Below are 109,565 nucleotides of genomic sequence, written 5' to 3'. Positions count from 1 at the left end.
CGTTCCACACGTTAACCATTCGATGAGTATAGAAGACTGCTCTCCTGCAGCGGTCCGCAGACTTGGTCATTTCCCAAGAATGACCACGGAGAGGGTGGCCATCCCGATTGAAACAAGGCGGTTCTTCCAACGATATTTGGAGTTCCCCGTGTCAGATCCAGTAGAGAGTGATCAAGTCTCCTCCAGTTTGTCTGTAATCTAATGAGAAGAAGTGTAGGTTCAATAAGCGGTACTCGTATGAGAACCGTGCTTGACTTCTTACCACCCTCATAGCGCATCGCTGAACCCGCTCGAGGATCTTTCTATCTCGCTGAAGAAACGGCTTCCATACCAGTAGGCCATATTCAAGGTGCAACCTTACGAGTGTGGCATGGAATATTTCTGGCATGATTTCAGCAAAAGCACGGCGAATGGCAAAAAGCACCCTTCGCGCTCTGTTTGCGACACTGGTGCATTGCACCGTTAACGATTGTGATGCCTGCGTGCAGATTCCCAAATCTACAATCTCTGTGGCATCCGGCAATTCAACACCATTTAGCCTAAAGACAATGGTGGAACGATGGCATCCGACGTGCATTACTTTGCATTTTGCAGGATTCAACTGCATTTGCCACTTGACGGCCAACCTTTCAAGAAGGTAAAGATCTTCCTGTAACATCGAATGGTCATCACCCTTGAGAGCATCACCCCAAATTTTTACGTCGTCTGCAAATAACAGGGCCTTAGATTGAAGATTGTCTCCAAGATCATTGATATAGACGATGAATAATACTGGCCAAGCACGGAACCCTGCGGTACTCCACTTAGTAGCTCCTTCCATTGTGACGGTACTGTTTACAGAGACCCATTGTTTACATCCTGTTAGGAAATCACGAAGCCATGAGAGAAGTGGTTACCCAATACCGAGCCTCTCAAGCTTCAGTAGGAGTCGCTCGTGCGGTACAGTGTCAAATGCTTTGCTGAAGTCAATGAAAACAATATCAACTGCTCGGCCTTCATCCATGGCTGGAGTCCAACTGTCTTGGGCAGACAGTAAATTCAATATACACGAGCGTTACTCCTGAAATCCATGTTGCAGTACTTTATCGTCTTCCAGGAAGGTCATGATTTTCTTTTTAATCAGTCTCTCCAATACTTTGCAGGCCACTGACCTAAGACTGATGGACCTATAAGTTGCCGGACTGCTGTTTATCTCCTTTTTTGTAAATGGGCGATATATGTGCAGTTTTCCAATCTAGAGGAAAAATTCCAGTGGATATGGACAGTTCCAGTGAATATTTGTGGAGAGCTCAGACATGACATTAGGGTGAACACCGTTTGGTCCTGGCACCTTATGAGGGTCAAGCAACTGAAGTTGCTGCTCTACGTCAGTCACCAAGAACACGACTTGAGTAAGACTCACCTCCGGTGGGTTTTGGCAAATGAACTCCGGAAGAGGCCCTGGTTTCTCACGCGTAAATACTTTCGAGCAATCACTGAACAACAAAAATTTTTTACTGGAGATGTGTAAAGTGATTTAGACTAATTTGGGTACGCTAATTTCAAAAATCATAACCGTTTTGCTGTATCACGTCAGGATTTTCAGTAACAGAAATATTCCCATTGCCTAGAAGTCAGGATTTCAATGAAATTTACAAAAATTCATTTATTCATTTATTTCATCATGAATGCTTCAAAATTATAGAAATTACAGAAAAACTCCACTAGAATGTAATTAAAAATGCTTTAGGCATTTGGCTTTGCGTTTGTGCTGCTCTGTGTCAGTTTCACGATGCAGGAACCAGCAGAAATCGCCCATCATGTTCGGGTTGTGCCGCCCTTGGTAACGCGTCTCCATGAGTGAAATCTCTTGGTGGAATCGCTCGCCGTGCTCGTCCGAGACTGCTCCCAAGTTGTCAGGGAAGAAGTTCAGGTGCTGGTGTAGGAAATGGATTTTCAGGGACATCCTGGAGCCAAGTTTCCTGAAGGACTCCAGCAGCTGCTGCACCATTTCTTCATAGTTGTCCGCGCGCTCGTTCCCCAAGAAGTTGTCCGTCACAGCTTTGAAGCTCCTCCACGCTGCCAGCTCTTTGGGGTTTAGAGTTGTCGGAAAAGTTTCGTCCTTCATAATCTGTCGGATTTGCGGTCCAACAAAGACACCAGCCTTGATCTTGGCCTCCGACAAGGTGTTGCCAAACTTTTCCTTGAGGTATAAAAACCCACGCCCATTCAGATCCATTGCCCGTACAAAACTTTTCATCAAGCCGAGCTTTATGTGGAGTGGTGGAAGGAAAACCTTGGCTGGGTCGACAAGGGCGACATGCTTCACGTTGTGTCGACCAGGTACATGCTCTTTTCGCTCTTCCAAATCTTTCTTCGTCCAGTGATTCTTGTCGTCTCTGCTATCCCAGAGACAAAGGAAGCACATGTATTTCGTGTAGCCTGACTGCAGCCCTAACAACAGCGCCACCACTTTCAAGTCTCCGCAGATGTGCCAGTTGAAGTCATTGTACTTGATGGAATCAAGCAGCTGCCGCATAGTCTCATAGGTCTCTGTCATGCCGAACGCGTGAGCCAGTGGGACTGATGGTTTCTCGTTGCCATTGTGGAGCAAAACAGCCTTCAAGCTGTTCTTCCCCGAGTCGATGAAGAGGCACCAGTCTGCAGGATCGTGATCACACCCAAGTTCTTTCAACAGACCGTTGATGTCACTGCAGAATGTCATCGTGTCTTCCATCTCAAAGAACTCAGCCATGTCTCTGTGACGTGCTCTGCACAAGGATATCTTGGTGTTAGGTTCAAGTAGATTCCACTGCTGCAGCCTTGATCCAAGCAGCTCTGCCTTCGCCTTTGACAGCGAGAGATCTCTTACAAGATCATTTAAGTCTCCCTGGTTCAGAAGGTGTGATTCTTGAGTGTCGGGTTCAAAGGTTCATCATCACCATCCTCTTCACCACTGCTTACAGCTATGTTCTGATCAGCTGGAGGTGTTGGAACGGGGTTCTCGTCATCATGAGGCACAGGTTTACGAGCAGAGACGCAGTCAGCGTACTTGATGTGACCTTTAGTCTTCTTGTTGAAGCCGGCGATGCTTGTGCAGCAGAAATAACAATCATCATGATGATTCTGGGGCTCACGCCATATCATGGGCACCGCAAATGGCATGCTCGCGCGCTTGCCCACCAACCACTGAGTCAAGGTTGTGTGACAGCTTGTGCAGCAGATGTGTGGTGCCCAGCTCTGTTCTTGGTCCCCCACCTTACACCCGAAGTAGTGAAAGTAGGCGGCCTTCATTTTCACTGCTGTAGATATACTTCGCTGTTGATCTTTTTTGGTATACCGACCACAGACATAACAGAAGTTGTCAGGATGATTGGTACAGGAACGCCTACTCATCTTTATCTGAAAGAAAGAAATATAACACAAGTTAACAACAATTGTACGAAATAGACATGTTAAAGACATATGTAAATTTCATTGAAATCCTGACTTCTAGGCAATGGGAATATTTCTGTTCCTGAAAATCCTGACGTGATACAGCAAAACGGTTATGATTTTTGAAATCAGCGTACCCAAATTAGTCTTAATCACTTTACACATCTCCAGTAAAAAAAAAAATTTTGAAATTTGTTGTTCAGTGGGTCGGAGAGGCATTGCGTTTTCTCTCGGTCTGCTGTCCAGATTGTGCTATCCACTTTCAGTGCACCTGCACCATCCAATATGCGATTCTTTCCCCTAAGGTAGGCATACAGGTGTTGATGTGCAGTCTTTGCTTTACTAGCAAGCTGAGTCTCATACTGATGCCTAGCCTCCTTAAGGCTTTGCTTGCACTGGTGACTTAAGGCCTTAATGACAGCATATTCTGCCTCTGACCTTATGTTTTGGCAATGCCTCCACCATTTCCGCTTTGTTGCCAGGAGTTTGTGTCCCTCATCAATCACGGAATTCTATTTTCCTGAGACACTTGCCACTTTGGGGCGTATCTACTCACTCGGTCTCGGATAACTGACTTGACATGTATCCACCCTTGATCTGCTAAGACTATATCCTCTAGTTCCGATTGGATATTGGCAGCTGCATATGTCACTCCTGCAAAGTTGGCATTCCAGATATTGTGGTGTTTGCCCGGTGCTGTCCGTGGTACATCGTTGGGAAGGAAGTGTCGCCAGTGGAGCACTACATGATCACTGCTACCCAGTGGTGGGAGAGATGGCTGCAATTGCACATCCTCATCATCTTTGTTGAATACAAGGTCCAGACATGATGGCTGTTGACCCTCAGAGAAGTATGTAGGCTCCGCTACATGCTGTGTGAGTCATTCTTCGGCAGCTGCATCCAACAGTTGGCTGCTGAAAGAATTTGGCGCTCCCGTAAATGTCAGGTTGGATCAGTTGACATGGGGCACATTGAGGTCTCCCATGAATAGCACATTTTTTGTTGCCGAGCAGTGGTGCATGATTTCCACAAGGAGTTCCAGATCTTGGTCCCTAAAATTGCTGGGTGGCCTGGCAAGGACCCCAACAGTTAGTTTGTGAGAGCCTTGTATAATTATTTTGCACCAGACAGATTTGCAGCTAAATCTGGAAAGGGCAGGGTTTATCGGAATGTACGTCAAGCCCAGGGACTTTGCAATGCACAAAAGTACACCTCCCCTATTACCATTCCCACGATCTTTCCACAGAATGGAGTAACCTGGAATGACTACTTCCCCATCCATGATTTCTTCTGTGAGCCAGGTCTTGGTTATCCCAATGACTACTGGTGAGTGCTCTTTCATAAGAACTTTTAACTCATCCATCTTGTTGATGAGACTCCGTGCATTCGTGCACATCATTGTGTTTAAGCGAGGGGATTTAGTAGCCCTCTGTGTATCATTACAATTGGCCGTTTCACAACTGCTCGAATCTTAGATGTTCCAATCTGCATCCCGCAGATTCTGTGTCTGAGGCTGGATCCCTTGCTCGCCTGTTGTGTGTGTTTTTATCTGCATAATTAGTTGTCGTGCGTTACTGCTGTTCCTTAATGGAGAGGTTAGGCTGCATGCTGACTGGGATGCCTTGAAGTCGCGGTCCCCTCCTTAGTAGTAATTCACTCTTGGCATTTGAGGGGAGCACCCCCTTAATGGGGCACGGGCTACTTTTGGCAGCTCAGGGAGTTTCCAGATCCGAACTCAAGCTAGTATGAGTACTTCTTCTGTTCCCGGCAGGAGAGATGAAAAGCACGATTGCAAGAATATCACATTGTGCTTGTTACAGACTTCAGGTGTAGCCTCAGGTGACTTCCACAACAAAGAACATTAAGTTAGTCTCGCGTCGCACACGGTCCAAATGGTCCATTACAAGCGACCTCGCACTCTGATCTTTGTGACCATTCTTGGGTGCCTTGGTTGCCAGACTTGGGGTTGGCTGGGGTTGGTGTTTGTATGGGGTGTTAAATACCCAGATACCTTCCTCCTCCACTCTGTCCACCGCCGGTTTCCCTGCACCAGCGGCTTCGGCAGCGGTGGCGTGGCTCACGCCTGAATCTAAGAGTCTAGCTGCTCTGCACATATTTATCGCAGACTTTTTTTCCTGACCTTGACCGGTGTTGCCACCGGATGATTATCGACACCCTTGGTCAAAGTAGCTTCAAAAGATGATGTAGGTACTTCCAAGTTCTCCTCTCCCATCTCCTTGCCATTATCAGTAACTCCCACTTTGGTTACTGCAGGTGTCGTTTATTCAGCCTCCTACGTTTTTGAGAGAGGTTGTTCAGTTAGCAAATCACTACGTTGTCGGAGTTCCATCAGCCAACGTGGTGTCACTACAGAGCATCGCTCTGTTGCTTGCTCTCTTTCTTGCACGGTTAATAGCGTAACAATCTTTGCAAACTGCTTGAATTCGCACTGGTGCATACCGTATGAATTCTCCATAAAACTTCTTTGTGATCGAGAAGCATCTAATATGGAACCAGAGGTCGCAGTCAAAGCATTGCACCGCTCGGCTGAGAACCAGCTCTGCAAGCCCAGCGAATCCCACCCTCTCCGAGAATGGCAATAGTATGCCTCATGATTGTGTGCGAAGCTAAGAGCTGGAAACCGCCAGAACTGCTTGAAACTGCTCGCAACTGTGGGCGTGGCAAGAGGCTCAAGAAACTGGTTGGAGAACCAATCGGCGTACAGTTGCGAGGTATTGTGGCACATAACCCATTAAAGGATTTCCAATAAGAACTGCATGGTGCTGCAGTATCTGATTGTACCTCCCGTTTGTTGGCGTCTCATTCATTTTAACATGTGTCCTACCCCAAAAGCTGAGTTGTAATCCCAGACAGTCGCAGAGCCCCCCCCCCCCCCGACAGTAGGCTGCAAATATTGCTTGTCGTAACGTTCTCCAGGTCTTCTGCATATGAACTGGCATCTCTTAGATCCAATAAGTTCAAGCTTTGATAATTCATCAGACCAGAGTACCTGATTCCATTGTTCTGTTGAATTTTGGTGTTATCTTACAAATTTCAGTCCTTTCAACATATTCTGTGGTCTGCGAAGTGATTTCTTTGGTGCAGCCTGCCTTCTGGCACAGTATTGGATGAGATGTTAAAGTTCAGGCCTGCTCTCATTTCATTTGTCAGCGGCTGACTTTATTTTCCTGTATCACGTAAGTTGAGAAACTTCAAGTGCTTGTCTTACTTTCGGAAGGTTCTTCTGGGTCTTTCTGGCCTTTTCTTGTCTTATACCATGTATGTTTATTTCAGGAAATGCAAAGTGTACCTCTTACCATTGTGAGATCTTCACCTTTCCTGATATTTTCTTCATCGTGTGTGTGTGCCCTTCTTTTCTCACAGAGATTGGATCTTCACAGACTGTCTGTTGAAAGTTGTTTCCTTGGTACCATTCTGAACCCAATCATGGACTTTCAAGCAAGGAAACAAGATTATAAAAATTAATTTCACATATTTCACACCGCTCCTTCGGGATTAAAGGGTCTAATTGGTCAAAGAGGGTCAAGGGGTCTAAGCAGTCTAAAGAGTGTAAAGGTTGAAAGGGTCTTAAACCTCTAAAAAGAGGTCTAAAGGGTGTAAATGTCTTCGCGGTCCAAAGGGTGTATAGGGGTTCAAAGGGTCATATTGGGTCCAAAGTGTCTATGGAGTCAAAAGGGTCGAAATGTCTGGAGGGGTCCAAATATGCCTGGTGTTGGCTTAATGGTTATGGTGGTGAGCTTGGGATCCTAAGATCCTGTGTTCAAATCCCACTCGGCTGTTGAATTAATACCAGGTGGGGTTGATTCTGCCTGTCATCCTTCTGAGGTCGGCAAAATGAGTGCCAGCTTGCTGGTATCCTGTGTCGGATTGGCGACCCGTCCAGGATTGTGCCCAATAGCCAAGGAGGCTGCTTAGGCATCACCAACGCTCTGTACAGAGTATGGTCCCAATGGATGGATGGTCCAAGTGGTCGAAAAGATGTCAATGCCTAAATGTATCTAAAATGTCTAAAGGCTCTTAAATGGTCTTCAAAGGTCTAAGGTGTCTAAATAGTCTAATGTTCTCAAGGGTCTAAAGGTTTTAAAGGTACGTAATTCATAGACTATGTCACGGTGCAACTAAAGTTCAAACAGTAGACTTCACAATATGGCACTTTTTAAATGACATATTCCACCCAAAAATGCTCGGTGCTATTTTCCTGACTCCAAGAAGCGTTGGCATTCAGGATATCATAAAGTATGTCGTGTGTCGGAGATAAATATTGTGACTTAAAATGGCTCACAAAGATTTTGAAATATGATGAAAATAATAATTGGAAAAGTACCCCAAAGAAAGGGCTGTGCCTCTGCACAAAGAAAGACTTGGATAACTTTCTCAGTTTGCCAAACGGGCAGCTGCTCATTCTGAAAACTACCAAACATGTGGACCGGTGCAAGGCCCGAGTAGAAATCCCCGATGGATTACTACCAGTGAATCAAGTGATGCGCGAAGGACCCTCCCTTTATATTGGATGGTTTCTCTGTATGCAACTTTAACACGGGGACTGAAAATTTGTTTCTCGGTTTCCACTGGACGAAATTGGCTGCAAATTTCAGAAGTAAATCTGTTGTGCATCGAGGTAATATGTTCCAAATTTCAGCAATGTCCATTTCTGCATCCTTGAGTTTTTTTTAATGAAAACCCTCAAAATTCACGCTGGTGTCTGTCTGTCTGTCAGTCTGTCTGTCAGTCTGTCTGTCAGTCTGTCTATTCATCCGTCCGCCCAAAATGTGTTTGCGCTCATATCTCAAAGGCTATACATTGAAACAAGCTGAAACTTGGAATGTACATTGACCAATACGTCCACCTAACAAATTACACCTAAGTGCCGTAGTTTCTGCTTTTTGCTAGTTTTTGCTCATTAGCTATTAGCTTGAGTTCTCTTCTTGTTCGGTACAAGTATGCAGTGGTGGTGGTGTTAGAAGCAGACTCCTGCAGCAATCAAGGGAAGTGCAAAGTGCCCCTCCCCTTATGTGCAATGGTTTCTCTGTATGCAACTTTAACGCATGGACTGAAAATTCCTCCGGGGGGGGGGGTTGCTCCCCAAAATATATATTTGCGATAACATTGGTTTGTTGGTATGTTTTGCTGATTCTATCCCACGTATACTTCCTCCTCAGTGACGTTATTCTACCAAGTGAGCACCCAGGGTAGTTAGGAAATTTTAGCAAATTGTATTGACCATCTGTGAAAAAAATTGCTTACCAAAAACTTTCTTCACTAACTTATTCATCTAAGTGTCTACTAACACCTATCAATTAGTGCAAACCCAAATCCTTGTGGAAAATTCTGGGGAGCTAATCAAAGTTCGGGTGCTCAGAGGGCCTGCGCGAAAAAATCGGAAAAATTAACTTTTGCCAATATTGACTTGTGGGATGTCTAACTAGGGGTTTTTTGGGGTGCTGAATTGATTCCAACCATTAGATTTGAGGAAAAATGAATCCCTGGCCGTAAAATATTGATATGATACATTTTTAGATATCTCGGACTGTGTTTTGCAGTAATTTGGCTCAATTGATTCAGATTGTTCAAATTGTGCTGAAACCAGCATACAACATTTTTGAAACCACTGCTATATTGTTGGTTATAATTGTGCTCATGCTCAGTAGAATTCTCTGTGTTAGCTGACGTTAACTAAGAGCTTTTAGCTATAAAAATTATTGTGTACCGGACTCAATAGAAGTTGAATGTATTCAATGTAGAGTGGACCTATTAATGTTAAAACGCATCACTGTATGTGTGTTCCCTCTGTTTTGTGTCAAAATTTCATGTCCTGTCTGTTGTTTACAAAAAAATGTCTTATTTTTTTAGGACAGTATGGACAAGGATGTGACTGAACCTGGCTTGAGGTGTTTCATCTGTGGTGGTTCCAGGATTGAAAAGCATACGCTCTCAAAAGTCTCCAATAAAGGCCAACCACGGATCTTATCACATTCTGAGCTTGTGGGCGATGCTGCGTTGATCGGGAGACTAAATGAGGACTGGAACAAGGGAGAAGACAGCAAGTTGAGATACCATGTGGATTGTAAAACAGAGTTGTACAGTCGTGCGAGAAGTATATCCATTGCAACTGAAACAGCTAATCGTAAGTTTTTTTTAATTCATGATTCAAAGGAAGTAGCATTGCAAATAAAAAGGACAATAATAATCTCAAATTTGCTTTCTATACAATAATTTTATTTTCATTGAACAAGATGAGGAGGGCCGATGCTCAGACAGGCCGAAAAAATGCCGGATATCATCTGGGCAAAGTACCTCACCTGGCTCCAGCTCTACTTTCCAAACATCATCAGTGCATCTTATCTACCGTGATGTTTGCATACTCTGTGATGAAGGCATCAACGTTGGAACATTGGAACGAAACCCTGTAACTGGGAAGTTAACTGGGAACTGAGAAATTTTGACACAAAACAAATAGAACACATTCAGTGATGTGTTTTTAACATTAATAAGTCCACTCTACGTTGAATATATTCAACTTCTATTGAGTCCGGTACACAATAATTTTATAGCTAAAAGCTCTTGGTTAACGTCAGCTAACACAGAGAATTCTACTGAGCATGAGCACAACTATAACCAACAATATAGCAGTGGTTTCAAAAATGTTGTATGCTGGTTTCAGCACAATTTGAACAATCTGAATCAATTGAGCCAAATTACTGCAAAACACAGTCTGAGATATCTAAAAATGTATCATATCGATATTTTACGGCCAGGGATTCATTTTTCGTCAAATCTAATGGTTGGAATCAATTCAGCACCCCAAAAAACCCCTCGTTAGACATCCCACAAGTCAATATTGGCAAAAAGTTAATTTTTCTGATTTTTTCGCGCAGGCCCTCTGAGCACCCGAACTTTGATTGGCTCCCCAGAATTTTCCACAAGGATTTGGGTTTGCACTAATTGATAGGTGTTAGTAGACACCGAGATGAATACGTTAGTGAATAAATTTTTTGGTAAGAAATTTTTTTCACAGATGGTCAATCCAATTTGCTAAAATTCCCTAACTAGGGGTAATGCCACTATTTTTGCTCATCGGGGCAAACCCCAAAAAGTTGGCCAGAGAAAAATTTAACTCTGGTAGTAAAATAGTCAAACGTGTGAGGGCTATTAACTTATGAACAGTTGGATGAAAGTTCGTGATATTTTGAAAATGAAGAAAGGGACACTTATTTCGACTTCAAAGTTACCTACAACTACATAATTGGGGACATAGAAAAAATTTGGGACACCGTAAAAGTGGACTTTGGAAAAAAATATCAGTTTTTCATGTGCTCTAATTCGAGTAGAAAACTGGCTGAAACATAGAATACCATATGTGATACAGAGAAACCGTTCCATTTTTGGGAAAAATGCCAGGGGCATAGAAAAGGCCCCTTTATATGGTATGTGCTTTGTGGCAAACTATAGAAAAGGAGGATCATTCCATGGCTTGTGGAAAACGCCAAACAATAGAAAATAAGGGACATTCCATGGCTTGTGGAAAATGCCAGATGAGAGAAAATAAGGGACATTCCATGGCTTGTCGAAAATGCCTGACGATAGAAAATATGGCACATTCAAAAAATCTCATGTGCATGCTGTACTACCTTTGTGTTCTTAGGAGGAACCAAGTCAAGCTCGTAAAGTTAATATTGTTACCAATTTGGAAGCTTACTACACCCAACAGCCAGGTCCTATAGATCAGTTATATCGGTAAGTATATGTTTCTCGGTAGGGTCCCATCCTATATTTAATGGGTGATTAATTGTACGTGCGCTGTGGATTATTGTATAGTTAGGATTTTTACATCCACAACGCGGCTTTCTTCGCGTGCTCGCTGGCAAGCGAGCGCGTGCGTGGGCGGATTTTAACATGTGCATGGCGTCCCTCTTTGGCCAACCGGAAGGAAGCAGGCATCTCACCCGCCCCGTCCCCCACTCGATACCATCGCCATTACGCACGTGGTCGGAGGTGAGGAGATAGGCGGAGCTACAAACGCCTTCGATCGGGACTCCACCCAGAAGGGTGGGAGTTGCCCCGCCTACCATGGGCCTGTCCAATGGGAGACGGCCAGGGAATCGCGCGATGGGTCCGACCAATCAGGAGGTGAGTGGCCAGGAGAAGAAGCTCCTCCCTCATAAAGAGGAAGAGTGTGGTTGTCGGACCAGCATGGAGGGATTGCGTCCCGTGTGTCTCGAAGCGCATCTGTCTGGGTCTGCGGCGGACTGCATCCTGCACTTCGGAGGTGTCTCGTCTGGCGCATTACAGTGAGCAGTCGACCATCTCATCAAGGGAGATCACCTCGTCTCACCTCCTCTGGGTTCAGCTCCCCTGGTCCGTGCTTTTGGCGACTGGAGCTCCGGGAAGGTGTGGACGTCGAGCCGCGCACTCGCAGCCAGGTAGCCAGCACGTTCTCTCCCCTTAGCTCGACTTCCCTCCGAGCTGAAGGAATAATAAAAACCTTGAGGTCCATCTTCTTCTGGGTATCTGTGTGTGCGTGTGTGTCCGTCCGTGGGCTCCATCTTTAAGTAGAATTGTTAAGTGCTTCTTGTTGTACATTATTTACATTTCTTATTCGGATAACTCTGCTCTTTGTGTGTTCCCTCCCCCCATTGTAAATAAATCCCCTCTTGTTGAATGTCCCAGCTCGTCCTTGTCCTTTCTGCCATTGGTTTGCCGCGGTGCGTATTGGAAATTAGGAAGGCCTTTGCTGTAGTTGTACATTTGGACCGGTGCGGCTCTGGTAACTCCGCTCGGTTACGCCGGATCCGAGTTGTTACCTGCTACTCGGATCGGACAGAGTCGGCCGAGGGTGTGGTTCCCCGCTAGTTAGACTGCGTGGGTATTTAGGTATATTAAGAATATACCTAAAAATTTGTAAAAACATGTTTTCACTTTGTCATTTTGGTGTGTTTTGTGTAGATCAGTGACAAAAAAAAATTAAATTTAATACAATTTAAATTCAGGCTGTAACAACAAAATGTGACAATGTCAAAGGGTGTGAATACTTTCTGAAGGTACTGCACATAAATATTATATACACTAGCATCGGCACTCCCACCTGGAGGGAAGGAACCTACTCCACATGGCCGACCTATTGGCGATCTTCGGTCCGATAAGGGACCCGTGACCTTTCGGATTTATCTGGAAGGTACGACCTAAATTCCGGTGTGTTCGGTGGAGCCGACTCTACTGCTCCCTCTTGCGGTCGTGCTCGCCACCGACACCCAGCCCCACAACAATATAAAGGGGCGCCCTACATATATAGGTTAAAACCCATCAGTACGTAAATTTTTTTTTGTGTACGTTGAAAACGAAAACCCATAAGATAATGTCCATGTGTGCGATTCATTTGTTTAAAAAAATTGGCTGTCTAGCAGTGTACAGAACTTGAAAATATTCATAAGCAGGGCTTCACATATCTGGTACTCAGGTACTCAGGATCCTAGGATCCCCAGCCCACCACCCTAACCATGAAGCCAACACCAGGCATACATCAATGCAACAAGTACTCCAGAAGGGGGCGTTTAGTTGTCTTATGTGGAGGATAGCATCTGGAGGTAGATATTTATTGGCTCGATAGAGACAACAAACTTGCGTAGAAGCACTCTTGCGATATCTGACATGTGCTTCTACCAGCTGAGATGAGGGGAGATATCAAGACGAAGGGGGCACATGTCTGATGCTTCATGCAAGATCAAAGGACCCATTCGTCTTCTTGGCATTGAAGGTTACCAGCCAATAGTAACCCCACTTCAACACATTCTCAAAATCATAGTTTAGTGAGGCACAAACCTCACGATGAGAAGTGTTACTTGAATTAGGGGATACACAGTAGAATGTGGAATCATCGGCATACATGATGAGCTGGGATAAACGTTATCAGATGAGCCATTGATATTGTTGCGAATTCGTGCCCGCCGGCGTACGGACGGCCACGTGACTCGAATCGCGGCACGTCGCCCACAGAACGGACAATTCAGTCGTGACCCTCTCGGACCAATGCCGGGAGCTAGTCACGGGTGGGGGTTTAACCTCACCATGATCGTGCCAATTGCCCACCCGCGCAGGATAGGGTCGCTCGCCAAATTCGATCTACCTAAGTACCTGCGCGAATGGTCGACCGGGCGATCGCACCTCGCCGCAGGTCGACTCTGGACACGGGCCACTTGGGCGGCCCGTTCCGTGCTATCGGGATAACCGAGTGGTGTTATCGCCGACCTGGACGGTTCAAATTAATTACCAGGCGTATTAAGCCCACTACGAACCCTTTACGTGAAGCAGGATGGAGGGTCAATAAAGAAAAGACAAAGTGAAACGGGAAAACAGTTCACACAATGCACATTTATTACACGACACACGGAAAGCACACATATACAGCCAGACAGTCAAAATGCACATATAGCAGTTAAAACAAAAGAAACAATGACGCAGAGTTACAAACGAATATGCGTACACACGGCAACACTTATACAGTTCTACTTTACAGACGGCGCCAACACACATTTACTCAAAAGCAAAGGAAAGAAGCCACCTTCATAGACAAGGGGGCAGACAGGCCTGGAGGCCAATATGTGCGCGTGACCTGGAGGAGCGGCCAGGTCCGCGAGACCGGGGGTCCTACCCGCGTCCTCATGATGCGTTGGCGGATGAGCCGCAGATGTGGCCGCGTGGCTGTGCCCTGACTCCATGCTCCTTGGTGGGTTTCGTTGGCACGACGTTTGGAGTGGGGTGGGAATGGGGCCCCCTTTTTGCACTATCTCAGCGCGGGGGAAAGGGGGAATTGTTGATGCCCTGGGGGAGGAGAATGGCTGGCTGGCTTGGGTCCCACGACGAGCGATCTCACACCGCGACCTCATCTCCGACTGCCGTCCTTCTCGCCTCGGACCCGAGCTCCTTTGCCTCTTCCCGCAACTCTCCTCAGCTGACTGCAGAACCCAACTCGATGCCACACCAATGACTTCGCCACCTGACTCCACTCTCTGCCACACCGATGACTCGACTCACTCTGCCCTGCCGACACACACTACTACTGCCACACTCTCCCACTGCCACACTCTGCTGCTGCCACACTCTGCTGCTGCCACACTCTGCTACTGCCACACTCTGCTACTGCCACACTATGCCACGATTCGCCTTGCACTCGCCGTTTTATCGGCCGGCAGGAGAAAACAATATGCAAATATCCGGATCAGGATGACCTCGGGCCGGAGCCACGCTCGCCAATTGGACAGAGGAAAAGTGGGCGTGAACCTCCCCTGATCCTAGAATTTGCATATATCGATTTCACACAGACGTGCCTGGAGGCGGAGCCAAGCCGCTCCGCGCTTGCTAATTGGACAGATCAGAAGTGGGCGTGTAGCGTTCCTGATCCGAATTCTCCCTCAGAAAGGCCGCTATCTGCGCTCGCGGCTCGGTGCGTATCGCTGAACGAGCCCAAGACAGCCCGACGCTCTGTGTTCACAGGTGGTGCGGGAATGGCCGTAGAAGGAGAGAGGTGAGGGTGGTGGAGGGTTTATCGGTGGTGCTTTGATGGTTATGGTGCCGTTTGGGAATGACGGTGATGCGATGTTTGCGGGATTGAGTTGTGAAGGTAAAGGTCGTGGCTGTTGGCGTTGTTGTTGTTGTTGTCTGAGGGTTGGAGTGTAGTTGCAGTTGGTGATGATGGCTGGCGTGGTGGTTGTTGTGTGATGGCGGTTGAGACGTGGTTGGTTCAAAATAAAGATAGAACAGAAAAATGGCTATCTCAAAGCGTCGCAACCCGAATGAATCACATAAATTCCATCTAAACAACGGGTTTGGGGCTAACTACACATGTACTTAGTTATCTCACCTACGGGCCCTGAATGGTGGTCTGCGAATTTCCACAGCCGTACCACTATATACCAGAAAGAGAGTGGGACCAAGAATGGAACCCTGAGGAACACCAGAATTTACAGAGCAATTTGGGCATAATTGACAATCAAGGACCACCTTCAACTTTCGGTGAGAAAGCAAAGCACAAATTGTGGGCAACATTCTACCCGACACACCATACGATTGAAGCTTGCACAGTAGTCCCTTATGCCACCTCATCAAAGGTGTTTGAAATATCCAAAGCAACAAAACAGGTCTCACCCCTAAAATCTAAAGCCCTGTTAAAATGATCAGTAATTTTGGAGAGTAAGTTGCCAGTCGACCTGGAATGGCAAAAGCCATTCTGACAGTCAGGAAGAAGTTCATTGGCCTCAAGATGACGAAGAAGCTTAGAATTGATAGAGCATTCAAAGATCTTACAAATCACAGGAAGAAAACTAATGGGACGGTAATTAGTAGCCAGAGAATGCTCACCGACTCCCTGAAAAAAGGGACAATGGGAAGCCACTTTCCATGATGAGGGAAACCTTTAAATGACCAAGCACATGTTATATATAGCTTGGCTAGAATTGGTGAAAGATCAGGACAACACCTTTGCAATACAACTACAGGAATTCCATCAGAACCAGTAGCTTTTGAGGCATCCAAAAAATTAATAATTCTGGCAAAATTCTGAGGAGTAACAAGTTGGACAGAAATAACCTTATCAGTGTGAAATGGAAAAATAGGAAGGGAATGTCCATCATCGTTAAGTCAGGAATTGGAGGCAAATTGCTCTGCAAAAAGATGGGCCCTATTCAAAGGTGTGGTACGAACTTGAGTACCCTGAAAGAGAGGAGGTATAGAGGACTTGTTGCAGTTAAGAACACTTGGCAATCCACCAGAAGTATCTAGTCAAGCCACCGAGTCATAATAGAACCAGCAATAGTCTGCATATCGCTGCTTGGCATTCTCCAAAACTCTTAATAACGATTACGAGCTTCATGAAACAGGTGCTTTGAATCAAAGGTCCCCAGAAAATGGTACTACTTGAAAAAATGGTTACGACGAGCAATTGCTTCCGCACAAGTAGCTGTGAATCAGGTTTGAGAATGCGCCTTTATCTGATAGGTATGTGAAGGAATATCTTTCTCAATATCAATGTGAATCCAATTGGGATTTTTTTTCCTCGGCAGCCAAATCCAGACCCAGTCGGAAAGCAGATGACACATCAGCCAGAAAATCACGAAATCCGTCCCAATCAGCCTTCCCAAACTGAAAAAAAACAGTATGGTGAAAAGGATGGAATTGAGTTGTGGGTGAAGAATATTAGAGATGTACAGAAAGAGTTGAGCAATCAGAGTTAACAATTGGAGGCAAAACCATGGCAACACATTTATCCAGGTTGGAACACATGAAAAGATCAAGGAAATACCTTCCATCAGAATCACAATCAGGGATATGAGAGTAGGAGATGCTATAACTTGGGTGAGATTTTGAGAAACAGAAAAATTATAAGTTTCAATGACAGGAGGGTCAGTATTACGAGAATATATCAGCCATTCCTTGTGGTGAACGTTGAAGTCACCACATACTATGATCCGAGCTGAAAAATGCAATCAAATTGCATGGTCAATACTGTCTGAGATGGTATATAGCACTGCACAGTAGGATGATGAAGGTGAACGATATAGAAAAAACCAGATATGTTGTGGAATGGAGGAGAGCAAGATGAAAAAACATAAAATTATGAGTGCTGCGTTGGATTTGGTTCATAGTGTGGGTGGGGTTGGTGTTGTGGAGGGAGAGTGTGCTCATATATTGGATGTTGGGGGGAGGGGGCTTCTCTACACGAGGGAGACTCATGGAAAAGCAAGGGTGGTTGAGTTGAGATTGGAAAGTGTGGATGTGGATCAGATATGATGTGCCTATTGGCTTCCTCCTGTGTTGTTATTTCCTTGTACCTTTGGAATCATAATATAACCTCCAAAAATGGGGGTAGGAAAATTTGTTTTTTCACCTGGCCAAGTTACCCTGTCCATTGAAGAGGTTTCCTTGTTGCAGGACTAGATGAAGGTTTTGCCAGTTTTTCCTCTTCCTCTTAGGTTAGCATTCTTTTGTGAACTCTCAATTAATAAAACTCGTCTTTAAAATGCAGGATTGATACTTGCCCTGACAAGGATGCAGATTGACACTAGCACTGACAAAGTCCAGTATTCCAGCTTCAAACCCCGTCCGAGTCATACCGGAGACTTTATTAATAACTGGTACGTGCTACTTCCTTGCTTGACTCTCAGCATTCAAAAGGATAGAGCGTAGCCTAATTATGCTGGGAAGGCAATGGCAAACCACCCAGTATAACCCTTGCCAATAAACTGCTCCAACCACTGGGACATACTCTGTGCAGAGCGTTGGTGCTGCCTAAGTAGTCTCCTTGGCTATTGGGCACAATCCTGGATGGGTCACCACTCCGACACAATATACCAGCAAGCTGGCACTCATTTTGCCAACCTCAGAAGGATGACAGGCAGTCAACCCCACATGGTATTAATTCAACATCTGAGTGGGATTTGAACTCAATATCCGAGGATCCCAAGCCGACCACCCTAACCATTAAGCCAACACCAGGCATAATAAACTGCTTCGGTAGCACCAATGCTCTGTAAATATAATGTCACGTCAAAATAATAACAAAAAAAACTGATACAGGGATTTGGAAAGGTCCAAAATATTTTATTGCACATCTTTTGAGGACTCTCGAAGCACTCAACAGTTTTTAATTGTATGTATGTAACCGCCATGGACTTCCTCGAAAATGGAGTGATCAACATTTCCACTTTTCCATGTTTTGACAGCTGGATGGATGGCCGAGAGGTACGCACACTCGTCTCTCAGCTGTCAAGCTTGGATTTCAATTTCGGCCGAGCTATAAACTGTCATCCTTATGTTTCGCATGCAGGCTGGACCGCTCGGGCATCAACCCACTCTCATAGAGATGGATGTGTTGTCTCTCAGATGGACGGTATACTGGGCCTCCTGTCTGCTGGCACTAGTTGGTGGGTGATAAAGATCCCATGGTGTCCTTCACGAAGAGTAGGTGAGCCATCACTGGCATTCTGGCCAATTTCCCAATTCCTGCTCTAACCTTGAACATCGAAATGCCCTTACATTTTCAACAAGTAACGATAACATGGTGATGACGGGTTGGAGGTGGAGAAGTCTGTAATCGACTAAATATCATGCAGAAGAAAGACAGTCGACAGCAAAGTACCGGCTTAAGAAAACGGGCACCTGTTCGATAAAATACACCTGAGGACACTTCTGTTAAATACCTTCTTCTTGTTTATGCAAATATGTCAAAATTGTTGATGCCAAACACCTTCTTCTCTCCACAAGTCTCTTTACCCAGGTAGGTATGGGAGCATGTGCCAGAACAGCGCGTCGCTGCGTCCACTTTCCGCCGGTACTCCAGGGGCCTCCGTATGGCCATCCCCCAGGCAGATGCCAGGCCCATCCCCATCTCCTTGAGATGATGGTCAACCTGCTGCAACCATGAGGCACGTGGTCGGCCCACTGGCCTCCTCCACTTACGAGACTCCCCCGCTGAGAGAATCTGGTGAGCAGGATCAGCATCAGGAAAACGAGCCACATGTCCATACAGCCGCAACTGACGCTCACGGACTATGCAGGTAACAAATCTCATCCGAGTCTCTCTCAGCAACCACTCGTTGGACACAAAATCCGACCAGCGATAGCCAAGGATTCTCCGAAGAGACCTGGTACCAAAGGAATTAAGTTTCCATCTCAGATCCTTGGTCAGAGTCCAAGTCTCGCACCCATAGAGCAAGACTGGAAGTATCAAGGACCTGAAGACTCGGACTTTCGTCCTCCCGCACAGGTACCGGCAGCGCCACACCCCATGATCCAGTGAATCCATGACTCCCCAGGCCCGACCCAGACGTCTATTGTCCTCTGACTCGCAGCCAGCAGAGACATGAATATCACTGCCAAGGTAAGTTAATCTCTCCACGACCTCAACATCCTCACCACAAACAGGCACAGACAGGACAGCAGCATCCAAGATGTCACCGAAAGCCTGGATCTTAGTTTTGACCCAAGAAACCCATAATCCCAACGGCTCCGACTCCTCATTTACCCAGGTTATACCCTAAGATATTTTTTTTAAAAGCCTCTTCCAGAATATAACTGTAGTTAGCTCCCTCATTTTACTTTTATCTCCTTTTCACACATCTCCTGTTATTTTTCTCCCACAATACACACGACAGTGCGTGAACCCGTGAAGGCATCAAATTAATGATATTGTTGCGGTCTTCGCGCCCGCCGGCGTGCGACCGGCCACGTAACTCGAATCGCGGCACGTCGCCCACCGGACGGACAATCCAGTCGTGACCCTCTCGGACTAACGCCGGGAACCAGTCACGGGTGGACCTTTCGGTCTCACCGCGATCGAGCCAATCAGCCCCCGCGTGGGATAGGGTTGCTCGCCAAATTCGAACTACCTAAGTACCCACGCGGAGGGTAGACCGGGCGATCGCACCTCGCCGCAGGTCGACTTCGGACACGGGCCACTTAAGCGACCCGTTCCGTACTATCAGAATAACCGAGCGGTGTTATCGTCGACCTCGACGGTTCGATTAATTATCGGGCGTATTCAGCCCACTACCAACCCTTTACGTGAAGCAAGATGGGGATTCAATGGAGGAAAGACGAAGCGAAGCGGGAAACAGTTCAACAATAAAGCACATTTATTCTCGGCACACGGGAAGCACACAAATACAATTCCACCAAATGCACACAAAAAAGAAAACACAATTCCATTTACACAAAAAGCAAACATAAAAGTGAAAACACAGTGCAGAGCTAATACCGACTACCGAGCACACGGCAACACTTATACAATTCTACTTCACAGACGGCGCCGACAACACATACCCAAAACCAAGGAAAAGAAATACCCTCAAGAATGAGGTAGGCCTGGGGCCGAGACCTGGTCGGGCCTACCCGTCTGGTGATGAGACGCGGAGCGCGATGGCCCGCAACCCGCGGGCCTCGTGGACAGTGCCTGGCAGGGGTGGGAACAGGGCCCCCTTGGTCGCACTATCTCAGCGCGGGGGGGAAACAGGAGGGGGTTGCTGATGCTCGGGGTATAGAGGATCTTTATTATGTGCGCGACGAGCGTCTCCACCTCGGCCAGGTCGCGCTGCCGGCCTCCCAGGGGTGCAGCTCCCTGCACGACGCGAGCACCCCCTCGTCCGCCCTCGCCGCCTCTCCACAGCTCGTCCCCTCCGTTCCGACTTCAACGCACACGACGAGCAGCTCCCCCGCCGGCGAAGTCTTGTCCCTCTGCTTCCGACTCTCCTTCGCCTCGTTCCGACCTTTACGACTCCCTTCTTCCTCGTTCCGACTTTTACGACTCCTTTGACTGACGAACACCGTCCTTTTATCCCCCCGTCACTTCGCCTTTGACCCCCTCCCTTTGACCTTTCACTCGCTCCCCATTGGCCCGAGAAAAAGTGGGCGTGAAGGCTTTTTGATCCACAAATTTGCATATATCGATCGCCCTGGGGGCGGGGCCAATTCGCCCCTCGCTCATCGATTGGACGGCAAAAAGTGGGCGTGTGTCGTTTTGGATCCGTTTTTGAAGCACAAAATCCGTGATTTTGTACACGCTGTTCAACGTGCGCCCTACACGAGTCCAGCATCGGTGCCCATGAGTGGCGCGAGATGACGGTGATGCGATGGTGGCGAGTTGTGACGGTAAAGGTCATGGCGGTTGTGGTGAAGCGGCGTTGTGGTCGGTGGTTGATGTTGTGGTTGTGATGGTGGCGATTGGTCCAAAATAAAGATAGTAAAAGAAAAACGGCTATCCTGAAGAGTCGCAGCACGTATAAATGACATGTATTCCCACTAGACAACGGGTTTGGGCCTAACTACACATGCACTTACCGAGATACCTCACCTAAGGGACCTGAATGGTGGTTTGCGAATCTGGTAACCACAACACTACCCCCTTCCCTTTTACAGACTCGTCCCGAGTCGTCAAATTCGTGTGCCATCATGTGTAGTTTTCCCCTAGTACATTTTACCTACGGATCCCTGAGTGCGACATTCATGGTATTCGTGTCCCCAAAATAAATAACCTGAGGGCTGCGTAACTACCTAAACAAACTCACTCACACGGACGACTTAAATAAAATTGCCGGCGCTAAGACATACATGCCGGGGGCGCACTCATATGTACAGTACATCTTAACCTTAACTTACAAATTTTACACTAAACCATGGCCCAGGATCATCGAACTCTGCAAAAAGAAAGCAGTTCGCAGGGAGCCAGGCTGCCCACATGCAGTCTCTGGCTCAAACAATGCAGGTGACAGGGAACGTGGCTGGCTGCTCACACGCAGTCCAAGGCCTTCCCTTTTGAACTGAACGCAGTGAACCACAACGGTGCATGGGCTGCACAAACGCAGTCTCCGTGCCAGCTCAAGTGGCACACGCAATGAGCACAACGAATGGATGCATGGACACAAACACGGTGCACGGGCCGCCACTGCAGGCCCGTGTTGTAGCTGCCAACAGGGCAGTTCTTGCAGCTTGCAAACTGTTGCCTTGCGGATCCTGGCGCACATGGAAATGAACAGGGGGGGGGCAAAGCAAAAATTGAACGGGGCTGGTGAACAGGGCAGTGGGCATGGCATGGCAAAGGTGCAGGCAACACAGCCCGCAGAAGAAGGCCGCTGCAGGCAAACACAGCCGGCAGATGAACTGGCCGGCACAGGCCTTGAAGAAAAACAGCCAGCAGATGAACTGGCCGGCACAGGCCTTGCAGAACACAGCTGCCGATGAAGTTGGCCGGCCTCCGCCTTGAAGCAAAACACGGCCAGCCGATGAAGTTGGCCAGCCTTTGCCGTTCAATGGAGGTTGGTGGAGGGAGTGCGGTGGTGCTGGCCACTTGGAAGGCGGGCTCGGACCTACCTACCTGTCTCCCTCCCACCCTATCGCCTTTGCCTGTCACTGTCTATACCCACTCCCTTAATTTGTCAAACCCCAATTTAGCCCCAACTTATTTTTTTATTTTTTACTTCCCCACTATAAATCGTCCCCTAACCCCCTTTATCGTCTTTGTTCGGCTAACCTATCCTGTCACCTAGCCTACTCCCAACCCCTACGTTCCCTTCCCGGAGGGGAATAAGGGAGAGCTAACGTCCTGTGTCGAGGCCCAACGAAGCCCCAGAATGGCCTCCCCAGAGTTCGGCGATCTTACCCAAAGTGGGTCCAGCGGCCCACAACGACAGCGAGGGGATGGATGGTGCGGAGGGGTACATCTCCTAATCTACCCTAACCATTTAACTGTTAAACTACCCCGGGGCTTTCAACAAGCGCCTCTCGCTTAAACTTTTGGTTCTAACAACCCAGATTCCCGTCGCCTGTGTTGGTGTCCTCACAATTTCGGGCCTCGCCCCCCAATTTTCTCTCCGTGCCCTCACACCACGGTCTCCTGGCTGGGACACGTGGCTCCCTTTGGCAGGCACGACCCTCTGCCGAATCTCCCGCTATGGCACCCCCGGGCACTACACTGCCTCCGAGCCTACCAGCTCCCTAACACCGGGGAGTGCCCCCCATGGCACCTCCCCTGAACCGCACACGTGGCAGGCCGGCCTCCCGGGCCCCTTTCCGAGGGTCACCCGTGCCCACAACACTGCCCACGCGGCTAATGGCGCCCCGGGCCCCCGCACCAAGCAGGCGCACCCGTGCCCACTACTCTATCCCGGCCCCCCATGGGCCCTTGGCCTACCACGGCCGACTAGCCTGGTGCCCGGGGTACCCACTCAGCGATACTCACCTTTCGCAGCCACGCTCCCAAGCCCGTCAACAGGGCTCCTGCACCCCTCCAAATGGGTTTCGAGCCTACATTCCCACCAACAGCAAAACAACCTCCATTTTTCAATTTGACTAACCCAGCTAACTCACTTTATACTGACCCCGGGGTCCCTTGGGCGGGAGTCACTCCTCCCCCCAATCACTCATCGCACCATGCATTCCCCATTCACACAGACCCGCTGGCCTCACTCACTCATCATGTACTCACCTCACAACTCACCAACTCTTCAACACACACACCGCTGAACTCTGCCATCCTTCTAACTACCTCCCCTAACTAACTCGTGCTCCCACGTCGTCCCTTAAACTAGTAGCACGTTCCTTTTAACACTACGTAGCTAAACTACGTCCCCTCTACACACTCACTGTCAGTCACTGTCTCCAAATAATCCCATTAATCAAGTTCCCAGGGGGGGAATTTCCTCCCTTCCTACTGGGCTCGTGAACTCGTCGCAAGACTCTGAGAGCCCTGCGCCTCTGCGGGAGCGGCTGTTCCAGCACCGACTCCTCCGGCAAGACATATCCATGAGGGCGTAAGGTCGCCCTTGTAAGGCCTCAGGCGGTCCGCGTGGACGATCCGAGGGAGGGCTCGTGGTCCCATTTTTTAGGACCACGTCACTGACTTGCGCCAGGACAACCCCCGGGCCCTGCCAAGGTGAGGTGAGCTTCGGGCATCTGCCCTTCCTTCGCCGGGGGTTAAAGAACCAAATCTTTGCCCCCGGTGGGTATTTGCTCACCTGGCTCCGGTGGTCGTACCTGCGCTTCATTTTTATGCCCGCCTGTTGGAGCTGGTGTCGTGCGAAGGCGTGGACCTTCTCCAAGCCCTCCTCCAACCGACGGGCATAGCCCTCCCCCGGGGGCCTATCAAGCCGCTCAGGCGTCGGACCGCACAATAAATCGACGGGCTTCTCAGCTCCCGTCCATACATCAACAGCGCCGGACTACATGCGGTAGACCCGTGCTGGGACGCGCGATAGGCCATCAGGAGGTACGGAAGGTGTTCGTCCCAGTCCTCCTGGTTAGTGGCGGTGAAGAGGGCCAACTGTTGGACCAGGGTCCTGTTGAACCTCTCCACCATGCCATCAGACTGTGGTCTCAGGGCGTTGTCCGTATTTTCGAATTTCCAGGAGCCTGCACACCTCTTTAGTAATTCACTCTCAAAATTTCGTCCCTGGTCCGTGTGCAGCTCCTGCGGAATCCCATACCGGCATGTAAATCCTTCTACGAAGGCCTTGGCCACAACCCCTGCTTCCTGGCTGGGAAGGGCAAAGGCTTCTGGCCATTTGGTGAAATAGTCCATAATTACGAGGACGTACTTATTACCCTGGCGAGTGTGGGGCAGTGGTCCCAAAATGTCCATGGCCACTCGCTCCAGGGGAGCCCCAACCTGATGTAGTTGGAGTGGGGCCCTCATCCTCTGTGGCGGTCCCTTTTTTGCAGTACAGGCGTCGCATGCTCGACACCAGTCCTGTACATCGCGCCCCATGTTAACCCAATAGAACCGCCGGCGGGCTCGAGATTTTGTTTTGGTCCTGCCCAAATGCCCGCCGGCGCGGGGTACCGTGCACCTGTTTCAAAATTTGGGTCTTAAACCCATCAGGGACTATCACCAGCCAAGAAGTTTGTTCAGAAGGAATCTCCACCCACTTGCGATACAAGATGTTGTCCCTCATTTCTAGGGTCCTCCACTGAGCCCAGTATGCCTTTGTTCGCGCCCGAATGGGGCGATTTCCTCCCCACTGGGCCTCCTGTTTTCCTGGACCCATTTGTACACTGGCCCTAGCACGGGGTCTTCCCGCTGGGCCGTGCTCCATGCCAATCCACCAAATTCCTCTCCTGCGGTTAGTGGCAAAGTTGGGCCTACCATCCGGGCCGCACGGACTGGGAGTTTCGGGGAGGCGTCTGCCAGTGGTCCCTCTCCTCATGTCTCGTACAATATTTGCAGTTTTCCCTCAGACAGGGGCGTCGAGAGAGCGCATCGGCATTCCCATGAGCCTTACCGGCTCTATGGACCACACTGAAATCGTACTGCTGCAATTTTTCCAACCACCTTGCAATTTGGCCCTCCGGTTCCTTGAACCGTAAGAGCCATTGCAAGGAGGAATGGTCAGTTCGAACCAAAAATTTCCTCCCGTACAAGTACGGGTGGAAATGGCCTCACGGCAGACAGCATAGCCAATAGTTCCTTACGAGTTACGCAATAATTTCGTTCGGGCCTACTCATGGCCCGACTGTAATACGCGATCACTCTTTCCACGCCCCCCTGTGTCTGAGACAAGACTGCTCCCAATCCTTCCTGGCTTGCATCCGTGTCCAGGGTATACATCCCGTCATCGGTGGGGTACGCTAAAACAGGTGCGGATGTCAAACACCCCTTTAATTTGAGGAAGGCCTCCTGGCACTCCTCCGTCCAATTAAATCTCAACCCCTTCTCCGTCAACCGGTGAAGGGGCCTGGCTATCTCCGCAAAGTTTGCCACGAAACGCCGGTAGTAGGAGCAAAGTCCCAAAAGCCCCGCACCTGTTTGACAGTTGTAGGTACGGGCCACTCCTCTACCGCTGTAATTTTTCCGGGGTCGGTCTTCACCCCTCGCGGCCTAACACGTGTCCGAGATAGGCCACCTCTGTCGCGAACAAAGTGCATTTCTCTGGGCTCAATTTCAGCCCTGCCTGCCTGAGGTGCCCAAACACCTGGTCCAAATTGGCTATCTCCTGGGTGAATGTTTTAGCGTGTACCAGGACGTCATCCAGATACACCAGGCATGACTGCCACGGCATGCCGCCTAGTACACGCTCCATCAGTCTCTCAAAGGTGGCGGGGCGTTACACAAAACCGAACGGCATCACAGTGAACTGATACAGTCCCTTCCCTGTGGAAAATGCCGTTTTCTCCTTCCCGTCTTATCCATCTCCACCTGCCAATACCCACTCTTGAGGTCCAAAGTTGAGAACCATTTAGAGCCTGCAACGGCGTCGAGGGTATCGTCAATTCTAGGCAGGGGATAGGAGTCTTTGAGTGTCACGTTGTTCAGCTGGCGATAGTCCACACAGAAACGCGTGGTCCCATCCTTCTTTTTAACCAGCACAACTGGTGACATCCAAGGACTTCCCGAGGGCTCGATGACACCTGCATTGAGCATCTTTTCAACCTGTTCATCAGCCTCCTCTCTTTTGCTCCATGGGAGCCTTCGAGCAGGCTGACGGACAGGCCGGGCCCCATTGGTGTGGATCTGATGTTGCACCAGGCCCGTACGTCCAATATCCTCGGGTGACAAGGAGAAGATCCCGATGTGTCGGTCGACCAGCTTGTATAAGGCCTCCCGCTGGGCCTCCTCCAAATCTACACTACTCCGATTTACCATCTCACAAAGGGGACCGGGCCAATTCCTAATCGAGTCTGGAGACTCCTTCTGGGGCCGGTCCGGCTCGACGTTATCGTCCCTCAGCTCTGCGACCTCTTTTACTGGGATGCAATCTGCCACCTTCGTGCCCTTCCTGATAGTGCGTGGTTCCGTGCTAACATTTATCACCCGTACGGGCACTACTGGCCCGTCGGTACTTACCAGGGTGCGGCCCACAACTAAGCCCGGGGTTGACGGCCCTGCCGGTAGTTCCTTCGGCCGCAGGGGCCCTGCCACGTTGGGGGTGCTCGCCACCGGGCCGGGACCACCGCCTCGGCACCCGGGGGAATGACCACGGAGTCAGGAGCCTCCAGCTCCACCCTCTCGTCCGTGCTCACGCCTCCTAACGGCAACTCCTCACCACCCAACTGCATGACCCCCCGGCCCAAGTCGATCTTACAACCACCGGCCGTCAGCACATCCAACCCTATTAGACATGGGTCGTACACCTCTGCCACCCAAACCTCTATCTTGGTTTTCACAGTGCCCAATTTAAACGACACGAAACCACGTCCTATGATAGGGGCCGTTGCCCCGGTAGCTAGCTGCAAACTATGGTTTTGCAGACGGTGGATCTCATCCCAACCGTCTACACTCGAATCAAGGACCACAGGGCTGATGATCGTGGCGCTTGCTCCTGTGTCCACCACGGCGTCTACCCCTACGCCGGCAATCTTGCACCGAATTGTTAAGCTACCTTTGCCAATTTGGCCACAACTGATGACCTGTCGCAGTTCTGAGGGCTCTTCTCCGTCTGAGTCTGCCGAACACGGCCCTACATGTTCGGCACTTCTTAGTTTCCGGGGACTGGTGGGGGGATGGTTGGGCCTGGCTATCCCTATTGACCCGGGCGGAGTTGGTGGTCTAGGGGGCCGTGGCTCTTCTCTTCGCGGGGGCCTTTCCCTGCGCGGGCGTTGCACCTCCGCTGCAGGTGGTCCCCTGCGCCACAATGATATAACACCTCTTCTGGTAAGGTGTTTGCCTCCAGTACGCCGAATTATACCCCCTCCATTCCCGAATTGGGGTACCCCCCGATGGCCCATCTCCCGCCCTTCCCGGGCCCGACCGCCTCTCCACAGGTCTCCCGAACCGGCGGTCGAACATGCCCTGCACCATCCTTTCCACTCGCGCTTGGTCGCCCAGGGTTGCCCCGGCTCCCAGCGCACTGTCGTGCACGGGGTCCACCTGTCGGACTGCCACCGCATGGCGCCCAGCCCCTCCCAATGGCGTTCTGGCTGCCTCCCAGCAGGCAGCAGTATCAGCCGCCTTCTGGAGGTTGTCCGGGCGCCATACGGTGAGCAATGCTCCGACATCGGTGCCCCTATTGCTCGAAGGAAATGGTCCAGGGCAATCTCCTCCGGTACTCCGGCGGCATGTTGGTGTGCGCGATCCCCACCAAGCGGCGAATGTCATGTGCCAATTCTCCCAGTGATTCCTGGGGACGTCGTTTGCGCCCGTTGAGCTGAGCTTTAACAAGCTCGCTCTGCTGGTCCATGCCAAATCGGTTTTTAGGGCCGAATGGAGATCCTCCAGGGTCGCCCCCTCACTGGGTACCGTGGTCAGGACTTCCAAAGCCACGCCACGCAGGGCCGCTGTGAGTTGTGCCACACCCTGCACCTCGTTCCAGCCATTGCCTCTGGCAACACACTGGAACTGGGCCATATATGCCCTCAAGTCCGTCTTGCCATCGTACGGGGGGGTAGCGGCACCCTCGGTTCTTTCGAGGTCTCCTCCCGTTCCCTAGGGACTCCGGGAGGAGTGTACCTCCCAGTCCCAACGGTGCCTCACTCCCGCAGGGTCCGAGCCATTTGCCCGGGGCTCCACCACCCTTGTCTGCGTCTGTCCGTGCCCCGCGTTGTCCTGCTTATTCTCCCAAGCCATTGGACTCACACTCTGCACACCCCTGGAACAGTCATTCCGGGTACCCCCATTAGGCCAAAAGACCCCCGCGGTCTCTACCCTCCCCAAGCTTGGCATGCTCACCCCCGCATCGGGCAAGCCTCCTGCTCCGCCCTGTGACACCGGCCCCACCTGGGCACGATCCGCCTCGAGGAGTATATCCTCTCCCCCCTGTTCCCGAAGGAGGCCACCCTGCTTCTCACACCGGGCCTCCACCCTATCCGTCAGTCTCTTCTCCATTTCCTCCATTTTCCCCTTTATTACCCCATTTATTTCCTCCCCTATCGTTCCTAACGACAGTTCCCCGACTTTTTCTCTTATTTGCTCCACCTCCCCTTGTACCTGTGTCACCATCTTATTTGTCTTGGATATTTCCTCCCTCGTTGTCCTAAACTGCTCTTCTGTCTCGCCCCGGTTTTTTTCTATCTGTTCCCCCAGTTCCTCTGTCTTTTCTCCGGCTTTCCGTTCCATTTCATTAATTACCTCCTCATGTCTCTTTCTACATTCCTCCGCCACCTTTTTTAATCCTTTCTGTGTCTCCGCTTTTACCTCCTTTCGCAGGTTTTCAACTTTGTCTGTCATTTCCCGATGTCTTTTCTCACAGTCCTCCTTCACGGCTCCCAATCCCTCCTTTATTTTCCCCTGTTCTCTTTTTAATTCCTCTATCGCCGTCGTGTTCCTCCCTATTTCCTCCTTTATTTGGTCTTGTCCCTGTTTTACTTCTCCCAATCCTTTTCCTACTTTGTCTATTTTTCCAACCACCGTCTTTATTTCGTTCACCCTCTCTTGTTTACTTTCTTCCATTGCGACTCCCACTCCTTTTACTTTCTCTTTTAACCCGGTCACCTCCGCTCGTATCGTGTCGACTTCCTTTTTCATTTCGTTTTTTAGTTCTTCCAAGCTTCCTTTTAGGCTCATTCCCATGTTCTGCGTCTCACCCCGCAGCTCTTTCATTTCTTCTTTCATGTTTGCTTCCATTCCGTTTATTTGCTGTGTATTCGCATCCATCGTCGTTTTCACTTCATTTGTATTTGTATCCATCTTTTCATCCATTTTTTGTGTATTCGCATCCATCTTTTCGTTCATGCCTTTCATTTCGTTTTTTATTTCATTTGTATTTGTATCCATCGTCGTTTTCACTTCATTCATTTGTTTGTTCATTGCCGCCAGCATGGCGCATAGCTGGGCCATGTTGGATGCACTCAGCTGAGCCGTTTCGGCAAGGGTTGGGGAAGGGTCTTGGTGGAGAGGGGAGGGGAGGTCTCATACACCGCGGCCGCTGCCGCGCCACCTCGGGCCTTGGGTTCAGTTGGGCGAGTCCGTGTTCCTGCACAATCAACATTTCCTGCTGGGATTCCATCCTGGACCATGGACTCTACATTATTACACATATACATTTCTAATACCCCCCGGCTCCCGCTCGCCTTGAGACGCCATCTTGCTTCTCGTGAAGGGTTAATTTGCTCGCTCGTAATTTGGAGGGAATCGGGGGTCGCTTCTCTCACCCTGGACCGATTCCCGTAAATTTAGGCCGGAGACAGGAGCGCCCGTTCTCCTGTTCTCCGATACCAGTGCCGCGAGGAGGGCGATGAATTTGTATCCCACTCCTGACACCAGTGTTGCGGTCTTCGCGCCCGCCGGCGTGCGACCGGCCACGCAACTCGAATCGCGGCCCGTCGCCACCGGACGGACAATCCAGTCGTGACCCTCTCGGACTAACGCCGGGAACCAGTCACGGGTGGACCTTTCGGTCTCACCGCGATCGAGCCAATCAGCCCCCGCGTGGGATAGGGTTGCTCGCCAAATTCGAACTACCTAAGTACCCACGCGGAGGGTAGACCCGGCGATCGCACCTCGCCCCAGGTCGACTTCGGACACGGGCCACTTAAGCGCCCCGTTCCGTACTATCAGAATAACCGAGCGGTGTTATCGTCGACCTCGACGGTTCGATTAATTATCGGGCGTATTCAGCCCACTACCAACCCTTTACGTGAAGCAAGATGGGGATTCAATGGAGGAAAAGACGAAGCGAAGCGGGAAACAGTTCAACAATAAAGCACATTTATTCTCGGCACACGGGAAGCACACAAATACAATTCCACCAAATGCACACAAAAAGAAAACACAATTCCATTTACACAAAAAGCAAACATAAAAGTGAAAACACAGTGCAGAGCTAATACCGACTACCGAGCACACGGCAACATTATACAATTCTACTTCACAGACGGCGCCGACAACACATACCCAAAACCAAGGAAAAGAAATACCCTCAAGAATGAGGTAGGCCTGGGGCCGAGACCTGGTCGGGCCTACCCGTCTGGTGATGAGACGCGGAGCGGCGATGGCCCCGCAACCCGCGGGCCTCGTGGACAGTGCCTGGCAGGGGGTGGGAACGGGGCCCCCTTGGTCGCACTATCTCAGCGCGGGGGGAAACAGGAGGGGGTTGCTGATGCTCGGGGTATAGAGGATCTTTATTATGTGCGCGACGAGCGTCTCCACCTCGGCCAGGTCGCGCTGCCGGCCTCCCAGGGGTGCAGCTCCCTGCACGACGCGAGCACCCCCTCGTCCGCCCTCGCCGCCTCTCCACAGCTCGTCCCCTCCGTTCCGACTTCAACGCACACGACGAGCAGCTCCACCGCCCGCGAAGTCTTGTCCCTCTGCTTCCGACTCTCCTTCGCCTCGTTCCGACCTTTACGACTCCCTTCTTCCTCGTTCCGACTTTTACGACTCCTTTGACTGACGAACACCGTCCTTTTATCCCCCCGTCACTTCGCCTTTGACCCCCTCCCTTTGACCTTTCACTCGCTCCCCATTGGCCCGAGAAAAAGTGGGCGTGAAGGCTTTTTGATCCACAAATTTGCATATATCGATCGCCCTGGGGGCGGGGCCAATTCGCCCCTCGCTCATCGATTGGACGGCAAAAAGTGGGCGTGTGTCGTTTTGGATCCGTTTTTGAAGCACAAAATCCGTGATTTTGTACACGCTGTTCAACGTGCGCCCTACACGAGTCCAGCATCGGTGCCCATGAGTGGCGCGAGATGACGGTGATGCGATGGTGGCGAGTTGTGACGGTAAAGGTCATGGCGGTTGTGGTGAAGCGGCGTTGTGGTCGGTGGTTGATGTTGTGGTTGTGATGGTGGCGATTGGTCCAAAATAAAGATAGTAAAAGAAAAACGGCTATCCTGAAGAGTCGCAGCACGTATAAATGACATGTATTCCCACTAGACAACGGGTTTGGGCCTAACTACACATGCACTTACCGAGATACCTCACCTAAGGGACCTGAATGGTGGTTTGCGAATCTGGTAACCACAACAATATTCTGTATCACTGTCTGGCAGCCTGAGAGAGATGTAATCCAATGTGGAGTAGATGTTGTTGCAGCTCTTGTGTATAATTTTAATGACTTCAGTTTTTTTTCCACAGCTCCGGTTCCTGTCAGAACTCAGACGTACTTGATGGTGTTCCTGGAAAGGACTCTTGTTCTCAGGGAAGAAGCTTCAGTCCATTCCATCTCTTCCAGGCATCGGTGGTTATGGATGTATGGCATGAGCTCCCGTCTTCCTGCAGGAAATGTGTTCCATACTGCAACATGCCTTGTCGCCGTAGTGGTAAGAGGGTTTCTTAAGTCTGTACTGGGGAAGGGAGGGAGATACGTTAATTCAGCCGAGACTATGCATCAAGATTTTTATTTTTAAACTGTGCCATAATATATCTGGAGTTAATAATGAGGGTTTTCACAAGATATGTATGGGTATATACTATGGATGAAATCAAGAGGTCATTGATTGAGGTTCGCTCACCACAGTGGGTAGCAAGGAGAAGCTGACGCTTTGGACGTTAACCCTTCGCTGAATGAGAAGGTCTTCTCTAAATTTTCTACCTTTCTGCCAACATAGATTGACACTAGCATTCACCTGCAAGAAGAGTTCTTCATTACCTCCACCACTAAAGGTGGACAGAGGTTATGCTTTCACCCCTGTTTGTCTGTCTGCAAGCAGGATATCCCAAAAGGTTATGGACGGATTCGGCCGAAACTTGGTGGACAGGTTGGGTGTGTCAAAAGAACCCACTCGTTCGATTTTGGTGAAGATACAGATCCCGGCTACGATTTAAAAAATATATATTTAGGTGATTCTTCACCATTGAGAGATAGCTGGACCAAAAACGATATATAGCACGATATCTCAAACAGTTATTGAGGGATTACGATGAAACTTGGTGGATGAGTTGGGTAGGTGTCAAGAATAAGCTGATTAGATATTGGGTAAGTTATGAATGCAGATCCAGCCCATCAGTGAGCTACAAAACGTAAACTTTTCAGCCTGGCAGAGGTATGTGCTCTCCAGAGTGCCGTTCTAGTTCTACAATGGGTATATGCACTAGTCATGGAAAGGTTTTTTTGCAGTTACAGTGGTATCCTCTAGCCAATTCAACTCAAAATATCTGCCTTAACTACACCCAGGGAGGAGATTAATTCCAGACTCAACCAGTCATGATGCCTGCTGAAAGTTCATGAATGCTATTGATTTTTGCCTTTCAATTGATCATTCCAGTCAAGGGACAGAAACATGACAAAGATGGAGGATCTAATGCCAACATCACCCTGTGGTACACCAGCATTTTAGTCACTCCTTTCCTCTGTAAATTTAACCTTTTTGCTCGAAATCCAAGTGTCAGTTATGAAATGGGGCAGAAATGAAGCAGAGATTACTAAGCCCTCCTAGAGGGCAGGAGAACAGCACTGAATTCTGACAAATATTTCATTCCCTTATTCATGCATTAACGTTCATACGTAAGCCTCACTTGGCTGCACCTGGATGGGTTTGAGGGTACAGGAGTAGCTGCCGAAACCCGAATCCTATCCCAGTTCCTCCTGATGACTCCATCGCTGTATTTGGTATTTTTCTTGATACAACTGCCAATTCAGTGGATGTCTGTTGATGCTGTTTTTTAAAGTAAGTTATGCTTCGCTGAGTCGTCCTCTCCCACCTTTTGCAGCAAGTGTAGAAAACGTTAAAGTCACAGACTACCAGTATTTAAAGCAGTGCTATAGTATGTAATTGGTCAACACATTAAGACTGCCATCACAGTACCTTTTGGTGGAACGTATCCTTTCCTATATTCTCATCTATTGCGTATTAATCTTCTTTTTGTTTCAATACATTCTTACTTTTCAGAGTTTGTTTCACCTTTTCCTTTTTGCTACTTTATTCATTTTCTGGGGCTGGCAAGATATCCTAGGGGTATGCACACTCACCTCTGAGCTGTCTAGCCTCAGTTTGAATCTCAACCCAGCTATATAAGTTGTCATCCTGATTTTTCATAGGCAGGGTGAGTGTCGACGAAGAGTATAGCCCGGTTGATAATGGTCCCACTCAACCCACACCACAGGCAAGGTGTCATTGCATATTCTGTTCGGAAACCTCCTCTGAACATTTCTAAGGAAGGCGTAAAGCCCCATTGTGGTATTGTTTTTTTTTTACCTATTGGTTATTGTTTGCGATGGGGGTCATACTCTGAGTAACAGAAACGGCATAGGGATGTGGTAATAACAACACCTACATATTGGTATCAAGTGTTTTATTTTTCGACAAACAAGATCCAACACATGTTATCATCATGAACATGATTATACTCTACAACACCATAATTTATCACAATTCTGAGTCGATGACATCAGTAAAGTCCTTGGATGTCATTAATACAATCTTTTAAAATGGATCATCATGATGATTATCATCATCATCACCATCAACATCATAATATACAACGACCATCACTTCTGTCTTCGTCACATCACAGTTTATCATCGACACAGTCTATAATCGCCATTAAATCACAGTCCATCATCATCTTCATCGGCGGTATCATTGGCCAAGTGTTCGTTTGGATTTGCGCAGTCGTCACCCATGCATGCACGTCTCTGTATAGGAAATAAAATCTTGACCAGAATTCAGTGCTGTTCTCCTGCCCTCTATGAGAGCTTTGTAATCTCTGCTTCGTTTTCTGCCATTTTCATTTCTGACACTTGGATTAATAGGAAAAAGGTTAAATTTACAGGAAGGCAAGGAGTGGCTAAAACGCTGGTGTACCGCAGGATGATGTTGGCATCACATCCTCCATATTTGTCATGCTTCTGTCCCTTGAGTCCAATGATCAATTGAAAGGGAGAAAGCAGAAGCCATCATCAAGTTTCAACAGGCATCACGATGACCGGTCATATGCATCTCCTCTCCGGGTGTAGTTAAGGTGAATATTTTGAATTTTTGAGAAACAGTCAAAAGTCGGAACGGTGATGAGCAGACTTTGCACAGTGACAAGCAACTGACTCCATAAGAACTCTTGAGGCAGTAACTATGGTCATCATTTTAGCTTGAAAAATGTCATTTTTAGCTCGCCTGTTTGAAGAACAGAGAGCTATAGCGATACCCCCGGCATGAGCATCAGCGTGAGTGTGAAAATGTTGAAGTTTTTGGTGCAAGTTATTAACCTCCGCCATCTTCGAAGATGGATGGAGGTTACTGTTTTCACCCCTTTCTGTTTGTTTGTTTGTTTGTTTGTTTGTGAACAGTATTACGGAAAAACTCCTTGACTGATTTCGACGAAACTTGGTGGGGGGGGGGGTTAGGGTTAGGTATGGTCCAAGGATCATGCCATAAAATTTTAGACTTGGTCTCCCCCCCCCCCCCCAAAAAAAATTGTTAGAGAAATTTTTTTTTTTTGCATTTCTACATGTTTTAAGTGATTTCCAACCCCCCCAAAAAAAATTGTTACCCCCCCCCAAAAAAGGGGAAATTTTTTTTTTGCATTGCTACATGTTTTAAGTGATTTCCAACACACCCTAAAAAATTGTTAGAGAAAAATTATTTTTTTTTGAATTTCTACATGTTTTAAGTGATTTCAACCCCCCCCCCCCCAAAAAAAAAAAAAAGTTAGAGAAAAAAATATTTTTTTGCATTTCTACATGTTTTAAGTGATTTCCAACCCCCCCCCCCAAAAAAAAAAAATGTTGGAGAAAAGAACTATAACTGTCAGCACTGTTGACATCATATTTAATGAATAAGATATCAGGTTCACTTGAGTAACCCAGCAGTATTGGCGGCGGAGATTTTGCACTCTCCCGAGTGCTCCCCCTCTAGTTTCCTTTCTAATGTTTTTATCTACCACACTATTTTCTACTGATTATAATATACAAATACATATATTGCTTTAAAATTATTTTGATCAGACTTCACTGCAATGCTTTAAAAAATATTATTAGACTTGTCTTTTAAAAACGATAAATGTATAAACAGGCGAGCATTGGGTGGCTTTGACACCAACTCTCTGGTTTATTTCCCACCTATGTCCAGTGGGTAAGGGTGATGACACAACCTGCTTTGCTGTTAGTGCTATTCTCCACACTAAGTTTTGATAGATGGCTCATTCAGTATGAAAGGCCACACAATCAGATACAGTAAAGGTGTGAGTTTTTCATTCCTCAGATTCTTTAGGCAGAACAACCAGTACCTCACATTATCGGCCATAATGATGATCCAGCACTCTTTGCAAGTGTGTTTACACTGCTCATCAACTCCCCATGTATCTTGCATGGACTGATTTGTCGACAGATTATTGTTTTTCCATGTTCTGAAAGAACATTTGATACTTGTGGCTGCTTTTGAGAATGCAAAAGGACTTTCTTTTACCAACTCCTGACAGAGAACTTGTCGAATCACATTGTATTAGTGCTTGGTATGCGGGGAGTGCTGCACACATTGTTGGGCCTATATTTTATATAGGTAGCTGCCCTGGAGGCTGCTTACCTTGCACATTGTTCCTCAACCCTACTGAGCTTCGAGCCACATACAAAGCTTCCATTCGCAGCCTGATGGAATACTGCTCTCCCCTTTGGGCTGGTGCTCCTGCCTCACAAATAGCTCGGCTTCACGTTGTGGAAACCAAAGCTTTTAGGATCATTGGTATCTCCCACGATGAAGCTGAGTCTTTGGGCCTCTCACTCTCTCACCGAAGGCAGGTCGGTGGTCTTTCTACCTTCTACCCTCTCCTCTCCTGCCATGCCAACCCCTGCTCTGTCTGTGCTCTGTCCCCACGCCCACCACCTCCCATACTTCCGCAGGGTGCTCAAGGGCCACCAAAAACCACCTTCTAGTGAAACTGCCAAAATCAAGAATCACTACTCTCCTTCACTCTTTCATTCTTCTTGTTTCCCGCTTCTGGAACAAACTCCCACACTCTCTTCGATCCCACTCTTCCCTCCAGGTCTTCAAAACAGCTGTTCACCACCATCTCTTAATTTCACCCATCCAAAACCACGATCTTTTCGACCCCAGTTACTCTACCTCAAACCCACCTCCTTAAAATTCCTTGCTTTCCTTCCTGAAAGTCCCTGTAGTACCATTTTGCTAACTCTGTGTACCCCACTCAATCTCTCTCCCTTCCACAGATCTCTTAATGTCTCTGTTCCCCACTGTTTTGTGTTTCCCTCTTCCACCCTTTGTCTCCTGCTCCCCTTGTTATATGTTCTGAATGTTAGCTCTTAGATGAGCCTCGACATTGTATACAAAACAAGCTCAAATGAGTTAAGATCCTCGTCCTCTTAATGATGACGTCATAAAAACGAATATGACATCATTGTGATGTATCAGGTTTGCAATAAATTATCTGTGCTAATGCCCGGCCTGATTCCGGCAAACAAAATTCAAACAGTTTGCCTAGTTTCGGAGGTAATGGTACAGGCGATTTCCATTAGCAGCGATATTATGACGTCAACTTTTTTTCTAGGAAAAATTTCCAAAATTGGAGATGGTTACTGCCTGCGCGTGGGCTTTCTGCATATACATGGCAAGTTTCACGAAGATCCGATGAAAACTCTGGGTTGTGAAACAAAAAACGTCAAAAATAGGAATGACATCATAAAAATTGATATAACATCATAGTGCTGTATCATATGTGCGGTAATTAATCTCTGTTAATGCCCTGTTCAATTCCCGCAAACAGACTTCTAAAAGCTTGCCTAGTTTTGGAGATAGTTTTTTAGGCGATTTCCATTAGCGGAGATATTTTGACATCATAACTTTTTTTTCTAGGAGGAATTTTCTAAATCGGAGATGGTTACTGTCTGCGCAGGGTATTTTTACATGTATACGCCAAGTTTCAGGAAGTTTCGATGAAAAATGTAGGCTGTGAAACAAAAAAGTCCACAAGAATAAGATGAAGAACAACAACGTGAGTAAGACTTAGAGATCCTCCACGAGGATCTAAAAACAGCCCGAGCCTGAATCTGCTCTGTAGTCTCAGCTGACTTGGAAACTACTTGTCTTGTACATTTATCCTAAACCTGAGCCTGTGTCTGCTCTTGAGTCTTAACAAGCTCGAATGAGCCAAGATCCTCGTCGTCTTAATGATGACGTCATAAAAACGAAGATGCCGTCATTGTGATGTATCAGATTTGCGATAAATTATCTGTGCTAATGCCAGGCCTGATTCCCGCAAACAAAATTCAAACAGCTTGCCTAGTTTCGGAGATAATGGTATAGGCGATTTCCATTAGCGGCGATATTATGACGTCAACTTTTTTTCTAGGAAGAATTTCCAAAATCGGAGATGGTTACTGCCTGCGCGTGGACTTTCTGCATATACATGGTAAGTTTCACGAAGGTCCGATGAAAACTCTGGGTTGTGAAACAAAAAATGTCAAAAAATAGGAATGACGTCATAAAAAAAATTGATATGACGTTGTTACGGTTGTGGAAATTCGCATTACACCATAAAGAGTCCTCAGGTGAGATATCTCGATAGGTCCATGTGAAGTTAGCCCAAACCCGTTGTATAGAGGGAATTTATGTAATCCATCCGGGCTGCGACGCTTTGAGTTAGCCATTTTTCTGTTCTATCTTTTATTTCAAACAAACAGCATCTCAACAACCACACCATCCCCACCACAGTGCCAACCACACTACAACCACGCCACCTCCACCATCTACGCTACCACATCTTCGCCACTCGCCATTCAATAGGCCCCGTGCGGTTACGAGCTCCGCGGAAGAACAAAAACCACCAACGATGCTTGGGGGTTTTTCCCACCTGTTTCTCCCGTTTAAATTCTCCACGCTCGGTGTGGTGGAAGTGCGATCCGAGCCGGGGGTCAAAGGTGAGAAAAGGTGGGGGCCTCTTTTTGGGGGACTAATTATCTGGCCCTGAGCCAAAAACTGACTCCCCCGGCCCCCGCACGGGGTGGGGTGGAGGGAGAGGGAGAGGGAGAGGGCACGCCCCCCCTTCGAGAGGCTTCTCCAAGAAGCTCGAAGGGAGGCGGGGCCGAAAACGGGGCGGAGCGAGGGGCGGAGCTCCGCGCTACAAAAGGCCGACCGCACGGACCTTGAGGGAGTTGAATTGTCTTCGAGGCTTCCTGTCTCCTAAGTTAGAGTCTTTGAGGCTTCCTGTCTGCTTGTCTTGTCAGGGGAAGAGGTCCTGCGCTCGCAGCTTGGCGAGCGGCCTGTCAACGAAGGCACGGACGGGAGACGCGGCAGCGCCGGTTGTGAGGTGGACCTGCGCGTCCGGACGAGGAGTGTCGGAGAGGGTTCGCCGGCCGCGAGAGAGGTCGGGGCCAGGCGCGACCACGCTGACGGTTGTGGGAAAGGGACTCACCAGCCACGAAAAGGAAAGTCGCGACTTCTTTTCTTTTTCCTTTGCTTTTTGTGCAAATGCTTGTGGTGGTGCCGTCCGTAAAGTAGAACTGTGTAAGTGTTGCCGTGTGTCAGTCTTATTTGGTTTTAACTCTGCATTTGCTTTTGTTGTATAATTGTATGGCTGTGGATACGTGCTTGCTTTGTGTCTGTGTGTAAATAAAATGCTTGCTTGTTGAACTGTTCCCGCTCTGCTTCGTCTCCTTCATTTTTATTGACTCTCCATCCTGCATCACGTAAGAGATTCGTAGTGGGTTTAAAACGCCCGGTAATTAATCGGAACCGTCAAGGCCGACGATAACTCCGCTCGGTTATCCCTGTAATACGGAACGAACCGCTTAAGCGGTTCGTGTCCGGAGTCGGCCTGTGGTGTGGTACGATCGCCCGGTCGACCACTCGCGCAGGTACTTAGGTGGGTCGAATTTGGTGAGCAACCCTATCCTGCGCGGGTGACCAATTGGCACGATCGTGGTGAGGTTAAACCCTTACCCGTGACTGGCTCCGGGCGATAGTTCCCGGAGGTTCACGACTGAATTGTCCGTCCGGTGAGCGACGTGTCGCGATTCAAGTTACGTGGCCGATCGCACGCAGGCGGGCGCGAATTCGCAACACTGGTGTACAGGAGTGTGGGATTCAAATCCACCTCGGTCTCCAGCTAAATTCGCGGGAATCGGTTCAGGGGTGAGAGGAGCGACCCCCGATTCCCTCCAAATTACGAGCAGGCCAAATTAATCTCTTACGTGAAATAAGATGGCGTTTCAAGGCGAGCGGGTGCCGGGGGTATTAGAAATGTATATGTGTAGTAATGTAGGATTCATGGCCCGGGATGGTACCACTTGTAATTTTAATCCGTGGGGAAGCTCAACCCCATATTCTGAGCACGGACTTTATCGGCAAACTAAGTCGCATAATGGCGGCGCGATCGCATCTCAGCGCAGCACGGAGCGAGCGGCCATTTATGGCGCGGCGAATGGCGCGACACGAGGCGAGCGCTCCCAACAGCCGTTTCAAACCACGTGGGCATGGCAGGCGAGGTCAAGCGCTCCCAACAGCTGTTTCAAACCACGTGGGCATGGTAGGCGAGGTCAAGCGCTCCCAGCAACCGTTTCAAACCACGTGGGCATGGCAGGCGAGGTCAAGCGCTCACAACAACCGTTTCAAACCACGTGGGCATGGCAGGCGAGGTCAAGCGCTCCCAACAACCGTTTCAAACCATGTGGGCATGGCAGGCGAGGTCATGCGCTCCCAACAACCGCTTTAAACCACGTGGGCATGGCAGGCGAGGTCAAGCGCTCCCAACAACCGTTTCAAACCACGTGGGCATGGTAGGCGAGGTCAAACGCTCCCAGCAACCGTTTCAAACCACGTGGGCATGGCAGGCGAGGTCAAGCGCTCCCAACAACCGTTTCAAACCACGTGGGCATGGCAGGCGAGGTCAAGCGCGCCTACGCTGGACATTGGCGGGCTTTGGAAAGAATTGAAGGAAGAATGGAGGACCGAGCTCGAAAAAGAAAAACAGAAACACGAGCTGGAAGTAAAACAATTAAAGGAAGAACTATTGGAGAAGTCAAGACAGGCTAAGGAACTCGAGGAAAAAGTGGGGAAATAGAATTGAGGATCCATAAGTGGGAACAAGGGACGAGCGAGATGTGAAAGAGAATGGAGAAGGAGCGAATTAGTAACTCCAGGGATAGAAAGCACATGGAAACAGAATGGAAAAAAAAAGTTGGAAGAAAGAGAATGTGAACACAATTTGGAATTGGAACAACCGAAGGAAGAGGTGAGAACAGGCAATCAGGAAAGAGAGCCGAGAACGGAAGATAAAAAGAGAGGAACATCTGGAGGAAAGGACGGAGGAATTTCTGGAAAAGTCGGTGCGACTGGAGCGAGAGGTAAGGGCAGGCCAGATTAAAAGAGAAACCCTGGAAGGGACGATAAAATTGAGAGAGGAATGGCTAGAAATAGGAAAGGAATACGGGAAGGAAATGGACGAAATGAGGAGGGAAGCCTGGGAAAGGTGTGCGGAAAAGAGGGAAGAAACATGCAAATTGAGGGAGGAATTAGGAAAAAAAAACTTCTGAGATACTGGAGCATAAAGACAAAGAGAGGGGATTACAAAACGAACTGAGAGTGTTAAAAGAGGAAAGAACGGAAACAGAGAATGAAACGTTAAGGAACCACACTGTACAGATCGAACAGTTGGAAGCGAAGGCCAGACTAAAGAATGAGGAACAAGAAAGAGTAATGAAGGAAGAACGAATGAGACAGGAGAAATAAATCGGTCAGTTGAAAGAAATGACGAGATTGCAGAATGAGATGCAAGAAAGAGTAATGAAGAAAGAACGAATGAGACAAGAGAAGGAAATTAGGAAATGGAAGAAAATAACGAGATTGCAGAACGAGGAACAAGAAAGACGGTGGAATAGAAAACTGAAAGAGTATGAATTTGAAACTGAACGACAAAAGGAAAAAATAGGTTGGAATACGAGGAGAAAGTGAAATGCAAGGAATGAAACAGGAAGAAGAAATCGATCAATTGAAGAAAACGATGAGATTGGAGAATGAGGGACAGGGGGTGAAAGAAATTAAAAAAGAAAGACAAGAATTGAAAAAGAAAGCAAGGTTGAGGTACGCAGAGATAATGAAAGAACAACGAACGAAACAGGAAAAAGAAGTAGGCCAATTGAAAGAAACGAAGAGATTGGAGGCTGAAAAGCATGAGGAACAGTGGGAGAGAAAACAAAAACTATACGAGTTTGAAATTAACCAGCTCGAGGGGAGAGCAAAAATTTGAGTCAACGGCGATTGAAAAACTCCGGAAGGAGAACGAATAACTCAGGAAGTTCCGGGAGGAGGAACGACTCAAAAGGAGCCAAGAGGTAGAGCAATACGATAATGTGGGACGTGTGACATCACCACAAGGAGGGACGTTAGTGGTCCTGGACTTAATTGACATCGCTCGACGGATGAAACAACGATTGGGGCGGGCCCTGATAAAGGAGACACAAAGAAGGAAATGAAAGTATTGCCAGAGACACGGGAGATAGAGAGTGAATTGGACGGGGTGAGTGACGAACACACACACACACACACACACACACACACACACACACACACACACACACACACACACACACACACACACACACACACACACACACACACACACACACACACACACACACACACACACACACATACACACACATACACACACACACACACACACACACACACACACACACACATACACACACATACACACACACACACACACATACACACATACACACATACACACACACTGAGGTAGTGGAGGACCATGAGGGGAGCTGGCGGACAGTCTCGTGACCCGGTGCAAGCAGCTGGATGGCCTCCTTCGGGAACGGAGGGAGACTCTGTTCTCCCTTGAAGCGAGTCACGACCAGGTGGGTTCGGTCGTGTCGAGCGAGTTCGAGGGGGCGAGTGCTGTGGTCGGGTGCACGTGCAGCTTGGGGGTATAGAGGCCCCCGGAACCCTTGTGGGGACACGAATCCCCAGTGTGATTGTCCCGGTGTGTGTGGAGCCGAGGTGCGTGCTTCCCAGCACACGGTGTGTGAGAAGGACATCGTGTGTGAGGGAGATGGAGATGACGGTCGGCATGCGGGAGCACGCAGCCGCGTCTCCAGGTGTGAGCGTGATGGAGTGGTGTGTGAGCGTCGTAACACGCAGGTGTGCGTGGGTCGAATGGCGACGACGACGGCGACAGAGAGACAAAGGCCGAGTAGCGGCCGTAGATGTTTTGGGGACCGCGCCGGGTTCACCCAGCAGCGAGCGCGAGGTCCGTGCTGTGGTACGCACGAGACCCCCACATGCTCGCTTGCGGGAGTGAAACCCGGTCCGTGAACGCCAGCGGTGGATTTTCCGATTCCGCGGACGGACAAAAGGCAGGCAGGATTTCAAATATGGACCGGACGGGTTCTCCACGCAGGCGTGTGTGTTGAGCTCCAACGGGCAGAGCACATGTGTTCGCGTGGGGAACCCCTCGAGACGCGAGGCTTGTGTTTTTTTATGCGCCGGCTGACGTCATGGCTGCGTGTATGGTTGGAATCCGGCAGGAGGGTGAATCCCTGCCAGATGGTATTGTCCAAGAGGGACGAGGGACGCGAACAGCTGCAATGACGTCACGCCACAAGTGCGCGGCTGTGAATTGCCGCGCTGGTGCGCAGGTTGCGAGTTGCCGCGCTGGTGCTGCGCGAGGAAAAAAAATAGCAAGCCTCGCTTCGGGTGAACAGGATTTCCGGGCATGGGGTGGAAGACCCCCCTGCCTGGGCACAGGATGACACGAGTTAGGGGGAAGGGTTAGTGTTAGCTAGACCGGCTCCATGGGGCAGGGGTAAGTCCTCATGGGGCCCGTGGAATGGATTAGTTAGAGGGATTTTAGTTCAGATTTAGGATGGGAAAAATGACATTTTGAGGATAGTGACAGACTGTGGATGTGTCGTGGGGACGTAGCTTAGCTATGTAGTGTTAAAAGGAACGTGCTGTAGTTTAAGGGACGACGTGGGAGCACGAGGTAGTTAGGGGATTTGGGTCATTCCATGTCAAATCGTCAAAGAATCTGCCGTCATCTCTCAGATTTTTTTAAAACTTTGGGAAGCAATTGGGACCCATAAAAAACGGCAAGAACTCAAATATTTTTGCTAATAGCCTCTTAATTAGTGAGATACAGACTAAGGAACTTTGGACTAATTAGCACGACGTCGCGAATTCAAATGGCCATATCTCTAAAAGTATAACACCTAGAGAGCTGGTTTTGGTGTCATTTTAAAGGTATTTTCATGCCCTATGAATTTGTCTGGGCAACATTTTCCTACCTCCAACCACAAAAAAGTTATCACAAAATATAAACTTCAATCGTGAATCCCCCAAAAATGTATCCTTCAAATTTCCTCAAAATCATCCCAGAGGTACCTTATGATGTCAAGAGGCTTCCACCTAAATTTTGTGATGGGCACTACAATAGTTTCTGAGATATGAGCAATAATGTACATGTACGTATGGCATATAGGTTCGAAAATCAGCATTTGTAATGTATTATACAATCAATAAGCGAGTTCAAGTTCACAGTGTTCACTAACCTGACTTAGGCTTTCAATTTCCTCTTCAATGCAGCAACAGCAGCACTTGTTTCTTCCCCTCAGGCCCAGTTGAAAATGAAAGTATATGACACTTCAAAGCAATTGATGGTCGTTCCCTGTGTTCCCTGTCATGGCTAGGTTAGAATGATTGTATAATACATTACAAATGCTGATTTTCGAACCTATATGCCATACGTACATGTACATTATTGCTCATATCTCAGAAACTATTGGAGTGCCCATCACAAAATTTATGTGGAAGCTTCTTGACATCATAAGGTACCTCTGGGATGAATTTGAGGAAATTTGAAGGATACATTTTTGGGGGATTCACGATTGAAGTTTATATTTTGTGATAACTTTTTTTGTGGTTGGAGGTAGGAAAATGTTGCCCAGACATTCATAGGGCATGAAAATACCTTTAAAATGACACCAAAACCAGCTCTCTAGGTGTTATACTTTTAGAGATATGGCCATTTGAATTCGCGACGTCGTACTCATTAGTCCAAAGTTCGTTAGTCTGTATCTCACTAATTAAGAGGCTGTAAGCAAAAATATTTGAGTTCTTGTCGTTTTTCATGGGTCCCAATTGGTTCCCAAAGTTTTACAAAAATCTGAGAGATGACAGCAGATTTTTTTGATGATTTGACATGGAATGACCCATTTAGTGAGCAGGATGGCAGAGTTCGGCGATGTGTGAGTTGTGAAGTGGCAACATGTGCTTGTTGAGTGAGTGAGGCCAGTGGGTCTGTGTGAATGGAGCGAATGTGGAATGCATGGAGGGAGGAGTGATTCCCACCCATGGGACCCCGGGGTCAGTGTAGAGTGAGTTAGATGTGGGTAAGTCAAATTGACAAGATGGAGGTCGTTTTGTTGTTGGTGGGAGTGTAGGCTCGAAACCCGTTTGGAAGGGTGCAGGAGCCCTGTTGACGGGCTGGGAGCGTGGCTATGAAAGGTGAGTATCACTGAGTGGGTACCCTGGGCACCGGGCTAGTCGGCCGCGGTAGGCCAAGGGCCCATGAGGGGCTGGGATAGCGTAGTGGGCACGGGTGCGCCTGCATGATGCGGGGGCCCGGGGTGCTGTTGGCCGCGTGGGTAGTGCATTGGGCACGGGCACCCAGGGAAGGGGCCCAGTGCGCCAGCCTGCCACGTGAGCATTTCAGGGGAGTCACCATGGCGGGCACTCCCCGGTGTTTAGGGAGCTGGTAGGCTCGGAGGCAGTGTAGTGCCCGGGGGTGCCATCGTAGGAGAATCGGCAGAGGGTAGTGCCTGCCAAGGGAGCCACGCCTCCCAACCGTGAGACCGTGTGAGGGCACGGGAAGAAAATTGGAGGGCGTGGGCCGAAATTGTGAGGACACCACACAGGCGACGGGAATCCTGGTTATTCGAACCAATCGATTAAGCGAGAGGCGCTTGTTGAAAGCCCCGGGTAGTTTAAAGGTTAATGGATAGGGTAGATAGGAAATGTACCCCTCCGCACCATCCATCCCTTCGCTCTCGTAGTGGGCCACTGGACCCACTTTGGGGAAAGATCGCTGAATTCCAAGGAGGCCATTCTGAGGCTGAGATTGGGCCTCGACACAGGACGCTAGCCCTCCCTCATTCCCCTCCGGGAAGGGAACATAGCGGTTGGGAGTAGGCTAGGGGACGATAGGTTAGCCGAACAAGGACAGTAAAGGGGGTTTGGGGACGAATTATAGTGGGGAGGTCGAAAGAGCAAAAAATAAAAATAACAAAAAAATAAGTTGGGGCTAAATTGATCTTTGACAAATTAAGGGAGTGGGTATGGGAGGGAGACGTTTGGGTAGGTCCGAGCCCATCGTCTGAGTGGCCAGCACCACCGCACTCCCTCCACCAACCTCCACTGCAAGGCAAAGGCCGGCCAACTTCATCGGCTGGCTGTTTTGCTGTGAGGCCTGTACCAGCCGGATCGTCTGCAGCTGTGCTTCAAGGCCTGTGCCGGCCAGTTCATCTGCCGGCTGTGTTTACTACAGCGGCCTTGCCATGCCTTGCCTGCCTGCTTTTGCCATCCATGCCTGCTGCCCTCGATTCTGCGTTTGCCCCGTTCTGTTTTGCATTTGCCCCCCCCCCCTGTTCATTTCCATGCGCTCCGGGATCATTGTGAAAGCAACAGTTTGCAAGCTGCAAGAACTGTCCTGTTGGCAGCTACAACACGGGCCTGCAGTGTTGGCCCGTGCACCGGTTTTCTTTCGACTTTTGTTTTGCTCCCTGCAGAGTCCATTGATCCTGGGCCATGGTTAGTGTAAATTTTGTAAGGTGAAGGTGTTAAGATGTATTGTACATATGAGTGCGCCCCCGGCATGTTTGACTTAGCGCCAGCAATTTTATTTAAGTCGTCTGTTTGAGTGGGTTTGTTTAGGGAGTTACTCAGCCCTCAGGTTATTTATTTTGGGGACACGAATACACTGAATGTCGCACTCAGGGATCCGAAGGTAAAACGTATTAGGGGAGAACTCCACATGATGGCACACGAGAATTTGACGACTCGGGCCGAGTCTGTAAAAAGGGGAGTGGGTCGTGTTACGGTTGTGGAAATTTGCACTACACCATGAATTGTCCTCAGGTAAGATATCTCGATAGGTCCATGTGTATTGAGCCCAAACCCGTTGTATAGAAGGAATTTATGTGATCCATCCAGGCTGCGACGCTTTGAGTTAGCCATTTTTCTGTTCTATCTTTTATTTCAAACAAACAGCATCTCAACAACCACGCCATCCCCACCACAGCACCAACCACACTACAACCATGCCACCTCCACCATCTACGCTACCACATCTTCGCCACTCGCCATTCAATAGGCCCCGTGCGGTTACGAGCTCCGCGGAAGAACAAAAACCACCAACGATGCTCGGGGGTTTTTCCCGCCTGTTTCTCCCGTTTAAATTCTCTGCGCTCGGTGTGGTGGAAGTGCGATCCGAGCCAGGGTCAAAGGTGATAAAAGGTGGGGGCCTCTTTTGGGGGGAATAATTATCTGGCCCTGAGCCAAAAACTGACTCCCCCGGCCCCCGCACGGGGCGGGGTGGAGGGAGAGCGAGAGGGCACGCCCCCTTCGAGAGGCTTCTCCAAGAAGCTCGAAGGGAGGCGGGGCCGAAAACGGGGCGGAGCGAGGGGCGGAGCCCCGCGCTACAAAAGGCGGACCGCACGGACCTTGAGGAGTTGAGTTGTCTTCGAGGCTTCCTGTCTCCTAAGTTAGAGTCTTTGAGGCTTCCTGTCTGCTTGTCTTGTCGGGGGAAGAGGTCCTGCGCTCGCGGCTTGGCGAGCGGCCTGTTAACGAAGGCACGGACGGGAGACGCAGCAGCGCCGGTTGTGTGGTGGACCTGCGCGTCTGGACGAGGAGTGCCGGAGAGGGTTCGCCGGCCACGAGAGAGGTCGGGGCCAGGCGCGACCACGCTGACTGTCGTGGGAAAGGGACTCCCCAGCCACGAAAAGGGAAGTCGCGACTTCTCTTCTTTTTCCTTTGCTTTTTGTGTAAATGCTTGTGGTGGTGCCGTCCGTAAAGTAGAACTGCGTAAGTGTTGCCGTGTGTCGGTCTTATTCGGTTTTAACTCTGCATTTGCTTTTGTTGCATAATTGTATGGCTGTGGATACGTGCTTGCTTTGTGTCTGTGTGTAAATAAAATGCTTGCTTGTTGAACTATTCCTGCTCTGCTTCGTCTCCTTCCTTTTTATTGACTCCATCCTGCATCGCGTAAGAGATTCGTAGTGGGTTTAAAACGCCCGGTAATTAATCGGAACCGTCAAGGCCGACGATAACTCTGCTCGGTTATCCCTGTAATACGGAACGAACCGCTTAAGCGGTTCGTGTCCGGAGTCTGCCTGTGGCATGGTACGATCGCCTGGTCGACCACTTGCGCAGGTACTTAGGTAGGTCGAATTTGGTGAGCAACCCTATCCTGCGCGGGTGACCAATTGGCACAATCGTGGTGAGGTTAAACCCCCACCCGTGACTGGCTCTGGGCGATAGTTCCCAGAGGGTCACGACTGAATTGTCCGTCCGGTGGGCGACGTGTCGCGATTCGAGTTACGTGGCCGATCGCATGCCGGCGGGCGCGAATTCGCAACAACGTCATAGTGCTGTATCATATGTGCGATAATTCATCTCTGCTAATGCCCTGTTCGATTCCGGCAAACAGAATTCAAAAAGCTTGCCTAGTTTCGGAGATAATTTTTTTGGCGATTTCCATTCGCGGAGATATTTTGATGTCATAAACTTTTTTCTAGGAGGAATTTTCAAAATCGGAGATGGTTACTGTCTGCGCAGGGTATTTTTACATATATACGCCAAATTTCAGGAAGTTTCGATGAAAATAGTAGGCTGTGAAACAAAAAAGTCCACAAGAACAACAACGTGAGTAAGACTTAGAGATCCTCCACGAGGATCTAAAAATGTCCTGTGGACTGCCATGGTCTTTGCGCCTGATTTATTTCTGCCCATCAGAGGTCTTTTTTTTTTTTTTTTTGGTGTCATTTGAAAGTATTTTCAATGCACATAAGGTCGGTTAAAATATTTCTCAACAGAAGTTGTTTTCTGGTTGCATCATTTACTGAGGTGGCTGTGCCACTGATGCAGTGCCCCCGATTACCAGTAAGCTGGTACTGACTTTGCCAATCTCATAAAGATGACAGGCTGAGTTAACGACACAATAGGAGCTTGAACTGCTTGAACTTAAGAACCCAAAGATGTTAATCCAGCCACCTCAACCGTTAAGCCACCACCAGGCTTCATGGATTACTGAATGAATGGAGTCTGTTGTCGTGGCCGTGGATATTGCTGTTGATATGCAGACACATTTCTTCATTTATACATTTATGTTGACCGAAATTTGAGTCACCCTGTAGAAATGTAACCTTTTATTAACTAACCTAACCACAAAAATCCAGACATATTCAAAGTAACATTCACAATCACCAAAATGACAATGGCTCTGAAGGAGCAACCTGTTAGCCACAGAGTGACTTTCATCATGTATTCGCAGCTCGGCTATGTGCACTGACATCATATATGCCCTCCCTGAGTGGCAGAGCAACGTCAGTCTGGAATAGACCTTGAGACTCGGGAACGAGACAACGTGTGCATTGCAGCTTGCACAGTACAGCTAACAGCTCGGTTTTGTACATGAAATGTTTGGGTTGTTTTTTTCCATGTGTTTCATCACAAAGTGTTCCTTCCTTTGGATGGACGTTAAGCTGGGTGTGCCGCGGCTACTGGCATGAGTAGGTGGACATCAAATATCTCTCGGTGTCTTTCACGAAGAATGGGTGAGTTCTCACCGGCATCCCCAAATACAGCTCTGGAAAAAAAATGAGACCACTCCAAAAATTTTTTAAATCAGCATCTCTACATGTATGGCAGTCATTCCATTCCAGTGTCTGTTGAATTCCAACACAGGCACACCTCATTCTACTTAGTGAAGTACTGATTAGGTGATCACCTGAACCGAATCTTATTTAACAAGGAAAAGTATAAAAACCACTGCTATGGTCATCACTATCCTCTTGCAATAGGACCAGCTGGATGGCAAAAACAGTGTGAGTTGTACCTCAAAGTAATTGGAATCAAAAATAACTATTGACCATGCCAAAAGAGTTAAAAAGAAAAGTTTTGAGTGAGGAAAAGAAGGGTTCAATTCTGGCTTTCCTGGCAGAGGGATACAGTGCGCATCACGTTGCTTCCATCCTTAAAATTTCAAAGACGGTGGTTCATAAGAACAGGGTAAAGCAGCAGACATTGGTGACAAGAAAGCTACAGACTGGCAGAGGGCGAAAACGACATTCCACTGACCGGGATGACCTCCAACTCATTTGAATGTCACTCAACAACCATAGGATGACATCAAGTAACCTACAAAAAGAATGGCGCACGGCAAGGATGGTGGGAAACAGGCTCCTAGGGGCAGGGCTGAAGTCGTGCAAAGCTAGAAAAAAGCCCTTCATTAATGAGAAGCAAAGAAGAGCCAGGCTGAGGTTTGCAAAAGACCATAAGAATTTGACCGTAGAGAACTGGAGTAAGGTCATCTTCTCTGATGAGTCCAATTTTCAGCTTTGCCCAACACCTGGTCGTCTAATGGTTAGACGGAGACCTGGAGAGACCGACAAGCCACAGTGTCTCACACCCACTGTGAAATTTGGTGGAGGATCGGTGATGATCTGGGGGTGCTTCAGCAAGGCTGGAATCGGGCAGATTTGTCTTTGTGAAGGACTCATGAATCAAGCCACGTACAAGGTTGTCCTGGAGGAACACTTGCTTCCTTCTGCTCTGACAATGTTCCCCAACTCTGAGGATTGGTTTTTCCAGCAGGACAATGCTCCATGCCACACAGCTAGGTCAATCAAGGTGTGGATGGAGGACCATCAGATCAAGACCCTGTCATGGCCAGCCCAATCTCCAGACCTGAACCCCATTGAAAACCTCTGGAATGTGATCAAGAGGAAGATGGAAGGTCACAAGCCATCAAACAAAGCCGAGCTGCTTGAATTTTTGTGCCAGGAGTGGCATAAAGTCACCCAACAGCAACGTGAAAGACTGATGGAGAGCATGCCAAGGCGCATGAAAGCTGTGATTGAAAATCAGGGTTATATCCACAAAATATTGATTTCTGAACTCTTCCTAAGTTAAAACATTAGTATTGTGTTGTTTAAAAATGAATATGAATTTGTTTTGTTTGTATCATTTGAGGTCTGATAAACACTGAATCTTTGTTGTTATTTTGACCAGTTGTCATTTTCTGCAAATAAATGCTCTAAATGACAATATTTTTTATTCGGAATTTGGGAGAAATGTTGTCAGTGGTTTATAGAATAAAAAACAAAAAAATGTTCATTTTACTCCATACCTATAAATAGTAAAACCAGAAAAACTGATAATTTTGCAGTGATCTCAATTTTTTTTCCAGAGCTCTATATCACCATCAGTCCAACGCCACTGGCCAGACCAGTCGGTTCGTGAAAAACTTCACCCTAACCGACTCCACAAGAAAGTTGGAAAAATCGGATTCATTATCGTAGTTGTAATAGATTATGGTAGTAGTGCACTCTTCAATCATGAAGACTGTTCAGATTAATTTTGCCTTAATTTTTACGCGATGGATGCTTAAGAAGTGTTGGGGGCGGTGGAGGGTAATTGGGACCGATGTATAATCAAAGTACCTAATAATACCACGTCTCATAAATATACATGACCCCTTTCATCATTGCCCACCTCAGTTGTGACCAATCAGATGATTTGTTAAAATTAGTGCTGGTTGCACCATGCACCTCCTACCTTGATGTAGATCCTCACACGTCCACCACCCCTATTTCATTGCGCCCTCCACCGTCTCCGGCACGTCGCACTTGGGTGCGTGTCAACGTGACGTCACGACGCAGGGCACATATATTAAACGGGTTCGGCCGAGCGGCTCGCACAACACCGGAGTGAGACACACGGGCGCATCACAACATCGTGAGGTCCACCATTATCACGTTGCAACAGTGCAAGGTGGACGCCGACATGGGATCGGCGAAATGCGACCAATTTTGGAAGCGGAACGGCCTGCTGGTCGCCACCATCGTTGCCGTGGCTCTTGGTCTGGCATTCTGTTCTTAATATATATATATATATTTATTTATTATACATTTGGCATTTAATTAATTATTGTATGAGTCACGTTTCTTGTTCCGTGTGACCACAACGTTAAGCAATTCGTGTGCTTCGGATTGATGCTCATTAGGATTCGCAGCGTTGCACCAGGTGGGTATAGACATCATTAAACAGGTGGTGCACCTACCTCGCCCTTGTTCGTGCCTTGCTTCACCCATCCCATGGAAACAGATCCCCAAACGGAGAGAGCGGTTGCTTTGACATGTTTTGTGGGTTTCTAATCTAATGATTGGTGGTTGACGGCCTTTGGTTTTAATTCTTTCACCTCTGCATGAGTATTGTGCTCGGAAACGATGATTGAGCAAGGTAAGTGAAGAATCCAGGTGAACGTTGATGTTTGCTGTTCATTCGGAATTGTCTGTTTATTTTCTTCAAAAGACAAAATCATTCCTCAACTGGAGGCTCTGCACCACTCTGTTCAGTTTAGTGTCAGGTGTGACCAGGTGGCAGTTTAGATGTACTTTTTGTAAGTTATTAGTCCCCTACCTGTTTCACCATTGGAGGGGACTGATAGGTTTTCTGTCCATCTGTCCCACCTATGATTTTTCAGACTTTGTCCCCCCCCCCTTCCTCCATTCCCTTTGACATATTCAACTGAAACTCGGGACATAGCTTTATTATGATAAGTTACAGAATAAGTTGTGCCCTTTTTGGATTTAGAAAATATCACGTCGGGAGAGAACATTTATTGCTCTTGTTCTTCTTCATGTTCTTCAACCAAACCTTTGTAGAATGTGTTCCTTCTATCAAGTGGTTTTAAAACGAAACAAAACATAAAATCAGCATTGGGCATATGGTCTTCACCCAAACTCACTGTGCCCGTCCCAAAGGCGTTGTGCTTTTAAAATCACCGCTTCAAATGTTGTTGGAGCCCCTCTAACTATATATTTATATATGTGTGTTTAAAAGCAAATGAACAGCCTGACATTTTGGGTATAATCCTCCTATTGAAGTGCCAGCATTTCAATCAAGGGTTACACCTAAAATGGCAGGCTGTTAATTTTCTTCTTAAGGTGAGCTTTAAACTTTTTACTCTTCATTTATTGATACTTCACAAACTCAGACTATATATATATATATATATATATATATATATATATATATATATATATATATATATATATATATATATATATTGTGAGTGGATGGTACAGAGGACAAAATGTAAAAGCCCAAGTTGCTTTTACATCTTTTGAAACCCTTTTACCTTAACTCCTCTGAAGTGCACTCTTTGGTGTCTTTGAGCCCGATAAACCTTTTTCTTTTTCTTTTGTACTTCATGTGCAATCTGCTGTTTTATATGGAAATAGTTAAATGGGTATATTGAATAATTTATTTATTTTACCCTCCCCAAAGTCCCCATGTTTTCATTTATGAATGTGATTTGACATGCTATTGTGAAACCATTGAAGTTGGTTTGTGTGTTTTATTACTTTGTCCTACAGGAGTGACCACAGGTATGCTCATACGTCAGTATTTTCAACTCTCAAGCCTTGATATCGTTTACTTCTCCTTCCCTGGGGAAGTGCTAATGAGGATGCTGAAACTGATCATTTTACCTCTCATCGTATCTAGCATGATCACAGGTTTGAGAAAGTTGTCTAATTATTAAACGCTGTGCTTGGATCTTGAGCTAGAGATTTTGTTTTCTGTAAAATGTTGCAAATCTGGCCCTCTGTTTTCTCAATGTCTGAGTTTGTTTCCTTATTCTATAGCATCATTTATTGTTTGGGTTTTGTGAAATGATTAGACTGCTTTCAATAAATGATTGTGGAGTGCCTTTAATGCCATGTTAAAATTAACTCCACTGTTTCTAACCAAGCTTCAATTGACAATCTGTCATTATGACCACAATCGCACTGGGTAGTAGTGTAAACCATCTAATATTGTGGGAGTTAGGTTCCTGGAATGGTTAAAACCGTGATTGTGGAAATTGAGGGGCAATGGGAAAGTGGGGGCTCGGTTCCTGGACTTAAAGGAAAATTGACAGCAGCCAGAAGTAAACGCATTACATTTGATATATAAAACACAAATATATATATATAGATATATAGATATATATATATATATATATATATATTATATAATCATAACATTGAAATAAACACATTGTAAACTAGAAGGGCACTCGGTGGAGCGCATACCACCGACACGCAATGCCTGATCCACGAGAACATATCATGCCCAATACATTTTTTTTAAACATCAGGCTAAATACAGTATCGTTTTGGCCTGTTTTGTGATGGTGAAGAATGACTTTAAAATTAAAAAAAAATTCTCAGATCTGGATCTGGATCCGGATTCGGATCTTCACCAAAATTTATTGATTCTTCCTTCCCTCGCACACAACCTGCCCACCCACTTTCATCTGAATCCATCCACAAACTTATGATATATCCTGCAAAAGACAGAGGTGAAAACGTAACCTCTGTCAATCTTCAGTGGTTAAGGTAATTAAACAAAAACACCTTTTAAATTTATTTGCAAAAGGGCGAGCTGTGCGAGGGTTAAAAAAAAAAAATTATGTACGCTGTGGTAAATGCAAATCGCGAGAGTTTTAGAATTTCAATTTATTTTCCAAAATGGGAGAGATTGTTTTCACCAAACAGAGTTGTGTGACGGTAAACACATTATGTACCACTCTGCTGTAGATCGAAAACAAGCACAGAATGTGATGATGATGTTCAGTGATTGGGGAAGGGCGGAGGTGAGAAAAACGAAGATATGGATGTAAAACTTCTGTTGGATCATCTGGAGCTGGTTGAGTGCTGCTGGTGGTTACTGTGATGGTGGTGGTGCTATCGCCCCTTGTAAAATAAATAAATAGCTCATTGTGGTTGATTGCTTTGATTTAGCTTGCAGGTCCCTGTAAGTTTCTTTATAAGGCAGCATAACAGCTTCCAACACCCTTTAACATTTTATACTCCTCTCCATGAATGGATCAATTACAAAAACCTGTCACCCAGGACCTTGCTCATTTGTAACACCTCTGCCAGCATCGTGGTCGTTGGAGGTTCCAGAACCTTCACCTCCTCCTCATCACTCTCTTCTGTTGAGCATATGATTTCTTCCGTTGACTCCTCTTGGTGGGATTCAAGGAGTTCCTTAACCTCTTCCTCTTGAATGTTCTCAAAACCATTTCCTCCAACATCACGTGCCACCCTCACAATCCTCCGGACTTCTTCATACACCGGGAGGAGGCCCTTGAGGCCGTACACTGCCTCACTCCACAATTTTCTCCAGCGCACATTCCATGTTGTAGACTTGATCTCTTCAATAGATTTCCACAAAGATTTTGATGCAGTCGGCGATGTAGCTTTTCCAGCAATCGCTGACTGTCAAACTGGGGTCACTCTCCATTTGGTCCAGTAGCCTCTCGAGTGTGCAACAGGTGCCGTAGGACTTGACCATGACAATGAGACTTTGCTCCTTCGGCTCAAGCAGGGAGGTCATGTTGGGAGGAAAGAAGTCTACCTCCATGTTGGGGTGTGAAAACTGCAGGCTTTCTGGATGACCTGGTGCATTGTCCAAGATGAGTAAAACCTTGAATGCAAGGTTCTTCGACGCCTGGTAGTTTCCAACCTCATGGATGAAGCAGTTATTTAACCAATCGGTGAACATTGCAGCAGTCACCCACGCGCTCCTGTTTGCATGCCAGAATACCAGGAGCTGGTTCTTGTTCTTCCTTTTGAGGACGTGTGCATTCATCGATCGAAAAAGCAGCACCGGCTTTACGACAGTCGCCTGCACATTGCCACAAAGGAGAAGGGACGTCAATCCTTTGCCATCTTGAAGGCCAGAGGAGATTTATTATTTATTTATTTATTTTTTCCCTGCTTGGACAGGAAGGCATTCTCTTCCAGAATAATCCAGTCTTGTCAGCATTAAAAAAACCGTTCCAGCATGAATCCCTTCGCTTTAATTCGTTCCATGAGCTGTGGAGGGTACGTTTTTGCAGCATCATGGTCGGCCAATGCTGCTTCTCCAATTAACTTTAAGTGATGGAAGCCAAATCTTCCTTTTTAAATAATAATTTAAAAAATTCTCAAACCAGCCCTTGCTGGCGTGGAACATGTCGGTAGCCGTGGTTCAACTGGAGCCTTTGGCTACCTCGTTGAAACATTGGTAAATCATTGAACCTTTCTCCCGTATCATGGGTCCACTCAGATTTTTTTTTTCTCTCTCTCTCTCTCTCTGGGTTTGGTCCTCTCCCAATATTATTCTTTTTCCATCCTTTCAACACAAGGATTGTGAGACTGGAACGAGACTTTTGCACTTTGCGGAGCACTGGCGGCAACACTTGAATGGATATTGGACTCACTTTTCTGGATACACCACATGGTGGAGTCACTGATCCTGTCATGGTGGCCCACTGATGCTGTGCTTTCACCTTGAGCCAAACAATTTAACAACTCTATCTTTTCTCTCAACGTCATCACCTTTCTCTGTCTTTTGGCACAACTAACTTTGTCCATCATTTTATCCTTGGGCACAATTAAAAACTGCACAAGAGACAAAGGCTTGTAATGAGAGCTAGGTAATTGTACACACATGGGATGGTTGCAAATGATGACTCGTCTCGTCTCAGCTCGACAATCACGGTTGGTCGAAATTAAATTCTGCAATAATGGAATCTCAACACAATAGGTTGCCCGCGATTCTTAGAAACCCATGGTATTAGAGCCCGCAATATTGAAGGGTTCACTGTGTATTGTGATGGACTCTGTCTCGATAACACTGAACAACAAATTTCAAAAAAATTTTTTTACTGGAGATGTGTAAAGTGATTAAGACTAATTTGGGTACGCTGATTTCAAAAATCATAACCGTTTTGCTGTATCACGTCAGGATTTTCAGGAACAGAAATATTCCCATTGCCTAGAAGTCAGGATTTCAATGAAATTTACATATGTCTTTAACATGTCTATTTCGTACAATTGTTGTTAACTTGTGTTATATTTCTTTCTTTCAGATAAAGATGAGTAGGCGTTCCTGTACCAATCATCCTGACAACTTCTGTTATGTCTGTGGTCGGTATACCAAAAAAGATCAACAGCGAAGTATATCTACAGCAGTGAAAATGAAGGCCGCCTACTTTCACTACTTCGGGTGTAAGGTGGGGGACCAAGAACAGAGCTGGGCACCACACATCTGCTGCACAAGCTGTCACACAACCTTGACTCAGTGGTTGGTGGGCAAGCGCGCGAGCATGCCATTTGCATTGCCCATGATATGGCGTGAGCCGCAGAATCATCATGATGATTGTTATTTCTGCTGCACAAGCATCGCCGGCTTCAACAAGAAGACTAAAGGTCACATCAAGTACGCTGACTGCGTCTCTGCTCGTAAACCTGTTCCTCATGATGACGAGAACCCCGTTCCAACACCTCCAGCTGATCAGAACATAGCTGTAAGCAGTGGTGAAGAGGATGGTGATGATGAACCTTTTGAACCCGACACTCAAGAATCACACCTTCTGAACCAGGGAGACTTAAATGATCTTTTAGAGATCTCTCGCTGTCAAAGGCGAAGGCAGAGCTGCTTGGATCAAGGCTGCAGCAGTGGAATCTACTTGAACCTAACACCAAGATATCCTTGTTCAGAGCACGTCACAGAGACATGGCTGAGTTCTTTGAGATGGAAGACACGATGACATTCTGCAGTGACATCAACGGTCTGTTGAAAGAACTTGGGTGTGATCACGATCCTGCAGACTGGCGCCTCTTCATCGACTCTGGGAAGAACAGCTTGAAGGCTCTTTTGCTCCACAATGGCAACGAGAAACCATCAGTCCCACTGGCTCACGCGTTCGGCATGACAGAGACCTATGAGACTATGCGGCAGCTGCTTGATTTCATCAAGTACGACTTCAACTGGCACATCTGCGGAGACTTGAAAGTGGTGGCGCTGTTGTTAGGGCTGCAGTCAGGCTACACGAAATACATGTGCTTCCTTTGTCTCTGGGATAGCAGAGACGACAAGAATCACTGGACGAAGAAAGATTGGGAAGAGCGAAAAGAGCATGTACCTGGTCGACACAACGTGAAGCATGTCGCCCTTGTCGACCCAGCCAAGGTTTTCCTTCCACCACTCCACATAAAGCTCGGCTTGATGAAAAGTTTTGTACGGGCAAGGAATCTGAATGGGCGTGGGTTTTTATACCTCAAGGAAAAGTTTGGCAACACCTTGTCGGAGGCCAATATCAAGGCTGGTGTCTTTGTTGGACCGCAAATCCGACAGATTATGAAGGACGAAACTTTTCCGACAACTCTAAACCCCAAAGAGCTGGCAGCGTGGAGGAGCTTCAAAGCTGTGACGGACAACTTCTTGGGGAACGAGCGCGCGGACAACTATGAAGAAATAGTGCAGCAGCTGCTGGAGTCCTTCAGGAAACTTGGCTCCAGGATGTCCCTGAAAATCCATTTCCTACACCAGCACCTGAACTTCTTCCCTGACAACTTGGGAGCAGTCTCGGACGAGCACGGCGAGCGATTCCACCAAGAGATTTCACTCATGGAGACGCGTTACCAAGGGCGGCACAACCCGAACATGATGGGCGATTTCTGCTGCTTCCTGCATCGTGAAACTGACACAGAGCAGCACAAACGCAAAGCCAAATGCCTAAAGCATTTTTAATTCCATTCTAGTGGAGTTTTTCTGTAATTTCTATAATTTTGAAGCATTCATGATGAAATAAATGAATTTTTGAAAATTTCATTGAAATCCTGACTTCTAGGCAATGGGAATATTTCTGTTACTGAAAATCCTGACGTGATACAGCAAAACGGTTATGATTTTTGAAATCAGCGTACCCAAATTAGTCTAAATCACTTTACACATCTCCAGTAAAAAATTTTTGTTGTTCAGTGTAATGGGTGATGCTAGACCGACATTTCCAAGACCCTAGAGCAGAACATGTACTGTGCATGCTCAGCAAATCAGTGGTGTGCTGATGTTTTGTTTTATTAATTTATCTGCGTGGCTGTTTCAACACTTACTACGGGGACTACAACACTTTATAGGGGACCAGATGACCCGTGAACCCTTTGGGTTCCTGCTGTGACAGCAGTTGATTAAAAAAAGATTATTTAAAGAAAAATAAAAAAGATAGCTCCAGCGAACTATACCACTGAGGTTGTTTGCATTGATCAAATACACCCGGACAGTACTTGACTGAATCGGGAATTGATTTTTTTTAATATTTTTTTTCGTTGCCCGATTTGAACGAAACTTGATACTGCACACCGCAGGAGAATGGTGAGTAAAGTGACCCTAAAATTTCTGTGCTACCTTGTACCGTTTTGGCTGTATTTTGGGAACGTACATACATGCATACAAGATGTGAGTTTTAGTAATATGTAGAAGATAGATGGGAGGGGATTTGGTAATGCTGGAGGATTAGTGACTCAAAAGGCACAGCAACATATTTTTTTTTTTTTATAAATAATGGGGATTGGGATACAGGAAGTGAAAAACCAGTAAAACAAATGTGGGATGGTAACAGTTTCCTGGTTATTCTTCATTCTGAATGCCACCTCGATATGAATGGGGAGAGATAGAGATAGATTAAAAAAATATATATATATATGATTATATGACTGAGAGACAGAGACTGTGATGTATTGCCTTTACCTGCCTCCCCCCTCTGGCCCGGCGACGAAATGGTCTCCCCCACCAGGTTTCCTGGTGAGGAGGGTGTCTGAATATGGACACCCAGCAGGATTGAAAACAAAACTTGTTAAAGGGTGGAAGAGCTCCTTGTGAGCCAAAAAGAAGAATTTTGTCTCTCGGTACACTGGATACCATTGACCAGAGTCGCAAGGCCAGGCTTATTGGCAGAGCTGAGCTGTTCAGGAAGCTGAGGCGTAAAACTGGACGTGCGTTAAGGGTGGGCAAGGAGGCGTAAGTGTGAGGAAACTGTGAGTGGGTCGAGCATCGCCGATGCTCAAGTGATTCTCGTCCTGCTTACAGGGGAATTCGTGCATTGCCTTCCTCCAAGCCTGTCCCTCGGTGTGCTGCAGTTAGAGTGGAGGGTGATTGCTCTTGACAGAGGGGTCCGAAGTGATGGAACGTTGGGCCAGTTACTTTGAGCGGCTCGACCAGGCTGATCTACCAGCTGTTTAGTTGGATGTTAGGGGTGTTACTATCCCTATTGATGACTCTCCAATCAACTGTGATCCACATTCGTTTGTGGAAACGCAGGCTGCGGTGAACCAGTTGAGATAGGGTAAAGATCCTGGGATTTGTGGCATCCTTGCTGAACTTCTCAAGACTGGTGGAAATGCTGTACTCGTGTCATTGCATGCAGTTCTGTGGTCTGCCTGGAACACAGGCATCATCCCAACCGCCTGGAAGAGGGGCCTTGTTGTCCCTCTCTGGAAAGGGAAGGGTTATCGCCCGGACTGTAACAAATACCGAGGGGTGACGCTGCTCTGTGCCTGGCAAAGTCTTTGCTCAGATAATTCTCGATGGTGTACGCCAACACCTGCTTGAGGACCAACGCTAAGAGCAGTCAGGCTTTACACCAAAGAGGTCAATGATTGACCGTATCCTTGCTCTTCAGGTCTTCACCGAATGCAGACGAGAGTTTTGGCAGGGTTGCTTGCAGCTTATGTTGATCTCTTTAAAGTGTTTCATTCAGTGAATCGGGATGTCCTCTGAAGGATGCTAGATCTTCATGGGGTGCCACCAAAACTGATCAATTTGATGTCTGAACTATACTCTGGTTCTGAGTGCTGTAAGATGTGGTGATACCATCTCTGACTTATTTCCAGTTGTTACTGGTGTTTGTTAGGGGTGTGAACCGGCCCCCAAACTTTACAGCGTTTGTATGGACTGGATTCCATTGATGTCGAAGAGATCAAGCTGCAGTGCATCATTTGGGAATGTCAAGATCTCTGACCCTGATTTCAAGGTCGATGCAGTCATCTTTGGATATAATTTTGGGGGCCCTCTGTGTGCTGAATGTGGAGTCGGACCCGCTAAGATTATGGGTTTCCTTCGTCGAAACTAAGATCCAGGCTTTCAATGACATCTTGGATACTGCTATCTCGTCTGTACCTGTAGCCTGGTGTTGGCTCAGTGGTAAGGGTGGTGGCTTGGGATCCGAGGGTCCTGATATCAAGCCCCGTCGGCCGCTGAATGAATACACCAGGGGGTTGACTCAGCCTGTCATCCTTCCGAGATCGGCGAAATGAGTACCAGTTCCAGTGTGTGTACTGGTAGAGGGGCACTGCATCAGCGACAGTCGCGCTTCAAGAAAAGATAGCTACCCCGGCAGCTAAGCTGCCATACATCCACCACCAGTCTGTACCTGTTTGTGGCAAAGACGTTGAGGTCGTGGAGAGATTCACTTACTTGGCAGTGATATTCATGTCTCTGCTGGCTGTGAGGCAGAGGTCAATTGACGTCCGGATCGAGCCTGTGGAGTCATGGATTAACTGGATCATGGGGTGTGGCGCTGCCGATACCTGTGCGGGACGACGAAAGTCCAAGTTTTCAGGTCCTTGATGCTTCCAGTTTTGCTCTACGGATGTGAGACTTGGACTCTGACCAGGGATCTGAGATGGCGACTTAATTCCTTTTGTACCAGGTCTCTTCGGAGAATCCTTGGCTTTCACTGGTCAGACTTTGTGTCCAACGAGTGCTTGCTGAGAGATTCAAATGGGATTTATTACCAGCATCGTCCATGAGCGTCAGCTGTGGCAGTATGGACATGTGGCTCGTTTTCCTGCCGCTGATCCTGCTCACGAAATTCTCAGTGCGGGAGCCTCGTGAGTGGAGGAGGCCAATGGACCGACCATGTTCCTCGGAGTTGCAGTAGGTTGAAAAGCACCTCAGCATTGTGGTGGGCCAGGCATCTGCCTTTGGAATGGCCAGATGGGGGGCCCCCTGGAGTACAGGCGGAAAGTGTATGCAGCGACGCGCTTCTCCAGCGCATGCTCCCATACCCGACCTGACCTGACCTGACCTGACCTGACCTGAAGCATGACGCAGGCACAATATATCATATAATATCATCTCCTCCCACCTCCCCCCGTCCTTCCCGCAACCTCTCCACCTCTCCCCCCCCCCCCCAAGGCCTGCACCCTTCCGCCTCCCTCCGAAGGCCCCGCATCCTCCCTTCCAAAGGCCCGCAGCCTCCCCTTGTAAGGCCCGCACCCACCCCTCCCAAGGCCCGCACCCTCCCCGCCTCCCCTCCCAAGGCCCGCACCCTCCCCTCCTCCTCTCCCAAGGCCCGCACCCTGCCCGCCTCCCCTCCCAAGGCCCGCACCCTGCCCTCCTCCTCCCAAGGCCCGCACCCTGCCCGCCTCCCCTCCCAAGGCCCGCACCCTGCCCGCCTCCCTCCCAAGGCCCGCACCCTGCCCGCCTCCCCTCCCAAGGCCCGCACCCTGCCCGCCTCCCCTCCCAAGGCCCGCACCCTGCCCGCCTCCCCTCCCAAGGCCCGCACCGTGCCCGCCTCCCCTCCCAAGGCCCGCACCCTGCCCGCCTCCTCCCAAGGCCCGCACCCTGCCCGCCTCCCCTCCCAAGGCCCGCACCGTGCCCGCCTCCCCTCCCAAGGCCCGCACCGTGCCCGCCTCCCCTCCCAAGGCCCGCACCGTGCCCGCCTCCCCTCCCAAGGCCCGCACCGTGCCCGCCTCCCCTCCCAAGGCCCGCACCGTGCCCGCCTCCTCCCAAGGCCCGCACCGTGCCCGCCTCCCCTCCCAAGGCCCGCACCCTGCCCGCCTCCCCTCCCAAGGCCCGCACCGTGCCCGCCTCCCCTCCCAAGGCCCGCACCGTGCCCGCCTCCCCTCCCAAGGCCCGCACCCTGCCCGCCTCCCCTCCCAAGGCCCGCACCCTGCCCGCCTCCTCCCAAGGCCCGCACCCTGCCCGCCTCCCCTCCCAAGGCCCGCACCCTGCCCGCCTCCCCTCCCAAGGCCCGCACTCTCCCCTCCTCCTCTCCCATGGCCCGCACCCTGGCCGGCTCCCCTCCCAAGGCTCGCACCCTGCCCTCCTCCCCTCCCAAGGCTCGCGCCCTGCCCTCCTCCCCTCCCAAGGCCCGCACCCTGCCCTCCTCCTCCCAAGGCCCGCACCCTGCTCGCCTCCCCTCCCAAGGCCCGCACCCTGCCCGCCTCCCCTCCCAAGGCCCGCACCCTGCCCGCCTCCCCTCCCAAGGCCCGCACCCTGCCCGCCTCCCCTCCCAAGGCCCGCACCCTGCCCGCCTCCCCTCCCAAGGCCCGCACCGTGCCCGCCTCCCCTCCCAAGGCCCGCACCCTGCCCGCCTCCCCTCCCAAGGCCCGCACCCTGCCCGCCTCCCCTCCCAAGGCCCTCACCCTCCCCGCCTCCCCTCCTGAGGCCTGCCCTCTCCGCACCTCCCCCTCCTACAGCCCACACCCTCCCCGCCTCCCCCACCACTCCGGCCCGCACCCTGCCCGCCTCCCTCCCAAGGCCCGCACCCTCCCCGCCTCCCTCCCAAGGCCCGCACCCTCCCCGCCTCCCCTCCCAAGGCCCGCACCCTGCCCGCCTCCCCTCCCAAGGCCCGCACCCTGCCCGCCTCCCCTCCCAAGGCCCGCACCCCGCCCGCCTCCCCTCCCCAGGCCCGCACCCTGCCCGCCTCCCCTCCCAAGGCCCGCACCGTGCCCGCCTCCCCTCCCCAGGCCCGCACCGTGCCCGCCTCCCCTCCCAAGGCCCGCACCGGGCCCGCCTCCCCTCCCCAGGCCCCCACCCTGCCCGCCTCCCCTCCCAAGGCCCGCACCCTGCCCGCCTCCCCTCCCAAGGCCCGCACCCTGCCCGCCTCCCCTCCCAAGGCCCGCACCCTGCCCGCCTCCCCTCCCAAGGCCCGCACCCCGCCCGCCTCCCCTCCCAAGGCCCGCGCCCTGCCCGCCTCACCCCCCCAGGCCCGCACCCTGCCCCCCCCCCCCCCCAAGGCCCGCACCCTGCCCGCCCCCACTCCCAAGGCCCGCCCCCTGCCCGCCTCCCCTCCCAAGGCCCGCACCCTGCCCGCCTCCCCTCCCAAGGCCCGCACCCTCCCGCCTCCCCTCCCAAGGCCCGCACCCTCCCCGCCTCCCCCCCTTCAGCCCGCACCCTTCCCGACTCCCCTCGCCTGCTTTTGAAAATACTTTGAATATGTGTTTTAATGCTTACAAATCTCACTCTCTCTCTCTCTCTCTCTCTCTCTCTCTCTCTCTCTCTCTCTCTCTCTCTCTCTCTCTCTCTCTCTCTCTCTCTCTCTCGAAAGGACCATCTGGCAAACCGTCCCATCGACACTTTGGTCTTGACGTTCAAATCCTTTAGTTTCACTCTCGGCCATTGTCTTTCTTGGGCATAACCACATTTCAAAGCCAGCCGCTGATTGGCTTCCTCCATCGTGCAAAGTCCTTCCTTCGCACACCTAAACTCTTAGACACCTTTAGCTTTGTGAAGTAGTTTTCCACTCTGGACAAGTGCCCCGACCTCACACCCTGCTCAGCCTGCCATCCTGGAAACTAAGGCCTTCAAGATCATTGGAATCACATGTGATTAATTTGAGTCTGTGAGCCAATCACTTTGCCATCTATATCTTGTACCGCCACCTTTCTGGTCTTCCACCCCCGGTCTTTTCTCTGCTTTGGCCTCCCTCACCCCAGGTTTCTTCAGTGCCATGTGGTCCACGTCCACCATAAACTCCCTTTTGGTGCACCTCCCAAAATTTAGATTCGCTGTGCACATCCAGTCGTTTGTTGTTGATCTACTTATCTTGTTCTGTTGTTGATCTGTTTCTTGTAAATCCTGCCTTTGTTTTCATTCTCTGTGCTGTCTATCCTGGATTGTAGTTAGGAGTAGCCAGCAGACCCCTTGGTTGCGATTTAAAGGAATACTCTTCTTTCAGTTGTCGCCAAGGTGTTTGCAAGATTTATTTTTATTTATTTATTTATTTATTATGAAATAAAATGAAAAACCATCAACTCCCCAAGCACATGATCATTTCTATCCCCCCCCCCCCCCAATTAACCTTCCCCAATCCCCCTATGTTTCAGATTTCCAGTTATTCCTTCTATTTATTTAACAGAGTTTCCAGCTGAATCCATATTGTTCACCCCCACCCCCTTGCTTCGCCCCCCCCCATGTCCCTTGTTTCTCTGGGTTTTGCATTTTGAAGCTTGTGCTTATCTTGCTGGTGATTCTCTGAAGGTGGAAGCACATGTCGAAGACTCAAGCTTTGAAATGCTCAATTGAATACTGCTCTCTGAGTTGTAAAGTTTTTGGAGAACACTTTCTTCCAATTGTAGAACAATGTTTGGGTTCAGGTTTCTCCCATATACTTCTGTTTGTTTGGTCGTTACAATTACCATCATTGATTGCACATGCTATGAAAAGCGAGCATTTGCCCAAATTGCTTCTCTAACATCTGGTGCACAGGCCGAGTCGAAATTTCTTGCATTTTATAGTTTACTCGGTGAATGCACCCGGCGCTGCCCGGGTTCTTTTTGAATGAATTTAATCTTCTATACATATGTCTGACGCGAGCAGAGTATCAGTTCCCTATTGGGCCATGGCAGTCATAGGCTAAGGGGGTTGGTGAGGGGGAAACACATCCCCTTCCCCCTCCCCCCCCCCCCGGCCGAGGGGCCTTGCCACATAGCCTATAACCTTCCTGGGGCCCATCCCGACATTTTTTGTTTCAGTAGTTAGCTCCTATCTTTCACCTTTCAGGAGATTAGCACATGCAGACAAACAAACAAACAGACAAATAAAAACTTAAAATCATATTGTTGTGGTTACCAGATTCGCAAACCACCATTCAGGTCCCTTAGGTGAGGTATCTCGGTAAGTGCATGTGTAGTTAGGCCCAAACCCGTTGTCTAGTGGGAATACATGTCATTTATATGTGCTGCGACTCTTCAGGATAGCCGTTTTTCTTTTACTATCTATTTTGGACCAACCGCCATGATTACAACCACCAACCACAACGCCGCTTCACCACAACCGCCACGACCTTTACCGTCACAACTCGCCACCATCGCATCACCGTCATCTCGCGCCACTCATGGGCACCGATGCTGGACTCGTGTAGGGCGCACGTTGAACAGCGTGTACAAAATCACGGATTTTGTGCTTCAAAAACGGATCAAAAACGACACACGCCCACTTTTTGCCGTCCAATCGGTGAGCGAGGGGCGAATTGGCCCCGCCCCCAGAACGATCGATATATGCAAATTTGTGGATCAAAAAGCCTTCACGCCCACTTTTTCTCGGGCCAATGGGGAGCGAGGTGAAAGGTCAAAGGGAGGGGGTCAAAGGCGAAGTTACGGGGGGATAAAAGGACGGTGTTCGTCAGTCAGGAGGGGTCGCAAACGAGAACGAAAGAAGTCTGGAGCCCGAAGCCTGCAGTGGCTGGAGAAGCTGAAGAGAGTCGGACGAGGGGGTGCTCGCGTCGGTGCCAGGAGCTGCACGCCCGAGGGAGGCCGGCAGCGTGACCTGGCCGAGGTGGAGACGCACACCAGGGATAATAAAGATCCTCTATACCCCGAGCATCAGCAACCCCCCTCCTGTTTCCCCCCGCGCTGAGATAGTGCGACCAAGGGGGCCCCGTTCCCACCCCCTGCCAGGCACTGTCCGCGAGGCCCGCGGGTTGCGGGGCCATCGCCGCTCCGCGTCTCATCACCAGACGGGTAGGCCCGACCCGGTCTCGGCCTCAGGCTGCCTCATTCTTGAGGGTATTTCTTTTCCTTGGTTTTGGGTATGTGTTGTCGGCGCCGTCTGTGAAGTAGAATTGTATAAGTGTTGCCGTGTGCTCGGTAGTCGGTATTAGCTCTGCACTGTGTTTTCACTTTTATGTTTGCTTTTTGTGTAAATGGAATTGTGTTTTCTTTTTTTTGTGTGCATTTGGTGGAATTGTATTTGTGTGCTTCCCGTGTGCCGCGAATAAATGTGCTTTTATTGTTGAACTGTTCTCCCGCTTCGCTTCGTCTTTTCCCCCATTGAACCCTCATCTTGCTTCACGTAAAGGGTTGGTAGTGGGCTGAGTACGCCCGATAATTAATCGAACCGTCGAGGTCGACGATAACACCGCTCGGTTATTCTGATAGTACGGAACGGGTCGCTTAAGTGGCCCGTGTCCGAAGTCGACCTGCGGCGAGGTGCGATCGCCCGGTCTACCCTCCGCGTGGGTACTTAGGTAGTTCGAATTTGGCGAGCAACCCTATCCCACGCGGGGGCTGATTGGCTCGATCGCGGTGAGACCGAAAGGTCCACCCGTGACTGGTTCCCGGCGTTAGTCCGAGAGGGTCACGACTGGATTGTCCGTCCGGTGGGCGACGTGCCGCGATTCGAGTTACGTGGCCGTCGCACGCCGGCGGGCGCGAAATCCGCAACAATATGTTAGATATATTGTATATGGCGTTGGCCCCATGTCAATCGGCTTAACTTGAAAAATTAACGTCAAAAAATCAGGTGATGACGTCATAATTCGGAAACCGGAAGTCGGAAGTACAATTATTTTACATCGGGACACTCCCGGGTAAATGTTCTGTCAGCATGTGGAGTTTGGTAGGATCAGTCCAGTACTTTTCGCGTACATAGGTCACACACAAACACACAAACAGACACACTTTCAACTTTATGTATGTATATATATATATATATATATATATATACTAGCAGGGATACCCGTGCTCCACACAGGAATCCCGTGGATGACGGCGGGTCTGAAGGACTATATGTCACAGTTAATTGTAAAATTGTAGAGGCTGCCACCATTATTATTTTATTTTCATCGCCACTATAATATTATATTTTCCCCGCCATGTTTTATATTGTTATGAATTTGGAATTCAATTGCACACAACATACAGGTTCCCTTCGTCAGCTATGTCGATAAGTGCATGTTCCCTAGATTGCTCACCTTTCATTGTTTAAATGTTCAGAGATCGATTTAGATGCGCTGCGGATCGATTTAATAGTTAAGGAACGAAACAATGGAGACGTCCCTCCCCCTCTTCTGCGAAGAGGAAGAAGAACCCTGCCATCCCGTGCCGTCAACAACTCCCTCCCACCCGTGGTTGAGCGGGGGGTAGATTACGAGGGCATGAGTCACGCCGGGTGCGGGGGAGGAGGTGCAAAGGATAAAGAGGACATCTTTTCTTTGTTCGTAAAAAGAGTCTCGTGAAAGTCCCGTGAAAAGAGTTCGTAAAGAGTCCCGTGGTAGGGCTGAGTTTGTGGGAGTCCCGTGGCAGTGTTCGTGTGCTGAGTCCCGTGTGAGGAGTAAGCTTTTTGCTTTGGCAGTTGGGGGAGTCAGGAGGAAGCCAGAAGCCAAGGAGCTTCGTGGAAGTCCAGGCGTCGCGAAGGAGATGCGACTTGGAGGCGCAGCCTTGCCTGCTGTGTAGTGCAAACCGCGCGTTCGTGTGGAGAGAGCCGGAGAGAGCTCGCCTGCCACACGGAAGGCCCGAGCTCGACCGCGGCTACGCTAGCTGCCGTGGGGAAGGAGCATCGCGGGTCGCCCAAGCGTGTTAGTGTGGAGAGAGCCGGAGAGAGCTCGCCTGCCACACGGAAGGCCCGAGCTCGACCGCGGCTACGCTAGCTGCCGTGTGGAAGGAGCATCGCGGGTCGCCCAAGCGCGTTCGTGTGGAGAGAGCCAGAGAGAGCTCGCCTACCACACGGAAGGCCCGAGCTCGACCACGGCTACGCTAGCTGCCGTGGGGAAGGAGCATCGCGGGTCGCCCAAGTGTGTTCGTGTGGAGAGAGCCGGAGAGAGCTCACCTGCCACACAGAAGGCCCGAGCTCGACCACGGCTACGCTAGCTGCTGTGGGGATGGGACGTCGCGGGTCGCCCAAGCCAGACACCACGAGGGTGCAGGTAACCTGCAACGGTCTCGTGGGACTCATTCGGTCTGCTAAGTCCCACGCCATAAAGACCCAAGAGGTCCAGTCTGACCCTATTGCCTTTGATGGGGTCCTTTTCCTGCTTTTCTTTCGAATGAATGTTGTGGCGCCGAGTCCCGTAAGTGACTGTACATTAATAATTGCTTATAGACGGTTGTAGTTCTTTTGTGGTGCTTTTGTTGCTTGTATAATTGCATTCGTGTTTCATTATAATAAATGTCCTTGTGTAAATGTAAACCTGCTCATTGCGTCCATTCCCTCATTGACTGAACATTTCGTGTGTTGGGAGTTAGAAAGTCGTTGGTTTGCCGTAATAGGGGGACATTTGGACCGACGGTTCTCGGCAATTACGCCACTCGGAATCGCGCACGGACAAGCTCGCCTCGGCGGTTTGTTCCGTACGAGTTCCGTCGAGGGTGGAGTACCCCGGTCGTTGGATCACTTGGGTATTTAGGTACATTGAAGATTGGCAATCGACCCTACCCCACGTGATCTGCGGATTGGCGTATTTCGCTTCTTGTACAAGGACCCGTCGCTCGGAGTTATCCGGGCGGCGATCTATATTCCGGGCGATCGGTCGGGCCGACTCAACATGCGGCTCCGTTCAGAGCGGTCGGTTGGCGGCTGACCCCCGGCCCGCAACAATATGCAGGAGACTCGAGTTCAAAAATGTTAAGATTTATTGCCGCATCAGATAAAACAACCATAATGCCTCAACAATGCGAGGCTGGTTTAATGTCATCATTTGCGACTTAATTAATACGTCGGGCATAACCCAGCCTGGCCCAGCGTATTTGATTTATTTACGTCTGTTATCCTGATAAAAAATTATGTTGTATTATGTATACGAAGTTACAACGTACCTACGCCCATAACCATTCTATAAAATATCTACATAGCCCATAACCATTTAATTATAAAATATTATACACATACGCCATACGCCATCACCATTCTATTTATATCTGTAATATGAATATATACAAACCACCACCACCATTTTTTTTTATTTCCCACCACCATTTTTATTTTTCACCAGCAACATGTATTTCCTTCATCGCACATCCTATTCCCGTTTATGAAATAACTGAAGTAGCTCAATAATTTTAGTGGAGTGCTTGAGGATAAACAATATTTGATGTCTTCCCCTCTGGGGCCAATATGTATAAAGCCTCCGATGATCCCACTCTGGAGCATCCCACATATCGCTGACCATGGGAAAAGCAAGGAGTGGATAATTCCAGCCCTGCTACTTTCAATGACTGTCCTTGTACCTTATTGAAAGACATCGCAAAGCACAGGCATACAGGAAATTGTAGTCTCTTAAATTCAATCGTTGAATTTGATGGAATGGGTGGAATTCGCAGAATGAATAGATCTTCTCTTTTCGCACATCCTGTCATGATAGTGGCCTCAATTACATGTGGTAGTAGTCTTTTCACAATCAGTTTAGTTCCGTTGCAAAGTTTTGGTGCATCGAGATTACGTAATAACATAATAGGGCATCCAACTTTTAATGACAGATTGTACGGAGGCAATCCTGGTAATTCCAATGAGTTTAGAAATTCTGTGGGATAATGTATGGCTTGCTCAGTATCCAGTGTGGTGTCAATAGACTTGTGACTATGTTGTTCGCCTGGAACTACTTGTAATAACTGATGGTTTATTACACGGACTGTTTCATTAAGTGGAGCCAGGATTGTTCTTTCAGAGCCACTGTATGTTCTTGTAATTAGTCGCTAAATTGGGATACACATGAGCCTCTAATTCTTCCATAGATGAAATTATTGTACCATTTTCATCGGGAATAGATATTACATCATTTGTGTTCGGGATTTCACCATTTCCAAGTTTGAGAAGTAATTGTGTGAAATTGCCAGCATCTAAATCACCATATAATTTGACCCTCATATTTGTTGTTAGATGGATAGTTTGTACGAATGTCCAGAGGTATGAAGATTTTATATTGGCTTTCATTTCATCAGCTGGAGTGCCACGGGGTACTATAGGTAAAGTTTGTCTGAAATCGCCAGAAATAACCAGCGTAACTCCACCTATAGGCAGGTCTACTCCTCTTAAATCTCGCATAGTTTTATCTAATGCTTCGAATGCATCCTTAGGCGACATCGTACCTTCATCCCAAACTATGAGGTCGCACTTTCGCTGCTTCAGTTTGTTTGCCAATGCCACAAACCGGATATTCCATTGTAGCTAAGTCGAGAGGCAATTTGAAAGCAGAATGCGCTGTGCAGCCACCTGAAAGTAGTGTTGCGGCTATACCGGATGAAGCAACGGCTAATGCGATCTTTTTCTGGCTCCTCATCTTAGCAAGCAAAAGGTTGAGGCCAAATGTTTTGCCAGTACCACCCGGGGCATCCAAGAAAAATATCACACCACTTCCCTCTTGAACCGCTTCAGAAATCAGTTGATATGCATTACTCTGATCCTGTACCAGAAGCGGCTCATTGTCAGAAACAAACTTTGCGAGAGTATCTGTGTTGTAGTTTGTTTCATGGAACCATTCTCTACTGATGGTTGCGCTTTCAGACCTATTAGAAGAGGGAAGTCCCCACTTAGTTAAATCTTTCCCGCTCATGTATAATTCCAAATCTTCAATGTATATCAGAGCCTCATTGAACATATCTGGTGTGTACTGGATACGGTATAATATACATACGGTAATTTTTGCATAGGCCTATACACTATAAATAAAGATTGGTCCACTTGCGACCAAATCGACTTACGATTGGTCCGTCGGAACCGATCGTGGTCGTAATTCGAAGACAACCTGTATGTACAATAAAATATGACCTGTATGTACAATAAAATATGACCTGTATGTACAATAAAATATGAATCATGCATTAAAAGAGGCGTTTGTTGATGTGAATAGGGCCTATGATAAGTGTGTCGAATGCACAAGTCATAATTCGGAAACGGGAATTCGGAATTAACTGAAGCACTTTTTTCATTCTATTGCAAATGGCATTGGCCCCATGTCAATCGGCTGAACTTGAAAAATTAACGTTATGAAAAGTGTGTCGAATGCACAAGTCATAATTCGGAAACCGGGAAGTCGGAAGTCATTGTCTTCAATTGACTGTAGTATTAATTTCTCATTCTCAAGCAAATTCTGTTGGTCCCATGTCAATCGGCTGAACTTGAAAAATTAACGTTACGCAATCAGGTGATGACGTCATAATTTGGAAACCGGGAAGTCGGAAGTCATTGTCTTCAATTGACTGTAGCATTATTTTTTTCATTCTATTGCAAATGGCGTTGGCCCAATGTCAATCGGCTGAACTTGAAAAATTAATGTTATGAAATCAGGTGATGACGTCATAATTCGGAAACTGGAAGTCGGAAGTACAATTCTTTTACATCGGGACACTCCCGGGTACATGTTCTGTCAGCATGTGAAGTTTGGTGAGGATCAGTCCAGCACTTTTCACGTGCATAGGTCACAGAGAAACACACACACAGACACACAGACAGACACACTTTCAAATATATATATATATATATATATATATATATATATATATATATATATATATATATATATATATATATATATATATATTTCTTCTTCTTCTTCCTTCGGCTGCTCCCGTTAGGGGTCGCCACAGCGGAACATCCGTATGATCCGCATAGTGATTTGGCACAGGTTTTACGCTGGATGCCCTTCCTGATGCAACCCTGGTCACCTCTTACAACACAGGGATATGGTACACCTATTTTAACCAGGGTATACACCGGGCCCAGTATACTGGTACTCATTTCGCCGACCTCGGAAGGATGACAGGCTGAGTCAACCCCCTGGTCTATTAATTCAGTGGCCCAACGGGGCTTGAACTCAGGACCTTTTGGATCCCAAGCCGCTGCCCTAACCACTGCGCCAACACCAGGCTATATATATATATATATATATATATATATATATATATATATATATATATATATATATATATATATATATATATATATATATATATATATATATATATATATATATATATATATATATATATATATATATATATATATATATATATATATATATATATATATATATATATATATATATATATATATATATATATATATATATTACTTGGCAACAAAGTTAAAAAATTTTGATCGTTGGTTGTTTGTTTGTTTGTCTGTCCGCTCGCCTCCAGCCCAAACCACTCCACCGATCGTTCTGAAATTTTCAGATTAATGTCACCGACCATGTGATGGTCATGCATTGAGGTTTCGTAAAATTCGGTCAAACGAAAAGGTCTACATAGACCAATTGGCCAATTTGAGCCAAATTTTATAAAGTCTTCAAATCTCAATCCGATTGACTTAAAATTTGAAAAGGATTTGCATATCAGGTCATTGAATTCAGCCACCTATTACTTTTGAGGTTATCGGTCAAAGGTCAACATAGGCCATATGGTCAACCCAAAATAGGCCAAATTGTTGAACAGTTTCTAAAATTGTCAACTTTCATTCGATTCACTTGAGATTTGAAGACCATTTGCACATGAACTTGCTGAACTCAACCACTTATTTATTTTGAGGTCAACTTACTTACTATTTTGAGGTCAAATACTTTGAATATGTCATTTAATGCTGACACATTCTCTCTCTCTATCTCTATCTCTATCTCTATCTCTATCTCTATCTCTATCTCTATCTCTATCTCTCTATATCTCTATCTCTATCTCTATCTCTATCTCTATCTCTATCTCTATCTCTGAGATGTTCACCACCACATCTTATCATCCCCCATCCAAATCCTCGATCTTTTCTACCCCCGATAACCCACCCAAGCCCACCTGCCCACCATATTTCTGCAGGGCGCTCAAGGTCCACCAACAACCCCCTTCTGGTAAAACTACCAAAATCACGAATCACTGCTCACCTTCACTCTTTCATTCCTCTTTTTTTCCCGCCTTTGGAATAAACTCCCTCACTCAATTCATTCCCATTCTTACCTCCAGGCCTTCAAAACAGCTGTTCACCACCACCTCTTATCATCCCCCATCCAAATCCTCGATCTTTTCTACCCCCGATAATCCACCCAAGCCCACCTCCTTCAAATTCCCTGCTTTCCTTCCTGAAAGTCCCTGTAATGTCCATCTTCTATTCCCCATGTTCCCCATCCCATCCCTCTCCCTTCCACAGATCTCCAAATGTCTCTCTTCCCTACTATTTTGTCCTTCCCACTCCCTCCCCTCCTGTCTCATGGCCCCCCTTGATGTGCGTTGTGTGTTAGCTCTCATACGAGCCTCGACAAGGTATACCAAAAAAAAATAAACCAAAAGGTCAACATAAACCAAATTTGTAAAATCCTCAATTTTCATCCGATTGACTTGAAATTTGAAGAGCATTTTCATGTCAGGTCGCTGAATTCAACTACTAATTAATTTTAAGGTAAAAAGGTCAACACAGGCCTAGTTTATAAATATATTACTTGGCAATTTCTAAAAGTGATAGATTGGGCCAAAAACTAAATGTATCATGATATCTCAAAAAGTTGTGGAGGAGTTATGACAAACCAAGGTGGATGAGTTGAAAAGGTGACAAGAACAAGCAGATTGGATTTTTGTTCGGATCCAGCCCATCAGTGGGATACAAAAAGTGAACTGTTCCACCTGGCAGAGGTATGCGCTTTACCGAGTGTCATTCTAGTTTGTGCTGTTTTGCCAAGTTGTCACTCTATGAGTGATTTTTCATTTTGTATTGCTGACTATTCCATTAAGGTAGAGACACATGTCGAAGATGAGTTTTAAATGCTAGTTTTTCTCTTCATTCCATCCTCATACTTTTCCACCCACCAGGTCTAGCATCTCTGGACTCATCAGCTTCAGGAAAGATTGGCTTACTAGCTGTCTTGTACTACTTGTGCACCACCGTCATTGCAGTCATGCTCGGTAAATTTCTGTGTACTCATTGTTTTTTCAGCCTTCCCTTTTAAAGTTGTCTAAATATAAATATTCTGAGTATTTAAGTACAATGATGAGAGTTTCTACATTTTCTTCCTCTTCAAACTTCCAAGCTATTCATCCATTTCCTGATATAATTCTATGCCCAAGATGTCTCATTTTCATTAACCCTGCCTCTGATATGCCAAGGTATTGGTTTAGTGCTGCTGATCAAGCCAGGTGTGTCTCAAAAAGCTGAAGACATGGACAGAACCGGAGTCTCCACCAATGTTACTGCCGCTGACACACTAATGGATCTCATCAGGTATGCAATGAGAGGGTGTTCAAGTGCCAGAGGTAGTGGGAGTAACCCACATTTTACCCCAATTTTATAAAAGCTTTCTTTCTCATAGATCCCAAGGGTTATTCTGAAAATCTGCAATGGGTGACAGATGATTGTAGGGATTATCATGCAATTTGAATGCAAAGCAGGCTGGATTGAAGGCTTTCCTTTGAGATATTAACAAGGTCTGTTCTACAGGCCAATATGTTACAATGGTGTGGATTGGGACTCCCAGCCATGTGTGGAAGAGCAGCTGGCCTGGCTTAATCGACCTTTTAAATTTTCACATTTTGGCCTTGCACATGACAGCTACATCTGACTATGCAAACCTTTTATTGTGACATAAATCTAGCCATCTTTAACGGAGCAATCTGTTTTGTTTAATGAATACAAGCCATTGGGTTTTAATTGCAAATATGAATAAAAATGCTTTGACATTTAAATGAAGCCGACTGATATCAGTTATTGTAAATTAATTGATTCTCTCTCTTTAACAGAAATATGTTCCCTGAAAACCTCATTCAAGCTTGCTTTCAGCAGGTACATTGTTTTTCCTTTCCTTTCTCATCACCATCATTTTTTATACATAATGGTTCTTGTGATTCATGATTATCGACTAATTTGAAACCATTGATAAAGGTAAGTATACTGTCATTTAAAGTTTACACTTATTTTGTTCTGGTCAACGTTTATTGACCGAACAAAATACTAATGTTTATTCGCCCCCGTTGGACTTAGCCCAAAATGGGGGCTTGTGAATTTGGTGTCAATTTGCGTGTTCGTGTGTGTGCATCCGCAACCAATATCTCTGACCTGTATGGATAGATTTTATTAGTACTTGGCAAAAAAACAACACATGATGGTATACATGAACACGTCATTTTATTTTGAGATCAGATCCAAGACGGCCGACGTGCAGCCATTTTAGTTGTAATTTTTTTTTTTTATCTGATGTTGAACATGTCGTCAACCATTTCTTGGACATACATTCATGGATGTTGATCAAAGTTGGCACTGTGATGATAAATCACGGCTTACATATGCACATCCTTTTAATTTAATTTTATTTTTTCGAGACCAGATCCAAGATGGCCGACTGGTGGTCATTTTGTTACTTAAATGTGGCCCCAACCATTTCTCAGACATGCATGGTCTGAGATTGTTCAAACATGGCACAATCACAGTGTACATGATGGCTTACATGTGCCCCTCACTTGACTTTGCGATCTGATCAAAGATGGCTGACTGGTAGACTGGTGGCAATTTTAGTTTGTACATAAATATGGGCTAGCCCTTAAACTCCATCCAGCAAAATTACTAAAATAATGGGGGCCATGACATTTGTCTTTTTTACTTGTTTTTATTACATAACGAGATAGAATTTTTTCTTCTTGCCACTTATGTATACTGTAGTTGTAGATTCAGAAGTTAAAATTTTGTGATATCGTGGACTATTTCACCTTATTTCAAGGACATTTTGAAGGCCCCATGTATGAAATATTTATAACGAATTATGATTGATATTTATAGATTGTTTCAAGTTTGACATCTTTCTGGAGGAGGAAATTTCTCCTGAGGAAATGCTCTGCTGAGTGCGGTGAAAAAGGTGCCGCCATTGTTGTGATGTCGCTGTTAACCGCACTTTCCCCAAACTCATTGGCTGTTTGTCTCGTCTAACAGTATTTTGTTGTCTCGTCTGTTCATCTGTATGTCCGTGTGTGTGGCAGATCCTCTATGAGTATTAGATCATGTATAAATATAAATTTAATTCTGGAGAATTGGAGGACAGGGTAAATTGTGCCAATATGGAAGGGGGATGGAGATATAAAGATCCATGGAAATACAGGGGCATTATGCTCCTTAGTTATGCCATGAATGTGCTGGGGAGGATACAGAAGAGTGTGGAGATTGGGATTTGAGAAGAGTAGCAAGTTAAAGGGGAATGTTCATGCTGAGACAGCTCATGTGGAAGTGGTTGGAGATGCAAGGTGAGATGGCATTGGGATTTGTGAGCATGGAGAAGGCCTACTACACTGTCCTGAGAGAGATGGTGATGGCAACAATGAGATAGATGGGAGTGCTGGAAGCAGAAGATAGTTTGGTGGAAGGGATGTACAAGGGAATGAAGGGAAGAGTTTTGGTAGGTCCTAGGATCTCTGAGGAGCTCAGCATAAACATTGGTTTGCAGCAGGGAAGCGCGCTCAGCCAATTCATGTTTATTATGGTGATTGTGATGGTGATGGTGATGGAGCTGGTAAGCAGGAAAGTGAGCTTAAGGGGTAGTATAGGGAGGATGCTATATCCAGACGATCTCGCTTTTGTGGTAGAGAGTGGGCAGGAGATGCAGGAAGTACTGGTGGAGTGAAAGGAGGCATTTAAGAAACATGGGCTGAGGTGATGTGGGTTGGGCAGCAAAGAAAATAAATACCAAGTTGGAGGGGAAGGAGATGAGACTGTGAAATAGGTTCAAGTGTCTGGGAGGAACAGTGACACGGGTTGGTAAGACCGAGGCAGATGTGCGGAGGAGGATTCAGGTGAGTGCGAATGCATGGAGGAGGGTGGAGGGAGTAGTGTCAGACAGAAAGATGTCAAGGAAATTGAAAGGCAAGGTTCTGATGTCATGTGTAATGCTCGCCTCCCGTTTGTGGTCTGGAGACAGTGGCACTGACAGACAATAACAGAGGCTGCAGATTTGTGAGAACAAATGTGTCAGAAGAATTGCGGGAGTGAAGAGGGTGGACAGGAGGATGGATAAACTCAGGAAGGAGATTGGTGGGCAGATGAGCTTGACAGGGAGATTCGTGAAGTGCCGGCTGAGATGAGCTGGACAATTGGTGCGCATGGGGGAAAGAGAATGGCAAAAAGAGTTCGTTGAGATTGGAGGATTGTGTGAGGAGGGATATCGGTAAGGTAGAGGTGGTTGTAGAGTGGGGAATGTTGGCTGAGGATCGAGAGAGGTGGAAGAGTATCTTGGCCAAGGCAGGGCAGAAGCATGGTCCCATCGGACCTCACCCCTTGGAGGAGGTGGAGAAGGAGACGAAGAGGAGGAGGAGGAGGAGGAGGAGAAAAGGAACCACCTTGGCTGCTAAAACTAAAATAAAAGGAACTAAAATAAACATTACTTGTAGACTACATCAATGTGCAATACTTTTTCAGAGGGTATTTTCCCATTAAACAGAAGATAGCTCAATGGAAACAGAAAAAATGTTTCCCATTTTTAGAAATTTGTTTCCAGTTTCCAGTAACTTTGTTTCCAGTTGTATTTTTCATGAAGTTAAAAAAGAAAAGAAAGGTAAACTACCATTGTGTTGATTCGTGGGTGAAAAAAAAATGGGAGTCTCTGGTGATGCTTCATGGAACATGATGTCTGGAGAACATGCAAAGTTTATTGTCTTGCGCAGTGCTGGATTAACCATTAGGCAGACAAGGCATGTGCTTTAGGGCCAGCCAAAAATTCGGGCCACAAACTTTGCAATCTAAGGTCTAGTAAACTGTAAAGCAAAGTGCCAAATCTGTATGTGTTTTGTCATGCATATATTCATACACTGCAAATTGTATAGAGGGATTAAATAAACTATTTTCTTTGCACATTAAATATTTGTCTTTTTTTGTATTAAATATTTTGTTCTTGAATCAGTTCATCTTTTGTCTGGGGTCCATTTCCATGAGCCCGAGATCTAATTTAAATTTTTCAGGCCATTCTCTAAAATTTCGAAATGTGCCTTAGGGCCAGCTGAGGCTTAATCCGGCACTCTTGCGTTCGACTTAAATGATTATCATTGGAATTAGCCTTGGGATATGCTCTTATGGCCGTGTGTGTGTGTGTGTGTGTGTTTTGCCAAAAGCTTGCATTAAAAAACGTAGTTTGTAAACCAGGTAGCATAAGCTATCCATTGGAGTTGTACGAGAGATTCCTCTAACTTTTGATTGATTCTATCCACAATTGAATTCCTGTTGATCAGTAACAAATTTTTGCAATGATTGTCAGTACAACACCAAGTGCTGCATATCACTGCTGAAATTTAAATATTTACGTTGTGCACATGGTCAAAAAGACACGACGTCTTGAACGGAACAGGGGGTCGAACTTCAAAATCAAGAAAAATACCAAACGCATTGCAAAACGATTTCCATTTACTCTTGGAGATGTAAAATTGGTTATAAATTGTAGCTTTTTATTTTTTCATCATTCCATTGCAGGTACAATCTCTGTGGCTTAAATAAGAACCCATATATCTGTATTCATGCTTATGTTAAACTATATTTTATCACAGAAATGAGAAGAGCTTTTTATTTTTGGGTTCTTTTGAATTGGAAAACATAAAAAAGGAACTTTAACAAGTGGAATTTGTCTTTCTCACCCATCTTTTATTTCCATTACCTTTGGCCCATGATGTTATGGTGTGAAGACCATCCACTATTAATCCTTTCCCTGTGGACAACTCCCATGGAAATACCAGCTATACTGGAGTCGAACAGACCTACGATGGTTCTACACAGAACCATGCCAAGTGTTAATGAAGGCCTGTATTCTGGTGGGGTCTATCAATATGCTGGTTGGTAATCATGATTACTTTAAACGAATCCTCCAGAAATTCCAATTCAGCCCAAATTTTAGCGCGATAAAATGCCACGAATACGAGGCACAATGTATCTCTTGAAAATTAATTTATTCACACAATACGTGGGGTCTGACTGGGCACTCTGGTAAACATCCATTTGAGGGAGTTTCTGCATAATGATGCAAAACACCAGAACAACAGTTTGTAACTCAGTTGAGATTCAAACCCAGGTTAGACTTCATAGGTGTTTGCACATACTTCCAAGATATCCTGCCTGCACAGCACTACAATAATCCCAGTTCTTGCAACTATGCGTGCATAAATTGTTTCACGTGACAAGTTGCGATACATTAACAGACTATTTTCCCCATCTAAATGGCCCCCATATTTTAGGTGCTGTCAGCCTCTACTCGAAAATGACGATGCATTTTTTTATTATTATTATTATTCGGCAAATGTATGCAATAACACCTGGGCATGAGGCACGTCAAATGTTTTTGGAATTGTAGCTGGTCATGGGAAGCACAATTTTATATCTGAATTTTTGCGATTTAATATATACACATATTTTTATTTTAAGGGAGAGAATAGTCCATACAGGATTGTTTGTATATGCTTTCAGGAATGATTATTTATTCTGTACACTTTACAATTTCCACTACCAAAGCAAAACTCAATTATTTATTAACTTGTAAACTCCACTACCAACATACCAGCTGTATACCTTTTTACTATTCCACATTAATAAGTCTAATGTGCACTTTGCCATTTTTGCAATCTATATACCACCTTGATTCATTTTATTTATTTTTACACTTTACCATCACTGCAATCAACATACCACCTTGAAAATTATGTGTGTGTGTATATATATTTCCCTGGTGTTGGCTTAATGGTTAGGGTGGTGGGCTTGGGATCCTTGGATTCTGAATTAAAATCCCTCTTGGCTCTTGAATTAATACAGGTTGACTCTGCCTGTCCTGAGGTCGGCAAAATGAGTACCAGCTTGCTGGTATCCTGTGTTGGAGTGGAAACCCATCCAGGATTGTGCCCAATAGACAAGGACTGCTTTGGCAGCACTAATGCTCTGCACAGAGTATGGTCCTGATGGATGGATGGATTACATATATATATATATATATATATATATATATATATATATATATATATATATATATATATATATATAAGCCTGGTGTTGGCGCAGTGGTAACGGCAGTGGCTTGGGATCCAAACGGTCCTGAGTTCAAGCCCCGTAGTGCCACTGAATTAATACACCAGGGGGTTGACTCTTCCTGTCATCCTTCCGAGGTCGGCGAAGTCAGTACCAGTGTACTGGGCCGGTGTATACCCCTAGTTAAAATAGGTGTACCATATCCCTTTGTGTCGTAAGAGGCGACCAGGGTTGCATCAGGAAGGGCATCCGGTGTAAAACATGTGCCAAATCACTATGCGGATCATGCGGATGATCCGCTGTGGCGACCCTTAACGGGAGCAGCCGAAAGAAGAAGAAGAAGATATATATCACACACTTTACCATCTCCACTACCAACAGACAACTTTGAATTCTTTATTAATTGCAAAATCGAAGATTTTTCAAGTATGTTGGTCAGTCAGATAAATTTTTTATTTTATTTTATTCTGTCTGTCTGTCTTTGTCAATCGCTTGCAGGTCACAATTTAAAACCGATCTTCACGAAGCTTCACCACATGGTTGAGTTTGTCATAAGCAAGAAGCCAATTGTTTTTGAAATCAAAAGGTCAATATAGGTCAAATTTCTAAAATCCTCGATTTTTATTTTTTTTATCCCATTGACTTGAAATTTGAAGAGGATTTGCAGATCAGGTCACTGAATTCAACCACCAATTTTTAAGGTCAACATAGGTGCAAGGTTATCCAAAGTGGTATTTCGAAAATTCTCAATCTTTATCCCAGTGACTTGAAATTTGAAGAGGAGTTGCACATCTGGTCATTGAATTCAACCACCAATTATGTTTGAGGTCAAAATTTTTTTTATTGATTTTGCAAGTATTGTGTTCTGCACAATGTCATTTTCTTGTTTATATATTTACATGCACTTTACTCTTTACTGTCTCCAAGCCTGGTGTTGGCATAGTGGTTAAGGTGGCTGGCTTGGGACAGTGTCCTGAGTTTGAGTCCCTGTCATCCGTTGAATTAACAACAGGTGGGATTGAGTCAGCCTGTCATCCTTCTGAGGTTGGTGAAATGAGTACCGGTGTACTGAGGTAATAACCACTTGGGGTAACCTGCTTCAGTGTGGCGACCCATCTAGGACTGTACTCCTTGCCAATGAAACTGCTTCTGCAGCCCTATGTGCCTTATGGTGTGAAAGGAGTGGTATTATTATTATTATTATTAGTAGTAGTAGTAATGATAACTAGCTAAACCCATGCTCCACGCGAAGTTTCTAAAGTGAGGGTTCGTTAGGACGTCAATATATCCAGTGTTCACAATGTGATTTATAGAATTTCTTTATATACAATGTTTCTTGTTACATTTTTTTTGTGTCAAATGCACCTTCTGAGGTAGTCAGCATGTGCAAAAGAGGGTTTGACATTGCAGACGCTGTTTTCTCGGAGTGGCATTACACCTCTTAGCGGTGACGTCACACGTCACCATGCAAACGAATGTAAAAATTCCCAAACCTGTCTGTCTGGCACGATCTCACATAGCCTATGCTGTACATTAGACCACATAGCACCCGCATGCCGAAAGTGGCGACAATCCTTCCGGCAGTTTCGGAGGAGATACTGTTGTGGGCCGGGTATCGGCGGCGAGCACGACTGCTAGATGGAGCAGTAGAGTCGGCTCCACCGAACACCAGGAATCTAGATCGTACCTTTCCGTTAACTCCGAAGGTACGGGTCCCTTACAGGACCGTGAATCGTCAATAATTTAACCGCGTGGGACAGGGTTATTTGCCAAACTTCAAAATACCTAGAGGCCCACGTGGCGAGCTACCAAGGAATTCGCACCCTCGAACGGGACGAGCCGTTACCGTGCTCGACCCGTGCGTTACCAGAGTGAATGGTTACCGAGGTCCTGTCGGTCCAAATGCACAACTTACTCTCACTATTTCTCAACACTCACCATGCTAAACCAATGAAAGAAACACAAAAACGAGCCGAAACATTCAACAAAATAGTAATTTATTTACAACAGGGGGAGGGAACACACAAGGAGCAGAGTTAAACTGACTATAAGAAATGCAAGTATGTACAAGGCACTTAAACAATTCTACTTGAAGACGGACACACACACACACACACACACACACACACACACACACACACACACACACACACACACACACACACACACACACACACACACACACACACGCACAGACAAATACCCAAAAGAAGTGATGGACACGGCCTTTATTCGGCCCTTCAGCTCGGGAGGGAAGGTGAGCAAAAGGGGAGAACCTGTCTTGCACCTCCCCGCCTCATGCAGTTTTCGATGATCCGGTTTGGCGGGACTCGAACCCACAATGCAATGATGGACGCCAGCCAGCGTGAAGGTGGACCAGACAGAACGCCGGCAGGCAAGACACGGCGACGAGGCTCACGAGGCTCACAAGGCGAACAGGCGACTTTGACGTTCTTCCCACCAGACAGAACGCCCCGAACACTTATTCACCCCTTCTCCAGAGGGGAGGAGCCGCCTGCCATCGACCCACTCTCGCTCACTTGACGCTTTTGGCATGCAAAATGTGCTCATCGCCCCCATGATTGGCCAAAAGGGGTGCCATGTCCGCTGATTGGACCGGGGGGCGTGGCGGCTGCCACGGCGGACCGCCCCACAAACAGGGAGAGTAACATTGTCCTGCGTGGGCTGCGCTCATTGGCCGACTGATGGCAACCTCGCTCGCATCCCCCTGATTGGTCGAGAGCTGCCGCAAGGTCTTTCCTTGAACTCAGCCCACCATGAGCGTTATGGCGTCAGGATGGAGAGAAGGTGTTGTTGTAGTTGTAGTAAGTGTAAAAATCCTATCTATAAAATAACTTCGCAGCATATGCACACTTAATTCCCATTAGGCATAGGGGAAAGGGAGCTATCTATCCACATTTACTTATCGAAATAACTGAGCTATGGGGACCTGAATGTTGAGTGCTCATGGCTTCCAGATTCGCAACAATACGTCCACAAAATATGGCTTAGCGTATTAATATCATAATAATAATAATCATCATCATCTCCGCTACCTACATATTTAGTAAATTATTTGAAAGTAAAATCGACACATCCCATTTTTAGCTCACCTGGCCTTTAGTCTGGTGAGCTTATGCAATTGAACAGTGTCCGTGAGAATTGAACTGACTGACCCAGTCATTATCGCTTGAACCAAACACGCAATTTTGATGAAACTTTGGCCACAAGCTTCATTTCTGATGCCTAATGAAGGTTTATCGATCGTATCAAAATTTGTGCTCATGAAGTTGGTATCTGGGGGTTTTTTGGACCCCCCCCCTAAAAATATATATTTGCTTTCTTCTCCAATGACACATTTTTGATGAAACTTAACCACAACCTTCATCACCCATGATGTACCAAAGTTGGTCCACAGCTTTAAAAACAAAAAAAAAAACAGGGTCTAAAGGGGTCTGCAGCAGATTTGAGTGACTGATGCTCCCGATTGGTCCTATTTTTATGGTGCAGTTGGGGGCTGTCCTCAATGAGGATGTGATGCTTGTTTTCTTTTCACAGTAGCAGGGGTAGCTGGTGCTACCTGTTTTTTGGGGTTTTTTATTTGAGGGGGACCTAAAACACTTCTCCACACACTAAGGAATGAGGTCCCTCCACACCTGCCTTCACCTGTGATAGAGCAATTAAAAGAAAGAATAAATCCAACTTTTTATTTTTCCTCCATTTCAAAAAAATGTTTTGCCTAAAACGCTCGCTGATGAACCACTGAAAGTTTGACAAAGATCCGTTCAGCCATCTCTGAGGAAAAATAGCAACACACATGGCTGTTGTAGTATTGATTCAAATGAAGAGATGTAATATATTCGCGTTATATCTTGCGTCTTTTTATTGGTTCACGAGCGCCAACCAGAGTGACCACTATATTCATTATGTCTGTGTGTCTGTGAATGTATGTCTGTCTGTCTGTCCAGAGCACAACTTTGTGGGATGTGATCCGATTTGGATGAAACTTGAATATGATGTTGAGATCAATGCCTAGTTTTGTCTTCATGGCGATGGGCGTCCCATGCCCACTTGTAATTTTTGTTTTTTTTTGTCATATTTTTTTCTCGATTTTTTTTTTTTTTTTAATCGAAATTCCCGCTTGAGAAATTGTGCGCATTGGTCATATGTACAACATATAAAAAATTCAGTTTGATTTGGTCAATTTTGAGGGGGAAGATAGGTTTTGAAGAAATGGGCGGTGACAGATAGTAGGGTAGCGGTTAAGATTGCCCATTGTGGGCGGAACCACACCCACTTGTATAATTTTTGTTTTTTGGTTCACGAGCGCCAACCAGTGACCACTATATTCCTTATGTCTGTGTCTGTCTGTCTGTCCAGAGCATAACTCCGTGCACTTTGATCCGATCTTGATGAAACTTGGTTATGTGTTCGATATCAATGTCTCTGTTTTCCTGGATGAGGGCGTGGTACGCCAATTGTGGATGGAGCCACGCCCCAAAAAAGCCATTTTTAGGGGGTAGTCGGATTAAAAATCTATCTTCTCCGAGGGAATTGACTGAATGGAATGGGTTCTTTGGTATTTGAATAGCAAAATGAATTATCTAAAACTTGTCATTGTCCGATTTTTCATTTTCGTCCCAAGGTCAAGGTCACAAGGTCACAAGGTCAAAAACTTATAAAATTGCGAATTTTGACATAAAAATCATACGACCGCCCAAACTTTGAGAGCTAGAATGACAATATTTTATCTGCATAATCTTGAGGTCATTCCCCACCTTAAGTCTTGAAACCATTTTGCTCTATCTCGAACACCTTGCCTGTGGCGCCCCCTTCAAGTTTGTTTTTCGCTTATTTCATCAAAGTATGGATAATCCGAGGAGTGTGAAATGCTATATAGTCTATGATGTTATATTGTTCCTGAAATGTTCCAGAGGAAGTTTTGCACCAAAGGTCAATATCTTTGACCTTTCACCTTTAAATACCACAAAGGTCAAATTTTCAAAGTTGTGGGAATCAAACCGGGTTTTCGACCTTCTTCGATGAACTAACTCCAATAAGCTATAGCACGTATCCTGTTTCCTTATTATCTTGCCAAAACGAAGTTTTTGCAAGATATGTTAGTCATTTTTTTTTTTTTGCAAGATATGTTAGTCAAGATATATTTTTTTTGTTTGTTTGTTTGTCTGTAATCACGCATAAAAAATTCTGCAGAGCACAGTTATCATTGGAAATTTTTGTAACTTTGCATATCAGAGGCTTATAGAGGTCCCTTTCAGTGCATAAAATTTTGAAGGTCAAGGTCACTTTGTCGCAAATCAGGGGAGTCAACGAAACCCTTATTTTTTGAGTAATTTTGATCGGATCGTCTTCAAACTTCATGGGAATATAGTTCATGGTCTGGCGCTCAGCTGATTAATTTTTGGTGGCGATTGGCCTTGGCCTTCATGGTTAGCGCCTAAGGTCCAACATATTTGACCCCAAGGTCAAATTTTCAAGTTTTAGGAACCATATCGTGTAGTACCTTAAATTGAACACCTCGATGAGTGCTTTCTAGATATGTCAAGCTTGAGACATTATGAGTCAAACGCATGTTTTTCATGGTTACACTGTAGAACGATTCTCATCGGAATCTATCGTAGGCAGATATTCCTCAAGGAGTCGCTCCTGGTGGATAGCAGCTCTGTTCACCTCAGTGTGGCCTTAAAGAAGTCACACGTGGTCACCTTTTGGCAAGATACGGGTCACCCTGTGGGTGACATTGGTTTATTTATTTTAGTGTCCACAACATTGTTTTGTAACCTTTAAAGGTTATGCAAAGGTCAAATTTTGAAAGTTGTTGAACGAAACCGGGTTTTCGACATTTTGCAGCTAATAACCCGTCACCCGTACCACATCATGTTGATCATTTTTATTACTTGGTCAAAAATTATCACATTGTCTCATCCTTGACTTCTGAAACAATCTACATCATGAAATACCGCTCGTGAACCATCGTCACCTCCCGGCTTGTAAAAATTAAATGTTACCCCCAGAGATTAATGGAATAGCTCCAATAGATTTCACAAAGATTTCTCCAATTGCATTTTGTTATCGGTATTCAAAATTGTCCATGCACGTTTAATGTGGCCAGCATGTTTAAAAAATAAATTTGCGGTTAATAGCTCAGCATTTTCATAACAGACTTATCTGTCCTTTGGGATCTTGAAACCAGCACGAGTCTCGAATGGGCTGGAAAAGTAACTGAGGTACCTAAATCGTCGCAATAAAATGTCCTAATTTGTCCACTTCATTTACTTGAGGCATTTGGATTTGATATACAATGCAAGGCCACATAAATTGAAATGCATGTTTGTTTTTGCATCGATGATCCAAATGCAGGTGACATGTGCTAGTGTACAAGTTATGCATCAATTTACAAACTGTCAATATTGATATACCAGGATATGTGTATATATATATATATATATATATATATATATATATATATATATATATATATATATATATAAATATATATATATATATTTATATATATATATATATATATATATATATATATATATATAAATAAATATATATAAATATATAAATATAAATATAAATAAAAATATATAAATATATATAAATATATATATATATATTTATATTTATATTTATATATATATATATATATATATATATATATATATATATATATATATATATATATATATATATATATATATATATATATATATTTATTTATATATATTTATTTATATATATTTATTTATATATATATATATATATATATATATATATATTTATATATTTATTTATATATATATATATATATATATATATATATCTTTGAAAAGAACTAGTGGTCTGCAGTGACAGCACAAGGTGATTAAAAACACGGAGATATAATGGTTAAAGCTATCTGCCATAAAAGATCACAAAATGCTGACGTTTCAGGCCTTGCCCTTCATTGGAGCTTTTTGCTCCAATGAAGGGCAAGGATTTTTGCTCCAAAGAAGGGCAATACCCAAAATGTCTGTGCTGTGATCTTTTATAACAGATAACTTTAACTATTTTATTCCTGTTTTTTTATAATTGAGCTCATCAGGAATTGACCTCATGCCAAGCTTAAAATGTGAGTTGTAATCCTGCGTGCAATGAGGGTATGGTGCTCCCTGTGTCTCTTTGCTGTGCAGTATAGGACTAGGCGAGTGTTGGCTGATTCCATGGGTGAGGCTGAATTGAACGTAACTGTGACACCAACACCGAGCAGCTTCTTCACCCCAACCCCACTTTACTCATTCAATACTGTAAGACGTTTTGTAACTCGCATAATTGAATTGTTCATCCATGTTGTTCTCATCATCTTGATTTGCTATGCAGTTCATTTGGTGGTACATTTGCTCCTTGGCCTCGTAATGCTGCAGCTCAAAAAAAAAAGTTTATTTTGTGATTGGTCGACCGTTGTGCAGTCGTTTTCTTGCATGCTTTCCACAATTGTTTGATAATAATATGTTCTTGCAGGAGTGCCTGAACTTTTGGTTTCCTTTGTAAAATATAAACCATAGGTCTGTATGAATTACATTTGCTGTTTTCACTCCTATTTGCCACAGACCATTTTGAATGTTTACTCTCTGAAAGGCGAGTACGTGTCTGGCATCAACGTCCTGGGACTCATCGTATTTTGCCTCGTGCTGGGTTGCGTCATCCGTCGCATGGGTGATAAGGGTATCGTGCTGGCTGCCTTCTTTGATGCCCTAAATGAAGCCACAATGCGTATGGTGGCTATTGTCATGTGGTAAGCTTCAACAATTTAAAACTCGACCCGACAATGGGGTTCAGGGAAGATGGAGTTAGAGTTGTATCATGGTGGTCAGATTGTTTGTTTGACGAATCAAACAAATCTAGATATATTTTGACTGCTCAATGGCTAGAACGTTTACTGACAAGTTGACCAACCTTTCAGGGCATGTGAAAAGTTCTGCGATTGGGTTAAAATCAATGTTGATTTGGGTAGAGGTGAAATGATAAAGTTCCCAGATAATTTGATATTTCCTCGTGTATACTCAAGAGTTGCATAAAGCTAAAAATTCCTGTGTCTGGGGAAAGTGCTATTATGTTTGGGCATGTCATCATCAGTCTTCATTAAAATCATCATGATGGTTTCCCTTTGTTGCCGAAGACTACCATTCACATGTGACGTGCAAACAACACTGGAACGTTAATGTGTTTTTTAGTGCAAGAGCTGCTGTCCAGAAAACAACCACACTCTGATATGACAAGCCATTTAACTTGGTGTTGGGGGGTATCCATAAAGACGAGAGCACTTGCTATCTGCAGTTTTAGGCAGGGATTTCTAATTTGTTCAAGGTGCCAGGAAGAAATCACTTGCTCTACATGAAAGACTCCCTGGAATCTTTAATATCCACCAATTACTAGTGTTGACAGAGGGTTTCACCAGCTTAACCTCCATCCTATAGATGGTGCACATATTAATAAATCTCCTTGCATGAGAAATGCCAGGATTAGTTTATAACTGCGTCAACATTTGAATCCAGGCTCGACCCATCAAAGGTGTGTGTGTGTAAATCGGGGGGTGGGGTTGGGGGGGGGCAAACCAGGGCGAGCCCAATCTCCACCAACTTTTGCATATATGTTCGGTGAAAAAAACAAAAACAAAAACCCAACTCCAATGCTCCCAAAGAGAGAGGTTGTTCCTCATGTTACAAAAAGAGCAATGGACTTGTACTCATTTGTCCATGGCTGAACTACCAGGCTGATCAAAGGGCAGAGAAGCTCCTTGTGAGCGAACGGCCTTCCATATATAGGGCCCAACTGTCTGTGAATGTCCGCCTGCAGTTGGGTTAATTTTTTTTTTTTTAATTGATTTTAGGAGGTTGGTGGCAGGATTTGCACTCCGGCCACTGTAAAACCCCCACTCCACAAAACACAAGAAAACCATCAAGAAAATTGAAAACCCACTCCATGGAAGTACCTCCCATGCAGCTGCCCTCCATAGGGCAGCTCACCAGATGATGGGATTGGAGCAAAGCCTTCAAGACCCCCACTCTTTGAATACAGGAGGGAAAGCATGGGTTAACCTTCCCGAGTCAGATTGCCCTCGTGTGTCGGGGTGGTGCCGATGTATTGCACACCAGACGGCAGTCTCCTTGAGTTAACCTGAGGTGGTCCTTTCAGGTGGGTGCCTGCAATATCATCTCCATAAGAGAGGATGTTCACCTGTCTGTTATCATCTGGAGTGGTTACACCTACTATTGGTCTGGTGGCTCTGATGGTTGCCATGCTTAAGGAGTTGCTGTAGCGATGTCCAATAAGCTGATTCCAATGGTTATTGAGGTAACACCAGTCAACGAGCATATTATGAGAGGAAGGATTCGTCACTCCTTGGGTTTTGTTTCTCTGGTCTCTGTATATGCTCCGACTGAGATGAATAATCTCACCGTGAAGAATGCATTCTATGCCACGCTCGAGTCTGGTTGATCAGTGCCCCAGGTGAGATAGTCTTCTAGTCTTGAGGGATTTCAATGCATTGACGAACTGATAGGGATGGTTATGCGACATTTGTTGATCCCCATGGGTGTGGAACTGTGAACCAGAATAGCACTAAGTTCCTTGACTTTGCAAGAAGTCCTGGACTTAGGGTGGCTAGTTCATGGTTTCAGCACCCACAGGCTCATCGCTGGACTTGGTATTCCAATTCTAGTGGTGCGGCAAAGGAGAATGACCGGATGCTCATTGATGGTTACTGGAGCATGATTCAGAACTGGAGGGTCCACCGGAGTGCTCATTTCCTCAATACTGACCACATGCTAGTGGTAGCAACTCTGAAGTTTCAGCTTAAATCCAGGAGAATGGTACCATCCCAACCTAGGCTAGATGTTTGCAAGCTAAAGGATGAGAGGGCAGCTGAGGAGTTTGTGAACAGGCTGAGATGGGATTTGGGAGGCCTGGGTGCTTTGGGGAATCCTGAAGAGTTGTGGAGTGCCTTCAAGACTACCATCCTTGATGTTGCCAGTGGATGTCTTGGAACTCGCAATTGGGTGAAGAAGAATTTTGTCGCTCGGTGCACTGGATGCTATTGACCAGTCACAAGGCCAGGCTTATGGGCAGAGCTGAGCTGTTCAGGGAATATTGCCATAAATCTGGGCGGAGCGTGGATAAGGAGGCCTATGTGCAAGGAATCTGTGGTCAAGTGATTCTCATCCTGCTTACAGGGGAATTTGCGCATTGTGTTCCTCCAAGCCCGTCCCTCGGTATACTGCAGTTAGAGCAGAGGGTGGAGAGCTCTTGACAGAGGAGTCTGAAGTGAAGGCCCGCTGGGCCGGTTACTTTGAGCGGCTGTACCAGGCTGATCCACCAGCTGTTGAATTGGAAGTCAGTGGTGTTCTTATCCCTTTTAGTGCCCCTCCAATCAACTGTGATCCACCTTTGTTTGTGGAAACACAGGCTGTGGTGAACCATTTGAAATGGGGTAAAGCTCCTGGGATCTGTGGCATCCATGCTGAATTTCTCAAGGCTGGTGGCAATGCTGTACTCATTTTGCATGCAGTTCTGTGCTCTGCCTGGACTATGCTCTCCCAACTGACTGGAAGAAGGACCTTGTTGTGCCTTTTCGGAAAGGGAAGGGTGATCGCCAAGACTGCAACAACTACCGAGGGGGTGACGCTGCTCTCAGTGCCAGGCAAATCTTTGCTCCTGTGCTCCGACACAGGGGAAGGATCTGAGGATGGTAGTAGATACGGGAGGGTGGTAGTAGCAGGCAGCACAGTGCCAATCGGCTATAGGTAGAGCAAATAGGGTTTTAGGCTGTATTCGGAGGGGGATAAATTATATATCAAAAGAGGTGGTGTTAACATTGTGTAGGAATTTAGTGAGGGCCACATCTAGAATATTGTGTGCAGTTTTGGTCACCAAAGTTCCGGAAGGACGTAGATGCCATGGAGAGGGTTCAGCGTAGGGCTATTAGATTGATTCTGGGCCTAGCTAGACTCAGCTATGAGGAGCAGTTGAAGGAGACAGGGCTTTATACACTAGAAAGGAGGCAGTTATGAGGATATAATATGATGGAGATGTTTCAGATAATGAAAGGTAATGATAAAATAAGTGCAGATGAATTATTCAACAGAGTAGACAGTGATAGAACCAGGGGCCATAGCCTGAAAGTAAAGAAGAGGAGAGTTAAGACGGTAGTTCGGCAGAGGACTTTCACTCAGAAAGTACTTCATGCATGGAATGGTCTCCCTGGAAAGGGAGTGGCAGCAGAAAAAGTGGATAAGTTGAAGTTAGAATCAGATAGGTACCTGGACGTTATGGGGATGTTTATAAGACTTTGGGTTGTTTGAGTATTGATGGATGATTGTGTACGGAGTGCTGTTAGTGGGGGTCTTGTCAAGGGGGGTTGTGTGGTTGTGTGTTTTTAACCAAGCCCATGCCCCCCTCCTTGAGGGGAAGAAAAGGGGAAAAATATAAATAAATAAATAAAAATTACAAAGCTAAAAATAAAAATAAAATTTTTTACATTTCTTCCTTGGATCCTGTGTCGATGGGTTGCTGTGGTGTTCACGCAGGCATGATGGGCTGAATGGCCTCCACCTGTGTTGGATTTCCTTGTTATTATTGATCGGGTTCTCCACCATCGGCTTGAGCACCAGTGCCCAGAGCAGTCAGGCTTTACTCCAAAGAGGTCAATGAATGAACATATCCTTGCCCTTTGGGTCCTCACCAAACGCAAACGAGTCTCGGCAGGGGCTGCTTGTCGCCTATTTTGATCTCTGCAAAGCGTTCAATTCAGTGAATCGGGATGCCCTGTGGAGGATTCTTAGTCTTCGTGGGGTGCCACCAAAACTGATCGATCTGATGTCTGAATTATACTCTGGTACTGAGTGCTGTGAGATGTGGTGGTACCATCTCTGACTTATTTCCAGTTGTTGCTGAATTTCATCAGGGGTGTGTACTGGCCCCCACACTTTTCAGTGCTTGGATAGACTGGATTCTGGGGAGGATGTTTGAGAGATCAAGCTGTGGTGCATCATTTGGGAATGTCAAGATCTCTGACCTTGATTTCGCAGATGATGCGGTCATCTTTGCGGAGACTAGAGATCCTTTTGGGCACCCTCAAGGTGCTGAATGAAGAGTCTGAGCAGCTTGGATTATGGGTTTCCTCGGTCATTACTAAGATCCAGGCTTTCATTGACATCTTGGATGCTGCTATCTTGTCTATACCAGTTTGTGGTGAGGATATTGTGGTCACGGCAAGATTCACTTACCTTTGCAGTGATATTCATGTCTTTGCTGGCTGCGAGCCAGTAGTCAGTGGAAGTCTGGGTCAGGCTTGGGGAGTCATGGAGTCACGGATTCATTGGATCATGGGGTGTGGCGCTGTTGATACCTGTGCAGAAGGACAAAAATCTGAGTCTTCAGGTTCTTGGTGCTTCCAGTCTTGCTCTTCGGATATGAGACTTGGACTTTGACCAGGGATCTGAGACGGAGACTTAATTCCTTTGGTACCAGGTCTCTTCGGAGAATTCTTGGCCATCGCTGGTCAGACTTTATGTCCAACGAGCGGTTGCTGAAAGAGACTTCAATGAGATTTGATACCTGCATAGTCGGTGAGTGTCAGCTGCGACTGTATGAACATGTGGCTCGTTTTCCTGACGCTGATCCTGCTCACTAGATTCGCTCAGTGAGGGAGCCTCGTGAGTGGAGGTGGCCAATGGGCTGACCACGTGCCTCATGGTTGCAACATGTTGATCGGCATCTCAAGGAGATGGGGCTGGGCCAGGCATCTGCATGGGGCTGGCCAAACGGAGGCCCCTGGAGTACCGGTGGAAAGTGCAAGCAGCAACGAGCTGCTCCGGTGCATGCTCCCATTCATGACTTGACCTGACTTGTATCAGTCAAGAGAAACTCAGTTCTTAAAAACAGTTTGTGTTGTTTATCTGAGGAACATGCTTATAGAAAGTCCAATTGCTTGAGGGAGATGTCCACGAAAAAACAACATGGGAGATCAGAGCTTTTTTATTTTTATTTTTTAGTTTTTTTAGTTTTTCTTTTGGAACTCGGGAAATGCTTTTTGTGTTTCTTTGCGATGTACTTGCATTGAGTAATGAAGATATTGTTCGTTCTTTAGGGCAATGATTTATGTTCTGCATCTTTATTGCCCTACATCACTGGTATAAATATTTTCTGTCTGCACACTTCAGGTTCCTTTGAAAGAACACACAAAAACCAATTACCTTTTTGAGACTGGAAAGTTCCTCAAGGGGAACCGAGATAAAAAATTCCTTTGCTGTAGTAATTTTCTGCAGACTACTGTAGTAGGATCTGTTACCAACTTTATGACTCGTACTGTAGTTATAACTGTAGCATTTTGCCTGGGAAGGCCTGATCTTACTATCCATCTCACTATCAGTACATGAAAAAGAAAAAGAAGACATTGTGACATGTTTGATTTTTTTTTTTTTTCCAAGCGAATGCATAGAAGGTTGTAATCTTACAATTTTTGATAAAGGGAGCATGACTCGTATTTCATCTCCTTTACATCCAGCACCAGGATAGTGGTTTTTGTGTCACCTAATTCCTAGGGAATTAAACTGTGGACATCTATCATCATGTTGGATTTGAACCCTGGCTCCCAGCAACCACGAGCCTCCAGTCCAGATGGGAACGTTAACAGGTCAACTTGGTTTTCTTCTAACCTGTTCTTTATTTTTCTTCTCTCATTAGTTGTACTGTCCATTAAAAAATTAATAACAAGAACTGCCACTTTATAACTGCTGGCAGTGATGACCGCCTTTGATACAACATGACACTGAGATGATAATTCCAAAGTTTCGCTTCGATAGGATAAGTGGTTCCAGAGAAAACATGTAATCGTGATACAAATGCACCCCTGCTTCGACACAGCGTGGGACTGACTAGTTACAAACCGGGTAGCACAAAGTGTTCAATCTATTTATTTTGCACACAGTTGACCATTTTTCCTGGAGCCATCATCGGTATCAATTGAATTGCTATTCCTCTACCCTCAAACGCATGCAGGTGCAGCCAAGTGAGCCTTCTGGAAAAAATAAAATCTAAAAGTTCTCAGATTCAAATAATTATATAATTCTGGCTGCCAAACTGCGTGGTCGATCGGGTTGAAATTTTAAACCCGTTTCACATGTTGGCTAGATTATAATTGTCAAGTTTCGCATATATTGATGCAGCAGTTCCAGAGTAAATATTACTTCATAGTTTTCCTTCAATCTACCATGGCTGCCAAACCATGGGGCCGATCGAGTTGAAATTTAAACCCTTCATTCCACATGACTGCTCCATCATAATTCTGAAGTTTCACATTTATTGATGCAGAGGTTCCAGAGTAAACATAAATTAATATTTTCCCTTCAATCCAATATGGCTGCCAAACGATGTCGTACATCAAAAGGGGGGAGAATTTTTTTGTTCGTCATGGAGAGGCGGTCATACATGTGGAGTTTCGCCTCAATCTGTTTCGCCGTTTCAGAGAAGAAGACTTTTAAAGTTATTAATTTTCATTCAAATATGGCTGCCATACCATGTGACCTATTACAACATGAATTTTAATTCTCCCTCTAATAGTGTAGTGGATCATGCTTAAGTTTTGTGTTGATCAGACAAGGTGCGTTTTTCAATCCAAGATGGAGGCGAAACCATGTGAGATGTGACATCATTTTTACCATATATGCAGACATGCTTGTGTATGATAGTTGCCAAGTTTCACTTTGATAGGATAAGTGGTTCCAGAGAAAACATTATTTAATATTTTTCTTGAATCCAACATGGCTGCCAAACCATGTGACCTGTCAATTATTCATTAACAAACTTATTCTCTACGATTGGGCAATACTTTTGCGAAGTTTCCCCTTTATCTGACCAGCCGTTCTGGAGAAGATGTTTGTTTTAAGGTCAATTCAATATGGCCACCAAACCATGTGACCTATCAATAAGAAATTAACAAACTTGTGAAAGGATGTCATGGGGAATGTGTGTATAAAGTTTCACCTCAATCTGTCCAGCTGTTCTGGAGAATTTTTTTTTTATTTCAAAACAAGATGGCTGCCGAACCAAGTCACCGATGACATCACAATCATTTTTTTCTACGGTGAATTGTGTAGATGACTGAAGAAATTTCAGATTTTTTCCCATGCAGCATTCTACTTGACGAATTTTCACAGGGATACCGCTTCACCGATGCCGTCACGAAAAATCACCCCTGTTCCCCATTGGGAGTTCATTAAAATGTATCAAGTGAAAAAATTTCCCATTGCATGGTTTCAGAGATACAGAGGTCCAAAGTTTATCGCTTTTTTCAAGATTGCACCCGTACGACATGACCTATGACGTCATAATTATCAATTACATATGCAACAAAAAAGATACATACGATGGTGAAAATTTTGTGTCGATCAGACTTACCGTTCCTGAGAATTATTTTTAAAGCGAAAAAGCTCGCAAATTACCGGCGGAAGAAATAATAATAATAATAATAAATAAACAGAAGAAACACAATAGGTTACCCAGTCCATTTGACTGGGTGCCCTAATAATTACATCATTGAGTCTCATGGAAGAGTGAGGTACAATTGACGGTGGACAAATGTCAAGGGAACAAATGAACTGGAAAAGAGGAGAGAGGAGGGGTGGAAACTGGAGCTCGCAAGTAAAATGGTTAATAGGGGTAATAAAGGTCATTGATCAGAATTTGGGACGACCGGAAATGGTGATTCACTGCTTGCATGAAGTCGTGCAAATAATAATGATATGGAGAAACAGATTGTGGAGGGTGGTTTCAGAGACTGGAGAAGTGAGTCATAAGAGTTGGGGTGTGCAGTCAGCCTGGATTTTGGAAGTTTAACCAGGATGGGGTTCCTGGAAGAACTTGTGCATGCTTGAGTTGCTGGGAGAGAGCAGAGGGAGTAATGTTCAAGGAAAGATCTAAAAGAGACCAATGTCTTTCTGTCATACCACCCACTTGTGATGACGGCAACAGGCCTTGGGCTTCAGCTTCGTCATGGGAGAGTCCAATAATTTTCAGAGCTTTAGATTCCACAGAGTTGAGGAGAGACGGATGTGATGCTGGGGCATCTGTCTATAGCAGAGATCAGTACTCCACTGAGCTATGGCAAAGGCCTTATAGACTGTGAGTAGCTCTGATTTTCCCAGGAAAGACTTGGGTCGACGGAGGATGCGTAGTCTGCAGCTTGCTTTCAGGGTCAGCTTTACTACGTGGTCAGTCCAGGAAAGTGCGTGCGTGTGTGCGTGTGCATCTGCATGTGTTTGTGCTCCTATGCCTTGCCTATGTCTTTGTGAGCACAATATTTTTTTTGTGTTCATATTTGAGTGTGTGTGTGTGTGTGTGTGTGTGTGTGTGTGTGTGTGTGTGTGTGTGTGTGTGTGTGTGTGTGTGTGTGTGTGTGTGTGTGTGTGTGTGTGTGTGTGTGTGTCTTTACGTGCCTACTAATGCATATTTGCCCATGCATGGGCACGTGTTTTTCTAACACCTTTTCCAGGAGTCATAAATGCTAAAGTGATAAAAATGCCGTTTATCTTCTAATTTAATTTTATTTGCCTTCACCGATTTAACAAAAGAACCAAGGGTGTGCCCTGTCACCAGTGTTAAGTGGTCGATGATACCTTTTCCAATTATAGCCTTGTAGAAGCATTCATTCTGACCTTGAAAAGCACGATGGAGTTAAAAACACCTTTCCTGACTTTCCCCTGCCTTTTAAATGGTGGTGGTGGTGGTGGTGGTGGTGGGGGTGGTGGTGTTGGGGGTGGTGGTGTTGGTTTCTCGCGATGCTCCATTTATAATGGTTTGCTGTCTGATGTGCAGGTTCATGCCGATTGGAATATATTTCCTCATTGCTGGAAAAATCCTGGAGGTGAAAGACTGGGAAATCTTCCGACAGCTGGGACTGTACATGGCGACTGTGCTGTGTGGGTATGTGCAAATGGTCCGAATCTTGCTGAAAATGTTCATTTTTCAATAACCTTCAGTAAATGTACCCGTTACTTTTTATTTTTTTTTATTGACAAAATGTGTGCGGATATTATACATTTAACCTCAGGATGGTTTCATAAACTGAGATGTTCATAATTGCTGAATCATTTCAACTTTAAAGTTGGGCACCGCAGAAAGCCAATCCAAGCCTGCTCTAGTGTTGCCAAATTATGGTTGTTTGTGCTCTATCCTTAAATGCTGAACACACTGTATTTAAAGTCTTTATGACTGCTATGGTTCCAACCACTGACCTCTCTGACATGAAGAAAATGGTTATACCATACCAAGTCAAAATAAATTCATAATGACCCCTTTTTTAAGCAAATTTGGATATGAAGAATATTACTTTTGTTTGTGAACTCATTTCATATGAAATGGTGCTCCTTGTATTGGCAATCCATGATAAGGCCTGAAGATTGATTTTGATGATAGGAAAATTTAATTCCTTGTTCATGTGCTTGAATCTAATTTGAAGTATATTTTTGATTTGTGGATGGAGGGGCTTCTTTGTCAAACCTGGTGATTTAAAAGTACTGTTTTGTCAATGGGTGTTGCTAAAGCAAGCCTGTAATGCTAAAGGAATGTGCTTCGCTAATGGCTGAATTAATTAAATGAAACTACACAAGGAAAATAAAAATAAAAAAACACAGCAGCCGCCACTGTTGTCATGCAGGCCAGCTGGAATCGCCTTGAACCATCATGGGCCTTGGGAGGGTTGCCACACACTGGGACACAGACACAGCCATCACTCCGTTTCCACCCCATACTCATGTTGCCTGGTGCTTTATCTGGTTTTCAGAGGAGACTCGTTCAAAATACTTTCCTAGGTAATACCTACTATTTCAACTATACAGCCCCTCATGGCATACATAACTAGAACTACGTTGTCGATGGCACACCATCGCATATTCCCGCGCTCACTGCTTTGTCCCATTAACGCTAGGTGAAATTTTATCTTGCAAAATAGATTAACTATTGTTTTATATTTGATGTTCTTTATGAAGAAAAGACTTGCTATGTTTACTAAATCAGAAGTCATTGCAAGCATGTCAACATTTCATGAATCATTAATTTAACACTGTCCAGCAATATAGAACTGTGCATCAATTTAATCATAGGAATGAACTGTGTATAATATTAATTGTACTTAATCATAATCAATTAGATAAATACAGTAAAACCTGTGACTGTTTGTCACTCATAGGGGCCATATAAGTAAGTTCTTTATAAAATAATTTACCATGTACAATGTTTACACTTTAAAAAAAAAAAAGTGAGAAGACAATTTTTTTTAATCGACCCCCATGACCCCGACCCCTCTATCCCGGCCCCTAGGGGTCATATCAAAAATCCAAAAGTGTTGTGCACTTCCCCATACATATATCTACGATGTCCCAAAGTTTCAAGTTCTTATTTCAAATGCTGTAGGAGGAGTTACAGGGTAAGACAGATGGACGGACGGCAGAGACAATCACAATATTCCCGCTTTTCTTCGAAAGCGCGGGAATAAAAACAGGACAACTTCACTCGAATGGGTCCCTGGTTAAAAAAAAAAAATGTAATGTACACAAACACATAGACCAGCCAATAACTAACATGCAAGTTAAGTCAACCCCCCCCCCACCACCTTTCCCCTCCCCCAAGCAAACATTGAAATTAAGTACAAAAAGCAAATTAATGCCTTGATAGGAGAAAATGATGGCGTGCACGATGAGAAATCCTACAGTGGTAGTAAATGCGTAATGAACCAGGATTAAATAATGAGCTTGAACCGCTAGTTGTATCGTCACTGGGCTGCAGCTTTTCTGATGATGCAATACCCTTGTACATTAGGGTAACAATTTTTAACTTGGCCTGGGTACTGCTGCACAATGGCCTTCTCTTGACAAATAAACTGTGGGATCTTTGACATCTACCAGCAAATGCTCATGGATGGGATGCATGATTATAGCCACATTCAAGGGGAAGTGCACTTTTTGATGCAATGTCCTTCCTGTGAAGAACCAGTATGGCAGTTTACAGTCAGTTTGGGAGTTGAACTTTGATTGAATGGTCTCAAATGTGAGTACACTACTTCTGAGCTATCCTCGCAGCCCCTTATTCAGCAGACTGACAGTCTGGATACTATCCTTTTAACCCTGCCAGGCCGTCCATAGGGTTTCTTGACTTTATTTTTGTTTTGGTGTAGACACAAGTTGTATAAATTCACACTTATTTATTTTATAACACCCTTAGATGATCAAGTTCAGTCTTAAATTTGAGCATGCTGACCTCGGTTGTGCAATTGTAAGTGAACCAAAACTGATGTAGATTATTTGTTTCAGCCTTGCTGTACACAGCCTTGTCGTTCTGCCCTTTATCTTCTTTGTTGTGACTCGCAAGAACCCCTTTACGTACGTGGCTGGTTTGACCCACGCCCTGGCAACTGCCCTCCTCATTTCCTCGAGGTGTGTGAAATGCATTCCATTCCGATACTTGTATCACTCACGATAGTGGTGTTGTCTCCTTTCTTTGTAATTGAACCATGCCATATCCTCTGGCGCTTTTGAACCTCAATATGAACTAGATTTTGGGATTGAACATGCAAATGTGTTTCTTCATGTGTGTTTCCAGTCTTTGTTTTTGTGCAAGAGCAAGGTGACATTGACAGTGGGTGGTGGGCAACAATTGAACAGAGAAAGGGAGAAGAAGATTGGGTTAAGAAGAGTTGATGGAGGGGCAATAAAGATCATGGGTCAGGATTGGGGGGGGGGACCATGAGATGGTGATATACTACCTGATTGAATCCCTGGAGGAAAGGGTGAGGCAGAATGGCCACTGGAAGGCAGTTACACATGAAGCAAGGAATAAAAGAGTTAGGGCGTGAAATCGGCCTGAATTTTGGAAGTTTAACCAAGATGGAGTTGCTGGAGGAATGCATACATTCTGGATTTACTTGGGAGGGTAAGAAGGAGAATAGATTGTAGAAAATAGAGACCACCAGCCTACCTGTGATGAGAGCAACATACCTTATGCTTTGGCCTCATCACAGGAAATTACAATATTTTTGAGAACTTTCGATTCCACATAATCCAGGAGACAAATGTGATTCTGGAGTAGCAGCCCATAGCTGAGAGCAGTACAATACACCAATGAGCTCTGGACAACAGGTCTTTTAGACTTTGAGTAGGTCTTATTTTTGTTATCCAAGGAATTGTGCAGCAGATTCTTGTTTCTGAAATTATTTTTAAATTGCGAATGTCCTGTTCAGTTTTCTCAGAGTTGTTTTTAATTTTGGCTTTTTGCTACCCACATCTTAAGTTTACACAAGGCAGATTACCTCCTTCCTGAAGATCATTAGCTGAGGCAGTTTCGTTCTTTTAGCGACGGTGTGATAGCGATACGGTAATTCTCCTGAGACCAGCTTGGAATCCAAATAAATAGTTACCTGCAGCTTGATCAGCACATGCATCCTTTGCATGTAAAGGTTGCCAGTCTAGTGACCTTGCCATATACTTGAACGCACAAAAGTATGCAGAGTTCATATATCTGGGACAAGCTGATGTTGATCTACAAAAGTTGAAAGGGATCAGATGTGGGGGTTACAGACAAGTATTTTGATTATTGCATGACCTTCGTGCTGATTTCAGTTCTGCCACGCTGCCCGTCACATTCAAGTGCCTGGAGGAGAACAATGGAATAGACAAACGGGTCACTCGCTTCATGCTTCCAGTTGGTGCCACAATCAATATGGATGGCACTGCCCTATACGAGGCCGTTGCTGCCATCTTTATCGCACAGGTCAACAATTACAACCTCAACCTCGGACAAATTGTCACCATCAGGTAATTAAGTTGGTATAAGTTTGTATATATATATATATATATATATATATATATATATATATATATATATATATATATATATATATATATATACAATTTTTTTTTTTTTTAATGTGTCAACATTTATATTGATCGCTCACAATCTAACCAGGACAGATTCTGGTTTTGGCTCTGGTAAATTTTACAAAATTATGGCTGCCATGATCAAAGCTGTGGAATAATTTTCTTTTTCAAATTTCTATCCCAAGCTGCACTATCCCCTGATCACCACAGACAGGGAAGTGATTACATCATAAAGTAATTTGCAAATTACTACTTGAGATTAACTATACTCATCTCTGACAGTTATCAAGAGGAGACTATCTTCTGATAGAGATGTTTAAGATGATGGAGAGTATAGACAAAATAGGTGCAGAGGTTTTTTTCAGCAGAATTGATGTAGACAAGACCAGGGACCACAAGCTTGAGTAAAGAGGAGAGTTTAAATCAGGGGTCTCCAACCTGTGGGCCGCATGTGGCCCCTTAGACGGATTTATGCAGCCCGCGGTGCCATATTAAGTTTACATTACAGTGCGGCCCGCGATACTGCCAATTTGTCAGGGTCAATGATCAAAGCATTCTGTAATTTTTATTATGATTTTGATTCATATTAGACACATGTGTTTTTAACACGATTATTCATTTATCATATTCGTTGGCAAGAAAAATATATTCAGCACTAATTTTTGTTTAAATTTCCGCATATTAATTATATCCTTTTTTTCCCGGAATTTAGCGTCCTTTTTTGGGGTGCGGCCCTCACCACTTTGGTTTTGTGGCCCTCTGACCAAAAAAGGTTGGAGACCACTGGTTTAAATTGTTAAAAACATGTAAACAGTAAATATGTTTAAATTTGAGTTTAATAGGTTCAGTACACCAAAGCATTGTGGATCAAAGGGTACATTAATATTGGCAGGAATCGTATGTCATTAGGTATATGTGATTATATACCTGTCATGATGCTAAATGGTCTGATCAAAAGGTGAACATACTCTCTGTGTCTTCATGCTACAACAATGGTCACTCCCCCCACCCGGATTTTAGCAAGGAGAGCCAAAACCAGATTCAATATCGATGTATATGTATATACATGCACAGTATATGCATCTGATCCGATGTACCAGATGTGATATCCTGGATGTATGCACACTTGCTTCTCAGCCATCTAGCTTGGGTTCAAATCCTGACCCAACTTTAAACTCTCACCCCGGTGTTCCACAAGCAGGGCAATTCACCAATGTGTGTGCTGTCCCTCGGATCGACGTTTAATTAGTGTCTAATCTGGTGGACGTTAAATGTCACCGGAGTCCTTCGTGAAGTGTAGATGAGCTATCACCAGCACCCTGAACATATAAATTCCCACTCAGATCGACAAGGGATATTGCATCAGTGGCACAACCATGCCACCAGTAAATGTTACCTGCAGCAATTTTATGCATACAAAATAAGAAGAAATGTGATTGCTGGATGAATCAAATGTTGTAATTTCAGCAATCCATCTTGGCTGTGTTGATAGCTTTCCTTGGTTACCACGGTGCCTGGGCCTTGTCAACATTAATATGTGGACAAACTTCAGTGACATAAGCAGATACACTCAGCAGTAAATGTTAATACAAAAAGAAGGATTGATCGATGAATAACCAGGGGAAATTGTGCATCGGAGGGAGTAATTTGGCTCATCATACCTGTGCCATATCTACATTCCAGCACTTCTGTTTATTCAAGGTCGTGCTATGACAACTAACCTCAAGCAGGAATTTGGGCCTCGGTGCCAGCACACAATGAGTACTCTTTTCAAACCGAATCATGGGATCTTTGGCCAGCTTTAGGGTTTTTGGTGGCTTAACTTCCCCAATTAACAGCAGGCTCTGAGATGCTTCACCTGTAATAGTTTGAATCGGATGTAACCTCGTGAAGGATGGGGTCCATGATTAAAAAGAAAACCGGTCCTTTCTTTGAAAGGTCAAGGCTCACAGAAGAGCTGAAAAGCTATCGCACCAACCCAAGATTTATTTTGTGGTTAAATGTTACAACATCGTGCAGAAACTTGTCATACTCATGACTTTCATGTTGTTGACTGCCATTGGTAACTAAACACATGATTAGGGCAGGTTTAACATAATATTTTGAGTTAAGTTTATTCTCCAATTTTTAATTTTGTTTATTTATAAATTTGCATCCTTCATTTTCCAGTGTGACTGCCACTGCAGCTAGTGTTGGTGCAGCTGGTGTACCTCAAGCTGGCTTGGTCACCATGGTTATTGTCCTCACTGCAGTTGGATTGCCTTCTGATGATGTCACCCTCATAATTGCTGTGGATTGGCTGCTGTGAGCTTTTGCATTTTATTTTAAAATGTTCTGCATGCTTGACCTTTCGATCCTAAACCCATCTACTTTAGTTTCAGATTGAGGATTTGGAGCCCTCTTGTGATTCTATAGTTGCTTTTGAAAACTTGTTTGATTATTCTGCCTTTTTAAACAAAACTTGATATTTTATCTCATTTCTCTTCAGTGACCGCTTTCGCACAGCAGTGAACGTAATGGGAGATTCTATAGGTGCTGGTGTTGTGGAAAAACTTGCTCGGCATGAGCTAGACATGGAATTGACACCCTCTCCGACACCCAAGATGCCCAATCCTTACGCTGCATCCCTGTCAAGGCCGTCAGCAATCAGATCAGATGTTTTGGCTATGGGGGCGGTTGCTGGTGGTGAAGGTTGTGCCGAAGGTGAAGACACAAAGTCACTGGAGTCACCGAGCAACATGGAGTTCTGCAATGGAGCGTTCATCTCGGACCCACACGATCGTGCCACCCTGCCTGAACAGATGTCCCACCTATAATCTTCACATCTCCTTGAAGCTGAAGGAAACCCAAATCTGGGGTTTGTAAGAAGGTAGAGTTGGATGCAAGGAACCAACTCTGGCCTGAGAAATGTGTGGTGATCACATTCCTTTGGTCAGAAAACGTTTGCTCTGAGAGAGCCATCTGTAACCAAGCAAACGCAAATGGAATTTGGTGATTCGTGGCACAAGAATTTTCTTTTTTTAATGAACGTTATTTAAACAACTTTCAAAGACAGATTGGGCTGGAAGCATGGTGATTGGCTGTGAATGTGGAGGAAGGAGTAAGTTAGGTTGTGGAAAGTTAAGGATATTGCAGGACTCTTCTTTTAATCCATTCCCAATCATTGTTTATTTATTTTATACTCATTCATAATCCATTCTTGATCAAGCTTCATCTCATTAATGGGGAAGGGTGAGATTTTTCACCAAATTTATATATTTGAGAAGCATGTTGATCACAAAGCAAAATCTTGCTAACCTCTGACCAGTGGCTCTTCCAGGATTGAATAAATTTATTATCGCAGCAACAAATCTAACCTGCATATTGGTTCCTGAAGAGCTCTTGCACATGTAAAATAAATCACAAACTGGCTGTGATATATCACTTGTTTGTACTTTATTTTTGCAAGTCATCCATTTCTCCCATTCCTTAACCTCTATCTGCAGATCCCTCAAAGATGGATGGTCCTGCATTTATAATACAATTTTGCTTAAAATTTATCATTTCCAATAACCAGATGTTTTATTGTCATGAGATGTGTGCCATTGATGTAAATATGTATAAAAACAAAAAATGCGTTGTGTTTAAAACGAATCGTTTTGGTTATACGCTCCATGTCGATTGCTAATTCACCCTGGAATCAAATGAATTGAAACACCAGCATGCAATATTCACGAGCGAGTTCATTTTTAGATAAATATTCATAAATATTGCATTTTCAACTTATGACAAAGCATCTTTAGATGTTTAGGATTTTATATATGAAAGCCCAAATAGATATTTTTACTTATTTCTTGTTGCTGGGCATTTATTTATTTGTTTTTCCACTGATTAATTGTCATTTAAACTTTCTAACTTGAGGTTCACCTTGTATGTGCAAAATATACTGTTCACTTTAAGAAAACATCAAGGTCAATATATATATATATATATATATATATATATATATATATATATATATATATATATATATATATATATATATATATATATATATATATATATATATATATATATAAATACATAATAAATATAAGGGCATGCAAACAAAGCAACTTTCCATTAACAACAATTCTGGCCTCTTGTGATCAAATTATTTCAGGATTCTGATTTGGAAAAAGTAAAGTTTGATCTGTTGTTGCTTTGTGTCAAAATTTACCTCTTTATCAATGTTCTCCATGATGAAGCTTTAAAAGTTGATTTTGCTTTTCGTTGATCCAGTGGAGAAATCTCAACCATTGGTTCTGACCTCATACGATATTATGTCTTGTTTATGCTCGGGCTGCGGAGTGCCAAAGTGATCAAAAATTGCATCAGTTTGTTTTACAATGTGTAAATTGGGAATTCCTCTGTAAAAAGTCTAACCTTTTTCATATTTATGGAAGGCCATCGCATAATAGGAAAAGTGGAGATTGCCTGTCATGTAATTACAACTGGTTTTTGATGTCGCTAAAATTTTAATGGAATATAATAGTTGGTGGGAAAAGTTAAACGATGGATTTGATCAACTGAAAGCTCATGCATTAACTGTGGAAATGTGGATCATATACTTTACAGATCATATCAAGTTTAAAGTGAAATAAAAGGTGTTTTGAAAATGGCAACTAAAATATCCATGTTAATGTTTAGTTTGACTTTCATGGAAAAGAAAAAAGAAAAAAACCAAATGCAACTTTGGTCCCAGTAATTTTTGGCAAGGCAACCTTCTTGCCTTTGTGGGTCTGGCTGTGAAACACGTGATTTAAATGTCTTGAATGTAAACCAGGGACAAGAGAAAGGTAAGATGGTTGCCTACATATAAATTCCCTGGAAAATTAGCTGAAATGGCTTAAATGAGGCATTTCTTCAAATGTGGACACAAAGTTAAAACTTTTTCAGATGTGATTATGAATGATCACATCTAATAATTCCGTTTCTTGAATTTGCCTTTTGTTTCACTTTTTAGGCAAAAGTAATTCTCCAAAAGAAGCTGAAGACTTTTTGCTTCAAACTTTTGCACTTTAATTGCTGCTGGGGGCTTTCTCTCACCCTTGCGAAAATGTATATCGACATCATGGCTTATGTTTGTCATATATGATTCAATGTAATCTCAAGATGCTTCACATGTTGCACTAAAGTTGTTTAATAAGCAACAGTGTAATAAATGTTGTACAAATGCAATAAAATTTAAAATGAGTAAGGATTTTGTCATTGGTGCAGAACACAAGGCCATTTTGAGGGGAAATGTGGGTACAGGATGAGTTGAGCATTGAAAAGGTGAATAAAATCAAGCATGTGATAATGAAGACTGAGAAACCAAACTTTTTGGAAGAGATGACTTGATTGCTACCGAGACAAATGACAGTCTTTTGCTTCCCTCTCATGGTATAACAGCAGGGGTGGACTGGGCCATCTGGATATCGGGCAAATTCCCAATGGGCTCGTAGGAGGTACTGTGCATGGAGCTTTCAATGTTTTTAAATGCTCGTAGACAAGCCCAAGTCTCTACTTGAGCTGAATATCTGTTGTGGTTGAAAATGATCCAAGTGTGGTATTGGGAGATATTTAAGGTGGATGGCACTGTTCAATTACCTGAATATTAATGAATGCATAAGAAACAAATGATTTAAGAAGTGGATGAGATTCACCATTAAATATGAAGCCTTGACTTGAACGGCCTGTCGTTGCATGTTAATTTGCCTGTTCCCAGCATACAACATTACTAGCGATGAAGATGGGATGGCTTGGCTTGCACCACCGGTTGCCACCTTGTAAAGTCTGGGTGAGCCTCTGAAACCTTTTCCGTCTTGGATTTGTATGTTCAGAAACTTCATACTTGCAGTGAATGATGAACTTGCTGATGTATTGCTGAGGAGGTGAAGGGCAGCATTTATTGTGTACTCTCCCTTTTGATGACATGCTCTGATTCTCTTACTGCATTGGCAGTCGTTCTCATGCCAAAAGTTAACAATGATGGGAAATTGAAATAAATTTTGTCAGCACGCACAAATACCGGTTGAATTGACTGCTCGGTATGTTGCGGCTTTAGCTGAGTTTGGTGTTTATTACCAGATTGGAGATTTCTCTTTTATGACATGCGAGATGAGCTCATTGAAAACTAGAGTTCATCGAACATGCTACCCCACACAGTCTTGAGAAAAAGACATGGGAAGGATCTTTTCAAATGTTACTTTGTGTTTTGCATTAAACAGTGCTTGGCGCCTCCATATTTGTGAATCTCAGGGCATGAGTCGGCATAAATATTTTTCCAAGTACAGTAATACCTTGACATACGAGTTTAATTTGTTCTGTAACTAAGCTCGTAACTCGGTTTGCTCGTATATCAAAACAATTTTCCCAATTGAAATTAATTAAAATACCATTAATCAGTTCCAGCCCCCCAAAAAACACCCTCATTTATTTGTTACGTAGTTTTAAAAATGAGAAATTTATTTATAAATAATAAATAATTAATACAAAACATAACACAAAGATAATAAAATAGAATATAAATAAATAAACTGGTTTTATAAAGTGTATTTACCTTGGAGATGAGACGACGTCGGCTTACGGAAGATTCTGGTGGAGGTGGCGGAGATTTGAAGGTCTCATCACACTTTATCGCTAAACGTAATTGATGCAATTTTTTTTTTAATTCACTTTATCGCTAAACTTAATTGCTACAATTTTTTTTTTACGTTTTTTTTTTTATTCCCTTTGCCGTTACACTTAATTGCTACAATTTTTTTTTTCATTTGTTTTTTCACTTCACTTATCGCTAAACATAAATGCTGCATTATTATTTTTAGCACTGTCCTTTGCAGTTACTTTTTTAGGACTCGTGGTTGAGTTGCAACAAAGAAATTTGGCAAAATAACTGCACCAATGAAAAAACAAGAGCTAAACACAACGCAGCTTACTATGGTACGACCCTACTCAACGAGATAACCAAGAGAACTGAATGAGTGAGTGGCGGGAGATGCGGGTGTTCGCTTGCTTGGCTGCACGCGTCTCAAAGCTCGCTCCACTCGTAACTCGGATCTAGACTCGTAACACAAAGCGAAAAATCGTCCGAGCAATGGCTCGTAACTCGGAATACTCGTAAGTTAGTGCATTATTTTGTCAAGGTATTACTGTACTGCTAAACGGAATGTTCTTGAAAGTGCTAGGAAGTATTCAAGTATACAATTCGATTGAAATAAGTTTGAAAGACAGATGGGGCTGAGGGGGAATTCTGAATTTTACCATCATTGATGCACTGTCATAAAAACAGTACGTTTCGTGGTTGGAATGGTTTTTAAATTTCATTTCACTGCCAGACGGGCAGTTAAAATAAAATATATATATATATATATATATATATATATATATATATATATATATATATATATATATATATATATATATATACTGTTGTGGTTACCAAATTCGCAAACCACCATTCAGGTCCCTTAGGTGAGGTATCTCGGTAAGTGCATGTGTAGTTAGGCCCAAACCCGTTGTCTAGTGGGAATACATGTCATTTATACGTGCTGCGACTCTTCAGGATAGCCGTTTTTCTTTTACTATCTTTATTTTGGACCAACCGCCATGATTACCACCACAACCACAACATCAACCACCAACCACAACACCGCTTCACCACAACCGCCACGACCTTCACGTCACACCTCGCAACCGTAGCATCGCCACCGTTCTTGCCCCGCTGTGGGTACCGGTGTTGGACTCGTGCAGGGCGCACGTTGAACAGCGTGTACAAAATCACGGATTTTGTGCTTCAAAAACGGATCAAAAACGACACACGCCCACTTTTTGCCG

The 109,565-nt window shown here is 45.7% G+C and overlaps 1 protein-coding gene across 2 annotated transcripts; it reads left to right on the top strand.

Moving 5' to 3' along the window:
* Positions 1–41,789: 41,789 nt before the first annotated feature.
* On the top strand, positions 41,790–105,716 carry LOC147024987 (excitatory amino acid transporter 3-like). Of its 2 annotated transcripts, none has more exons than XM_085885503.1 (12): positions 41,790–42,247; positions 53,409–53,549; positions 74,634–74,726; positions 74,928–75,042; positions 75,558–75,600; positions 87,996–88,109; positions 88,413–88,597; positions 97,675–97,782; positions 100,167–100,289; positions 101,472–101,666; positions 103,899–104,033; positions 104,218–105,716. In XM_085885503.1, exons 2-12 carry the CDS (start codon positions 53,423–53,425, stop codon positions 104,543–104,545), a joined length of 1,566 nt encoding a protein of 521 aa, XP_085741629.1. In that variant the 5' UTR covers positions 41,790–42,247; positions 53,409–53,422; the 3' UTR covers positions 104,546–105,716. The 2 variants fall into 2 exon arrangements, with proteins under 2 accessions (XP_085741629.1, XP_085741628.1); XM_085885502.1 differs by lacking the exon at positions 41,790–42,247 and adding an exon at positions 51,290–51,889.
* Positions 105,717–109,565: the final 3,849 nt, after the last annotated feature.

Source organism: Eptatretus burgeri, chromosome 6, assembly GCF_056783735.1.
Source record: "Eptatretus burgeri isolate ZD-2024b chromosome 6, Ebu_testis_v1, whole genome shotgun sequence".
In the NCBI taxonomy this organism is placed as follows: Eukaryota; Metazoa; Chordata; class Myxini; order Myxiniformes; family Myxinidae; genus Eptatretus; species Eptatretus burgeri.
Note: the sequence above shows the minus strand (reverse complement) of the source record. Positions and strands in the feature narration are given on the sequence as shown.

Coding starts and splice junctions, on each gene's coding strand:
- LOC147024987 (XM_085885502.1), top strand. CDS start 51,814: ATGGGATCGGCGAAATGCGACCAATTTTGGAAGCGGAACGGCCTGCTG. Junction 75,601..87,995: donor TTCAAGCTTGCTTTCAGCAG/GTACATTGTTTT, acceptor TTTGCTGTGCAG/TATAGGACTAGGCGAGTGTT. Junction 97,783..100,166: donor ATGGCGACTGTGCTGTGTGG/GTATGTGCAAAT, acceptor TATTTGTTTCAG/CCTTGCTGTACACAGCCTTG.